The sequence below is a fragment of the Biomphalaria glabrata genome, chromosome 12 (assembly GCF_947242115.1).
Source record: "Biomphalaria glabrata chromosome 12, xgBioGlab47.1, whole genome shotgun sequence".
In the NCBI taxonomy this organism is placed as follows: domain Eukaryota; kingdom Metazoa; phylum Mollusca; class Gastropoda; family Planorbidae; genus Biomphalaria; species Biomphalaria glabrata.
In genome coordinates, this window is record NC_074722.1 from 13,161,440 (window position 1) to 13,278,698 (window position 117,259).

Below are 117,259 nucleotides of genomic sequence, written 5' to 3' on the forward strand. Positions count from 1 at the left end.
AATTGCAGGTCTGCCTGCTTTCCCCTCTGCATTTTGTTGGTTCTGCGCTCTTTCCTACTGGGCACTCTCCTTGTTTCTTGTCTCGTGACTCCTACACTCACAGCTTCACGTCATGAGGAGCGATCGAGAGCTACTGCTTTCCAGCCGGGAATATCAATATCATACCCCTTGAAAGAACTCTTAATCTTAAGAGTGTCTTGATAGCACTTGTGTTGACCCCAGTGGGAGCGCATGTCTGAACACTGCTCCCAGTAAATAAGTCGTTTTGGAAGGGCCGGAAGGCGATTATCTGGCATGCAGACTACTTCTGCTGCTATCGAAATTATGACCTTTTTTTTTGTGGCGTGGATACTGTCCTTATTTGACAACTTTAAGATTTCAGCATCTGTAATGTAGTGAAACCCATTCACTTTATGAATTTTTCTTATACCGCGTAGGTGGAAGGACTTACTTTTTGATGTGGCGGGAAAATAAGGTCCAGGACTCAGTAGCCTATAAGAGTAAAGGGAGCACTACAACACTGTAGACTTTCAGTTTTGTGGATATGCTGAGTCCTTTCCGACGCCACACTTACCTTTGAAGTCAGTCAAAGCAAAAAAGACACAAGAATTTATATATAAAAATAGAAAGATAATTGAACAATGATACCAAGCAACGTTCTTGCATTATGTACATGAAACAGCAATAATGTCAATATTTTTTTAAGTACTCTAATATTGTCTTTTGACAGGCCATATGTGTAAAATGGGCACCAAAAAGACTAAAAGAACACCGAATAATCTTTAAGAATGCCCCATGGTCTTGACGTACGTCACTAATTTTGACGGACGCCAGATCATCTTAGTGGACGCTCAATCATCATGACGGACGCCACATAGTGGTGAAAGACGTCACTTGGTCATAGAATATGATACAAATTTTGAAGGGCAAATAGCATATTTGTAGACATTAAATCGCCTTGTCTGACTACCCATCGTCTAAAATGGCTTCATAAAAATTGTTTTTTAAAAAGTTGGAATGTTATAATACATGCTACAATATAGACGAGAATAAGGAATTAACAACTACACATTTTCTTGCACAGAGGTTACTCAATGCAATGGACGCTCTACATACTAGATATCGACTGTAAGTTAAGTATATTGTTCAACAGTCAGAAGTCCCTATCAAATCAAATGAAATTTGTAAAGCAGTTTCGCATTTTGTATTTTCTGAAGGGACCCTTAGATAATAAATACTTTGGAACCGTGATGGTCCATAGTTTGTTTAGTCTATCATTTATATAGTCCATATTTAATGATGGTCCATAGTTTGTGTATTCCGTATTGTATGTTGTCCAAATTTGGTTCTTGTCAATATTTTGTGCTGGTCCATATTTTGTGCTGGTTCGGGTAATCAGCACATTACGTTTCTCTTTGCTGAACATCGGCGAATGTTAAGTAAAATGACAGAATTATTCTCAGCCAAATCCTGTCTGCTCTTTCTGACTTTCATATTTTTTTAAGTCTTCCCAGTTTGTAATAAAATAAAATAGTCTCTATATATGCTTTGCGACTTTTTATTTTTCGTTAAATTCATGTTTTTGTATCCCCATTTCTAGGAATAGTTCTGGTGCACATTATTTGCATATTTTAAAATCGTTTGACATAGATAAATCGAAATACATCACCTCTCGGAGTTTGTCCAGACCAATCCATATAGCAGGCATGAACACTAACCTGCAACGTCACAACCTGTGGGCAGTTTAGACCAGTATCTCGTTGACACGTCACATATTTTTACCATGTGGCAACGAGCTACTGCCCACAGGCTGCGTCATTGCAGGTCAGTGTTGAGGCCTTCTGTAACGCATGGTCTGGGTTTGTCTCTACAAGCAGTTGTATTGAATAACAAGTACTACCCAATATTCACCTTTTACATACACGATGATTAATTTGTGTTCAGTTCACGGTGTGTTTGCGTTTGTGTGTGTATTGTGTGTATGATTCTAGCTGTAGATAAAAATGTGAGTTTGTGCTAGTGTGTGTGTGTGTGTATTTTTAAATCCTGTTTGCATAAAAAGAAAAAGAAATACAGCAGGGCAATGTCGCTTGCTTCACGTCAAAATGTTTTGGATTTTAAATTGTGTTCTCACTTACCTGTGTCCTGTTCACCTGGAACTCATGCTGTAGAGGTAAGACTCAAAGCTTTTGTATCTTTCTATTTATTATAGCCATAGTAGGAAAAAAGTGAAATAAAATATTTTAAAAGCTTATATTGAGTGAGATTTGCATCAATCATTTTTAATCAATAATGTTATTAATTTTTCATAGATCAACAATAACAGATGTGTACTACTGGAAATATTGTATTCATTGCTTTAGTTTAGCGCAGCTTTCATGCTAAAAGGAATGCTTAGTGCGCTATGGTTCAATCTCTTGTGTGAGTGTGGGGGGAAGGGTGGTAAAAGTTTTCCGCGCTGCTTTTTAAAAAAATGGCTCAAGGCTGAACTTGACCTTATGATCTCGAGTCTCCGTGATAAAGAGCAGACGTGATTGCCTTGAGCGAGACTTATAGAAGGCCTGAACACTGACCTGCGACGTCACAACATGTGGTCAGTTAAGACCGATACCTCTTAGCCAACGTACAGACCTGTGACGTGGCAATGAACTATTTATCTAAACTGCCCACAGGTTGTGACGTTGCAGGTCTGTGTTCAGGCCTTCTATAACGATGGGTCTGGCCCTGAGCCCTAGAAATACATTTAAAAATAGAAGGTTTTAAAGTCTTTGAAAAAGTCCTTTAAAGTGAAACATTTTTATTAAACGACCTATTCTACGCATGGATTATCTCCCGTAGACTCCGAGGTGTAAGAGATCTTCCTCCCCCCCCCCCCACAGTATGAGGTATGTTGATATAGAGCTTGTAGAAAAACAAATAGTAAAAGCTCTTTGTTGTTTGTAGCCCTCTCAGCCAGCTTTGTTGTTTTCCTCTAAAGTTACATCCGGGTATGTTCAGGAATATTTGATAGCATAAACAGAACATATACATGTTAAACACAGTGTTTATTTATTAGCGGCCCCCGTAAGGGGAAAAAGCCGCTATTAGGTTTGTGCAAAATGTCCGTCTGTCCGTCTGTCCGTCTGTCCGTCTGTCACACTCAGATCTCGAAAACTAGAAGAGATATGAAAAATATTATTTCATCATTAAATCCGGCTTGAAAAGTTTAGGTGCAACGGCTACTTTTGGTTTTCTAAAAGCAAACCGTTTAATTTATAAAATTAATTATGCAAGCGATTTTTTCATAAAAATACACCAATTCTAAAACAATTACGTAAATGTAAGGGAGGCAATGTTACAATATGCTAACAAAGATGGACAATTTTTGTGTATTTTCAGTATCACTAAGTCAAATATATTTTTAAAATGTACAGGAAATGTTTACAACAAATACAAATAATAGTTAAAGACGTTTTTTCTGGTCAACTAGCTGCTAAAATTAAAAGAAAACATTTCTGTTTGTTTATAAAGGCTAATAATGCACTTTGTATGTAAATATCACGCACATTTTTTTAAATGGACTTTTTATGCAGCGATTTTCGTGCAGTAGCGTAACGTCGCAACATGATCAGGTGCTAAACCAATTCCTTAAACTTTTTTTAAAAATCAGATTTTATTTATTTTTTGTTTAGTGCCCCCATCCGAATAAAAGAAGCTTATTTTTGTGCGTTTTGTCTGTTGGTCGGTCTGTCCGTCACGATTAGATTTAAAAAACTAGAACTCTAAAAGCTATTGAAAATCTGATTTACCCTTTAATGTTCCTCCCATAACATCTCAATAGTTTTAAGTATCTAAAATTGATTGTTCCGGATTTTTTTGTGCAAAACTAATCAACGCCAACAAATGTTTGTTTGCTCTTCTAACTTATATTACATTCAATTTCCATGCTTAAACGTTGCAAAAACACATTATCAATAATATGTTGTTCCGTTTTTTATGTAAATAGCATATTAATGCTAAATCATAATCTCTATACTGACTTATATTTCATTAAGTGTAAAAATGTTCCGGATATTGTTTTATAAAACATGAATTATGCCTAATGATTGTTTGAAATCGCATAAGGCTTTTAAAAAAAGTAATTTACTAGAATTGATTACTGAAAATTACTTTTTAGACATTTAATTTTCTTGTAAAACATAACATAGAAGTTTTGTAATCGATAAAGAAAGTTCCGGATTTTGTTTCTTACAAATCGTCGCCAGAAATTTCCGAATTTATTTAAAAATCTACTAACGCCAAATAATTGTTTGAACTCCCTCTTCTAATTAATTAACAAATAATCTTCTCATTTACGAAATAATGTTTTTAGGGATTTTTATGAAAAATATTTTAACTCACTACTCTCTTACAGTACATTTAACTTTCTACCTAAAACATTAAAAAATCTAATTATCGTTAATATTATGTTCCGATTTTTAAGGAAAACAGAATCCAAACACCAAAGTAAGGTATGAAAATCTCTCCACGTGGCTGTAGTACATCTAATTTTTATACGAGACCATCCAAAAAATTTAATTAACGGTATTACATTTATCTGAAATTCTCTTTTTCTTTTACTATTTATACAAACATCCGGAACAATCTATTATATAAACTTTTCAATTGTGTTCATACCTAAAAATTATTGCGATGTTTTGAAACGTAAAATAAAGGTTAATCAATTTTTAATAACTTTTAGTTGTTTTTTTTATATCAAGATAACGGACAGACCGACTGACAGACAAAACGCAAAAACAATGCGGCTTTGATCCTTTTTAAATAATATCTATTAGAACTCAGTGCACCAATGTCTATGAACCCTCGTTAAATATCTCGTGTAAATAAAGACATTTTTTTTATGGTACCGGTACTAGCCTATTGTGAGGTAATGGAATTTTTTTTCTTTGACGTCATATGAATGGACTCTTTAAATGTAATGTTAAAAGAACGCACTCGGTGCACCAATGTCTATTAACCCTCGAAAAAATTGCTTGTATTAATGAAAACATATTTTAGTCTAACTAAGCCGTGTGACGTAGTGTTTTTTTTTCCTTTGACGTCACATGGAATGAATTCTTTAAATGAAATGCTAAAAGAACACACTCGGTGCACCAATGTCTATGAACACTCGAGAAATGGCTCGTGTTGATAAAGGTGATTTTTAGTCTAGCTAGGCCTTGTGACGTAGTGTTTTTTTTTCCTTTGACGTCATATGGAATGAATTCTTTAAATGAAATGCTAAAAGAACGCACTCGGTGCACCAATGTCTATGAACACTCGATAGCTTGTAATGATGAAGGCGATTTTTATTCTAGCTAGGCCGTGTGACGCAGTGTTTTTTTCCTTTGACGTCATATGGAATGAATTCTTTAAATGAAATGCTTAAAGAACGCACTCGGTGCACCAAAGTCTATGAACACTCGATAAATGGCTCTTATAGATAAAGGCGATTTTTAGTCTAGCTAGGCCGTATGACGTAGTGTTTTTTTTTTCCCTCTGACGTTATATGGAATTAATTCTTCAAATGAAATGAAAAAAGAACTCGGTATAGTAATGTTTATTAAGCCTCGTTATGTGACTCGCGTTTAAAAAAGGAATGATATCTTGATTTAGATCTAATCTAGATTTTTTAAACTAGATCTAGATTTTTATTACAGTATATCTAGATCTGGATTTATATTCTAATTAAAATTATTTTAGAGTCTAGATCTAGAATTTCTAGATCTAGTTTAGACTAAAATAGACTAGATTAAGATGTAGAATTTCAATTTCTAAACTTAAAGTGTAAAAAAAAAGTGTAGATTTTCATTTCCAAACGTTTTGATCAATATTGTAATGTTTTAATATACTAAAACTAATCTACTATTTTTTATTAAATTTAAATTGAAATTTACGGCAAATGAATCTTTGAAACATTATTACTTTTGACCATCGGATGGCTGCCTGATCGTGCGGTTTGCGCGCTGGACTGTCGTTCAGATTTATGGATGGCCCAGGGTTCAAACCCTGCCCGCTCCCATCCCCCGTCGTCCTGCGGGAGGTTTGGACTAGGAAGTAATTATCTTCAACTCTGAAGGAACATCCGAAACGTGTAAAACATTTTACATCAAAATTAAATCACCTCTTGAATATTATTTGCGAATATGCAGATCCGACAGGGATCCGACTTCGACGGGGGCCGCCTCTGAGTTTGTGTAACACAAACTCTCTTTGTAATCTTGTTTATTTTTTTAATTATAAGAGTAGAACAGAGATCCGTTGATTCATCCATATCCGTCAAAAAAAAAAATGTGTTAGCTAGAACAATGATAGATGTACTGTCGCTGTGATAGGCAACTCTCATAAAATTAACACCTTGTCCAATTGATCGCCTCTTGTTTCTTCATTTAATTTCTATTATTGGTAAAGAGACATATTGAATTTATTTCTTTTTTTAATAATGCGCTTGAAACAAAACAAAGATAAATCATTGTCTTCGATTTCCGATGAGTGTGGTATTTTACCTGATAACGCGGACCAACTTGCGACCTATATATTTATCCATATCTGTCAAATGATGCAGACAAAGCCGTTGTCAACTTTTTGTCCTCCTAGCCTATCTTCGACTTGGGCTCCTCTAAACACATAAGCCTACTCCATAGCATCTATTAGTCATTCTTATTATTATTAAAATAACTGTAATCAAGTTTTTATCTTCGTAATATTCTGCGGTGGCAGAGTGGTTAAGCGCATGGCTTCCTAACCTGGAGTCCTGGGTTCGAATCTTGGTAAAGGCTGTAATTTTGAATTTAGGTATTTTTAGGGCGCTCATGAGTCCACCCAACTTTAATGGGCAACCGACTTTAGTTGGGGAAAGTAAACGCGGTTCGTCCTTGTGCTGGCCAAATGACACCCTGCTCGTAAACCGTTGGCCAAAGAAACAGATGACCTTAGCATCATTTGTCCTATAGATCACAAGGTCAAATTTACTTTACTCTACATTATTCTATTTAAAATATTTAACCGTACTTTAGTCCGAGACAGCTCGAGTTGAACAAGATACTTTGACAACACAAGCGCAGTAAAACTTGTGCGGCCTTCCAACGCAGATCTTCACTATCGGTGGGAATACAAAAAAATAGGTCGGAAAATAAGAAGTAAAACACAGACTCTGGGAAATGACGGAACAAAATTTCCGTGTTTTAAAATGTCAACACGAAAACAAGGGAGAGAAGCAAAGAAATACTCTTGATAAGGATGTTTCTTTAGAGGTGAAGGTCAGCTACAGTGTGCGTAGCTGGGGGAGATAACTGTACCCTTTTCATAAACGGTTTAAGCCCTTTTTAACTTTTCGTTTTTATAAGAGATCGAACAATAAAAAATGTTTATAAAATAATTACGTCATTCATTTACTCCATTTTACATTTTCATTTATTTTAACATCACCCACCCCCCACATGGAACACACACACACACACACACACAAACACTGTAAAACAGACTATTAGATCCTGTCAAGAAATGGCTGCCTGGTTACAATGGCCTTGAGTGTATCATTGCAATGCAACGGTCTCGATATCTGTACCATCCCCTGCCGTGCAGAAAGAAGCTTAAATTTCATTGGTTTGAGTCAGAAACATTGAATTCAACAACAAAGACATTCAAAATTATTCAAGAACAATGGTACCACTTATTTCGATAAAAATGAGCTCTCTACACTTTGCTTTAGTGCTACCAGACCTTATAGCTACCATCCAGCGACGTAACTTATCTCTTCTTGATAACAAACATCAGTCTTTGAATGTGGGTCACAATGTCGCAGTGAGACTTTGTTTTGCTTTATTTCTTAATAGCCTCAAATCAAATAAATACAAAACAAACGGAATGTTTCAGTCACGTCAAATGTTGACTATGACTTTGTCCTGACATAAAAACAAATTAAAACCTGGGATATTACTAGCATAGACAAAGGGGTATAGCACGTATAAAGTGCAGACTGTGGAAAAAAGGCAACAGAATGGCAGCAGAATGTTATGATTGTAGTAGACTGTGTCTAAACACAAGATTGAAGTACTCCAATGTGAGCTGACAGTGAGGAAGTTCAGGGAACAAAGCGTTCTCGTGCCAGAAGCTGTTCATCGGCCGGGCAAAGAGTTCTTAAGTTGCATGGGACCACCGTTGAAAATCAAACATGTTATCAAGCTCTAAAGAATTAGCGTTATGAGATATGAATTTGAAGCCGCCTCTCAAATGTGAGCCGCACACGATTTTGGGCTTTTTGAAATCGTAAATACAGATTCAGCTGAATATCTTCGAACAAATGCCGCATAGAAAATAAGCAGTGACTTTCTATGCCGCTTTTTCTGACATAACTGTTTTTAAAAGGTCAGGAGACAAAGAACAATTTTGTTTCGTAAAGTATTTCACTTTGCAATCATTTGACACAGTCAATATGCAGATCATTATATTTTCAAGTAAAAACTCCTGTTTTTTTTCACTTAACATTTATCATCGATTTTTACAAAGCTTATATCAACTATGTCTGTCTGTCTGTCTGTCCGGTACAAATTTTGAAAACGTTATTTCTCCTACTTCCGTTCTGGAATAAAGTTAAAGCCAGAGCATAAGTATTCATTCATATTCATTGTTTCTAACAAAACATGAATCAATAAAATCATTAACTTATATATTAATAAAATAGTGGTAATTTATTAATTTAGTTTGATATCGAAAAAGGATATAAATATATATATATATATATATATATATATATATATATATATATATATATATATATATATATATATATGGCTGTAAATATAGAATTCTTTGAACTAGATAAATCTTGATTTTGCTTGTCTTTTTTTCTAAATCTATGTTATCAATTACTTTATCAAGTAAAATAGACTGATGAACAAGTCACAAATCTGTTGTATACTTTTATCCTTTCAATATGCACTTTTAACCATTATAAAGTTTTCGCTAATGACGAACTGGCAAGATTTTTCCGTGCTGACCTTGCTTGACCCACATGCCTGTGGTTTGAAACGCCTGAACATCAAGCCGTCCAGAAAAGAGGTGATATCAAAGAGCGGCGTCACTTTGAGAGAGGGTGGGTAACCAGAAGACGTTAGCTCTTATGCACAAGTTGGTGAAACAGTTTAATGTAGCCAGAGGCAGATCTTTTCCCTTTGCCTATAATTCGTTGTGTTAACAAAGCCTAGATCAACTCTATGTCTGTCTCTGTGTCTGTATGTTCCAACTTTTTTTACACGTTATTCCTACCACACCCATTCTCGATTTAACATTACACAATTATTTGTTGTTCCCAACAAAACATGAATCAATCGAAAAATTAACCAATGAGTTAATTATTTATTGGTAATTAATTATTTTGTTTGGCATCGAACAAGGGAAATAAATGCTCTTTATTGAGAGACGTGGCTGTATATGTTTACTTATTTTTCTCATCACGTTTTCTACATAGTTTTCCTCCCAGTTCCCATTCTCGGATCAAGATGAAATTTTGCACAAGTATTTACAGTCAGTGAGAAATACATGAAGCAATACAAGGGGGACGTATCATTGAATTAATCAATTAGTGGTAATTCATTAATTTTGTTATATATAGAAAAAGGTAGCTTATTTATTAAGTATTGATATATTCGCAGTTATTTTGCGGCTCTCCCCTTTTAAATTTTATAAAATATAATTTGTTAAATGTTTTCTCCGTAAATAAGTAAGATCTCACAAGAAGAGTTTCATTAAAAAAAAAAAGCTTTGGTGTTTAAAGAATATACAAGTAATGTCTGTTGTAATCTTTTACTTTATCTCTTCGGTGTTATGCCTTGGAAATGATGGCTTGGGAAAGATGTCTTAGAAGTTAGTACTTAGGTCTTAAGTGTGATGTTTTAGAAATGATAACTTTATAGGAGTGTCTAAGAAGGAATGACGTGGGAATGATTACTAGATCTAATAACTAGAAGTGATTACAGTGCTGACACACCTTAGGCCCAAACTGAGTTCGTTAATTACATGAAGCAGATTTTAAAAAAAAGTTTGTGGTTGTTGCTGTTCACGCGCATTTTTTCACTTTGACATTTCTTCACTTTGACATTTCTTCACTGTGACATTTCTTCACTGTGACATTTCTTCACTGTGACATCTCTGAACTTTTATTTCACCAGTTTTTGTTTTTTCTTAGGGAACAAATCAAAGTTGTGCATTTTGGGCATAGTACACGACACGCACACACACACACGCACACACGAGCACACAGTGACTTAATTTGTACAGAAATGGTCACCTTGGTAGGCTCTACGTTACCTACAGAAAAGCTCAATACGTCAGCCAGGAGGCAAGTTGATATGTTCTGTCAACAGCAATCACCTCCTTCGTAGCTCCTCGTTATACGCGGAGACTACGCCTTTAGTTTGACGTCATCAAGCAATCACCTGCGGCTCTTTCTTGTGTCCTTGAAATACATACAAAATACAATAAGTAAATATATAACTACAAGAATAATAAATAAATAATTGATTTTGTATATCCTCTATAGCTTAATTTTCAATCTTATACATTCTTCATGCATTATAGTCTGAATTCTTTAGCTTATTGTGTAAAAGTCAGGCTTATAAATGCTTGGGGCACTTTAGTCCGAATTCTTTTGCATTCCTTATAATGTTATAGTCAAGCTTATAAATGCTCGGGGTACTATAGTTCGAATTCTTTTGCTTATAGTGTAATAGTCAAGCTTATAAATGCTCTGGGCAGTAGGCCTATAGTCCGAAATCTTTTTCGGATCTTTTTGAGACGGAATATCTGGGAGATCTGCAATCATGGAGGCTCCTGTTCAAATCTCCATTTCTGATTTGTTGTTTTCTTTTTCAAAGCAGCCTCATGTACGATGATTAGCTGCTATTAGTTTTGTGTTGTCTGTTTGTCGGTCTGACACGTTTAGTTAAAACTAGAAAAGATATTGGAAATCTTATATCTTCTTTACGAAAACAAAATCAATATAATATTATTCAGAAATCTAATGATCGAAAATACGTTGTCAAGTGTATTTTCAATTTAAAAAAAAAAAAACAACTCTAAAATGATTTTTTTTTTAAATTACTCTTCAGAAATTATATTACATTAAGTTGTTTTTTTTTTGTTTGTTTGTTGTTGTTTTTTTTACCAAAAGGTATAAAATTCTCTTTATTGCTAAAAGGTTGTTCAGTTTGTTTTTGAGTGAAGAACAACGCTTAACGATTCTTTTAATTTGTTTTTTTTTCACTTTAAACAGTCAAAGAAGACCATGATTGGAATATTTCTTTTTCAAGGGCGGATTAGGCGGGAGCCGCTTTTGAGTTTGTGTGATAACAAAAAATCTCTTTATAATCATGTGTAAAATTGTTTTTGTAAAGCGCACTTGTCACTCTGTTACATCCTCGGTGAGCTAAGGTCCTATCTCTTTTGTGTTTGTGGACGTGTGTGTGTGTGTGCGTGCGTGCTTGCGTCCGTGTGTGCATTTGAGCGCTCGGCAAACACAGCCTAGCTCGAGTCGGGTCTCAAACAAACTCGAGACATTGAGACAAGCGGTTTATTCCACTCAGCCTCACCAACACATATGTCTGTAAACTACACACTTTCACTACTCACCCTAAAATGATCTTATTTATATTACCCCGTCTCCTACAAACACACACACACACCTCCTGACCTCCATTGCTAACCCTTCCCCCATACTTAGTTATGGAGGCGCCGCCTCTGTCACGAGTACCTCATTAGTAATATACAATCAGTCACGCGTGACACAAAGCAACTCTTCTTAATCAGCTCCTGACTCTTGATATCTGGTTCATTTAAATGTTCTTGTTGCCCCACACCTGAAAGCGAATGTCACGTATCAAAATTATACGCGTTTATAATCTGTCATAAGGCTAATGAGTTGACAGACATTTGTACACTAGTTATTAATCCGGTATAGATCGGAGGGTGGTAACAAATACCTTGACATCCTTTACACAGACATTTCCTTGTTGTTAGGAGTTAGTGAAAACACACAGACTCGAAGACGTTTCCATTACCTATACTACCAAACTTGTATTGCTAAGGTTTACAGTGGATCTATCTAGTTAGTACTTTGTCGTACAATTTGAGTAAGTAAATGTGAGACACGGGAGAACTAGATGAATGAGTGAAAACGGCGAGGTCACTGAATGAAAAAAAGTGCTTCTGCTCTCGGGATCAGGTACTGACACTATACATTAAGTATTTGACTTGTCTCCCTTTGTTCTAGCTTCTCAGAGTTCGTTACTTTGTGGAAAGCTCATTTTTATGTATAGGTAAGTAACATTAAATTTATGTGAATATGTCTGCGAACGATATTCAACTTAATATCGAGTTATTTACACAGGATCACTTGGTACACTAGTGCACTTTAAATGGATCTAAATATTTCAAACTTTTGGGAGCACGGCTTTCAATAACTTTCAATGTTTGGTTGTTTAAAGTTATTATTCAGAAGAGTCACAATTCTCAGCTCTGTTGTGTATTCTAAGTGTACTTAGGTTAAATATTTTTTTTAATTGTCTAAATAGTGATGTAACTATGACCTTGTCAATTAGCAAGACGTAACTATGCAATTATCTATTAGCGAGACGTAACTATGCACTTATCTATAAGCATGACGTAACTATGGACGTATCTTTTAGCGAGATGTAACTATGCACTTATCTATTAGCGAGACGTAACTATGCACTTATCTTTTATCGAGACGTAACTATGGACTTATCTTTTAGCGAGATGTAACTATGGACTTATCTATTAGCGAGATGTAACTATGCACTTATCTTTTATCGAGACGTAACTATGGACGTATCTTTTAGCGAGACGTAACTATGCACTTATCTTTTAGCGAGATGTAACTATGGACTTATCTTTTAGCGAGATGTAACTATGCACTTATCTATTAGCGAGATGTAACTATGCACTTATCTTTTAGCGAGATGTAACTATGGACTTATCTATTAGCGAGACGTAACTATGGACTTATCTATTAGCGAGACGTAACTATGGACTTATCTTTTATCGAGACGTAACTATGGACTTATCTATTAGCGAGACGTAACTATGGACTTATCTATTAGCAAGCCGTAACTATGCACTTATCTATTAGCGAGACGTAACTATGGACCTATCTATTAGCGAGACGTAACTATGGACTTATCTATTAGCAAAACGTAACTATGCACTTATCTATTAGCGAGACTTAACTATGGACTTATCTATTAGCAAAACGTAACTATGCACTTGTCTATTAGCGAGACTTAACTATGGACTTATCTGTTAGAAAACGTAACTATGCACTTATCTATTAGCGAGACTTAACTATGGACTTATCTATTAGCAAAACGTAACTATGCACTTGTCTATTAGCGAGACGTAACTATGCACTTATCTATTAGTTAGACGTAACTATGCACTTATCTATTAGCTAGACGTAACTATGGACATATTTATTAGAAAGTATAATGTAACAGTATAAGCAAACAGTAAGCTACTAGTCTTGTCGTAATCTGCTGCTGCTAGGGTTAAAATGTGGAAACATAATGTCTCCACAATACACTTCACAGTGTTTGCTCAGGACCCTAAGTACGGTGCTGATAGGCCTGGAGATATACCGCTCTCAGACTTGTATAAAAAATATTTCTATTTAGAGTCCTAGCCTCCGAATAATAATTACATTTATTTGTTTGTTTTTAATTGATCAAGTTTTGTTTTGCTTTTAATAAATGAGAATGTTGTTGACTGTGAACTATTTGGTTCCTGTCTCCAGGATCCTGTTTCCATTAAAAAATTGTCAATAGACTTCTTTTTTTGTCCTTGACCTGTATAGAATAAATATTGAAATTATAACAATATACCTCTACGTAAAGTGTTCTATTATTTCAATGCAAGAGCAAAGATTTCAGAATAACTTTAGAATTAATTACTTTATGAAAGAGTCTATTTTTGAATGTGTTTCTGTTTTGTGAGACATTTTTAGAGACCCCCCCGAAAGGGGAAAAGACGCTATTAGTTTTGTGTAGTTTGTCTTTCCATCCGTCCGTCCGTCCCTTTAAGATCTTGTAAACTAGAAAAGATAGTGAAAATCCGACATCATAGTATTTTAGACCATTTAAAAGTCGGCTACTTTTTTATTTTCTGAAAGCGAAAAATCTAATTTTTTAAATCAATTATGCCAACAGTTTTTTCATAAAAATACACTATTTTTACAACTATTCACTATTAATAGTAATTAACACTGGAGGCTATTTAGTAATTATGCAAACGTTTTTAGATTTTCGTCAATAAATTTCTTTTTAAAATTGTATTGCTAACTTAAGTAAAGTCATACTAAGTACTACATTTCTAAAAAAAATGTTTAAATATTTTTAAAGAAAAAAATCTATTTAGTATGCACATAAGCGGAACATAATTTAAAACAACAATTAATAAGTAGTTTTTCACATTATCGCCTAAACTATAGTAGCAAAGGGAGAAGCATATAACACTTAACTAAAGAATTATTTTTTTATTAACGAAATGTATTTTCTTGAGTCTTTGAATAAGAGATTGACCCTTTACAAGACAATTAGATAATCATTAAAAGACATTAGTTAGGCCATGTTCATATATAACATATCATTCACTTTCACCTATCGCTTGGTCTGCTGAACCCTTGGGGTTCACAAGATCTTTTAATTCTGATATTCTTTCTGACATTATTGAAACCTGCCTTTTTACCTGCCTGGGTGGGCCACTTTGGGATCTTTGGTCGCTTGTGAAACTACCCACCTCTAATGGCTACCTGACATCAATTGGGGAAAAGGAAAAAGGGGGTTGGCCGTTGTGCTGGCCACATGACACCCTCGTTAACCGTAGGCCACAGAAACCACAAGGCTTAAAAGGGGACCTTTACTTTTATTACAACTTACTGTTTCTTTTTTTTTTGGGGGGGGGGGAGGATCTTATACAGTTTTTTACCATAATATATAAAGCAATTTTTTTTTCAGATAGTCACCATTTAAAGTCAGTTAAAAGACTTTACTTCGAGAACTGATATAAAGAACAAGTGCAGTATTTCACATGGGTGTACAGTTCTAGTAGTTGACCATTGGCTACCAGTGATCGATTTTAAGTTTTCTTTTTGCTGTCTGTCAGTCTTCGGCATTTATTTGTGTCTGTGTGTGTGTGTGGTCTAAATGTGTATTGCGCGGGCATAAAAATGCTCAATAAGAACAAGTGAAAACTCAATGTGACTGTATATTAGCCATTTACACGGTTTGGGATTGATTCCACATTTGGAGCTATAAATATATCTGAACGTCATGCAGCAACATTATGACCTGCTGCCCCTTGAACTGGTCAGTTACAGAAACACAGCGGAGGACTACGAGAAGGACAACAAATGTTTGCTATCTCTTGCGGCTGAATCTAAGAGGTTTTTGCAGGACACGAACGTACAAATGACGAACACATGCAGCGATGACAACAATATTTATATTGTAAACAAGTAAGTATACACTAATACAGATAAGTCAACATACTAAATGTAACTCTAGAGGGTTACAAAAACAAAAGTATATCAAAGAAGCAACATACTAAATTTACAGTTCAATTGTTGGGTACATAATCTGGTGCCACTCGATACGGTTAGCTATTGAGTACCCTACCTTGCATAACTATTCAGAAGCATAAATATGACTTTTGTGAAACTAATACATAAATATGTCATTCATACCATGAAATAAAACTTAGCTGCTCGTTTTGAGATGAATTGATATTGCATGGTTCCAGCTCAGCTTCATCAGTCCAGCTGTGTTATTCAACTAGATACTACATTCTAATGAAACATTCAACGGAACAATGACTCGCACAATCTTTCCATTAGTATTTTTCGAAAGATGGATACACTTCTTCTAGCGATGCTCTCACCTGCCCAACCATATTTTTTTATAGAAAGATACATCGATTAATATAGATAGATAGATAGATAGATAGATAGATAGATAGATAGATAGATAGATAGATAGATAGATAGATAGATAGATAGATAGATAGATAGATAGATAGATAGATAGATAGATAGAGAGAGAGAGAGAGAGAGAGAGAGAGAGAGATAGATCGATTTTTTGTAGACTGACCAGATTTCTGTTTGTGCGAAAGATTTAGAATGATTTACAATAAAATTAGGCAAATGTTCTCACCTGCAGACCATCTAACTCCGATGACAAAAAATCAATGCCAATTATCGATTCGTCACCAGTTCTGGAAAAGATATCTCTGGGAAAACATTTATTGTCCATGTGGTATCTGGCAGTCATCCTACTGACACCCATTGTCTTCCTGCCAGTGTTTCTGCTTGTCAGTGATCAGGTAGGCTTGTAACAAAACACATTCTTCCACGCTTTCGACACTCCCCCAATAAATGTGCAGTTATGTTGAATTGCCTTTCTGTTCTTTAGAATTTTTTTTTTTCAATAAACACAGAAAAGGAATAATGCAGCACCTCAAAAATAGTTTCACAAATTTAGTTAATTGTTCTTTAACGTTTACGCTTAAATTAACTAGAACTATTTATTGACGAATAAGGTTAACTCTAATTACTCAATTATAAAGCAGTAAAACATTAAAAATTAATGAGTTCGGGTTGTATTGTAGAGCGAGATAAAGAGAGAGATATAAAGAGAGAGATATAAAGAGGGAGATATAGTTCAACAAATAATGTAATACGAAGAAACAAAAGCAATTGTTTTGGACTTATTATTTAACCTTTTTAAAGTCTGTCAATTTTTTTCATTACAATTCCAGCTACTAAAGTATTTCTCTTTATTGGTTCTTGGAAGGAAATAGTTGAAAGTCTGTTTAATCATATATATATATATATATATATATATATATATATATATATATATATATATATATATATATATATATATATATATGTATATATATATATATATATATATATATATATATATATATATATATATATATATATTAATTTACCAAGCATTGTTTTGGGCTAAAACTATATATAATCGATAGTCAATCGATAATAAGACTCCAGCATCACGCTTGGTCTAAAAGTTTCTCAACTTGACTTCTGAAAAGGACCTTATTAGGCCAACATCATCCCTGTCTCTTTCGCAGATTGCATTCTTATTGTAACCCTATTCTATCTCTTTATGTCAGTATCAGCGACAAGCCAGGTGTGGCTACACGATAGCCGTTATGGCCATCTACTGGACGACTGAAGCTCTTCCAATTGCTGTGACGTCATTGGCTCCGGTCGTACTGCTCCCAGCTCTAGGCGTTCTGACAGCCAAGGAAGTCTCAAGCGTCTATTTTAATGTAGGTACTTGATCTTCGTTAATGAACAAAATAAAATCATACGGGCTAAGTAAAAGAAATATTTTAATATGTATATAAACATAAAGTTTACTCTGCCCCCGGCCCCAGACACACACACATATTTTCCATTCACACACACATACATTAACCTTGACAAAAATAATGAAACAAACACTGGAAACCGTGACACTATTCATAACTATTTTACCCGTTTTAAAATAGGTTCTCCCGCCCGGCTATGTGAGTGTAACAGAAACCAAATGAAGCCCTGTGTATGTAATAGTATATTTCAGAAAGTGAATCCCAGTGCAGCTGCAACCATTGACATATCTTTCACCTTCTTCTGTAAGTCTGTGTGACTGTTTTAGCACCACACATGATCTGTCGACTGTCTTTCGCCATTCCTCTCTAACATTGGCCATCTGTGACTAGAAACTCTTTCAATGACAGGCAAGTCCCATCTTTAATGTTGTCTTCCTATTGTTTTCTCTGTCTGCCTCTTCTTCTTTGTTCTGGTAGTGTTACCTGCAGGAAAGTCTTTGAGAGTACATAGAACATTTGGCCATACATATAAGCTTGCATGTTTTTTGTTTGTTTTGTTGTTTTTCAGCGATCACCAGGTCATCGTGATATGCATGATATAAATTGTATACAAATAAAATTCAATTTTTAGCGGCCTCCGAAAGGGGAAAAGACGCTATTAGTTTTGTGCAAAATGTCTGTCCGTCTGTCCGTCCGTCCCGTTTAGATCTCGTAAACTAGAAAAGATATTGAAAATCCGACATCACAATATTTTAGACCATTCAAAGTTCTGATGAAACGGCTACTTTTTTTTTTTTTTTTGTGAAATCGAAAAATCTAATTTTTAAAATCAGTTATGCAAGCAGTTTTCTTAAGAGAAAAAGCTAATTAGTATGCATTATAAAATAGACCAAATTTCACACGAATAGTAATCTTGTAAACTTAATTTTTGTTAATTTTTTTTTTATTGTGGAAAAATAAATAGAAATTAAAAAAAAAATAGATCAATTATAAGACATCAGTTAGGCCAGGGATGGCGCGTTTGCTGAGCGGTAAAGCGCTTGGCTTCCGAACCGGGTGTCCCGGGTTCAAATCCTGGTGAAGTTTGGGATTTTTAATTTTGGGATCTTTGGGCGCCTCTGAGTCCACTTAGCTCTAATGGGTACCTGACATTAGTTGGGGAAAATTAACGGCGGTTGGTCGTTGTGCTGGCTACATTACACCCTCGTTAACCGTTGGCCACAAAAACAGATGAACTTTACATCATCTGCCCTATACACCACAAGGTCTGAAATAGGAACTAGTTAGGCCAGGTAACCTTCTTTCTCCATTCTTATCTCTCATTTGTCTTTGATATAGGCCTAATTTCATTTAGATGTTCTTTCTGAAAATAGCACTTCGGGGGCCGATTTTAAGTTTGTGTTTCCACACAAACTGTCTTTGTAACCTTGTTTTGTGTGTTTTTAAGTGCCCTCTGGGACTTTCAAGTTTAAGATTTCGGTTCAATATATTAATGTGTGTGGTGATTACTCGGCCACTGATTTCACATATCAAATCTTTCATTTATCGAGACCATTGACAAAGCCACCAATCGATTATTGAACACACTTCAACAATGCAATAAAACAAATTATCAATCTATCTATGTATCTATGTATCTATGTATCTATGTATCTATCTATCTATCTATCTATCTATCTATCTATCTATCTATCTATCTATCTATCTATCTATCTATCTATCTCTATGAATATGTCTCTTTCTCACAACATTCATAATAATGTGCATTTCTTCTCCCAAGGACACGACCATGTTGTTTGTGGGTGGCATGGTGGCTGCTGCCGCTGTGGAAACATGGAACGTCCATAAAAGGATCGCCTTGCTGGTTCTCAAGTTAGTGGGAGCAGAACCAAAGTGGTCAGTCTCTTAGATAGCAGCTTGGTATTTTTAATACTATCTGTATTTCAGAAAGCATTTTATTGTTACAATAGTTTGCTAAAAAATAACATTACATTTTTACAAAAGGCTCTTTAATTTATTGTCTTTCCGCATCTAATTTCATGTTTCTTTTGACTTTGTCGAGAATCTCATTTATATTTTGATTCACTTGACTTAAGCTGTTAATTGTTTGCAATTTAACAAGGCCTATGTCATCTCACTCTGTTTATTTGTTAAGAAAATACTTTGTACAATATTTATCTTCCACACCTATTATCGGATAAAGTTGAAATTATGTACAATTATTCATTTGAGTAGACAATAAGTTAGTCAATACAAAAATAATCAATTAGCGAATTAATTACCGGTAATTGCTTCTTTTGTTTCTTCTAATATGTGAAATTAATCCTTATGTATTCATAGATATGGCTAAATATGTAGTTTTTTAAATTTTATTTCTGTCAACTTAATTCTCAGATCAAGTTAAAACTATTATTTATTGTACCAAACAAAACATGAATCAGTTTAAGAATCTACCAATTCGTCCATTCATTATTGGTAATTAATTATTTGTTTAATACTGAATAAGGAAAATAACCTCTACATTAATGAGAGATATAGTTTTAAGTACTTAGTTCTCCCCCTTAGATATTTAAAAAAAATATATACATTTTGTATTTGTTTACATTTAGCCTCTTGTTGGGCATCTGTCTAGTCACGTGGTTCTTGTCCATGTGGATATCTAATACAGCCACCACTGCCATGATGATAGCCATCGTTCAGGCGCTGTTGGCCCAGTTCAAAGAAATGAAGGCACACGACAAAACGCAACATGTCAAGCTGAATGGATATTCCGTCCGGTTAGTGAGCAATGTAACATTGTATTGTATTGGCCTCTTCAGTCGTAGAACGAGTATGGCTTATTAGGAATTTTTTGTTTTGGTGGTGAAGAGATGTAGGTCTATAATGATGTCCAGTGATCAAACCAAACAGAACAAATAAAAAAGTAGAATGTACTTATTGGCTAATTCATTTTCACCCATCCTTTTGTCCGTTAAAAAGTCTGGACACCACACACGATTTGTCGACCGTCTTTCTGTAACAATTAAAGTTCAGTTAAACGCAAAGATTATTGAGATTTGAGCGCCATAAAGCACGTGATGGGGATAGCGGACCTCCTTATGAACTTGGAATAAGAGGGAAAAGAAAAAGTGCACGTGACGTCATGACATGCGCATTTTACTTTGCTCTCGTGAGGGGGGGGGTAAAATACGGAAATTTCCATTCTAGATGTATCTATTAAAAAATGTATAAATTTGGGCTTGTGAAAACCTTATGAGAGGGACACTATTGAGTTCTTTAAATCCCTGACAAACTGACATATACACTTTATAATGTACAGTAATGAACAAGACTTTCTAGTTTATAGAAATGCACTGAAATTGTGTACTGTATCGAGACTATTCGTTATTAAAGGCCTAAACACTGACCTGCAACGTCACAACCGGTGGAAAGTTTAGCCCAATAGCTCGTTTCCACGTTGCACATACCTATGATATAGCAACGAGCTATTGGTCTAAACTGCCCTCAGGTTGTGACGTTGCAGGTCAGTATTTTGTAACAATTGATCTCGGCTGTTTAAACAATCGTTTTTGAAAGTTCGGTTAGTTTTGCTCATATAATATTTATAAATGTTTATAGAATGCTGTTTTAGGCTCAAAGAGGTGAGAACTTCTATGTTATTACATTAATCTAGAAACCATTGATGATCAATTAATATCATCCTTTTCAATGACTTTTTTTTTTTTTTTTTTTTTTTAAATGTAACGCACATTTAGAAAAAAAAATCTTATTTCAAAAGAAGAAATGGACAATAACTTAATATATTCTAGTATCTTCTCGTTCATTCAACTAATGATTTACACTAGTTAAATTATAAAAACACTTGTAGCTAAAAGAACTATTGATCTTAATTAACATTGAAAAATGTCTCATACATCACAGTATAAAAGGAACTCTCTTGCAAAGAGAAATAACTAGTAGAAAAATAAACACTGACAGACCTCAATTGAATTATCTTTCTTTTCTCTACATTATTCTTGTCTGGTAGAGATATAAAGTCAAAAGTTTACCAATGTTTATTTAAGAATTTAAAAATATATATTTTCTGGGTGTTATGGAGAGAGAGAGAGAGAGAGAGAGTGTGGGTGTGTAGGTGTGTGTGGGTGTGTTTCTATGTTTCTAAGTTAGCAATAGTTTGGTTGTAATGCAGCGTGAATGATGCAAGATAGGCAGCCCTGGCGTAAACTGTCTTTCGTACGCTATACGACTCCAGAATGTCAGGGTGAAAAGACATGCTTTTAGATTGAGTTAGATCTTGTTCAAATATCAATTTATATTAGCAATTAAGTCTACTACATTTATTTCATTTCATCTCAATCAATAGTAATAAAAGTTCTACTTAGTTTTGTTCACGAAAGTATTTATTTCTAGAATACACCAACAGCGGTTTAGTTGTCTACCAGGAGTTTGGTGCTACGGGTCAACAACTGTTAAGAATACTGGGCAGAACAACACGTTTATTCGATATAAAGGAACTATGAAAGTTAAATGTCAAATAAACATTTCTCGTCTATCAGGCTACAATAAATCGTTGGTATATACATTTTTAGGAGTGTTCTCAAAGTATGTTCAGTTAATCATTTAAATACTAAAAAAAAGTAAAATAAAAAAAACCCAGATTTATTTGAATACTGATTAAAATCTACAAACTCTATTAACGATATTCCCATTGGCTTGTAGATAATATAACATATTATAAGTCTTGAAATTAAATTATACTGTCTTCTCTGCTGTTTTTTCACTATGTGGTTACAATGTCTGAAGTGTTCTAAAAGTTTACATATCTTGACTTTGTTTTGACCAGGGCGCAGGATAAAACTGACCAGGAGGCAGACGCAGAGTTCGTCCGACTCAGCAAGGCTTTAACCCTTTCCGTCGCTTACTCAGCCAATATAGGCGGTGTAGCTAGCCTCACGGGTACGGGGCCTAACCTGGTCCTGCTAGCTGCGTCCCAGAAGTAAGCAGAAAGTTATCACATTTTGATAGGGCAATATTTGTTACATTATTAGCTGTTGTTCTTTTGTTTACTCGGTCAGTGTTAAGCTTTTTAAACCTAAAAAACATAATCACAATGTAAATTATTCAGACGATTCATTATTCAGAATCTACACCTCCAATAAAATTTCACCATAACATCGCACAGATTTTTCGCCACTTTAATTGTCACGCCACTTTTAGTCAAACACTCCTTTTTTTTATTATCATATCTCACAGCTACTCCTTCTATAAAATATCATGTCATATCTCACAGCTACTCCTTCTATAAAATATCATGTCATATCTCACAGCTACTCCTTCTATAAAATATCATGTCATATCTCACAGCTACTCCTTCTATAAAATATCATGTCATATCTCACAGCTACTCCTTCTATAAAATATCATGTCATATCTCACAGCTACTGCTTCTATAAAATATCATGTCATATCTCACAGCTACTGCTTCTATAAAATATCATGTCATATCTCACAGCTACTCCTTCTATAAAATATCATGTCATATCTCACAGCTACTCCTTCTATAAAATATCATGTCATATCTCAAACCACCTGCTTTTATAAAATATCATGTCATATCTCACAGCTACTCCTTCTATAAAATATCATGTCATATCTCACAGCTACTGCTTCTATAAAATATCATGTCATATCTCACAGCTACTCCTTCTATAAAATATCATGTCATATCTCACAGCTACTGCTTCTATAAAATATCATGTCATATCTCACAGCTACTGCTTCTATAAAATATCATGTCATATCTCACAGCTACTGCTTCTATAAAATATCATGTCATATCTCACAGCTACTGCTTCTATAAAATATCATGTCATATCTCACAGCTACTGCTTCTATAAAATATCATGTCATATCTCACAGCTACTGCTTCTATAAAATATCATGTCATATCTCACAGATACTCCTTCTATAAAATATCATGTCATATCTCACAGCTACTCCTTCTATAAAATATCATGTCATATCTCACAGCTACTGCTTCTATAAAATATCATGTCATATCTCACAGCTACTCCTTCTATAAAATATCATGTCATATCTCACAGCTACTGCTTCTATAAAATATCATGTCATATCTCACAGCTACTCCTTCTATAAAATATCATGTCATATCTCACAGCTACTGCTTCTATAAAATATCATGTCATATCTCACAGCTACTCCTTCTATAAAATATCATGTCATATCTCAAAGCTACTGCTTCTATAAAATATCATGTCATATCTCACAGATACTCCTTCTATAAAATATCATGTCATATCTCACAGCTACTGCTTCTATAAAATATCATGTCATATCTCACAGCTACTCCTTCTATAAAATATCATGTCATATCTCACAGCTACTGCTTCTATAAAATATCATGTCATATCTCACAGCTACTCCTTCTATAAAATATCATGTCATATCTCACAGCTACTCCTTCTATAAAATATCATGTCATATCTCACAGCTATTCCTTCTATAAAATATCATGTCATATCTCACAGCTACTCCTTCTATAAAATATCATGTCATATCTCACAGCTACTGCTTCTATAAAATATCATGTCATATCTCACAGCTACTGCTTCTATAAAGTATCATGTCATATCTCACAGCTACTCCTTCTATAAAATATCATGTCATATCTCAAACCACCTGCTTTTATAAAATATCATGTCATATCTCACAGCTACTCCTTCTATAAAATATCATGTCATATCTCACAGCTACTGCTTCTATAAAATATCATGTCATATCTCACAGCTACTGCTTCTATAAAATATCATGTCATATCTCACAGCTACTGCTTCTATAAAATATCATGTCATATCTCACAGCTACTCCTTCTATAAAATATCATGTCATATCTCACAGCTACTGCTTCTATAAAATATCATGTCATATCTCACAGCTAATGCTTCTATAAAATATCATGTCATATCTCACAGCTACTGCTTCTATAAAATATCATGTCATATCTCACAGCTACTGCTTCTATAAAATATCATGTCATATCTCACAGCTACTCCTTCTATAAAATATTATGTCATATCTCACAGCTACTGCTTCTATAAAATATCATGTCATATCTCACAGCTACTGCTTCTATAAAATATCATGTCATATCTCACAGCTACTGCTTCTATAAAATATCATGTCATATCTCACAGCTACTGCTTCTATAAAATATCATGTCATATCTCACAGCTACTGCTTCTATAAAATATCATGTCATATCTCACAGCTACTCCTTCTATAAAATATCATGTCATATCTCACAGCTACTGCTTCTATAAAATATCATGTCATATCTCACAGCTACTGCTTCTATAAAATATCATGTCATATCTCACAGCTACTGCTTCTATAAAATATCATGTCATATCTCACAGCTACACCTTCTATAAAATATCATGTCATATCTCACAGCTACTCCTTCTATAAAATATCATGTCATATCTCACAGCTATTCCTTCTATAAAATATCATGTCATATCTCACAGCTACTCCTTCTATAAAATATCATGTCATATCTCACAGCTACTGCTTCTATAAAATATCATGTCATATCTCACAGCTACTCCTTCTATAAAATATCATGTCATATCTCACAGCTACTGCTTCTATAAAATATCATGTCATATCTCACAGCTACTGCTTCTATAAAATATCATGTCATATCTCACAGCTACTGCTTCTATAAAATATCATGTCATATCTCACAGCTACTCCTTCTATAAAATATCATGTCATATCTCACAGCTACTGCTTCTATAAAATATCATGTCATATCTCACAGCTACTCCTTCTATAAAATATCATGTCATATCTCACAGCTACTCCTTCTATAAAATATCATGTCATATCTCACAGCTATTCCTTCTATAAAATATCATGTCATATCTCACAGCTACTGCTTCTATAAAATATCATGTCATATCTCACAGCTACTGCTTCTATAAAATATCATGTCATATCTCAAACCACCTGCTTTTATAAAATATCATGTCATATCTAACAGCTACTCCTTCTATAAAATATCATGTCATATCTCACAGCTACTCCTTCTATAAAATATCATGTCATATCTCACAGCTACTCCTTCTATAAAATATCATGTCATATCTCACAGCTACTGCTTCTATAAAATATCATGTCATATCTCACAGCTACTGCTTCTATAAAATATCATGTCATATCTCACAGCTACTCCTTCTATAAAATATCATGTCATATCTCACAGCTACTGCTTCTATAAAATATCATGTCATATCTCACAGCTACTCCTTTTATAAAATATCATGTCATATCTCACAGCTACTCCTTCTATAAAATATCATGTCATATCTCACAGCTATTCCTTCTATAAAATATCATGTCATATCTCACAGCTACTGCTTCTATAAAATATCATGTCATATCTCACAGCTACTGCTTCTATAAAATATCATGTCATATCTCAAACCACCTGCTTTTATAAAATATCATGTCATATCTCACAGCTACTCCTTCTATAAAATATCATGTCATATCTCACAGCTACTCCTTCTATAAAATATCATGTCATATCTCACAGCTACTGCTTCTATAAAATATCATGTCATATCTCACAGCTACTCCTTCTATAAAATATCATGTCATATCTCACAGCTACTGCTTCTATAAAATATCATGTCATATCTCACAGCTACTGCTTCTATAAAATATCATGTCATATCTCACAGCTACTCCTTCTATAAAATATCATGTCATATCTCACAGCTACTGCTTCTATAAAATATCATGTCATATCTCACAGCTACTCCTTCTATAAAATATCATGTCATATCTCACAGCTACTACTTCTATAAAATATCATGTCATATCTCACAGCTATTCCTTCTATAAAATATCATGTCATATCTCACAGCTACTCCTTCTATAAAATATCATGTCATATCTCACAGCTACTGCTTCTATAAAATATCATGTCATATCTCACAGCTACTCCTTCTATAAAATATCATGTCATATCTCAAACCACCTGCTTTTATAAAATATCATGTCATATCTCACAGCTACTCCTTCTATAAAATATCATGTCATATCTCACAGCTACTGCTTCTATAAAATATCATGTCATATCTCACAGCTACTCCTTCTATAAAATATCATGTCATATCTCACAGCTACTGCTTCTATAAAATATCATGTCATATCTCACAGCTACTGCTTCTATAAAATATCATGTCATATCTCACAGCTACTCCTTCTATAAAATATCATGTCATATCTCACAGCTACTGCTTCTATAAAATATCATGTCATATCTCACAGCTACTGCTTCTATAAAATATCATGTCATATCTCACAGCTACTGCTTCTATAAAATATCATGTCATATCTCACAGCTACTGCTTCTATAAAATATCATGTCATATCTCACAGCTACTCCTTCTATAAAATATCATGTCATATCTCACAGCTACTGCTTCTATAAAATATCATGTCATATCTCAAAGCTACTGCTTCTATAAAATATCATGTCATATCTCACAGCTACTGCTTCTATAAAATATCATGTCATATCTCACAGCTACTGCTTCTATAAAATATCATGTCATATCTCACAGCTACTGCTTCTATAAAATATCATGTCATATCTCACAGCTACTGCTTCTATAAAATATCATGTCATATCTCACAGCTACTGCTTCTATAAAATATCATGTCATATCTCACAGCTACTCCTTCTATAAAATATCATGTCATATCTCACAGCTACTAATACTATTTTAATGTATACATTTCTGTTTACAAAATTAATGTAGAATCGAGGCGCTATAATTAAATGGCAAACTCAAGTAAAGAAAGATAGAAACAGAATACTTCTTATATAAAATAAATATCACGTTATCTCTGACACCTAGTACTTGTTACACATTAACATATACTGCTACAACCTCCATATATCCGCAACAGTTACAACAGTTAAGTAACAAAATGTCTTCAAAGGTCTCACATGCTTCAGAGACATTTACAATAAGGCGCTTTGGCCTACATGAAACGATAGAAAATTGTTGGAAGTAACAAAGGATTTAATGTATCCCTATCCTTTGATTTGTTGTGTTATTCTTCTATTTACGTTTAGAGTTTTTGAGGAAGTCGGACTGACAAGCCCAATCACTTTCAGCACTTGGTTCATCTACGGCCTGCCTCTGTCCTTGCTCCTGATGCTGACAATGTACCAGTGGATGGTGGTCTTCTTCCTGCGCTGCAAGTAAGTCAGGATGTGTATCCACATTGTTAGGATCGGTATCCACATTGTCATAATCTGTATTCACATTGTAACTTGCTGGATACATAATTAGTACAGAGACATATATAGTTATACATATATCACAGTCATGACCAAACTTTGTCGGCCTCAGGGCTATATTAGTTTCCAAAACCTTTGTCTCGGGGCTATATTAGTTTTTAAAACGTGTGTCTCAGAGCTATATTAGTTTCCAAAACGTGTGTCTCGGGGCTATATTAGTTTCCAGAACGTGTGTCTCAGGGCTATATTAGTTTCCAAAACGTGTGTCTCAGGGCTATATTGGTTTCCAAAACGTGTGTTTCGGGCCGCATCTAAGGCAAAGGATAAGAACTCCGCACTTACAACTATGTCTCTCAATTATGGTGACCTTAAGTTATTTCTTCGATATCAAACAAGATAGTAGTTTAACAATTAACTAATTGCTTAATTTTTAGTTGATTCATGTTTCGTTAGGTCGAATAAATAATAGTTTAAAGTTTCAACTTAATACATGAATGATTGCTGGAGAAATAACGTGTACAATTATCCAAGGGGACAAAAAAAAAACTCCACATATTAAACAATATCTTAATACTGAAGGATCATTTTCCCTTTTTGGCATTAAACAAAATAATTAATAACCAGTAATAAAATAACTAATCGGTTAGATTTTTTAAAAAATTGATACATGTTCTGTTAGTGTAAATAACTAATTGCGCCTAGTTTCAACTCTAAGCCAAGAATAGGTTTTGGAGAAACAACGAGTTCAAAATGTGTACCAGACAGACAGACAGACAGACAGACAGACGGAGTGAGTTCATAAAAACCTTTGTAAAAAGACTTAATATTCTTTTTTTCCCCAGGGGCGGATGTCTGTGTTGTTGCTGCAGCCCTGAAACAAAACGAGGTCAAATCGAGAAGGTCAACGCCATGATTAGAGATGAATACAAAAAACTGGGACCCGTTACGTACGTGGACATAGAAAAAACTTTAAACATCTAACTTGTAACATATAATTTACAATTCATGGCATAAACTGTACAGAAGTTACAAGAGACTATACTTTATTACCTACTGTATTAGCTTACTGTTCGTGAAATACAAACATGCTGTATAAATCTATATTATTTTTACAAAGAAACAAAAACACTCACTTTCTGGCTGTCTCATTTATAAACCTATCAAGAGATATCGTAAACTATCAAACGGATTCGCAGAAACAAACGTTTATTTTACCTCTAAGGTGTTCCTTACTACGCATTTTTTAAAGATTCGCAGCCCGAACAAAGCCATTCGCTAAAATTCACAAGCTTTTTATTAAACTTTTCTTTTTTTTTTTTGTTGGTAATTCCCCAAAGGTGTAAAATTTGGGAGGAGCTTTTAGCAGGTTTGGATCGAAAAGAAACTTTAAGTATATTGTACGTAGTGAAAAGTGAAACTAGAATTTACAGCCGAAAAGTATGTGTGCATGTGTATGTGTCTGGGGAATAAAGTGAGCCATTCCAAATCCAGTAAAACGTCTTACGTAAAAAAACAATAAGATACGCCTTGCTTAAATGTAAATACAAACAGATAGGGTTTTTAAAAATACTTTTCAACACTGCAAAGTCAAATTTTTATTAGCTCTTTCGTTGGTAGCTAATTTTTTTAAAAAATTTCGTTGGTAATATTGAAGTTGGTAAGTTGAAAAGCAGCATTGATGTTCCATTTAGTTGGTAATATTGAAGTTGGTAAGTTGAAAAGCAGCATTGATGTTCCATTTAGTTGGTAATATTGAAGTTGGTAAGTTGAAAAGCAGCATTGATGTTCCATTTAGTTGGTAATATTGAAGTTGGCAAGTTGAAAAGCAGCATTGATGTTCCATTTAGTTGGTAATATTGAAGTTGGTAAGTTGAAAAGCAGCATTGATGTTCCATTTAGTGCCCCTGGCAATGTTTTACATTTCTCTTGAACATTCCCAACACTGAGAGACCCTGAGTTCTATTCAAAAGTCATTGGGTAAAGTGAAGATAAAAATGTTCTGAATTACGATTGATTTCTCATGGACATGTTTTTTATCTTTACAGTTATGCTCAAGGTTCAATCCTGATTGCCTTCTTTCTGCTAGTGGTGGCCTGGGTCACGAGGGACTTGGGTGGAATAGGAGGCTGGGCAGCTTTGTTTCCTAAAGGGTAAGACTTTCCTTGAATCTTCTTTAAAACGAATTATTTCTTCTTTTTGTGAAACGGCTATGATTTCATAACAAGGCAAGAGTCTGCTGTTCTGTCTATTGCGAGGCGGCTATGGTTTCATAACATGACAACATCTGCTAATTTAATATCTATCTATTGTGAGACGGCTATAATTTCATAACATTACAAAAGTCTGCTTATTCATTCAAATTGAAATACAATCCTTACTGAAAATGATTTCACCACCTTCAGATGTCCTTTAGGCTGTAGTACGGTTGGAGCACCATACATGATCATTAATAAATATTCTGGGGAACCAAGCGTTATTTGCAGTACCCTACCATTATTGAGATAAAAAATCGCTGACCTTTCACTGCACATCAGCAAGACCCGTTAGATGCCGTACTGTAAAATAAAAAGAAATAAAAGTTTGTCATGATAGTTAATGTCCGGACAATCGACGTCCGGATGAACGACGTTTTACTGTACATCACTATGACATCATCACCTGCTAGACCAGGTGTTCTCAACCTGTGGTTCGCGACCCATTTGGGGGTCGATTGACCATTTGCCAGGGGTCGCCTAAGACCATCGAAAATATGGATTGTTATTGTCTACCCTACAATTCTGTATTTGTGTATGGAGGGGGGGGGTCGCGGCAGAGTGGGGGATTGTAAAAAGGGGTCGCCGATCTTAAAAGGTTGAAAACCGCTGTGCTAGCCTGTTCCAGGTTGTTGCATCGCATTCACGTGGGAATAGATAGGCCTATAGTGTTACGGTCTATGAAGATTGCGACATCTCTTTGATTCCCCGATACCTAAATATAAACATGCAGTGTTGTCTATTTCCTCAGTTACTTGAGTGACTCCACGCCGTCCATTTTGTTTGGTGTTCTTATGTTTGTCTTACCGTCGTCCATTCCCAAAGCACTGACCAACAGACTGGACAAACACGGTAAACTATTTCTCTCAAAACAATTTTACAATTAAGATAACAGCATAATTAGACAAAATGATTGAATTGCTTATTTTAAGATGAATTAATTGTTTCATGCATTATAATTACAAAAAGTATAGGAAAAAAAACAACATTAAAATGCTTTAAAAACAAACATCATCAATTAGTTTGAATCATCTATGTCATTAAAGTTTTAATAAATCTAGACCTATAACAATAAATCTGTGCGACTAACAATGTTCTTTATAATACTATTTTTACCAATTGTTTTTGTTGAGTGCTATTTCATGCTTTAGCTCTCTCTCAACACGCTCTGATCCTCTCGTTGCCTCGACCAGTTGGGAACATGGGGATGGGGGGAGAGGAAGAAAGGGAGATCTGGGTTTTGATTTGACCGTAATTGGGTTTTTTTTTTTTTTTTTTTTTCTGAGCTTTATATTTCTAGATTTCTTCGATTCTTTCACTCAATAATTCATTTCAGCTATCATCATCTCATCTGCAAAACTTTTTAAATAATTAACTCTCTTTCTCTCTCTCTCTCTCTCTCTTTCTCTCTGTCTCTCTCTTTCTCTCTCTCTCTTTCTCTCTCTTTTTCTCTCACTCTCACTCTTTATCTCTCTCTCTCTCTTTCTCTCTCTCTCTTTCTAGCTCTTTCTCTCTCTTGTTCTCTCTTTCTCTTGTTCTCTCTCTCTCCTCTCTATTTCTCTCTCTCTTTCTCTCTCTCTCTCTTTCTCTCCCCCCTCTCTCTTTCTCTCCCCCTTCTCTCTTTCTCTCTTTCTCTCTCTCTCTCTCTCTCTTTCTCTCTCCCTCTCTCTCTCTTTCTCTCTCTCTTTCCTTTCTTTCTTTCTCTCTCTCTCTCTCTCTCTCTCTCTTTCTCTCTCCCTCTCTCTCTCTTTCTCTCTCTCTTTCCTTTCTTTCTTTCTCTCTCTCTCTCTCGCGTTCTCTGTGTCTCTTTTTCTCTCTCTCTTTCTCTCTCTCTTTTTCTCTCTCTTTCTCCTCTCTCTCTTTTTCTCTCTCTTTCTCTCTTACTTTTTCTCGTTGTCCTTTCCTTCCTATTTGCCTATCCACTTGCCTTATTACCTCCTCTGCTCCTTCTCTTCATTTCTCGTTCCCCTATTAGCCAGTTTGTTGAATAGAAAGCGCTGGAAAGTAGAACGTAGAAGTCATAGAACAAAACGATGTCGACCGCGACATGTTACCTACAGACACAAAGCACAATGACAACACTACAAGCCAAACACAAATCACCTGTACACAAAACCCACTCACGTACAAGGATGGAGCAGGTCCAGACCATGCTGGGAGTCAAAAAACAACATGGCTGGTAGAGCTCTTTCTTCAAGTCCTTCAGTGTAGACAAAACAAAATGACAACTACAATTATAGCGCTTTATAATTAGTGTTATAAAAAAAAAACACAGACAAACGTGAAACTATTGGGGTACGAAGAGTAAAAGGGCAGTAAGCATGATGAAACGCAACATTCATTTGTGTCAGTTGCCTCCCATGGCACGTTAAACAAAAATAACTTTTATAATTTTCTATACACTAAATAAGGTTACAAAAATTAAACATTTGATAAGCATGTTTCTCTTTTCCCATCTACAGCTATATTCTTTCCATTAAAACGTAAACATAATGTTAGCTTGTCCTCCCCTCTTTACAAGGACTAGTCCTGGCTAAGTCCTCAATTATATAGTGTAATTCCCCACCCCTCCCAAAGGCTAAACTTATCAGTTATTTTATCTTAATTATGAAAGGTCCTCAAAATGTTATTGTGTCGCTTCTTTTTCATTCATATTGGAGATACCAAGTGCGATGTATGATTGTAACTGTGAAACACATTGTCTGCAGAGTCTGAGTTGCCGTTGAACGAAATTCTCACAAATCTTCGGTATAATTACTTTACAACCAAACTTTAGCGAAGTCTTGGATTCTGGACTCCAGAGTTTTATGACGACCTGAAAGAAGTATATAGACTTGTCGAGGTTTAAATAACACTCTCGTTGACCGATAATTCGGTATATAAATAATATACCCCTTGAGGATCACAGTTAATGCTTATTTTTATGTTATAGTTATGGTGTCTTTATGTTATAGTTATGGTGTCTTTATGTTATAGTTATGGTGTCTTTATGTTTCTCTTGTGCCTCTTGTTTTACTGATGAATTAGTTTGAGTGTTTATACTGTGACTTCTATTTTACTGTAGCTACCTACTCACGAGTCACGCCTTTGCTTACGTGGCGTCAACTACAAGACAAAATGCCATGGTCACTCTATTTTCTTCTTGGCGGTGGATACGCCATTGCACACGCCGCCACGGTATGTCAGTCTTACAAAAAATGCCTAAAGTAATTCGGCAATAGCGATACCATCCTCATAAGCCAAGAAGTAACTTTGTTTAGCTTACCTTTTTAAAAATGATACAAAAAAAACGGCCATTTAAAAATTATACTAAATATAGAATACCTTTAATATTAACCATATATATCTTTATGTTAGAAGCTATTTAGAAAGGTGCCTGCATTTTTAAGTAGAAATTTGACAAAATTACAATTTGCAATTAAGTCAATGAAAAAAAAACAAAAGATCATTCTAGTTCATGCTAAGAGATCATTTCAATCTGACCACTGCTAGTATATTAAAAGTGATCATTTCAATCTGACCACTGCTAGTATATTACAAGTGATCATTTCAATCTGACCACTGCTAGTATATTAAAAGTGATCATTTCAATCTGACCACTGCTAGTATATTACAAGTGATCATTTCAATCTGACCACTGCTAGTATATTAAAAGTAATCATTTCAATCTGACCACTGCTAGTATATTAAAAGAGATCATTTCAATCTGACCACTGCTAGTATATTAAAAGTGATCATTTCAATCTGACCACTGCTAGTATATTAAAAGTAATCATTTCAATCTGACCACTGCTAGTATATTAAAAGTAATCATTTCAATCTGACCACTGCTAGTATATTACAAGTGATCATTTCAATCTGACCACTGCTAGTATATTAAAAGTGATCATTTCAATCTGACCACTGCTAGTATATTACAAGTGATCATTTCAATCTGACCACTGCTAGTATATTAAAAGTAATCATTTCAATCTGACCACTGCTAGTATATTAAAAGTGATCATTTCAATCTGACCACTGCTAGTATATTACAAGTGATCATTTCAATCTGACCACTGCTAGTACATTAAAAGTAATCATTTCAATCTGACCACTGCTAGTATATTAAAAGTGATCATTTCAATCTGACCACTGCTAGTATATTAAAAGTAATCATTTCAATCTGACCACTGCTAGTATATTGAAAGTGATCATTTCAATCTGACCACTGCTAGTATATTAAAAGTAATCATTTCAATCTGACCACTGCTAGTATATTAAAAGAGATCATCTCAATCTGACCACTGCTAGTATATTAAAAGTGATCATCTCAATCTGACCACTGCTAGTATGACGCTGACAAAGTAGTTACTTTTTATTTGATTCATCACCTTGACCTTTTAATTATTCGGGTAACGATAGTTCGTTGTATCAAAACTAAAATAAAGCAAACATGGCTGTTTTACTGGAGAGTTTGTAAAATGGAGGCAAATAAAAAAAAACCCAGTAAGTTTTAGGGTGTCTCCGGTGTACGAAGTATTGACACACTTACACCCCTTGGACTAAACAGTTTGCTATTAATGTCAATGTTACTAGGCCGATTTAAATTTCTTTTGTCAATGCTTACTCTCTTGTAGGTGTCTGGGCTGTCTAAATGGATCGGCGACCAGCTGATGGTGTTCAGATCCCTTGACCAGTGGTTATTTCTACTTATTATAGGCTACATAGTAACTTTCGCCACAGAAGTGACCAGTAACACGGCCATAGCCACATTAATGATGCCCATACTAGCCCAGATGGTAAGTGTCTCTGTCTAGTGACTATTACTGGCCCAGATGGTAAGTGTCTCTGTCTAGTGACTATTACTGGCCCAGATGGTAAGTGACTCTGTTGAGTGACTATTACTGGCCCAGATGGTAAGTGTCTTGTAACGGATAACCAACTCTGTCTAGTGACTATTACTGGCCCAGATGGTAAGTGACTCTGTCGAGTGACTATTACTGGCCCAGATGGTAAGTGTCTTGTAAAAGATAACCAACTCTGTCGAATGACAATTACTGGCATCTAATTGAAGGTTTTAATAACATTTGTAAGGGTGAATACCATTAACGATTTCTTTATAGTTAAATGTATAAAAAACATTTAGATCTTAGTTATAAATTATTTTATTTTGTTTGAAATAACTTTATGTTTTTTGGACCAATACGTATTTATGTTAAAAATTGTATGTGTACGTTAGTTTATAATTTATTCAAATACACTTCAAAAGAAGTAATACAAAATGATATAATATTTACTTTAAATTGTACTCTATTTTTATTGAGGTGATTGTGATGCCATGATAGAAAACAGCATCTGCATTTTTGTTATGTAGCATTTTTTTTTACTTGCCCTAATGTAATGTGTTTTTGTTTTTTTTTAATGGGAATTTCAAAATTAATTTAGATATGGACTCCACAACGCCTTAGCTCCTTGCATAGAAATGTCTTAATTTTTAACATTGCAAAGATCTGTTGTAAAAGAGATATTGGTACATTGCAAAGATCTGTTGTAAACCTAATGCTAAAATTGTGACATTTTCTTGTGTTTTTTGTTTGCCAGTCTGTCAGTCTCCAGATCAATCCTTTGTTTTTCATGTATCCCGCTGCAGTGGCCACATCCTTCGCCTTCATGCTGCCTGTCGCCACGCCTCCAAACGCCATCGTGTTCTCCAGCGGCACTCTCAAAGTTATTGACATGGTGGGTACGCAGACTTAAGGTCCTAGTTAGGACTTATTTATAAACTATCCATGCGACTAGGTCTTAGAGAGAAAAAGAGACGCAAATGTAATATTAACATTATATTTTACTGCGCAGTCAATTGTGTGTGTTTGTGGGTGGGGGGGGGGTATCTTAACATGGATTCTTTTCAGAAAAACAAACATGTTGGAACATCTGAAAGTTGGCATGATCACTATAAAAATAATGAAATCCAACAGACACGGCGCAAGTGGGTTTCAGAGCAAATATCATTAACTCTTTCTCTCCTAATTAACGATGCCATCGTTGATTTGACCCCATTACATTAAATTAATGTTTGGTTTTATAAAGTTTAATTTGTTTTGTATAAAAAAGAGCATGCATACTCTTATAATTCTATACCAAAAGTAACGTCTCCTGATAACAAACAAAAATGTTTTGGAAGTTTTATCATAACAGGGTAGAATGTACAAATGTGAAAAATGTCCGAACTTGGAGATAATTACGGAGATAAAGAGTTAATAATCGTTTTTTGCATAGATGTTGATTGAGAGAAATCTTTTTATAAAAGCGCTTTTATAGTGTCAAAATACCAGGACTTCTTATTTATGCTATGTACACAATAGGATGATCTTTTACATTGCAGTAGGAAATCAGCAATTGCAAAGAAAAATAAGCTGAATGATTAGAATGGATATTCTTTGATTAGTGAATATTAGTTTTAGCTTGCTTCTTAATCCCTGCATGCATTACTTTCTATTTAGGTCACGAGTGGTCTCTTTTTAAACATCGTCTGTGTCCCTATCTTGATACTCGCCACAGCCACCTGGGGCAACGCCTTTTTTCACTTCGACAAGTTCCCACGTGAGTTTTTACAGAACTCTACTCTTGCTGGAGTAGTAAAGAGTGCATAGGTGTCTACTTCAAGATTTGAAATTGTATGGCATTGAGTCGAGTATGAAAGTTTACTTTGACAAATGGTTCTCTTAAAGAGTATGTCAGTGCCTAAATCCCAACTAAGCTCACCGTCTATTCCAGTTGTACAGTGTTTTCTTCGGTTTTTTTACTGTATAAAATTTTTTTTATACAATTGTATGTTTTCTCATCTTAATTTATTCTGATATTTTGTAAATATTTGATACACAAAAGATTGATGTTTATATTGAGATTATTTTGTTGCTATTGATATATAATGTTACTTTTTAAAAATATTGTAAAATTGATATATAAAGAAATTAACGGCTCGGTGACAGAGTGGTAAAGCATTCGGCTTCCAAACTGGAGGGTCCTGGGTTCGAATCCTGGTGATGACTGGTTGTTAATTTCGGTCTCTTTCGGGCGTCTCTCAGTCCACCTAGCTCTAAAGGATACCAGTTTGAAACTGTCAGGTAGAGTTCAGGCACAGGCTCTTGAAACTGTCAGGTAGAGTTCAGGCACAGGCTCTTGAAACTGTCAGGTAGAGTTCAGGCACAGGCTCTTGAAACTGTCAGGTAGAGTTCAGGCACAGGCTCTTGAAACTGTCAGGTAGAGTTCAGGCACAGGCTCTTGAAACTGTCAGGTAGAGTTCAGGCACAGGCTCTTGAAACTGTCAGGTAGAGTTCAGGCACAGGCTCTTGAAACTGTCAGGTAGAGTTCAGGCACAGGCTCTTGAAACTGTCAGGTAGAGTTCAGGCACAGGCTCTTGAAACTGTCAGGTAGAGTTCAGGCACAGGCTCTTGAAACTGTCAGGTAGAGTTCAGGCACAGGCTATTGAAACTGTCAGGTAGAGTTCAGGCACAGGCTCTTGAAACTGTCAGGTAGAGTTCAGGCACAGGCTCTTGAAACTGTCAGGTAGAGTTCAGGCACAGGCTCTTGAAACTGTCAGGTAGAGTTCAGGCACAGGCTCTTGAAACTGTCAGGTAGAGTTCAGGCACAGGCTCTTGAAACTGTCAGGTAGAGTTCAGGCACAGGCTCTTGAAACTGTCAGGTAGAGTTCAGGCATAGGCTCTTGAAACTGTCAGGTAGAGTTCAGGCACAGGCTCTTGAAACTGTCAGGTAGAGTTCAGGCACAGGCTCTTGAAACTGTCAGGTAGAGTTCAGGCACAGGCTCTTGAAACTGTCAGGTAGAGCTCAGGCACAGGCTCTTGAAACTGTCAGGTAGAGTTCAGGCATAGGCTCTTGAAACTGTCAGGTAGAGTTCAGGCACAGGCTCTTGAAACTGTCAGGTAGAGTTCAGGCACAGGCTCTTGAAACTGTCAGGTAGAGTTCAGGCACAGGCTCTTGAAACTGTCAGGTAGAGTTCAGGCACAGGCTCTTGAAACTGTCAGGTAGAGTTCAGGCACAGGCTCTTGAAACTGTCAGGTAGAGTTCAGGCACAGGCTCTTGAAACTGTCAGGTAGAGTTCAGGCACAGGCTCTTGAAACTGTCAGGTAGAGTTCAGGCACAGGCTCTTGAAACTGTCAGGTAGAGTTCAGGCACAGGCTCTTGAAACTGTCAGGTAGAGTTCAGGCATAGGCTCTTGAAACTGTCAGGTAGAGTTCAGGCATAGGCTCTTGAAACTGTCAGGTAGAGTTCAGGCACAGGCTCTTGAAACTGTCAGGTAGAGTTCAGGCATAGGCTCTTGAAACTGTCAGGTAGAGTTCAGGCATAGGCTCTTGAAACTGTCAGGTAGAGTTCAGGCACAGGCTCTTGAAACTGTCAGGTAGAGTTCAGGCATAGGCTCTTGAAACTGTCAGGTAGAGTTCAGGCATAGGCTCTTGAAACTGTCAGGTAGAGTTCAGGCACAGGCTCTTGAAACTGTCAGGTAGAGTTCAGGCATAGGCTCTTGAAACTGTCAGGTAGAGTTCAGGCACAGGCTCTTGAAACTCTAGTCCAGCTAATGCAAACACGAGCTTCCTCTCACCGGCATAATTGAACAGTGTGTTCTGGCTGGCAAAGAGTTTAACAAGTGTCTACTACATTGACGGAGGCCGTGTACACCTGGAACTACTGCCATTTTCCTATTCGATACCAGACTAACCGTGCGGACAAGCCAAAAATGGAAACAGAGGAACGGCGTCTGGATTGTTGACAAGGTTGTGGAAACTCTTTTACAACCCCGCACAGTGCAATGGGCCTGCTCTCGCACCCCGACGGAAGTCTTGTTCCACTACCCATTTGGCCTAAGTGTTTCCTCTTACGATCGTTTCCACCCGAGCGCCACTATGAGGCAGGGTAGCATGCCCGGGTAAATGATAGCTGACATTAGTAAAGGCGTTGATCATTGAGCTAGCCATGTGACATCCTCGTAAACCACAGAAATAGATAGCCTTTACAAATCTGCCCTACAGGCTGTATTGTCTGAAAAGGGAACTTTTTTATACTTTTAGAAAAGAACTGAAGTTATTTTGTTCATTTTTTTTTCAAAGAAAACGCATTGTCTACGTTATTGGGATAAATTGTAAAAAAAAAACAACAAATCTTTAAATTATTAAAATTAAGAAACTATTTGGTGACAGCAAGAAACATTTATTAGCAGACAATAGTTTCTTTGGTTCTGTACCTTCTGTGCTGGCCAGTCCTTATTTTTACACAGTAACACACACAACCACACATAAGGAAGTGCGTGATAGTTACCAAGCATGTGGTATGTCACAGATTCAATAAGGTTGATTTTGCTGGAAATATTAATTGATATAAGCACTCCACTTACTTCCACTGGCAAGCGTCTTAAATAGCCTTTGACAATCAGTCCAATTTCTGACGTGTGGCTCCAATATTGAGACCAGCGGAATTTCACTGAGGCAAAGGCTAGAAACTGGCGCCTAAACAATCAAGCTTTTGACAGAACGTGAATCGTTCGTCTTGTTTAGATACCCACCTAGGAGATGGAGAAACTCTGAATTCAAACTTCTGCTGCCTTGTTTAGATACCCACCTAGGAGATGGAGAAACTCTGAATTCAAACTTCTGCTGCCTTGTTTAGATACCCACCTAGAAGATAATGAAACTCTGAATTCAAACCTCTGCTGCCTTGTTTAGATACCCACCTAGAAGATAATGAAACTCTGAATTCAAACCTCTGCTGCCTTGTTTAGATACCCACCTAGAAGATAATGAAACTCTGAATTCAAACCTCTGCTGCCTTGTTTAGATACCCACCTAGAAGATAATGAAACTCTGAATTCAAACCTCTGCTGCCTTGTTTAGATACCCACCTAGAAGATAATGAAACTCTGAATTCAAACCTCTGCTGCCTTGTTTAGATACCCACCTAGAAGATAATGAAACTCTGAATTCAAACCTCTGCTGCCTTGTTTAGATACCCACCTAGAAGATAATGAAACTCTGAATTCAAACCTCTGCTGCCTTGTTTAGATACCCACCTAGAAGATAATGAAACTCTGAATTCAAACCTCTGCTGCCTTGTTTAGATACCCACCTAGAAGATAATGAAACTCTGAATTCAAACCTCTGCTGCCTTGTTTAGATACCCACCTAGAAGATAATGAAACTCTGAATTCAAACCTCTGCTGCCTTGTTTAGATACCCACCTAGAAGATAATGAAACTCTGAATTCAAACCTCTGCTGCCTTGTTTAGATACCCACCTAGAAGATAATGAAACTCTGAATTCAAACCTCTGCTGCCTTGTTTAGATACCCACCTAGAAGATAATGAAACTCTGAATTCAAACCTCTGCTGCCTTGTTTAGATACCCACCTAGGAGATGGAGAAACTCTGAATTCAAACTTCTGCTGCCTTGTTTAGATACCCACCTAGGAGATGGAGAAACTCTGAATTCAAACTTCTGCTGCCTTGTTTAGATACCCACCTAGGAGATGGAGAAACTCTGAATTCAAACCTCTGCTGCCTTGTTTAGATACCCACCTAGAAGATAATGAAACTCTGAATTCAAACCTCTGCTGCCTTGTTTAGATACCTACCTAGAAGATAATGAAACTCTGAATTCAAACCTCTGCTGCCTTGTTTAGATACCCACCTAGAAGATAATGAAACTCTGAATTCAAACCTCTGCTGCCTTGTTTAGATACCCACCTAGAAGATAATGAAACTCTGAATTCAAACCTCTGCTGCCTTGTTTAGATACCCACCTAGAAGATAATGAAACTCTGAATTCAAACCTCTGCTGCCTTGTTTAGATACCCACCTAGAAGATAATGAAACTCTGAATTCAAACCTCTGCTGCCTTGTTTAGATACCCACCTAGAAGATAATGAAACTCTGAATTCAAACCTCTGCTGCCTTGTTTAGATACCCATCTAGAAGATAATGAAACTCTGAATTCAAACCTCTGCTGCCTTGTTTAGATACCCACCTAGAAGATAATGAAACTCTGAATTCAAACCTCTGCTGCCTTGTTTAGATACCCACCTAGAAGATAATGAAACTCTGAATTCAAACCTCTGCTGCCTTGTTTAGATACCCACCTAGAAGATAATGAAACTCTGAATTCAAACCTCTGCTGCCTTGTTTAGATACCCACCTAGAAGATAATGAAACTCTGAATTCAAACCTCTGCTGCCTTGTTTAGATACCCACCTAGAAGATAATGAAACTCTGAATTCAAACCTCTGCTGCCTTGTTTAGATACCCACCTAGAAGATAATGAAACTCTGAATTCAAACCTCTGCTGCCTTGTTTAGATACCCACCTAGAAGATAATGAAACTCTGAATTCAAACCTCTGCTGCCTTGTTTAGATACCCACCTAGAAGATAATGAAACTCTGAATTCAAACCTCTGCTGCCTTGTTTAGATACCCACCTAGAAGATAATGAAACTCTGAATTCAAACCTCTGCTGCCTTGTTTAGATACCCATCTAGAAGATAATGAAACTCTAAATTCAAACCTCTGCTGCCTTGTTTAGATACCCACCTAGAAGATAATGAAACTCTGAATTCAAACCTCTGCTGCCTTGTTTAGATACCCACCTAGAAGATAATGAAACTCTGAATTCAAACCTCTGCTGCCTTGTTTAGATACCCACCTAGAAGATAATGAAACTCTGAATTCAAACCTCTGCTGCCTTGTTTAGATACCCACCTAGAAGATAATGAAACTCTGAATTCAAACCTCTGCTGCCTTGTTTAGATACCCACCTAGAAGATAATGAAACTCTGAATTCAAACCTCTGCTGCCTTGTTTAAATACCCACCTAGAAGATAATGAAACTCTGAATTCAAACCTCTGCTGCCTTGTTTAGATACCCACCTAGAAGATAATGAAACTCTGAATTCAAACCTCTGCTGCCTTGTTTAGATACCCACCTAGAAGATAATGAAACTCTGAATTCAAACCTCTGCTGCCTTGTTTAGATACCCACCTAGAAGATAATGAAACTCTGAATTCAAACCTCTGCTGCCTTGTTTAGATACCCACCTAGAAGATAATGAAACTCTGAATTCAAACCTCTGCTGCCTTGTTTAGATACCCACCTAGAAGATAATGAAACTCTGAATTCAAACCTCTGCTGCCTTGTTTAGATACCCACCTAGAAGATAATGAAACTCTGAATTCAAACCTCTGCTGCCTTGTTTAGATACCCACCTAGAAGATAATGAAACTCTGAATTCAAACCTCTGCTGCCTTGTTTAGATACCCACCTAGAAGATAATGAAACTCTGAATTCAAACCTCTGCTGCCTTGTTTAGATACCCACCTAGAAGATAATGAAACTCTGAATTCAAACCTCTGCTGCCTTGTTTAGATACCCACCTAGAAGATAATGAAACTCTGAATTCAAACCTCTGCTGCCTTGTTTAGATACCCACCTAGAAGATAATGAAACTCTGAATTCAAACCTCTGCTGCCTTGTTTAGATACCCACCTAGAAGATAATGAAACTCTGAATTCAAACCTCTGCTGCCTTGCAGCTAAACAAAAACATTGGAAGCGTTTCGGAAGTTAACACTTTAGAAAAATCAAGAGCCGGAGGCCCTTAGGAAAATGGACCTCATTCAACAATCGTAAACAAACAACATTTAGCCACGTATCGCTCTATCTCTTCTATATAATTTACGATCTAATGTTTAATACACGATGGCTGTCACGTGACAGTTTTTTTCGTTGTTTTATCAATATGATCACGTGACTAAATGTTGTTTGTTTACGATTGGTGAATGAGGTCCATAGAAGAACACAGCGCTACACCCTGCAGCATACAGCGCTACACCCTGCAGCATATAACGCTACAACTTTCAGCACACAGCGCTACACTCTGCAGCACACAACTCTATACCCTGCAGCATATAACGCTACAACTTGCAGCACACAGCGCTACATTCTGCAGAGCACAACTCTACACCCTGCAGCATACAGTGCTACACCCTGGATAAACCTGGGACTCCATTGGTTCCAAAGTGTCTTTGGAGACATCAGCTGCTAAGTGGGCGACATCGTTTGATCATAGCTCATCTCAAGGCTTTCATTTTATTTCTAGATGACCCATAGTTGCACCTGGATTAAAGGAAGCCATAGCTCATGTCAATGTTTTCATTTTATTTCTAGGAGATGATCCGTAGTTACATCTGAATTGAAGGAAGCCATAGATTATGGCAGTCCTAGGATGTGTCATACTGTTTCTTGTTTGTTATCTCACTTCTCAATTTGTTAGAATGTACATTGTGAAATGTTTCGAGAAGATTTAAGAACCTCTAGTTTCAGAATCACTTGTACACTGCAATAACAGAGAATGTTTGAAACGAATATTTGTAGTTTCAGATTCACTTGTACACTGCAATAACAGAAAATGTTTGAAACGAATATTTGTAATTGCAAAAAAATAAAAAGACTAATTTAAAGTTGGTTTTGTTCATTTATTGTTTATCTGTACATTACAAAATTTGGATAATAAAAATTCATATGTACATCGTAGGACATAGCAAAATAAGGTTTAAAAGGCAAATAATAATACCAATAAAATAATACCAATAACAAGGTCTGTCATAGAGCCCGAAGATTACTTATGAAGGCAGTATTACACGTCGCTACACAGCCCCTAATGCGATCTACATATTTTGCTACATCCAGCGCAGGCATAGTCGTTGTCCACCGTTGGTCTATTTTGATTTTTTTTTCGCCAGTCTACGTCTGTCCTCGGTAGCAAATTTTCTTTTGGCAAATAACTTCGTTTTAAATTACTACTAAAATTCTATCCAGACATTAACCGTTTTCCAGCTCGCACGTGATCAGAGTCATACACCATAAACTCAGTGGAACAACATAAAGAGATCAATTCAGATAGTGTCGAATCGGTATGGCATAAGAGATAAGATATTGTTGTAGCCCCGCCATGCACACCGCCATCCAAGATAGTGCAGAAGGTGCGCACTATTAGTGACTAGACTAGGAAGGATGTTGATATTAGAAAGGAGAGAACGATTTCCGCCCAAGTCTAGAACCGATATGAAGATGCTGTGCTCAAGGCAGATGTTCGATGTGTTTGTCATGTCTCCATGTAAATAAACATGTATGTCTCGTTGAGTTGCCTCCCTTCAGTTATTACAATATTTATTTAGTGATACATTTACAGCATGACAATCCATCAATCAATGTAATGTAAAAAGTAAATTTAAATGTATTTACACTGTCAACTGTAACATACTACAGAGTGTATGAAAACCTTAATTAAAAAACATTACATTTCAGAAATACTTTACCAGCGTCTGCAAGGCATCTTTTATAGTTTAGAAACAGTACTGGTGGGAGTCTAACCTGTTACAAGCCTTAGAAATATATCAAATACTGTATTTATTACTATTGTACATTCTTATGACATTGTATACCCTGTAGTCAGAGTGGTAAGCCAACTATTTTGAAAGCGAAGCGCTGACTATAGGAACAAATTCGTCTTATTTCACCAGATATTTAGGGATACATCTTGCTCAATGTAACTGTCACATGACTAAGGTATAGTCTTTATTTTTGGGGAAAAGTAAATGTTTTTGACACCTGGAAAAAGTCTAACCCTACACCGCGCAAATGGATAAGTAAAAAGCTTTGGCCTAAGGTCTGGAAGAAAGGCGTACCAAACAACATATGGCTGGTTCTTCTACCAACAAAGTCAATGTTGCCTTAACCTGCGGTACATGTGGACGATACTGTCTGTTAGAAAATGTCCCTACAGTCCCATGAACAAAGTACCCTACTACAAGACGAGACGGAGATTGAAGCACTTCAACACCATAATCAATAAATGTTTAAACACCATAATAAATAAATGTTTAAACACCATAATCAATAAATGTTTAAACACCATAATCAATAAATGTTTAAACACCATAATAAATAAATGTTTAAACAACATAATATGCTTTTTTTTCCACTCAATATTAAATAAATTAGAAACATTGAAATTAGGTTTTTACTTCTATACACTTACAATTCGCTATAAGACATTTCTGGCCGACACTATTGATAGCTCTCAATTACTGTTTCCTCTTGTTATTTCAAAGCTTATATTAACTCACTCTGTCTGGTAAAAAGTTTGTACACGTTATTTCTCCCACATCCATTCTCGGATCAAGCTGAAATTTTTCACAATTATTTCTTTTACCTGTCAACACAAGAATAAAAAAAAGTAACCAATTAGTTAATTTAATATTTGTAATTAATTATTTTGTTTGGTATTTCAAACAAGGAATAGAACTTTAGTTTTTTAATGACAGATAATAATGATTAAATATTTTGAACTAAAATAGGAGGGAGAACCTCCTAGCACTATGGAGCTCCGACTCGGCAACAGTCAGACAGAGCAGAGTTTGCAATTAATTCCTCCTATTCAAACCTAATCTCATATTCAAATAGTTTATTGTAGTATAAATTTAAAAGTATCAGACAGCACTTTCAGATAAAGTATATAAGACTTTGGCCCTGAGATATAAATTATCAATTAAAAATGTTACATTTTATTTACAATGTTTAAATCATTTTGTACACCACTTCATAGTTTTGTAAAAGAGAACATTTTAATGCCATTGTGCAACATTAACACCAACTCGGGTTCAGCACCTCAAATCAGACTTAGGCAAAGACATACACACAAGAAGTAGATCAAATTCACAATTAAAAAAGTATTCGCCATATTACTCATTACGTCTGTCCAGAGGTCACGTTGACAGCTGCCTGTGTGACGTTCTTCAAGAACTCTGCTGGGAACTGATCGAAGTGGAAGAAGGCGTTACCCCAGGTGGCAGTAGCCAGCACCAGGATAGGAGCACCTATGATGTTCAGAAACAATCCACTTGTCACCTAAAAATGTGAGATAGATAGATAGATAGAATGTAACTTTATTCCCTCGAAGTTACACGCTCAGACGTAAACTAAACTCTAGTTCAGTGGTTCCCAAACTTTTTCTGTGACGAAACACTTCCCATTTTCTGAGAATGTAGCGGAATCCTTAAATTATTTCCCATTTGTTTAACAATTATCATAATGAAACTAAATAAACCATATTCTAAATTTATAGATTTTGTTTTATTTTCAAGTAGAAAACTACCGTATAATAAAATAGACAGACATTAGCCTCAGGAAAAAGGAAGGTCTAATGAGCTTGATGGTACAGTGTTCTTAAGGAACTTAACTTTTTGATATTAGGCACGATATTATAAGCTCATTCTGCTATCTGGTGGGGCAGCAAGCCGCCTGGTTCTAGATACGAGTATATACTTTACTCGTGTTTCAACATAATAAAAAAACGAGTGCTTCTCACAAATAGATTGTAGTAAATAAGTACCGCAACATTTACTTGTTTTGAAATAAAAAGTACTTTTCAAACATAATGTCTACCTGAAATCATCTAGTGGTTGATGTTTGTACTTTTGTTCCCTTTTGGCGAAAAACTAACAGAGAGTTGTTCCCCTTTCAGACCATACGGTTTATAGGACAGGTGATGTGAAGATGATCTGTTTCTTTGGCCAACGGTTAACGAGCAGGGTGTCACGTAGCGAACACATTGACAACCGCCTTTACTTTCTTACTTACTTACTAAAGTCAGGTACCCAGTAGAGTTGGGTGGACTCAGGAGCGCCTTAAAAATCCCGAAATTCAAAATCCCAGTCTTCACCGAGATTCGAACCCAAGTTCAGAACCCAAACGTCCTCGTAAAAACTAATACCATAAAGTCAATTCTTCTTTTTCATATACTTCGGGCTACTTCATGTGTAGGCCTGCTAGTTATTTGTACCAATAGTTCATGGAACACCCATGTTGAAGCCTCGTGGAACCCAATTGTACATCCATGCAGAGCCTGCCAAGACACTGATCCCAAACATTATTAGCACTTGCTGTTCCTTTGGAGACTGGGGGGGGGGGCACTGTTGTGTGGGTGACATCGTTCCAATTTATGCTAATGCCCAGCCTTCATATTATATATATATATATATATATATATGAGATCATCCATAGATACATAAATATTAATGTGCTAATATTTTCTTGGTATGGGACTGTTTCGTGTGTCAATAAATTGAACAAAACGTTTTCTATGTTTAAAAGTAAAGAACCTAATTAGGTCAGCACAATGACCAACCGACTTTTTTTTTTCTCCACCTTATGTCAAGGTTGACTCAGAGAAGCGTCTTAAAAATTCGGAAATTCAAAATCCAAGTCTTCACAGACATTCAAATCGGTTCGGAATCCAAGCGCTTTACCCTCAGCCACCTCGTTCCCATAAACATTTTTGTTTTGACGCATTCAATTTTTTTATTTTCTGTAAATCTTGAACAAAATGTTTTATTGTTTGTCATTTTATAACAGTCTGCTACTCACCATATCTATGACGCGAACATTCCCACTTGCAAACACAATAGCATTGGGAGCCGTAGCTACTGGCAACATAAAAGCAAAGGAGGATGCAACCGCCGCCGGATACATGAAAAACAAAGGATTTATCTGCAGGCTTATAGACTGTGGAACAAATGGAGAGTAAGACTTGAGTCCAAAACTAAACAAAGCAGATACAAGCATTGTAGGAACTATAAAGCATAACAAGTCAAACATTTATTGTTTAAGTTCGTTACTAATTTAGGCATACTTTTTTAATCTTAACTTCTAAGTAACAGACTTTCAGTTAAAAGTATCACTATTAATGCCTTCAAACATCTGACAATACAGTCCGTCAACATTTGCCACCGAGCTAGTGAGGTCAAAGGTCGTTTAGAAAGATCTCGACCAATGTTCAAGTAGGAAACATGAAGTCTTCAAAGTTTTGCTGAGGTCTGATGTGAATTATGGCCCGATAATATTTTATATACAGCCCCCAAAAGAATGAAACCAATAAAGCGTAACAGAAAGTCGCGATGGTAATTACTCATGTATAATGTTCAAGTTAATTACTAGACATACAAAAGGTGAATTGATGATTAAACTTGTATCTACAGTATATTTATAGTTCTTTAATTTAAAAAAAAAAACAACTCATGCAAAAGCCCACGAATGTAAGAAGTACTTACTAGTTGGGCTAGTATAGGCATCATTAGCGTGGATATTGCAGTGTTGCTGATGAACTCTGTAGCGAAACACACGACGTAGCTGATGATGAGTAAAATCAGCCACTGGTCAAGGGCTTTCAACAAAATCAGTTGGTCACCTAACCACTGTGACAACCCAGTCACCTGTGAGACAACAAAAAATAAACAAGTGATACATAAATAACTAATAAAAGAAAAACATACACAGACCTTTGAACAGTGGCGGAACATCCATGGTGCGAATAGGTTCAATGAGCCCGGGCCCACGACGATTAGGGGCCCATAGTCTGTGGCGTAGCAACAATAGCGCAAGGGAGTTGAATGCACTTGGGCCAAAAGCTCTTGAGCAGTTGGGGCCTATGTGAGAACGCCGAGTTAGCACTGAAGGAAAAAAAAAGTACTTTCGTGGATGAGAATGGATTATAGAATCTGAAAAGCTCCCTCATAATATCCAAAACGTTACACGAAACTTTCTATTAGTTTTAAAACATGAACCATGTGTTTGAAGCTAGAGTTGATATACCAGCAGCTTGTAGTATTCAAATGTAAGGACCTGTTCTCCATCAGGCTTTTGATCGTGGTTGTTAGCTCTATTGTACGTTTGGGGGAGGGGGGGGACTATAGTTGCCAGATCGTTCCATTGTTTTCCTTTTATGTTCCTAACCCATTGTAAGTATTAGTATTAGTGGAGTGGGAGGAAGAGAGAGCTTGATGTAGAAACTATGAATGCGTTGTGCTGAAAAAATAAGGAAAAGGGCAGAGTAACAATTGCAATTAGGTCTCTAGATATAGTTCTGATGGTCACGAATTAATGTTTCGACACAACTACAAATTATTCAATTTTCTTAAAGCTTAATCTCTTATTTTTTATTTTCTGTATTTATAATATTTAAAATCGTTTTTTTTTGTTGATTGAAGTCCATACAAGATGGTAACAGACAATGGAAATGTTATAAAACTTATTTATCTGATCCGACAAAGTTGAAGTGCAAGCCTTCATCAAATTGTGTTGCTGTATTATGTAAAAAAGTTTCAGTCAATATTAAACAAGCTAAAGAAATATCGGTAACGTGGTTGTGAATGAATGACAAAACCGAATTGGAGAGCAGATCTAGAATATAAAGAGACGTATAAAATTGATCATGGAATAGTACATACAATATTAATATAGCTCATAGTTTTTAAAGAAAGTAAATACAATGATATTAAAACAAAAACCTGTAATAAGGGTTTAAAATTGCTATGAATATTGAAATCTAACAGGAAAAAATATTAAAGAATTTCTATGACACAGAGCAGGTTGGCTTCACTTTTTGTTTGACAAACGGACAAAAGGTTAGAAATAGATGCACTGGTTACTGACTTCGCTACTGAGAAGGCCTGAAAAATATAAAATGATGGTAGAAGAAGTAGATTCTAGGTTGTATCAATATTTAAACGTTTTAGTTTTAGTAATGTGAATGTGTTGAATATAGAACTCATAAAACGCTTCTTTATTCATTTTGAAACATCTTGTAGTCATTTTATTCTGTTAAGAAACTGTACAAACATTCACTTTTAAGATCCTTTGACTTGTCTTATACCAAACGTATTGACATAGTTACTAATAAAAAAAAAAGGTACACTACTTGCATTGGAATGTCTTTTGGCAAATGTACCAATACATTCAAATACTTCAATTGTTTTGTTTAACTTTACATTCATCTTATTCGAAAAGGGGGCTCATCAACATATTCTTGCACCAGGGCCCATGGGTACCTTGCTACGCGATTGCCTTTGAAGTAGTCAATAAGGCAAAATAAAAGATCTAGCAAACATTACTTCGTTCCTACAGAACTATCACATTTTAATTAAGTTAAGTGGACCCCAACCCATCTACCGAAACAATGATTGAAGTACAGGTTTGGTTTTAAACTTGCCAGGAAATTGAAAGCTTAGTTGTTGAGTTTTGTGTAATAATTGTAATGTCTTCGATTCTGAAGATCAAGGATGAGTGAATGTTTAACATGATCACGCCAACCCAGTTGCGACATACATATTTTTCAGCATCTCGTGCAGACAAAGCCCTTGTCCGCCGGTGCTCTATTTGAGATTTCTTGATTAGTATAGTTACTAAGTGCTAAGGGATAGCTAGTGAATAAAGTCAATTATTTGTTTGAGTGGAGTATGTAAGTAAGCCAATGAAGTAAGATAATGAAGTAAGATAATGAAGTAAGATAATGAAGTAAGATAATGAAGTAAGATAATGAAGTAAGATAATGAAGTAAGATAATGAAGTAAGATAATGAAGTATCAAGTAAGCCAAATAAGTAAGCCAATGAAGTAAGCCAATGAAGTAAGCCAATGAGGTAAGATAATGAAGTAAGCCAATGAACTAAGATAAAGAAGTAAGATAATGAAGTAAGACAATAAAGTAAGACAATCAATTAAGCCATATATTAGATTTACCTTAGAAGCGTGTGCAATGGCGTACCCAGCCCCAAGTAATAAATAAAGTGACCAAGGCATTTTGTCGTGTACTTGTTGCCAGCTTAGTAAAGGCGTCACCCTTTGATAGGAAACTGAATAGGGAACAAGAAACACGAATAGGCATAAAACTAGAGTAACCTAGTTGAATGAAACACATGCCTAGAACGAGGCTATTCATAAGTGAAATAAACGTTAATATGGGCAAAGAAATAGTGAGAACAAGAGAAGTGGTCGAAAGAGAATAGAGAAAAGATGTTGAGAAGGGAAGAAAACAAGAGCGTGGAAGTGAGGAGAAAATAGGGTTGGAAACCCAGATATGGATGGAATGTGAGAAAGATATGGAGATATTTTGAGATTCAGAGAAAGATATGGAGATAATTTGAGATTGAGAGTAAGAGATGGAGATATTTTGAGATTGAGAGTAAGAGATGGAGATATTTTGAGATTGAGAGAAAGAGATGGAGATATTTTGAGATTGAGAGAAAGAGATGGAGATATTTTGAGATTGAGAGAAAGAGATGGAGATCTTTTGAGATTGAGAGAAAGAGATGGAGATCTTTTGAGATTGAGAGAAAGAGATGGAGATATTTTGAGATTGAGAGAAAGAGACAGAGAGAGATAAGATGAAGAAAAAACAAAGGAAGAAATAAAAATAATATAATGTCGACAAATAAGAGAGGGGCAAAATAAAAATTAGAAGAACAAAAAAAATAACTAGAAAATATAGAGAAAGAGAGAAGAGAAAGAAAAAGAGATAGTGAGAGAAACATAAAAGAAAGAGAAGTGAAATCAATGGATTCGAAACAAAAAGAAAAGTTAGATTTTAAAAGAAGACAATAAAGAATGTTAAGAGATTAGAGAAAAAGAGACTATCTAAAGAAAGCGAGAGTAAGAGTAAGGGATGCTGAAGGGAAAGAGAATATAAACGAAAGAGAGGAAAGAGAATATAAGAGAGAGGAAAGAGAATATAAGAGAAAGAGAGGAAAGAGAATATAAGAGAGAGGAAAGAGAATATAAACGAAAGAGAGGAAAGAGAATATAAGAGAGAGGAAAGAGAATATAAACGAAAGAGAGGAAAGAGAATATAAGAAAAAGAGTGACAGAGAGATAGGTACAAAGACAAGACACAACATGATCTACTGACTCTGAGTAGTCTGTTTCTTAGCGAACACTTTCGGAATGGAAGACGGAATCACAAACAACAAGATCCCAAACACAACAGACGGGGTGGAGTCACTCACAGACCTGAAGAGAGAGAACCACTCAACATCAACATCATAGTACAACACACAACTCAACATCAACATCATAGTACAACACACAACTCAACATCAACATCATAGTACAACACACAACTCAACATCAACATAATTTAATAACACACAACTAATTATGAACATAATATAACAACAAACAACTAAACATTAACATATTATATCTAATATATAATAACATGCTAAAAATCTTTTATGGACTCTACACCTTATACAGTGCATTTGAAGTGCATTTGAAGAATACCATACAAAATGCACAGCTTACTTCAAACCACTCTAGAAGTCAATGTAAATCTCACCCTTTCTTAAACCAAGTGGCCCAGCCTCCAATGCCGCCCATGTCTCGTGTAATCCATAATGCTATCAATAGTACAAAGCACACGATAATGGAGCCTTGGGCGTATCTGTAAGAGGGTAATACAAAAAATGTTGTTATTACATCCATTTTAGGAGTTAAGTCTTTCTACTGTACGAGGCCGCAAAGTAATGACTTCAAAACTTAAAGGACATGTTCAGGTGAAAGTAATGACTTCACAATTGCACAATAGCAGTTTGACTTAAAGTAGTTTTTAAGAAATCTAAAACTCACACAAGTTTTGCATTGATGATAATCTTTCTGTTTTCGTGTCATGAGATTTCCTTAGAAGAGAGTGTTGTTGTCAGAGTAAGCTTGACCTCAAACGTGTCAATGACTTTTAAAAAAATCTTGTTTGTAACATTCTGTATTTTGTTTTTTACAAATTCAATGAAGCTGCTCATTAGCCTGGTCATCTGGTATGCGCTCTAGATTTATGGCTCTATGGTCCGCGGTTCAAACCCATCCCGCCGCAGTTCCAGACGTTGTTCAGAAAGTTTGTAATAATCTTCAAGTATAAAGGAACGATCAGAGCTTCTCAAAGAAACAAACTTACGTGACCCCACCAAGTTTACGATATTCCTCCGCGATCATCGCCTTCACTCTTTGTAGACGTTGTGCCTTTTCCTTCGCTCCACAGCAACACAAAAAGCATCCGCCCCTGAATAATAAAAATAGAAATGTGAATGTTCTGACGGACAATGACGCAATGATCGTAGAGCTATTTGCCGTGAAGTGTCAGATATATGTCAGTCAGTGTTTTAGTGTCAGATATATGTCAGTCAGTGTTTTAGTGTCAGATATATGTCAGTCAGTGTTTTAGTGTCAGATATATGTCAGTCAGTGTTTTAGTGTCAGATATATGTCAGTCAGTGTTTTAGTGTCAGATATATGTCAGTCAGTGTTTTAGTGTCAGATATATGCCAGTCAGTGTTTCTGTGTCAGATATATGTCAGTCAGTGTTTTAGTGTCAGATATATGTCAGTCAGTGTTTTAGTGTCAGATATATGTCAGTCAGTGTTTTAGTGTCAGATATATGTCAGTCAGTGTTTCTGTGTCAGATATATGTCAGTCAGTGTTTCTGTGTCAGATATATGTCAGTCAGTGTTTTAGTGTCAGATATATTTCAGTCAGTGTTTTAGTGTCAGATATATGTCAGTCAGTGTTTCTGTGTCAGATATATGCCAGTCAGTGTTTTAGTGTCAGATATATGTCAGTCAGTGTTTCTGTGTCAGATATATGCCAGTCAGTGTTTTAGTGTCAGATATATGTCAGTCAGTGTTTTAGTGTCAGATATATGTCAGTCAGTGTTTTAGTGTCAGATATATGTCAGTCAGTGTTTCTGTGTCAGATATATGTCAGTCAGTGTTTCTGTGTCAGATATATGCCAGTCAGTGTTTCTGTGTCAGATATATGTCAGTCAGTGTTTCTGTGTCAGATATATGCCAGTCAGTGTTTCTGTGTCAGATATATGCCAGTCAGTGTTTCTGTGTCAGATATATGTCAGTCAGTGTTTCTGTGTCATTGGAGTAACTTACCTGCACTTGAGAAACACTATCACCATCCACAAGTACATGGCTAGTACCACGATCAGGGAGAGCGGCAGGCCGTAGATGAGCCAGGTACTGAAAGTCACTGGACAGTCCAGTCCAACTTCCTCAAACAACCTTTTTAGTTAGTAGAAACCACAAAAATATGTCAAGCTACTCAACGAAAAGGGTATTAGAGAGAATGAAGTAGATTTACAATGAGAGGACGAAAGAAACACATACATACAAGTCTTAAATATATTCATTATTCCATTTGCTAGGACAAATTCGTACAAATGTTCCTTCTTCCCTGGTTCCATTAGACGGCTTGCCTGAATCAGCTAGGATAACCAATGACTTAACACGAGTTTAAATTCCTAAATGATTTGCAAGACTACATTAACACATGTATGATGTAATTATCTTCTCATTTTGAAGAATCGACTGTCTGCATGTTTGATAATTAAGCCAAATTTCGTATGTCTTTGTACCTAATTTTTCTTCCATAAAGAAGTATTACAATAAAACTCTTTAGATATTTTCAAATTTTAGTTTTAAATTTTGTTAAGCTTACTATTCCCGTCTTGTGCAGCTGATAATTATTAGTAGCAAAGATCTCTTTTGACTAAGACATACGAAAATTTACTTAATACTTGGGAACGAAAAATTCTTACGAAACTCTTAGTGCCATACAGGATGAAACAGGGTGGGGGGACACGCACTAACCATGAGATATATCAATTGTATGAAAACCCACCAATAGTGACGGAAATAAAAAAAAAAAAGAACAGACTACGTTGGGCAGTCACCTTGAAAGAATATCAGATAACAGAGGAGCGAAAATCGTTAACAGGCAAAAAACCAAAAGGCAGGCGACCCAAAGGCAGGCGACCCAAAGGCAGGCGACCCAAAGGCAGACCCCGAATGCGATGGATTGATGATGTGGAAGCAGATCTGCAACAGCTTGGGGATGAAAGGCACAAGAGAGATCTGAAAGGACGGATGTGTTGAAGCAGGCCATAGCCCTCCAAGGGCTGTAGCGCCACTGGGATGGATGGATGAAAGATCTATTCTGGTCTTGTAGTCTCAGAGATATTTCTATTGTCATACTTCGAACCGATTAATTCCTTTTTAATTTAGTCTGCATGTTGGACACTAGTATTCAGTCTCTTACTTTTGTGCTGCGGCAAAAAAGATCAGATTTGGTCCGGTGCCGGTCAAGCTTGCGGTGCCCCCGATATTAGCAGCGTACGCCACGGACAAAGAGAGCGCCTTACTTAGCCTCGAAAGCTCAGCCTCTTCTTTGTGCTCTTTCTTTTCCAAACGTTCATATTCATGTTTCCCGGAGTCTTCTCTGAGGATGGCAATGAAAAAAAGCGACAGAGTATTAGGAAAGTAAATACATGTACGGATATATATATATATATTTCACAAGTTACGGTGCGCAGAGGCTTAGTGGTTAGCGCTTGACTTCTAAACCTGGGTTCCTGGATTCGAATCCTGGTGAAGACATTTTGATTTTCGGGATGTTTGGGGCTCCCCTGAGTCCACCCAGCTTTAATGAGTATCTGAATTTAGTTGGGAAAGTAAAGTCGTAGGTCGTTGTGCTGGCCACATGACACCCTGCTCGTTAACTGTTGGCCAAAGAAACAGACGACCTTAACACCATCTGCCTTGTAGATCGCAAATACTGAAAGGGGGACTTGTATTTAGTATTTTCACGAGTTGGAAGAGGTGCGGAAAAGAAAAGGGGCTGAGATGGAAAATGTTAATTTTGGGAAACATCAAATTATATTACACAATTTCTTACATTTAAAAAGATAAAAGTGGTTGGTGGCTACTCATATTCTGACTTGGGAGTGAGGCCTTCTAGCGTGACAAGAAAGCCCTATGAATTAATCCACTTCTCTTATTAATTGATATAGCTTATTACGAATAGTGCATGTAACCTTTCTTTGTATAAGCCAAATACTATTTTTTTACAAAAGCTTGTATTAACTCTGTCTGTCTGTCTGTTTGTCTGTCTGTGTGGTAAAATGTTTGAACATGTTTTCTTCTACTTCCATCCTCGTATACAGTTGAAACTTTGCACAATTATTCATTGTACCCGACAAGAAATGAAAATTATTTAATTAATTATTGCTGATTTATTTTATTTGATATCGAAATAATGGGAATAAATGTTACTTATTGAGAGATGCTTATGTATATATGGAGTTAATCCCCTTATTGCTTTTAAAAGTTCTTACCCCCACTCCTCATTCTGGGATTTAGTTGAAATTTTGCAGAATTATTTACAGTCGATAATAACACAAGAATCATTTCAAAAATTAACCAATTAATTAAGCAATTAGTACTATTGTATTAATTTTATTTTATATAACAGAAATAGAGCTAAATCCTGCTACCTTGTTATAAATGGCAGTAATTAGCGTTTCTTTCCTTTAGAAAGCTTTGTTTTTCAAGAAATAATCTTTTTTCCTTTGCTTGTAAAGTAAATTTTTAGACGATTGGCTTTATTATAATTTATTTCAGCACTTTTCAAATATGAAAAACCCGTACGCTGAGCTTTGTTTGTTTGTTTTACATGTTTCGGATGTTCCTTCAGAGTTGAAGATAGTTTACTTCCTAGTCGAAACCTCACGCAGGACAACGGGGGATGGGAGCGGGCTGGGTTTGAACTCAGGACCATCGATAAATCCAAACAACAGTCCAGCGCTCAAACCGCACGACCAGACAGCCATTCTATTACAGATGTACTAGCAATAAAAACTCTATCGCTCTCCTGTAATGTCTGTTTTTGGAATTACCTCAAAGAAGTCCTCCCTTCAACGTCTAGCATTTGCATGTTTTTAAACTGCTTGATTAGTGCTTGGACAATGGTCATCATCATGGCCGTCGTAGCTGTGTTAGAGATCCACATAGAAAGAAACCACGTGACCATGGTGATTCCGAACAACAGACTAGAAGACAATATACAGAAAGAAAAAGAGAAAAATCAAGGCTCTTTAAACCAAAAGTCAAAATATTTTATGCTTTATCGAACCAAAAGTCAAAATATGTTATGTTTTATAAAACCAAATGGAGATTAAACTGTTGGTTAAGTTTTCATTTATTGATTTAACTTTTAAACCATCTTTTAGAACGTAATTGTTTTAATGTAAGCTCCATACCGTACCACTTAGGCTCTGCGCCGACCAGTCGCAGAACTAGAAGTGTGACTCTTTTTGGGATATCCCAGACCTCTAAAGCAATGGCAACAGTCAGTCCACCAACATACAGCATGGAGGTGTCCTGAATTAGATTCACAAGACAAAACATATCACCAACACGGCATTAAGGATTCCAATGTTCAAATATAAAAGACAAAGGCAAAATGAAATTAAATGTCATAAGAAAAACAAATAAAGAGCATGTTTGGTTTTGGTTTTAGGCACATCGGCACAATTTTAGGCCATGTCGTGCCTGTAAAGAGCATGTATTCACTTTAAAAAAAACTTTGCTACACAAACTTCATAACCAAGGAATGTTGTAGTTCAAGTTTGTGTGTGTCTCAAACAAGAACTTTGGTGTATCTGGTGTACAGAATCAAAGACGTGTTGGTGATCTATGTTGTTGTTTTTTTAAGTTCTATGATTATTTAGTTGTCAATTTTGTGCATTGAAGAATCCAATGTTCTCAGCTCTTCCAGTTTGTATTGAGCCAGGCAACATTGAAGCTCCATTGAACAACGTTTACAAGTGTTCAAGTTTGCTGTTTCTGTTGCAATTGAGGTTAAATAGGGTGGGGGGGGGGTTGCTTGCCCTTCTCTTTTCTCACCTGGGCCTAGGACGGGCAGATGGCGGAATGGAGGCACCTTGCCACCCAATGTGTGGGAGGATTTAAGTCAGAGCCAAAGCCAAAGTCAAAATCTAAAGTCATAAGACTAAGTCTAAGTCTAAAGTCTAAGTCTCAGTTAGACATTGTTAAGATTATTGTGACTTTCTCCAATAGAGACTCACTGTCTATTCAGAACAAAATGTAAAACCTAATTAAATACCTCATTCTTACCCTTCTCCCTTGGTTGGCTATTTATTGAAAAGCATTCATGTTATCATTCTTCTTTGTATGATTGATATTGGGTTCAAAGTTCGTGTCACCATTGCCGACAACTCGAACTAACACACAAACACATTACCATTACAAAACAACTGTGGCACTATTATCCATTACCCAAGCTACATGCCATAGAGACTTTGATTTGACCTACATTGAAGTACACGCCGGACACTTCACGTGCAGTCAACACTCCTAAAAGTGGAAATACCACGACAGGGATCAGAGACGTCACACCAATGGGCAGTGCCTCAGTTATCCAATAGACGGCCATCACTGCGATCGTGTAACCACACTTGGCTTGGCGCTCATACTGTAATCACAGAGACGCACAGAAAAAAAATGTAAAAGCCAGATGAGCAGCTTATATCAATCTGTATGTCTGGTAAAAAGTTTGTACACGTTATTTCTCCCGCACCTAAAATTGGGTCAAGTTGAGATGTGACTCAATCATTTCTTTTTACCGGACAAAATAGGAAAGAATAAAATAAAAGACACATTAGTTATTTAACTATTGGTAATCGATTATTTTGAATGGAAATAAATTTTACTTGACTGATCTGGTGGTATAAGTTTAATTAGTCCTCTTTATACTTTACAGAGAGTTTGAAAGTAACAATAGATAACTATAAGATTCATGGGCGTAGCCAGGCCCCCCCCCCCGAAATGAAATCCCCCCCCCCCCCGTGGGAGGGGGGGGGAGACGGACTTTAGTGACTGATTTTTTGCTTTGATTTTGTTTATTTTAGGTAAGATTTTAATACTAAACCATCACTTGCCCAAGTATAGCCAAGGGGGTTTTGATTTTAAAACCCCTACCAGGGGGTTTTGAGCTTAAAACCCTCTACCAGGGGTTTTTGCACTTAAATCCCCCTCTTCTATAAAACAAAACAAAAAAAATGCAAACGACAATCCCCAAATTTCAAGAGCACAGTTAAGGAAAATTTTGATTTTAAAACCCCCTCCATATTTTTACGATAAATCCCCTCTTCAATATGAAAAAAAAAGCAAATTATGCACTCAAAATGTTATAAGCGTAGCTAAATGGGTTTTGACTCAGTTTTAAGTTTAAACTCCCCTCCAGTGGAGTTTGAAGCTAAAAAATACATTATCAATAAAAAAAAAGCAAACTACACACTCTAAAATCTATGAGCGTAGCCAAAGGGGTTTTGAGTTTAACCCCCCCCCCCCCCGCCAGCGGGATTAGAATCTAAAAAATACATCTTCAATGTAAAAACGAAAAGGAAATTACGCACTCAAATGCAATGAGCGTTGCCAAAATGGGTTTTGAGTTTAAATCCCCCTCTAGAAGGGTTTGATGCTAAAAAATACCTCTTCAATATAAAAAAAGCAAATTACACACTAAAATTATTTGAGCGTAGCCAAGCCAATTGGAGTTTTGAGTTTAAACTCCTCTCCTCCAGATGGTTTTGAGTTTACATAGCGTTTTGAGGTGGAAAACCTCTATCTTCAATATTATTCTAAAGCAAACTACAGTTACCAAATGTTATGATCGTAGCTAAATGGGGTTTTGAACTAAAAAAAAAACAATAACAAAGTCCTGAGATTTTTTAGTTTAAAACCCCCAACAGATGATTTTGACTATAAAACTTCCCTTTTCGATATAAAATCTAAAGCAAACTAGTCACCTTATTCCAAGAGCGTATTCAAGAGAGGTTACACATTTCTACCAATGGCGGGGCTCCATAAATAAAGAGCAGTGAATAGTCCTCTGCCGAAATTTAAAAATACTAAATGTGGCTCAACAAAGATGGCTAAGACAGATTTTAGGAGTCAGTTACAGAGATCGGGTCTAAATGAAGGAAATCCTATGCCGAACTGGAAAACGACCCCTTAATAAGATTGTGACAGAGCGTCGCATGAGGTTTGCGGGACATTTTCTCCGACAAAATGAATTACGCATAATAAGAAATGGGATGATATCCTAGTACAACTTGGCGCCACATATTCATGGAGGTCCTCAGAGCAAGTGGGAAGAGTCTTCAGACATTACCAGTGACAGATTTTTGTGGAAACAGCTTGACGGCAAATGCTCCGAACGGCGCTGGAGGGTCTAAGTCAGTAAGAATAGCACACTAGGTTTTTGAAATAAGACTTTTTAATAGCAGGAAAATGCACTGTAAATACCTCAGAATATACATTTTGTTGACATTCAATACCAGAAATAGTGCTCTTGACGGCAAATGCTCCGCCCCGCGCTTGGAGGAGCTCCTAGCGCTCCCCTAGACCTCCTTGCTAGCAATGGATGGGAGTCAACACTTTTTCCACTAACTAAAGGAAGAACGTATTCTAGGGTACAATAAACGTGTTTCGAAAGAATGAAGAGTCAGAATGTAATAAAGATTATGTACACACACACACATACATACATACAAACATTTTGTTGCGCGGGGGGGGGGGGGGGGCGGGGGGATTTCCCCTAACCCCCCCCCCCGAAAAAAAATCTTGGCTACGCCCATGAATTATGATTATATAAAACCTTCTATTACCATAAGCTATTCCAAACTAATCGATAAAACTACGCTTAATATAAACCTTGTTTTTTAAATAATTTTTAAAAATATTTTCTTGTCTTTATTCTTTATTTAGAGCGTCACCATTCATCTAGAATAATCTAGATCTATATCAAGCTTATAACGCTCTTGTCCAGGTGTGTATGTCTATGGCGGCCTCAATTTGCACAATTCTGAATTTTATTCAGTCTTCAATGCGTAAGATTTTTACTCTCTGAACTGACATTGTATATAAATTATCAGTTAGGTAACCAAGCGACTGAAGTCATACATTCCAAACATCGCAGTCACTCAGAGGTTAAAGGTTACAGAACATCCAATACATGTTTTCTTTTTCTATTTGACGTTCAATCTAAAAAGTCCAGAGGTCTATTCCAGATCTAGCAGACACATACCGCATTAACACAATATAAAGTCCCTGGAAACAAGCTTATGCAGCTTCGTGTGTACTGTGGGCAGCGGGGTCGCATTTATTATACCAAGTGCTACGCATCACTGTAATATTAACACGTGATCAGCAAATTACATTAAACACGTGATCAGCAAATTACATTAAACACGTGATCAGCGCATTTGATTTACTACGTTGTAAGCTAGCGATAAACAAGCGGAATCTCTGGTTTAATCTGCCCGACCAAGAGTCTAATGCGTTTGTTTTTTTTTAACTGAAAGATACTTGCATGACATACCTGATCATCTATCAATAGAATGATCGGCAGGAAGACAATTGGTGTCAGAAGTACAACAAACAGGTACCAAGAAGAGAGAAGGTGTGTACGCCTGGAGACATCTTTGTTGGACAGAAATGGATGAACAATGACAACTTCCGGTGAGCTCGTCTTCTTGGTGACGCCTTCATCCCAACTAGAGAAAGAGTTAATGGAATACAAATGAAGCTATTGCAATTAACAAAACTGTCTTCTGACATTGCCAGTGTCAGGTCTTTGTGGCGACAGCTTGCCACCCAAAGCGCCAAATAGCGCCAAAGGATCTAAGTCTAAGTAGGTAAGTATTCTATATATTTTGCCTGATAGCAATAATTTTCACAAAAATTAAATTAAAAAAAAAAACAAACACTGTATGTTGGAAGCTTATATTTAAATATTCTACCTTGTTTTGTTCATGGTGGGAGTATATCCACCTTCCACGTACAATGAGTAATTATCTTCATCGACTATAGTCTCGTCATTTAGTGTCACGCCATTTGGAGGGCAGTTATCTGCAAATTTTCTGAACGATGTAAGATGGATATCATCGTGTGCCTGGCAATGACCATTTGACAGGTTGAAAGGGAGGTACTCAGAGGGTAAACTGTCTACTTCCGGTTCAAAATCCTCCAAATGGATTATTTTTTCACTTGGATTGACTACGTTCTTAGTTCCGATCATGTCTTGATAACTGCCTTTGCTAAACCTTAATCAAGAAAACAAATTTAGTTTATAAAAGAGACAAAAGAGTTATTTTTATAAAATACACTCAAATAATCGATTTTCATACGTTTGCGGCGATAAAAAAGAGGGGCGGGGAGAGAATGAACAATCGTCTCTGTATTCACCCGTCACTTAAAAGCAGGGCCGGGCTTAACCATTGCGGGGCCTATTTGAGAAACGGATTGCGCAGGGCCAAGTTTGGGTAGAGATACGTATGACGTATAATAAATGAATATTAAGAGTTTGAATTAGAAAATAAATTCGTCAATGCATTTTATTCAATCTTTACTACGTACAGAATTACTTTACGAGCCTTGCGTGTAGCGAAGTCATACAGTATATCATAAAAATGCAGAAGCGTGTCAAGAGATAGTGACGAGCGCTAAACGTAGAAAAGATGCCTCAGCTGTCTTCAAGCGACGCCTTGAATAAAGTATGGTGCAGATATTTTCACCCACATAGATGTAAGGTTGTCTCTACAGATGGTGATGTCACGCTGTGCTGGATCTCAAGATGTCAACAATAATGGAGAATGAAGCATTGACCTTGCTATACAAGCTATTGATGTTAAGTCCGAATTGGTCAATGATAAACTAGGCTCTTTAATAAATACAGTTCTAGTAGAAATGTTCAGGTTATTTATTTTGATGAGATGTCAAGCTATGTAGGGTTCATTAAACATGTAGGTACTTATTTATGTAGGCGTTGTCTACGTTGACAAAAGGTGTTGAAGCACAAAGTTTGATTGAGATTCTTTCTTGACTTTACTGCCTGGAGAGCAAAAATAAATAACTTCCGTGTGTAACAGTCACAATCGTGTGTAGAGGTCAACCAGTGCAAGACAAAATGCAGGCCCAGGCTAATTCAATGACAATGACCTTAGTTGGATACTTGTAAACTGAATAATAACGTGTTGACTCACTGGTTACAATTTAAAGTAGCAGCGGGTAACAATAAACTTGAAAGTTACTACTTGACTCTCTAAGTCCAGAGAAAAACTAACAAAATACGTGTAGGCCTACTGTCTCAAAAGACTACTGGCTTCAACAGCTCAAAAGAGACTACTTAACTCAAAGTTACTACTCGACTCTCTAGGTCACTACTGTCCATATCGGACAAAAAGATACTACTGACTGCACTAAAAGTCAATTTCAAATGTCATTCAAATTGCAAGAAAAGTCTAAAGACACATTCAAATAGCAAGGAAAGTCTAAAGACACATTCAGATTGCAAGAAAAGCCTAAAGACACATTCAAATAGCAAGGAAAGTCTAAAGACACATTCGAATAGCAAGGAAAGTCTAAAGACACATACAGATTGCAAGGAAAGTCTAAAGACACATTCAGATTGCAAGAAAAGTCTAAAGACACATTGAAATTGCAAGGAAAGTCTAAAGACACATTCAGATTGCAAGAAAAGTCTAAAGACACATTCAAATAGCAAGGAAAGTCTAAAGACACATTCAGATTGCAAGGAAAGTCTAAAGACACATTCAAATAGCAAGGAAAGTCTAAAGACACATTTAAATAGCACTGAAAGTCTAAGGACACATTCAGATTGCAAGGAAAGTCTAAAGACACATTCAAATTGCAAGGAAAGTCTAAAGACACATTCAGATTGCAAGAAAAGTCTAAAGACACATTCAGATTGCAAGAAAAGTCTAAAGACACATTCAGATTGCAAGAAAAGTCTAAAGACACATTCAGATTGCAAGAAAAGTCTAAAGACACATTCAGATTGCAAGGAAAGTCTAAAGACACATTCAGATTGCAAGGAAAGTCTAAAGACACATTCAGATTGCAAGAAAAGTCTAAAGACACATTCAGATTGCAAGAAAAGTCTAAAGACACATTCAGATTGCAAGAAAAGTCTAAAGACACATTCAAATAGCAAGGAAAGTCTAAAGACACATTTAAATTGCAAGGAAAGTCTAAAGACACATTCAAATTGCAAGGAAAGTCTAAAGACACATTCAGATTGCAAGGAAAGTCTAAAGACACATTCAGATTGCAAGAAAAGTCTAAAGACACATTCAGATTGCAAGAAAAGTCTAAAGACACATTCAGATTGCAAGAAAAGTCTAAAGACATATTCAGATTGCAAGAAAAGTCTAAAGACACATTCAGATTGCAAGGAAAGTCTAAAGACACATTCAGATTGCAAGGAAAGTCTAAAGACACATTCAAATTGCAAGGAAAGTCTAAAGACACATTCAAATTGCAAGGAAAGTCTAAAGACACATTCAGATTGCAAGAAAAGTCTAAAGACACATTCAGATTGCAAGAAAAGTCTAAAGACACATTCAGATTGCAAGAAAAGTCTAAAGACACATTCAGATTGCAAGAAAAGTCTAAAGACACATTCAGATTGCAAGGAAAGTCTAAAGACACATTCAGATTGCAAGAAAAGTCTAAAGACACATTCAGATTGCAAGAAAAGTCTAAAGACACATTCAGATTGCAAGAAAAGTGTAAAGACATATTCAAATTGCCAGGAAAGGCTAAAGACACATTCTAATTGCAAAAAAAAGTGCAAAGACACATTCAAATTAATTGCTAGAAAAGTCTAAAGACACATTCAAATAGCAAGGAAAGCCTAAAGACACATTTAAATAGCAATGAAAGTATAAAGTCACATTCAAATAGCAATGAAAGTATAAAGTCACATTCAAATAGCAATGAAAGTATAAAGTCACATTTTAAATAGCAATGAAAGTATAAAGTCACATTCAAATAGCAATGAAAGTATAAAGTCACATTCAAATAGCAATGAAAGTATAAAGTCACATTCAAATAGCAATGAAAGTATAAAGTTACATTCAAATAGCAATGAAAGTATAAAGTCACACTCAAATTGCAATGAAAGTATAAAGTCACACTCAAATTGCAATACAACTCTAAAGACACATTCAAATTGCAAGATGTTACGGTCGTAGCGCAGCACGGTGTGCATGAATAATTGTGCGAATTTGTGTAATGAATGGAAGTGAGGTTGAAAAGGAAAAGCCGGGAGTAATTGACAGGAAGAGAGATGAAATGTTCGTATTTACATAACTTGTTGTAATATTAAAGTATTTATAGAGTAATAACCTGAGAGTCTATTATTATTTCGAAGAGTCTTGTGTCGTAACACAAGACAAGTGTAAAGACACTTTCAAATAGCAAGGAAATTGTAAAAAAAAAAACTAAACGTTCATTATTATCATTAGTATTTAACAAATCTGTATTTTTTATATGCAAAGTATTTTTTTAACTGTTAGTAGTTTGTGTATAGAGAAAACAATAAATTTATTGCTAAAAATATTTTGTATAATTATTTTAGAGAAAAAAAAGAGTCACTTATATATCCTTATTTTTTCAATTAAAGTAAATAATTTAAAAAAGGAGGTATTTTTTTCATGAAAAAAGAAAAGCCCCAAATATATGTAACTTAAGAAAAAAAAATCGGTTAGTTAGCAGCCGATACAGAGTAGACAAGGGTAGAAAACTTTGCAAGCTGCTATTTATGCTGACAATTATGATGAAATCGGATTTTCAGTATCTTTTTGTTCATTTTTGATATCTTACATGTGACAGACCGATGGACAGCCAAACCACTGAAAATAAAAGCGTCTATTCCCCTTTTGGCAACGGCAAATTACTGATACATATATTTTGTTTTTATAGCTCTGTTCACACAAACACACGAATTCACGCCACACTTTTTTTTTTGTGGGGGGGGGGGAGGAGAAAACATCAGTTGGTATAGTGTCTACAATGGCGAGATACGCATCAGTGCTTTAAAAAGGAAGGAAGTAGGCCTATAGTTTGTACAATTAATCATTCGTATTTAAGCTTCATATCTATAGACTGCTTCCATTCTTGGGGAAATACCGGGGAAAAAAATTAATACAAAGGCTTAATAGAAAATTCGCGTTTTGTTTCCCGACGTAACGTAAACCCCAATGTGTCATTGCTTTCAGTGTTATTGATTGTTCGGTGCGAGGGACTCTATAATAAGAGAGGACATAAAGTAGCAGAATAAACATTGACATGAATCTAATGTATTCTAGGAGCAGAATTTCAAACTCATTCATTGATATTGAGTATATTCTCAAAAGAAAGTATCATGATACAATCGTATTACCATTCTGTCTGTTACTAATGCAGCAAGAAACTTTTGCACATTTTAAAAGGAAAACTCGATTTTGTTGTGAATTAATACACACACATACACACGCACACATAGAAACACATGTGATAACAGGGGTTAAATGTGAAGTTCAGGAATGCGTGAAGCATTGTATTAAATATGGCAGAAGTAATCGTAAATTTTAAAATTGTAAACAGTAGATCAGTGGCGTGACTTGATGTGGGTCTAGAGATGAGAAGACAATTTTACGAGATTAGTAAATATAATTATAATGCCTATATATATATAATTGCGTACTGCAAAGATGGAGTTTGGTATTTTGTAATTATTTCTGACAACCTCACGTTTATTTTATCAAAAGTTATATCACATCACCCAATGTACAAACGTTTGTGGGAGATAATTAATTCTACAAAATATAACAGATCAATTAGAAATCACAGAAACATTGAACAAACACTATACACACACACACAACATAATTCAATTTCAATAATAGATTCATGAATGTAGACTTAACTTGAAGCTAGATTCTTAATGACTGATGAACTCCGATTTAAACTTGTCACCCCAGTTGTTGTTGTTGTTGTTGTTGTTTTTTTAAGGTTTCAAAGCTAATTTTGGAGGTTCTAAACTTCCAGGCTCCCAATTTGTAAACTAAACTTCCTGTTTGTCCATCTCTTGGGACCTTGACGCATGCAGCGCGTGACACTTACGAAATACCCGAATTCCATTAAGGATCCTTAGATATCTACAAACAGCGATGTCCTTGTGACCGCCTGTAGTAACAGTATAGAGGGACTTCTTATGGTCTGGCAGTTACGTTGGGCAGGGCACTTATTCCGTATTGGAGACGAACGTATGCCAAAGGCAGTCTTTTTTTTGTGAGCTAAAAGGGGGTTGACGTAACAGAGGTGCCCCACGGAAACGCTTTAAAGACCAGCTTAGGCGCCAACGTGCCTTAGAAGAGAGCACCTGGTGGCAGATGGCTTCAGAACGAGACAGCAGGAGGTCACTTACAAAGGCCGCTGAATACACATTTAAGACCAAAAGAAAATCCGCTGCTGAGGACAGACGCAGACGGCGAAAAGAAAACCTTAATCGACCACCGGTGGACAATGGATATGCATGCGCTGGATGTAGCAAAATATTTAGGTAACAGCTTAGGCTGCGTGGCCACAGGAAATACTTCATTACTCATTTATCTTAGGACTTGAAGACAAGACTTTCATTTGGTGATAGAAAGTAATATTATATCGTATTTCTAGTTCATGGAAAAAGAGCTATGTGCAGCACATATACACATATATATATATATATATATATATATATATATATATATATAGATAGATAGATAGATAGATAGATAGATAGATAGATAGATAGATAGATAGATAGATAGATCTGTGATGTATACAATCGATACAACCCTTATGATAAATTACAACACAATACGAAGTTGTTGTTTATAAATGTGAATCAAGATTATGAAAATATATCACAATTTTGCAGTACATTTTCATCTACGACGCATAGTTATCAATAGCTCTCTATTTAATGTATCCTGTGTACAGAACATTGGTATTGATTAGCTATGATAGTTAAAAGATTTGCGATTTGATTTGATTAAGTTGAACTAGTTGAATTTTGATCTAATAAAATGTTGACAGAAAAAGAAATTCTGTAGGCAATACTCATTTGTACACGCCACAAAAGTCTCGTGGTTCAAATCCAACCATGGCTTCGCTTACCTGTAATATCTGTCAAAAAGTAATTTACAAACTCTTTCGAAGATTGTCAATATTGGCTTTTCTCATAGTTCAAAACTAATTTAAATTTAACTCACTTAACTTTGTTCAAATATATCTCATTGCAAGACAAACATAGTGAGATACTAAATTTGAAACTGCTAACATAATCAAATGCTGCAGGTTCTATGTACACAAAGTCTCCAACAGAAGAATCTACGGATGGAAAAGGTTATTGATTCAAAAGAAAATAACCGCTTAATTTATACGTCTCCATTTTGACAATCACGTGATCCAGGAAGGTTAATTTACATACTTATACATATACTTATCGCTTCTTAAAATGATTGACTTAATCAAGTAGCGATTTTTTTTCCTTATTTAAATACACGGATGTTGTCTTCATTAGATTTCGTAAAAAATAAAAAAAATATATAGGTCATGGGGCGAATGGGATTTCCCATTGCTTTGTAACTATCAGCTCCTTATTTTTTTTTTTTAAGTTCAATGTGTTCTTTATGTAAGTGGTCATTACACTCTTTAGCACAATGGAAGCTCTTCTTAGGGATAGTTTTCTGGGAAAATTACCCAAGAGTTGTTATAACCATTCGTAGTGCACAACAGACGACGGAGTTAAATATGTTATCGTTGTATCTACTAAAATACAGACATTATTTGAAACAAATACAATGATTACGTCCTACGCTTGTCCCTAGGTCAGTGTAGTCATGCATTTAATCAAAGACTTAAACTCTGCCAAGTCGTTGGTTTTTCTGACTGATTCATGCTACCCATTCGATTTTCTATTGGCATTCCTGAAAATGGAGTATTTTGTACAAATCTGTCTTATCATATGGAACAAGTACATTTACTTTATCTTAGTGTCTTTCTGAGTATTTGTTTTGTTTTGTTTTTGTTGTTTTGTATTTGAAGATGATGGTTCAGTGTACTCCATACAATTGCTACTTTACTTTTGAGTTTTCTCTCCTGAAGGCTTTCTAAATTTAATGTTTTACTAAAGGTGTTACTCTAATCAAATGTGAATATTGGTTTGTAATGAGTGCTCACTGCACTATGTTGTGCGTGTTCTAGTTTCTTAATGTTTACTTGTGTTAAGGGATCCCAAACAGGGGATGCATATTCTATTATTGGCTTTTAGATCTAGACTTAGAAGGTGGTGCACACGTTGTTCCTAAACATTAACTCCTCAATGAATAGCGCCAAAAGGCGGAAATATTTATTAGTTCTCTAGCCAAATTTAAATTAATTTTTGTTCTACTTTGTAAAATCACAACGGTCAAACTAGAGTTTTACCAGTGTGACCAATGAGATGAGTAATTCTTTATGCAGCGATATACATCAACAGTTAAATTACTAGGTAAGTCGTTAGAGCCGTTTTCGAGATCAGTGTCCAGGTTACACCCTTTGCCCTGAAGGTTCCAGTTGACTAGAATTACAAGGGGAGAGAAATGTGTTAGAGACGCAAGACAGCAACATAGCAACAAGCATGGTCAGGTCAGAACTCAAGTATCTCTCAGCCGCCCCAGGCCAAGTGTATACCATGAATGTATAGCACTGAATATTTAAAGAAGATAAAAGGACTCGGTCTTATGAATGTATGTAAATCTGATCTACTCATCAAGATAAGTGTTGGACAACTAGTAAAGTGAAGTTTAGTTTTCTTTGAATCATCTTGTATACATATATTAAACGCACTTAAACATGTTTCTTGAACATATTTCTTGCACATGTTTCTTGAACATGTTTCTTGCACATATTTCTTGAACATGCTTCTTGAACATCTTTCTTGAACGGGAATTATTCCGTTTCCTTTTTTAACACAAGAATTTAAACCTGTGAGAATCTTTGCCATGTGTTAGTGCCTGCATGAGTGTAACACTGGAAACATGGTCAGCATTACATGGACGCCTTTTGACAAAGAACAAAAATCTATGAACAAGTGAAATATTAAAATAACTTTAAAAAAAAACTCATAAAAGGAAAAGAAACTCTATATTACTGCTATCTCTTTCAATACTTCAAGATTTATGTCCTTTTTCTGTATTAGACAAACAGTAACGAATCACCACTAATTAATTAATTAACTGATTTTTTTTTCTTTTTTAGCTGCTCCCGAAAGGGGAAAAGACGCTGTCCGTCTGTCCGTCCGTCCCGTTTAGATCTCGTAAACAAGAAAAGATAGTGAAAATCCGTCATCACAATATTTTAGATCATTCAAAGTTCTGATGCAACGGTTACTTTTTTCTTTTCTGAAAGCGAAAAATCTAATTTTTAAAATCACTTATGCAAGTAGTTTTTTCATAAAAATACACCACTTTTACAACTATTCACTATTAATAATAACAAACACGGGAGGCTCTTTATTAGCGTGCGGTTGTAATGCACCATATTTGCAAACGGTTGTAGATTTTTTGTCAAAAAAAATATTATTTTCACATTTGTATTGTTAAGTTATGTAAGTTCTGTTTTACTAAGTACTATAAATACAAACACAAAAATGTTTACTATTTTTTTCAAGAGAAAAAATCTATTTAGTATGCATATAATTTGGACATAGTTTAAAACAACAATAAATAAGTTTTTTTTTGCTGCAATGTTTGCAATACAGCGTAGCATATTGCATCCACTCGAAGGCAATTTTTTTTACGAATTTTTTTTTTCTTGAGGAATACGAGATTGACTCTTTCCAAAACAATTAGATCAATTAGATATTCATTATGTCATCAGTTAGGCCAGGTTCACATCTAACTTCACATTCACTTTCACCTATCCTTTGGTCTGCTGGACCACTGGGGTACCACACAAGATCTGTTAACTTTTTTTCTCCATTCTTCTCAGTCATTTGTCGTTGATAGAATTTCATACTGATAATATTGAAACCTGCCTTTTAACCTGCCTGGGTGGATCACTTCGGGGCCGTTTTTCAGTTTGTGTTTCCACACAAACTGTCTTTGTAACCTTGTTTGTATTGATTCATGTTTTGTCATCGACTATGACTAATTGTGCTAAATTTCAACTTGATCTGAGACTGGGAAGGCAAGAAATAGCTTATGAAAGAATCCTTCCGGACAGATAAAGTAAGTTAATGTAAGCTTCGTGAAAAAATAGTAGTCATATAAATGTCATAAATGAAGAGAGTCTTAATACTTGTAAATTAATCAGCACAGTAAGAGAGTCCGAAGTATTCCCCCCCCCCCCCCCAGGGATTTCGAAAATGTTTAAACCTTAAACTTGTGATTTTGTGTCCAATAATGAGGCTTTATGAGGTAGGTCAAATGAAATTCTTTACTTCCTACACCTTTCAGCAGTGCTGAACAACTGAAGAGAACAGCACACTTTTTTCCTTTGGCACAGTCTATAATAGTCAATCTATAACTAGACGTACATATTTTATCCATATCTTAATAAATAATAGCTCTATCTTTTGGTTTGTGTGTGTGTGGTGTGCACGCATGTGTATGTGTGTCAAGCTATCCCATTAACTTTGGGTAGTAGGATACAGACATCCGGGAAACAAACGAGACTTTGTACCGTCACTTCACAAAATTCCATTGTCTTTGTTCAACAGTTTGTTTGTTTTTTATACGAGTCACAAAACCCAGTTCAATTTGTAAGTCAAGCACAGACTGTTTCAAACTCATGAAACGATAAAAAAAACTGCGTGACTCACAGGTTTCGATATTCTCAACTGTACTGCGAGTAGAGTGCCTGTTAGGCAACTCGCCTTCCTTAATGTAGTAATAAATGAACATTCAATGTCATAGAGTTGTCACATTAACAAACAATAGAAAAAAAACTGTTTAAAATATGAAAATTATCTAAAGGAAAGAACCGCTAATTACTGCCATTTATCTGAAAATTAAAGAGCTTAGCTCCCTTTCTGCTAGACAAAACAAAATTAAATAGTACTAAATTTAAACTTGATCCAAGAATGGGAAGTGGGAGAAAAAAAGGAACAATAGGGTTCGGCGGAAGACAGTTTGGGAAACACTGGATTAAACTGATGAACATATCTATTATTAGATATTATTAGATTATTTTTATTATATATTAGACAGCCAGCGCGACAGTGATTCCATTTGATTTTAATAGGACTCGAAAATCGTAACCTTCATGTTTTTTTTTCATTTTTATTTTTTTTTATTTGCTTTATTCTTTGACTGGATGACTGCAGCGTCACGTGGTATTTACTCTGGTCTGCCGTCTTGATGGTCCGGCTGTGATAAGAAATACGATACTATGTGAGAAACTAAAAGGCAGGAAAGATTAGTATTACTTAGAAAATATCCTCATTTAATGTTAGCGAAAGGCCTAGGCGATGTTTTATCACGCTCACATCTGCAGTATTTTTAGTTTTAATATCACTGCCTGGTATGGCAATCTAAACATTACAAATGTTAATATCCACTGATGATGTGACAACTCATCACATTAATGTACACGAGGAACAATGTGATAATGTCTACATTCATTTCTCGTCCATTTCATCCTATTGGCTCCTCTACCAATAACAGCACCTCTTAATTGTGTGGGGTGCGAGTCAGAGATTACATTGATCTCTGGTGTTTGGTCATGAGGTTGGGAATTGGCTTCAGTAAGACAAATTTCCGAGTGGATAATATAGATTATTATTATTGGTAATAGTAGTATTATTATAACGCAGCAGAGAAAGCTAATGCAATGGTTTATTAAGCTAGAACTGCTGATGAATTGACGAAAGATACTGAGACAATACCACACTCAATCAATTTGGAACATATTCTCACAACGTTGCACAAAACATATACAATTATCAACGATTTTATCAGACCCGAGTTCGAACCCATGCCCGCCTCAATCCCCAGCCATCCTATGGGAGGATTGAGCGAGGAGCTAATCATCTTCAACTGTTAAGGTGGAAGTTGTTTTGTTGTTTTTGTTTGTTATGATTAATATTTAAATTTAATATTGTATCTCAATTTCTGAAGTCATGTTAATTTAAGTATTGCATACGTGGTCCCTCTTGTTTCAAATTTATGGTTTTTAATTTAAGGCAAAGTTAAACATAAAGAAGAAAGTGGTGACAACAATCGTGAATAAAATCATTGTTAAAATCAACACATTAAAAAAAATCCAGTTATGCAAAGCTGCATTATCCTTACAATTAGAAAAACCATAATTTAATATAATTCAAGCATACCTTTCTTTTCTATATACTAGGAAAACATAACGTTACTTATTTCAAAGTGTAATCAACCATGGACTTGTTTGTCTGATTTAGGAAACAAAATATTGCAAGAGTAAAAACAATTTCTTATTCCTTATGCATGTAATATCCTTTATGTCTGTAAATTATAAGAATTATATATTAGAATTAAAAGAAGACTAATTAAAATGTAAAAATTGGTTCTTTTCAACGATAACAGTAAACTAAAAGACCAGACAGTTTCAACAAAAAATGAGATGAAAAATGAAGAGCTTCAAAGATCTCAATCAAACACAAATCGCTAATATTTGTTTTGTAAACAATTTGCATTGAATTTCAATGCTCTCTGAAATAGCAAAACACTCAGTTATAACTTAAGTATGAGCAGTCAAGCATCCATAAATTAGATAAAAACATAACTCTTTCGGATCCTGGCTTAAGCTAATTACAAGACATAGAAACCTTTGAGTACTTCTGATAGAAACCTTGGTGTACTTCTGATAGAAACCTTTTATTGCCTAGGAGGTATTACCATTTAAAATACATTAAAAAAAACAACGCCTTCACTGAAACTTATAACAAGATCCACACTGTGAACTATAGTGAAACATATGGAATGATGGACACACAGATCTACTCTCGTAGACTTACAAACGTATCTTTACAGAGATCTAACATTCTAAGATGTATACTAAGACCTTTATCAAGCTTTTAAATTTCCTGTTACCAGAGGTGTGCCAAGAAGGCAGGCTCATAGTTGTTTTGTTTTGTATGTGATAATGTACTTCTGATCATAAAGTTTAATAAATCTTTAAAAAAAAAGTAACAACAAAGGTAGTGAATAGTCAACTTTGAAGAAATACACCTTGTATATATCCCATTCCATAACACTCGACAATTCTTTTCACATAATCAAAGAAACATTTAAACCAAGTGTAAATATTTTATAGTACATAAAATGTACATACAAAACAGCATTATTTTCAATACAAATGAGTATAATAAGTATTATATATTATAGTTATATTATTGGAGGACCTTTGCGTATAAAAAGAATTAGAGAATAGTAGCTATGTTATAGCTAACGCTCGTAGGCCTTCATTGTGGATATTGTCTCGCTAATCTACAAATGAACTGATTTTCTCCGTTTATGTGCGTCACGCAGGGTTTCTCACATTTTACCCCTAGGCGCTAGTTAATGTATACATTAACAGCTTTCATACCATTAAAGTTGAGAAGTTTGTTTCCAAGCAGAACACGCAGCGCAGATAGACAGCCGAGCGCGAGCTGTGTGCCATTAGAGATTAGCGGAGTAAAACGCCAACGTCATTCTTCTCAAACCTGTTTCGGGAAGATTCAAAATCCTTCTTATTGACCAAAAAAAAAAGAGTAATTAAAGTCATACTATACTTAGCGATGAAAGAAATATTTCTAGATTATCGACTAATTAAAAAGTATAATGTGTTGACTATTTACGCCTGGGGAAAATTAAGCAGATGCGCGAGGAAGTCTGTTGTCTATGCCGGCCGAAAGATGGTTTGAAATAATGTATTCCACTCATGTGTCCATTGGCCAAGGTGGAATAAACATAATGATTAATCAATTAAATACACCGTATAAAGACATAACCCAAGTCTAAATAAAGATAGATAGCTGGTATGTTATCCCTTTTTGTTCACTTTAACGAGTGTCTAGTGCTCACTATACACTATATGTAGGCACCTTGCACATGATCCAGGTCATTTTTTTCTAGGTAATGTGAAAAATAAAACAATTGTCCACACATGAACATATTACCCTAGTTAATCAGTACAATGCCTACATAATTTGTAGAATAACTGACTTCTGCACATTAGCGGTAACTGTAAGAATTACACTATTTTTTGGGAATATACATTTAATAGCTGATTATACAAACATGTATTCTCAAGGGGCCCACCATGTCAAATACACATGTGTAAAGCCGGCATTGGTAATGCCCCAAGATATATTCCATTACATGAACTGTTTAAGTAAAGAACATGAGAGAGCTGTCTAGTATTAACATTCACCTAGTTGGTCTACATTCGACATGTACATTTTCAACAACAGCATAACATTTTCTTTGTACATTGACAAACATCACAATTGTATATTTGGTTACAAAATAAAAAATAATAACCTCATTTTTATCATATTGGTTAAAAAATAACTATAATGAATATTGAATAAGTTGATATAATATTTTCTTTGTTATGGTTGACACATGGGCTACAATAGATCTAAATCTTCTTTACATAGCAGAATGGACGTGATATTGAATTCGGATACTGAATGTATTAACCTATAGAATCTCCGAAGATCGCTAAAAGAATTCTCCGAAATTTACCGTTAGAAGTTCGATAAGATAATTTTTTTTATTGCGTGATCTAAACCGGAAGTTATGGATTGTGTTCTATGGATTGTGTCCATGGAATGTGTTCTATAGATTGTGCTCGTTACTCTCAGTAATTAAAGAGCTGCTTACTATTTTAAGATTGAAACACATTCTCATAAATCGTGCACGGGTTATTCTTTGCTAACATCGGCAGCTCACAAGCTTGTCGCGTCCACTTAGTTTCCACAGATTCCATAATTCGCGCCATATTTAGCATTGCGTATTTTGTATACACGTTCTTCCTAAACAGATTAACACTAGGTCTTCGCTACAATTAGGCTGGATGTCTCTGGGTGTTACTTTTATTCTAATATATCAAATCAGGCGACAGTTAGGCTGGATGTCTTCCACTGTTTCTTATCTGCTAACTCAGGCGACAGTTTGTCATCACTGGCATTGAGAAAATTAAACAACAGGCGGCGAATGTCTTCTGACAGAGACAGGTGGCGAACTCTCACAAAGGTCACCGAACACACGAGACTTCAATCCAAGAAAAGCCCTACCCGAAGACAAGCATGGCCAGCAAAAACTCAACTCATGCTTAATCTTCAGAATATAACACCTTATTATTTTACGTGTAGATATTTCGTAAAATTTATGCATATTTAATATTAAAAGCTAAATGGTTCTATTTCGGAAAAGAAAAAAGTAGCCGTTACTATAAAGAATGAGAATATTTAACAAGATATTTTAGTTAATGGAACTACACTCATTGTTAGTGTATTAGTGTATCCAATAAAGAAATGTATATGGCTTTGTGCGCAAGCGTTCCTCTAGTTACCATATGAAACTTGTCTAAATAACAAGGAGGTAAATGTATATACATATTGGTAGATATAAATGAGATCGATGTTGAATGGAATTTATACACGTTTTAAAACAATAGTTGCCCTGTTGGAATCAGTTTAAACATTATAACAATAAACATTGATTTTTTTCTCCATCACAACCAATACAAATAGTGACAAAGGCGAGGATAATATCCACTGTGAATAGCAGAGTTAACCAGTGCTCCTTGCTGCGTGAGTCACGTTCCTCAAGAACTCGTGGGGCACCTGGTCAAAGTGGAAGAACGCGTTGCCCCATGTGGCGGTGGCCAGGACTAGGATAGGAGGACAGATGAGGTTCAGGAAGAGACCACTGCTCACCTGTGGGCATACAATAAAATAGAGGACAGTTAGTTTAATCTTCCAAATGTATTATTTTTTCAAATGTTGTTTAGTGTGATATAAAAGTAAAAATAAAAAGATTTGTTTATTGGTTTGAGAAGTCTGATTGTCTTTTTGTATGTCTATTAGAGAAGCAGCGTTAAACAAACGCGTAGTTCTTTTTTTTTTTTTTTTTCATCTTGTAAATAATTATCATAAGTAGGGCCGGAATCCACAAGAAAGGGGCCTCCACATAAATGATAAAAATATATTCGAATGTCGACGAGTCAGAAACTGAAAAGGTGTTTTTCTAACATTTTTGTTCGCATTTTTACAGCTAGCAAAAATATCGTGATTAAGAGATGCAGTGATTAAGAGATATAGTGATTAAGAGAAGAAGTGATTAAGAGATGTAGTGATTAAGAGATATAGTGATTAAGAGATATAGTGATTAAGAGATGTAGTGATTGTAGTGATTAAGAGATATAGTGATTAAGAGATATAGTGATTAAGAAGTGTACGCTTGTAGCATGCTCTGGATATGTTAATAGAGCTCAGGAATTACGACAGTGCGTCTGCCAAGAGCTTTACACTCCACAAGCTCAAAAATGTACTTTTTTTTTCATCAAAAATATGTATAATAAATTTTTTTTTTTAAAGTGAAATTAAATTTACAAGAGCGTTATTTCTTCTATTTTATGGCATGCTCTTACATATAAGTATTTTCATTTATAAGTGGATCTTTATTACAACTTTTGAAAAATTGTAGACGCCTCCTTAAAAATCCTTCTCCGGGGCCTCCACATTCTTAAATCAGGTCCTGATCATAAGCAATCTTTTTTTTTTTTAACTATCTGTTTGCTCATGTTGAGATTTCGCATTTGTTCGTGTCTTAAAGTGTGCGTGTATGTATGTTTGTATGTACCATTCGAAAGACCCAGCCAGGTTTAGGCAAAGGTCTATTTAAAAAGACGCATTCATGACAATACTTTTTTCTAGTGGCGCCATTCTGTCAGTTAGGATTCCTGGTCCAGTGGTATACGCTTCTGACTGTCATCAGAATGGTCCCAAGTTTGAATCCTGCCCCCTACCCCCGAGCTGGAGGTCTGTGCTACTACGAAATAGTATTCTATTCACGCCTAAATGTATAAAAGAAAAAGAAATGCCTGCCTCCTATCGTGGGAAGAAGGAGGTGTGACTGTGTGGCCCTGTTGACTCCAGATCTATTTGTTTCTTTATGACGGTTTACTTCATGTTACGGAGTGTAGGTGTGTGTGTGTTTCTGATACAATTCAAAGTACATCTATGTGACTTGTCTGAGAGGCTAAATACATTCTGATGTAACCACGAGGAATAGGGGAATAAAAGGGAGAGGTAAGTGACGTGTGTTTTGTTTAGTGAGTTATATCTTGTTGACACTAACATTATTTCACTATTACATACATCTACATTGAATTGGAAAGATGTGAATGCTTACTAAAAAGTTAAAATCAGTTTTTCTACCTTTCATACGCCCACAACGCTTTTCTTCAATCCGCTGTATGGAGCTACAAACTAACGACCCGAGTATCAACACCTATGTGAGTGGGGTGGTTAACATCTGCTAATCTAATAATAGTTCTGCATCGCGTGAGTGTCTTTTGGTAGGGGGAAGTACTCACCATGTCTATCACCCGCACAGTCCCGCTGGAGAACACAATGGCGTTTGGCGGCGTAGCGACAGGAAGCATGAAGGCGAAGGACGTTGCTATGGCAGCGGGATACATGAAAAATAGAGGATTCACTTCGAGGCTCAGTGACTGGGGAAGAATAAAAAAAGACTAGATCTAGATCATAATAAAACCCAGAAAAACCTAACGTTATATTTTTAGTGATAAAAAATCATAAGACAGTCAGAGTGTATTAGGAAATAAAACATAATTTTGAAATCGGTAGTTGTAGTTCCCTTACTAATCGTATATAAGCTAAGATGACCTCATAGCTTACCATCTGAGCCAATATAGGCATCATTAACGTGGCTATGGCAGTATTGCTGGTCACTTCTGTCGCAAAGGTGACTATGTAGCATATGATGAGTAGAACTAGCCACTGGTCAAGAGTTCTAAACACCATCAGCTGGTCACCAAGCCATTTGGATAAACCAGAAACCTTTAAAAATAATCAATGAAGACTATATTATATGAATTTATAGAATCTTTGAAAAATATATACAAATAAGTCAAATGTCCTGTGATAACTACAATAAGCATAATATGAGACACATTTTCCAGTAAGAGTTGAGTAACCTTATGTGTAACTACTGAAGAGAACGAGACGGCTGCAGGAAAATTTAAACAATAGGACAAAGAAATCAGGGTCAGAATCTTTCTTAGTCTTTTGACCTCAACTCGAATACTTTCTCCTTTTTTTTTAATTCCCTACTTTCAACTAACTCTTTCGTCATAGTAAAAATTAGAATTTATCAAGGGAAGTTCCTTCAGGGAACAGAACCTGGAAAAAAGAAGAAGAGGCAGACAGAAAAAGCGATGGGAAGACAACATACATTGAAAGAGCTTCTATCCAAGGCAAAAGACAAAGAGGGATGGAGAAAGTCTATCGACAAATCTTGCCTGTCCAACAGACTAAGGGATAGGTGAAGGTTTACCGTGGCTGCTTGTGCAATGGCGTATCCTCCCCCGAGAAGCAAGTAGAGAGACCAGGGCATCTTCTCCTGAACTTGTCTCCAGGTCAGCAAGGGCTTCACTCTGGTGTATGTGGCTGTAGTGTGGAATATATAGGTACATCTTTTAATAATGTTACTTTTCATTGAAAAAAACATCAATGTTTATGTTTATGAAATGACTTTATGAAAACATCTTTATTTTAGATGTATTTAAAACAAACAATGGAAAGAAAATTTCAATTTTGAATACGAGTTAATTATGTTAAAGGCAAAGAATTATGATTATCTGAGAATCGTGTAGCCATCATTAGTAAGAAAAATTCCCCTTTCGACCTTGCAATCTATAGGCAGATGATGTAAAGGTCATCTGTTTCTAACGGTTAACGAGGGTGTCGTGTGGCCAGCACAACGCCTTTTCCATTAAAGTTGGGTCGACTCAAGGGCGTCCTTAAAATCCCAGTCTTAACCAGGACTCGAACCCAGAACCTCCTGGTTCGGAAGCCAGCATTCTTTAAGTATTTATTTATTCATCAACATGTATAGTTTTTATTTCTTCGTTTCAAAGTATGTATAAAGTAAACTAGTTATCTGTCGACTAGTTGCGTAATTAAAGGAAATAAACATTTTTGTCTTTTTACCATGTTTGTCGAATTTATTGGTCAGTGCTTTAGGGAATGATGATGGCAGGACAAACATTAAAATACCAAACAAGATGGACGGCGTTGAATCACTTGTAAATCTGAGAACAAAACATCAGCAAGGTCAACATGTTGCAACAATGGTGTAATATAAATATATGCAAACATTTTCCCCAAACCACAACAAACATAGTGGAATGTTTATCTTCCACCGTCACATCCATTCACACCTACTTCTTTACCTTGATCAAACACACTTACTTAGTGCATAGCAATAAAAAAATTTAAAGAATAGTAAGGATTAGATGATTGTAAGCTATTTAATATATACTACTACTAAAAGTTGAAACAATGCATACTTTATAGGGAAATAATTCTTGCACCATATTTGACAATTGTTTCACTTAGGTCAAACAAAAAAACGAATTGTACTTCAAATATTAATGCACTTTTATTATCAGTCATTACAACTAAGAAAAATAATTTGTTAAAATAACAGGGACATCAAGGCATTTGAAAGGATTCATTTCCGCTTAAATACCAGCCATACACACATGTTTAGCATACTTCTAAATTAACCCAGCTATAAGAGGTACATACCAATGCTTACATATCATTCAGTAATACATGTAGCGACATACACACATACATACACGAGCACAAAGATACACAAACTCATTCACACGGAATTCTTAAACAAGTGGCCACTTAGTGAGCTCTTTATAAACTAGCCAATCAGAGAAAAGCTGTCATTTATGAATAAATCCGGGATACTCAAGCCAATAGAAAACTTCTTAACGGATATCAAGACTTCATTGCTTTAGTTGAATGGTGAGAAGGAGCTATACTATGGAAAACGAAATGAATGGTCATGTCTTATAATAGTTTCAAGCTCAGTTTATAAATGAGATCAGTTTAATTCCTAGGTCAGTTGGACCGTTGGGGCATCACGCAAGATCTGTCGACCGCCTCTCTCTATTCTTTGTGGGTTTTTTTTGCCAGGTTAAGAATATATTTCGTTGATATGCCCTGGTGTTCTTTTTCCCCGGGCATGCTACCCTGCAACATAGTGGCGCCCGGGTGGAAAATGTCGTAAGAAGAAACGATTAGGCCAATTAGGCAGCGAAACAAGACTCCCGTGGGAGCGCCTAAAGGAGTGCCAGAGTATTTCCATTGCACTGTGCGGGGTTGTAAAGGAGTTGTAAAAGAGCTCCCACAAAATTGACACCAATTCAGGCGCCATTCATTAAGGGACCGATTCATAAAAGGTAAGCTCTGTACGGTCAGCCTGGTATAGAGAAGAAAAATGGCGGAGGTTTCCGGTGTGATCGGCAAATGCAAAAACATGTATGGACTTACAATCATCAGCTGGAATGAAGTCATGTTGTTAGTAGTATTAGAAGTTAAATAGTTATACTAAATTTAATACAATAAAGAACATCTGTTCTTTGGACCACACAAGTAAAAGTATAAATAAACTTCCTGGGAAAAGCTGAGTAACAACTCATTAACATGATGGCTTTTAATAAATTAGGGAAAGGATATTGTAGTGTAAATTGATAACCGTCTGGCAAGTAGAGCTTTCGGACGCCTTCGGGCTAGAGTTTGGAGGAACATATCGCTCCGCCTGCCTACAAAAATCAATGTCTACGAAGCGGTGATTCTCTCAACCCTTCTATATGGATCTGAGACATGGATACTATACACAAAGCAACTAAGACTACTTGAGCGCTTTACCAAGGATGCTTGCGCTCTATCAAGGACATACGGTGGCACTACAAAAGCGATGTCCTTGCGAACACCGGTATGGACAATGTAGAGGGACTTTTTAGGGTCCGACAGTTACGCTGGGCAGGGAACGTATCCTGTATGGGAGACGAACGTATGCCAAAGGCAATCATTTTTGGTGAGCTTAAAGGTGGTCGACGTAACAGAGGTGCCCCACGGAAACGCTTTAAAGACCAGCTTAGGCGCCAACTTGCCTTATCTGACATAGAAGAGATCACCTGGTTGCATGCGGCCACAGAACGTGACAGTCGGAGGTCACTCTCAAAGGCCGCAGGATATACATTTGAGACCAAAAGAAAATCCGCTGCCGAGGTCAGTCGCAGGCGGCGAAAGAAAATCTTAATCGACCACCGGTGGACAACGAATATGTTTGCCATGCATGTGGCAAATTATTTAGGCCACAGTTGGGGCTGAGTAGCCACGGAAAATATTGCATTCCTCACTATCACTAATGTTCGGACTCGAGACAAGCCTTGTTATTGTATTGTAAAACAACAACATGACTAATATGCTGACCTAGAATAGTCAAGACATAGATTACTTTCAGACTGGACCAAAATACAGAGAGAAATAAATTAATTAAAATGAAACATGAGGCGAAGAGAAAAGTCTATTTTCTATTTACATTATAACATTTATCCTATAGGCCTATTTATTATTATTATATATTATCCAAATGTATATATTATATATCCTAATGTATATATAATAATCATATATTATTACTGTTATATATTTATCACTATCATCATATATTTATCCCATTTATACTATCTTATATTATCTCCCGTTTTGCAAACTATCTACTGTTGTTTTGTAATTAGCTTTAGAGCTTTCACAAATATTTTTACTTGCTTGTAATTTATTTTGTTTTAAGTTCTAGAGCAACTAGAGTGGAGCTCAAACTCTTACCCTTTAGGAAACCAGTCAGACCAGCCTCCAACTCCTCCCAAGTCTCTAGTGATCCAGGCTACCACCAGCAGAATGAAAGCAGCGAGAACTGTGCCTTGAGCGTAACTAAAATGTGAGCAAACCAAACAAAAAAAGTCAATCACAGAAAAAGTCAATCACAAAAAAGTCAATCACAAAAAAGTCAACCACAAAAAAGTCAATCATAATGTTCAAGAACAAACTAGTGTCTTCCATCAATCTGTGACCTTTGCTGCACTCTGTTATTTACTTATTTTGTAAGATGACAAAAATATAGGACAATATAGATATAAAAACAATTCCACATTTACAGCCATATGTCTCAATGCTGTAAGATTTATTTCCCTTTTCCGATATAAAAAAAAATCAAAAGAATAATACTAATTAATTAATTGGTTAGATTGATTCATGTTTTAATAGAGACAGTGCAAAGTTTCAGCTTGATCCCAGAATGTGAAGGGGGAGAAATAGAGTGTTCAAAATGTGTATGAGATAGACGGACTGACAGAGTGAGTTCGTTAAAGCTTTGTAATAGCAGAATAACAAAGAACTCTAAATGCCCTTATAATGAGACTTATAGTCTACACATTACGAAGCCCAGGATTACATTACTATTTGTTAAACTAAAAAAGCAAATGGTTTGATAAAAGTGGTTTAAACATACATTTCTGAGATCACAATCGAAAGAACCTTTACACATGACAATAACAAGCTCAATGGAGTTTCTGAAAGCTTACGTGATTGGTCCAAGTTTTGTATATTCATCTCTGATCAAGGCGTTGACTTTCTCAAGACGTTGCTTGTTTGCTTTCGGGGTGCAGCAGCAGCACAGACATCCGCCCCTAAACGTCAAGAAGATAGACGAATTGTATTCAACAATTTTCTTTTTAGTGTCAAAAAAAAGCCCGCAACAAACATAGGTACTACTACTGAGTTTCTTCTTAGTTGACGTAATGACTGCCAGATCATTATCATGCGAAGCAGGACGTCTTTTGCGCAGCCGCTTTGGCGCGATAGTAGATTTACGCGGGACGTTTTGGCGTGGGACGTTTTGGTCAAATTATATAAGACAGGGTTACTGCAGCGATTGGACCCCATGATGACTAACTGCTAACTATCGTTAAAAAAAAGGGAAGCTGAAAATCTATGGCCATATTGCGAGATCTTCGGGACTCGCAAAAACCTTCCTTCAGGGAACCGTACCAGGAAAAGGAAGAAGAGTCAGACAGAGAAAGCGATGGGAGGTCAACATAAAAGAATGGACGGTCCTGCCATTGAAAGAGCTTCTAACCAAGGCAAAGACAGAGAGGAATGGAGAAAGACGGTCGACGAGTCTTGCATGGTGCCACAACTGTCCACTAGACTAAGGGATAGGTGAAGGTAAAAAAGTACAAAATAAAAGTTCATTTTATAGCGTCTTTTAAGTGAAGGACACATATCTATGTTTTGTATGAGTGTTTGTGTCCAAACGATTCTTTTATGTACAGAACAATAGTTCGAACCTGGGGCCATTGAGATGACACGTCCTATGCACATACCACACGCTCAGGCAGCCATTCATAGTTTGCAATATGTATTTCTGACATTGTCAAAATTAATACAACTTTTTTTTCGGGGCGGGGGTGGTATACTATATATTTCATAGTATAGTGAAAAAAACAACAACAAACGACCATCGCTGAAAATGGCTGCGCCAAAACATCGCGTACGTTTCTCAAGAACACAAAACGCTTTCTAAGGAATTGCCTGACTTTCTAAAGAATTGCCTGACTTTCTAAAGAATTGTCTGACTTTCTAAAGAATTGCCTGACTTTCTAAAGAATTGTCTGACTTTCTAAAGAATTGCCTGACTTTCTAAGGAATTGCCTGACTTTCTAAAGAATTGCCTGACTTTCTAAAGAATTGTCTGACTTTCTAAAGAATTGCCTGACTTGCAAGAGTCTTTACTCTAAGAGAAATACTAGGAAGAAAATAAGCCAAACAGTCACTTGAAACTGGTAAATAATTTGAACTTGTTCTAACGGGGATGAAAATGGAGTGTAGAACACTTCAGTAGGTCACTTCAGTAAGTCACTTCAGTAGATCACTTCTGGTGCCACATAATGCCAAACGATTTTTGGAAAAAAGAGACACAAGAATAATGATGCGACGCAATGACTTTATATCATGCAATAACATTATTCACCTTAAGTCCAACATTCATTTTGTTACATTTTATAATTAGTTTAAAATTACTATTAACAAGAAGTATATGTATAGTTCCTGTCAACCTACCTCTATGTCTACGAGGGGTGATATTCCACTTCAATAAATAAATAATTAGTTTATATGTATGTGCATACTTATACAAGCGTAATTATAATTAAAAGTACAATTCAAATAAAAACATAATAAATGTTATCATCAACGATCTTTAAGCAGGACACTAGTGCCATGTACTTAAACAAAAACATTGGGGTTTGAAAACCACAGTTGGAGTGAGACAAGGCTGCCTACTCTCACCTTCAGTGAAGTCCAGCAGGGCCTTGGCGTCATTATCCCCTTGGTGGTTAGAAAGGCTTTTATCTAACTACCAGGTCTGGAAGAAGAATGACTTACTTGCGCTTCGCGGACGAACAGTAAAAAGAAGAAGAGGCAGACCAAGAAAGTCACGGGAAGACAGCATAAAAGAATGAACTGGCCTGTCCTTGAAATGGATTCTATCCAAGGCAAAAGATTGAGAGATATGATAAAAGTCATGAACAGATCTTGTGTGGTGGGTGTCAAACGGTCCAACAGACTTAGGGATAGGTGAAGGTAAAGGTGAATGTTAATTTACAACTAGACAACTTTCTGAAGACAATGTCAGGTATTACTGTTATAATGCATTGTTAATGGCAATTTCTATTAGTGAGAAAAATACGCAACAGACAAGATATTCACAGAAGCGGTAGCGTTTCTCTGGTAGCATTTTTTTCTGGTAGCGTTTCTCTGGTAGCGCTTTTCTGGTATTGTTTCTCTGGAAGCCATTCTCTGGTAGCGTTTCTCTGGTAGCGTTTCTCTTTTGCTAGCATTGTCAAGAAACTTAATTAAATACATTTTGGAGCCATCACTCACTTGCAACGTAGAAACACGACCACCATCCATTGATACATGGCCAGCATCACTAAGATGGACAGAGGCAGACCGTAGATCAACCATGTGCTAAATGTTACAGGCGAGCTAATGCCAACGTCTTCAAACACCCTGAATATGAAACAGCAACGACATTGAGTGAACATAAATAGTAACATATTTTTAAAAAATACCAAATAATTTACCTAAAAACAAAAACAAAAATAATTAAATAAAAGTTTTTAAAAAAGGTGTTATAGTCAAATGCTTGTAAATCTCATGAAAAGAAATCATCTTCTTTTTTTGAAGTAATGTATGTTTATATATATATAAGATAAGATAAGATATAAAAGAATTACTGATACTATGTTTAATTCACGTGGTTTTAATATGACAACTTAACAATTTTTATTTTACAGATACACGTACACAGGAAAAATGTTTTTAAATTGCATTAAAAAAAAAGACAATGCTTCCTTTATACAGCTTATAATTTGAAGAGAAACATTAAAATAATTTTTTAAAAATGTGTTCAAGCCGGGTGTCGATCTAGTATTTGGTACTGTCAGGTCTATGTACTGACCACGCTACCCATTGAGCCAAGGCAAGAATTGTATAATACTTCAGTCTTCACAGACATGGCCAAATTTGTTTGGGTTTAGTCTCCATAAATAATTGTTAACGCGATTTCTCCTTCACGTATTCTCCAATCAAGTTGATACTGTACACAATTATTTATTTTATCTAAAAAACACATGAACACAAACAAAAATACTCAATTAGTCAATTAATTATTTATAAATAATTTTTGTTTCTTTGATATCGAGTAAGGGAAATAACTTCTACATTTTTGGTAGATATAGTTTTCAGGACGGAGCTCTTCCCCTTTAGATAATTTTTTTTGTTTGTTTGAAAAAAAAATGATTTTTTATATATTGCTTGTTTATTGCCAAATTTAAATTTCTTTCCTTTTTTTAACTTAAAATAAATAATGACGGTCTAACTCGAGTTTTCCCCGGGTGACCAACTAGCTAATAATTCTTTTCTCTTAGGTATACATCGGTGTTAGATTTCCAGGAAAATACCAAACGCAACTATAGAGATTTGTGTCCAGGTTTCACTCTCAAGTTTCCATGAAATTCTGACTTGAATATTGTAATAATAATTTTTAAAAATTAACATGTATTTGCATTATTTTTGAATGACCTACTTCTGAGCCGCAGCAAACAATACCAGGTTTGGCCCTGTGCCTGTCAAGCTGCCAATACCACCAATGTTAGCTGCGTAGGCTACAGTCAGAGACAAGGCTTTGCTCAGACGTATAAACTCGGCATCAGCTCTTTCTTCCTTCTTCTTCAGGTCTAGAGCTTCAGGAGAATTAGGGTCTAGTCTGAACAAAATAATTATTGACGTGTTAGTGAATACATTCATTTTAAGTCCAATGTTCAACAAAAAAATTGAATATGTCCCATACTATAAGTAAAACTGAAATGGAAAAACAAAGAAAATATGGGAATCTAAGCTTGGAGATAAGCGGCCATACACGTTGTCTAAAATAACAACATACTCTGTTGTTATATCGACTGAGGGGATAATTACAACTGACCTCATAAACACCCTTAAGCCCTTAACATCCCTAAGAAGATTATTGTTGCCTGACAGAGGGCGGTGCTGCAGCAGACCTGCCACATCACCAGAAAATTTCGCAGTGGACTCTGTTAAAGGGACTATAATGAATTCTGTTTCTCTCTAACGAAGCTCGGCCCTGGCAGTGCCAGAAAAGGAAATTAGTTCGTTTTTAACATACATAATATCTTTTTTTTTATTCATAAGGAAATCTGTCTCAGAAATTATTAATGACACATAGCAAAATGTTATAACTGTAGCAAACGAAATATATTCGCACATACTAGTTTCACTTATACATTGCATTAGAAGTTCACATAAGATGATTGGCTAGTGCAGGGGTGGGCAACATTTTTGTATCGAGGGCCGCATTAAAAAAAGTTTGGGAATGGCGGGCCGCATATATATATATATATATATATATATATATATATATATATATATATATATATATATATATATATATATATATATCTTAGAAAGATAAGCTTGCAGTGTAGAATGTCTTTTAATTCATATATACACTGTATTACGATTTTAAAAATGTTTATTTCACGATATCCCCACAAATATACAGTTGTACTTAATGTGCAGTATTTTACTTCTTACACTCGTGCATAATGTTTCTTAACTGTGAAACTATCTTTCTAGTTGTTAGCCCTGTGTGTGACTGCTGTCAAATTACAGTCAGTCAACATTGGCCAGTGATTATACTTGGTTAGTTTCCACAAAAAATGCTTGCTCACTGAATGAGACAATTTATGTTCCGGAAGTTAAATGTCGAGACAAGCGAAGCCTGCCCTTCTGGAACATCACCATAGAATGCTGACCATGTCCTTCAATGGTGGGACCCGAACAAGACTCTCCAAAGACTATTCGAAGAAATGCCTGATCTGGAAACCACTACGCGGTTCATCTCAGATATACGATTACTGAGCTGAACCATTCAACATGTAAAATGAAAACGAAGAAGAAGAACTGATGTATGTTTACCCAAATAGTGTGAGAAGAAGCAAAGTTTTTTAAAGTGTGGAAATACAGCTTCTGGCACCCATAAGGCTCCCGTGGTAGTGCTGACTGGAACTTCTCTTTGTTTTGAGTTATGTCCTCTGGAGCTGAATCAGCTTCTCTTAATAAGTGTTGTACTTTTAATCATTTCACTAAAGATAGTTTCACCTTTCAGCAAAGGAAAATGACAAAAAACTATTTTTTTTTGCTTTCCTGTAGAAATGGGAGAGCCTCGTTTGAAAAGATTTAACATGCATTTAAATTTCATATGTAAACAATCAATTGCGATTTAGATTGTAAAAACATGAAATTTTGTCATCTACTCTTCATTAGAAATATTGGTAACAAAGTCACAGTCAATGTCCTTCAAGTAACATAACTATTTCATCCTTAAGATTTTATATTCTTCTCCTTTGCCTTACCCATGCTACGCTAGCAGATACATTTGATTATTTAATCTTAAATCAGAACTACCCATGGTTAACTCCCCTAGATCTAGTAAGTTACATTTTAATTATCTCCTGAGGAAGTTAATGATTAAATTATATGCAGCTTTGTGCAATCTTTCCCGTCTCAAGTTTATGGTTCTCAGTCAAAGATCGCGCTCCATCAGTTATTACACTTGCCATCTTGTTCCAAGTCTACCCAACACTCAGATATTGTGTCTTGAATTGAGTGTATTGATGTATAGCCAATAAGAATAATCTTCGTTTACTTAAAACTTTTTTATAATAAAAAAGTTTCAATAATTTATATAGATATTTTTTTAAAATATTTGCATTTTTATATCTATATACTGTGGGTACACCTGATTTCTGTAGGTGTCGGCGGGCCGCATAAAACACCTCGGCGGGGCGCATGTGGCCCGCGGGCCGTAATTTGCCCACCCCTGGGCTAGTGAATCAAACGTATTGTTGAATAAAACATAACTAGTGAATCAAACTAACTCAAATCAACACAAACATAACTAGTGAATCAAACCTGGATATCAACACAGGTGTAGCCAGTGAATCAAACCTGGCTATTAAACACAATTATAGCTAGTGAATCAAACCTGGCTATAAACACAAACATAGGTAGTGACACAAACGTATCTAGTAAATCAAGCATGGCTATCAACACAAGTGTAGCTAGTAAATCAAGCCTGGCTATCAACACAAATGTATCTAGTAAATCAAGCCTGGCTATCAACACAAACATATCTAGTAAATCAAGCCTGGCTATCAACACAAACATATCTAGTAAATCAAGCCTGGCTATCAACACAAACATATCTAGTAAATCAAGTCTGGCTATCAACACAAACATATCTAGTAAATCAAGCCTGGCTATCAACACAAACGTATCTAGTAAATCAAGCCTGGCTATCAACACAAACATATCTAGTAAATCAAGCCTGGCTATCAACACTAACGTAGCTAGTAAATCAAGCCTGGCTATCAACACAAACGTAGCTAGTAAATCAAGCCTGGCTATCAACACAAACGTAGCTAGTAAATCAAGCCTGGCTATCAACACAAACGTAGCTAGTAAATCAAGCCTGGCTATCAACACAAACGTAGCTAGTGACACAATCGTAGCCAGTGAATCAAACCTAGCTATCAACACAAGTGGAGCTTGTAAATCAAACCTGGATATTAACACAAAAGTGGCTAGTGAATTTAACCTGGCTATCAACACAAACATAGGTAATGACACAAACTTAGCTATTGAATCAAACCTGGCTATCAACACAAGTGTAGCTAGTGAATCAAACCTGGCTATCAACACAAACATAGCTAGTGAATAAACCTGGCTATTAAACACAAACATAGCTAGTGAATCAGACCTGGCTATCAACACAAACATAGCTAGTGAATAAACCTTGCTATTAAACACAAACATGGCTAGTGAATCACAAACATAGCTAGTGAATCAAACCTGGCTACCGATCCTCGAAGTTTCGCCGCTTGAACCTTGTCGTACTCTTTCATGTCGTTAAACTGGCTGAGAAGCGCTTGGACAATGGTCATCATCATAGCTGTAGTAGCTGTGTTAGAGATCCACATAGACAGGAACCACGTGACTAAAGCGATCCCCAATAGCAAGCTGTCGATAGAGAGAGAGAGAGAGAAAGAGAGAAAAAGAGAGACTATTTAGATATTTAGAAATAGAAAAAGGTAGAAAACACATAGAGACAAACAAAATATGCAAGCCAAAGAAATTTTACAATTTATGATAGTCTCATATTACATATATTGAGTTTACAAACACGTTTTCTGTTACTAATTGAGTTATAGGCATAAGCTTTAAGTATTGGTGGGCCGGCGACGAAAGAAATATAGTCCTTGATAAACTAAAAGGTTTTATAATATTCTTCTACGAAAGATACCTAGACAACGTCACGACTGGAATCATATATAAAATGTATTTTATAGACTTTATAGCGTAATACTAGCCCTTTTTTTTCGTAATAATTTAAAGCATTTATCCGTATAGTTGTAAATATTTGTTCTAAATGTTTTAGAAGTTTCGATGTTCCTTCAGAGTTGAAGAGAGTTTACTTCCTGGTCCAAGCCTCCCCCAGGACGACGGGGGGATTGGAGCGGGCAGAAGTCCGAACGACGGTCCAGCGCGCAAACCACACGACAAAGCAGCCATCCAGATGAGCGTTATTCCCTTAGAACATAACCGAAGCCATTAACTAACAGCATTAGGCCTTTTGTTTCATAGCAGCATATATGGTAACATTAGTTTGAACATTGATGGATCATAAATAAATAAATTTTAAGTTATTAAGCTGGCTCAGAACTAATTGTGAGGACAAATATTTTACAAACCTTACAAATTAACAAGTTACGTAAGGCCACGCTTGCATGAGTTCAACTTTCTAGGCATTAATTTAGTTTACATATTATGAGGACAGTCACAAACGGATGACCACCATTATCATATGAAACACAGTCTGAGGGACAGATCGTATGGTAGTGTCAAGGGCCGATTTTGATATCCAGTCTGGCTGTGAAATCAATTTTAGAGTTGTGACGTCAATGTAAATGAAAGTCTTACCACCAAAAAAGAAAAACATAACTTAAACAACAACAACAAAACAAAACAAAAACAATAATAATGCAGCTAAAGAATTACTTTGAAAACATATTATTAAATGATAAAATGATAATGTTTCACACATTATGAAATCATAAAAAAAACGTTTACAACACTAACACAATGGGAGGTAATAACATGCTTACAGTAAAGAGAAAATCAATTAAATTACAGTCTGTGAGTATCACACTAAATTACAGGGAGATAACTCAGCAAAGATAAACAAGAAAAGATAATTTATGTTTAGTTAAATAACAAACACAGTCCAGCTTTTGGTTCACAAAAGGAGTCTAGTTCTTAGATTTATCTCCCCTTTCTGGCAGCCCACTTTTCAGTCCACAACATGCTTTTCAGTGTTGGTCCAGGTCCTCTTCGAAAGTTTCTTTCTCAACAGTCAATTCTGAGTCCAGTGAGGAATATTGTGCATCTGGGGACCGGTCACTTGATCCCCTGGTCATTTCATCCCCCGGTCATTTAATCCCCAATTAAATATTTTTCTTTTTCATTGTTAAATTGTGCTGTTAAGGCTTTGACTTTAAGCCCTAATTTCATCTAATATACAAATAGGATTATGTAGAATGCTTTTTGATATTTTTTGACATGCTACTAATGCGCTTATAGTGTTTCCACTTCCACTTTACATTCTTGATGAGAAATCTTATAATATATTGTAAATCTGGGTGTGTACTTAGCTATAGCACTTCCATTGGATGTGGGGGATATAATATTCTAATATTATCCTGCGTATGACGTAATTATCAAAGACTAAGGTTTGGTGGAAGTAGTGGAAATAACTTGAGAGATATAAGTGTGATTAGAATTTTATGACCATGCCGATGACAATTTATCATCAAGGGCCAAGGTGTGGTGGAAGTACGATCATGTTTCAATTAATTAAATTTTCTAATCGCTCCTGTTTAGAAATAAGCGTCATTTTTAGCCTTGAAATAAGGTTTTTATACATGTTAAATTTTTATAGTTTTTATTGGCATTTAATTTTAATTTTATTCTTATCTTATGTGTTACACGCTTTGTCATTTAAATAAAAAATGAATATATTAAATATTGCTCATTTCATTATTTTTACAATTACTAATTGTTAGATAAAATGATCAGATTATGAAATGACCATGGGATGAAATGACAGGGGATGAAATGACTGGGGGATGAAATGAGTGGGGGATGAAATGACCAGGGGATGAAGTGACCGGGGATAAAGTGACCGGGGATGAAATGACCGGCATCTGTGACACCTATACAAGGCATAGTTCTTTCAGTATATGTAGAGCTGTGATAGAAAGTGTTTCATCCTGTAATAGTTGTGCACGTGAACCGACTGGTGTGCACCAGTGCACTGTTCAGCATTGGAAATGAACGCAATGATTTAGTTGAGCCAGGAGACATAGTTGAGATCCGACCAGGAGTGTGTTAAATGCAGAAGTGAGAGACAGGTGCGTGTGTACTGTTAGAATGATGGTAGTATCCCTCTGTCTATTCTTTTACTTAATATTAAACGTATGTAATTGTTCATTCTTTTCGACAAGTGCTAGTCTTAGATCTACAACATCTATAGTACTATTACTTGATCACTAGTTAACTCTATGCGAGACAAAAAGATCACCCATCAGCAAAGAACAAAGATCACACACACACGCACAAACACAAAATCTGAGAATCAAAGCGGGGCAACTCTGCAAACAGACCCAACCTTCCCATAACTTGTGTGTGGTCGGCTTTTGAAAGTGAAGATTTGACTCCAGACTCCTCAACCGTCTTTGAGTTCATGGGAAACGAGATTGTGCTCACTTTTGACCACGGTGGAGGAACTTTATCTATCTATATATATATATATAATTCTCTTCTTCCCTCAATAGTTTAAAGAAGTAGTAAGGAGTAAAGGAAAGATCACTCTCTTATTTCTGCGTAGAGTCTACGAGAAAACAAGAGTAGTATTTACACTACGAATGATTGGCTGCGCGCTTGACTGTCGTTTAAATTTATCAAACCTGTCCAGTGGAGTAGCTAGCAGTGTGCGGGTGGTGCGGGCCGCACAGGGCATCAAGCCTACACCTGACATGTCAATGCTGGATTAAAAGTCCTAAATTAGTGCAATATTGGCTGCATGAAAAAAAAAACAGGCAAAAGCAAGAAGATTCTGTAGAAACACATGTAAGAGCTACGGGTTGAATTTTTTTTTTCATTGGACAAAATTCTTCTAGAAATTATCATCAAATTTTAGCAATATCATGATGCGGTATGAAAATTATAGATAAACTGCTAGTAAGAAAGCACTAAGATTTATTTGCAGTATCTTTTTTGTAAAATAGATTTTTTTCCAAATTAGCAATACTTTAACATTAAATACGCATTTCTTTTGGAGAAAAAAAAGGACTTTTTGTTTGGGGGGGGGGGCATCATGAGGACCGTCCGCACCAGGCATCGAATACCCTGGCTACGCCACTGAACCTGCCGCTCCCACCCCCCTTTGTCCTGTGGGAGGTTTGGACTAGGAACTAGTATACATATATTTACACTGTGTAGTGATATAGCACAATTTTGTTCAGCAAACAAGACGCTTGAACTGTACATACAATGGCCTGTGTTGACCCTTTCGGATCTATCTCCGGCAATCTAGTCAAACAAACCAACTTCTAGGCAGATCACTTTTACACAAAGATAAAATAAAGTTTCAAAAATTCTTTTACTTGTTAAAACTTAACTTTTATCGACAAATCTATACAGCTTTCAATTTCAATCTAGAAATAGTAGAAATACATACATAAACGCACTTTAAACTATTCATTTCGACATACTAGAAACGCAAGAGGTTTTGTCTCCTGTCTTTTATCCCATTTTTAGCGCCCCCCACCCCCAAAAAGAGAATAGCCCGCTATTAGTTTTGTGTGGTCTGCCCGTCCGTCCGTCTCATTTCGATTAAGTAATTTCTGTCATACCAGCTATCTAAATTTACAAAAAGTTTTTTACTTTTTTTTTAAGAGAAAAAAAATCTATTTAGTAAGCATTTAAATGGAACTTTTTAAAAAAAAACAGATAATAAATAGTTTATCATATATACACGTGAAATGCAATGTCATAGAAGACAAGGTGTCGTGTCTATTCATTCGTTATGCGAATGTATCTTTGTAAGTGACACCTAGGATTTAACTATATCTTCACAACTATCAGTTCATTGAATACACATGAATATTAACAATGTTGTAATAATAACATGAATACATCTCCGTGTTCTGTGGTGTCAAGGCGTTAGTCGAACTAACAACAAAACAGCTCGTCTCTCCTTCTACCAGCTTGTACTTGTTGATCGTTTTTAGTTCAGTTTCTGATATTCGTTTCTAAAAATATTGAAACCTGCATTTTTAACTGCCTGAGGGGACCACTTCGGGGGGATGATTTTAAGTTTGTGTTTTCACACAAACTTTCTTTGTAACCTTGTATTTTGACTAATGTGCGTTAGTTCTACTCAAAGGTTACATCAGATCTCATTATCAGCCAATACCAAAATGTAGACTCACATTAAACATAACAATAACAACAGAGAACTGTATTCCAGACACACACACACACACACCCATCAGTGACTGACCATTTAGGCTCCGCCCCTACCAGCATGAGCACCAGCAGGGCGATCCTCTTGTGGACGTCCCAGACTTCAACTGCTATGGCCACCAACAGGCCGCCCACAAACAGCATTGATGTGTCCTGAAAATAGGTCAAGGCGTGAAAACATTCTTCAATGCGTTTACTGAAAAGAAAGACAGCAGTCATCTCTCATTGCGTGAGTTCTCAATCTGTTGAGCTTAGATCCCAACCACTAGACATTTTTACAACTTTGGAACTTACAAAACGTAATCGTCTAAAGTCTGAAATTTGGACCCGAAACTACAGAGGGGATGGTTAACATAAACTGATTGTCCTCTGATCACATTGTAAGAACCACTGATTTTTTTTTTGATGTCAAGACAGATGTCGGATCAAAGAGTGAAGGATTGGTAGACACAAACATGCTACCTGTTGTGTGTTGATGTGTGCGTGAATGTGTGTCGTTGTTTGGGTGTGTGTGTGCATTTTAAATTAATGTTAATTTTGTTAAAATGATATATGAGTGAAAGTGTTTGTCGACAAGTGATACGCGTATCATAAAGTTTCGCGACAAACAGGCGAGGAACAACTCAAGAGAAAGTTGGTACTATCTGATACAGAGTGTCAAGACAGCAAACTATTGTTAGTGTTGACCTACGTTTATAGTTCAGTGGGATTTAAGTTAACTAAATTCTACTTAGAAATGAAACTTATTCTACTGAGAAGAACATTTGAACAAGAAAAACATATTAAAAAAAACGTACCTTTTTAAAAAACAAAACTTTTATTAGTGAAGTTGTATCAATTGTTTTGGATCAGTATATTCAGTTATTCGTATATGTGGACAATCAATTAAGGTACAAATCTGTGCGATTGAAACATTTTTACCATTTGTTTTTGTTTAGCTTTTAGCTTTCTGAATGTGCTATACTCGTATAAATTGTCTGGACCAGTTGGGAAAGAGGGAGGGGGGGGGGGGAGGGTGTATCTTTGTGAATGTTTACGTGATCGATTTTTTAAATGCTCGTGTCCTGAAGGAAAATAGTTCAACGTATACCACTAGATCTGTCAAGCACGATTTCTTTCCCTTGTTCAACATAATCAAAATAATTAATTATCAATGATTAATTAATTAATGAATTAGTTAATTTATTTTCTTGATTCTTGTGTTGTCAGGTTAAAGAAATAATGGCGAAATGTCTGCTTGATCCGCGATTGGGTGTGGGAGAAATTAGGTGTAGAAACCGCAGACCTATATATATATATATATTATATCTAGACTGGACACTACAAAAAAAAGGCCATGAAACTTTAAAAAAAAAAAAAAAAAAGCTGAGACAAGGAAATGTTTTGTAAAGTAATTATAAGAAGTAAAGTTTTTTTCCCAACCCTAACCTATGTAACATAAAATTTAATGTTTAGAACTAGAATCTAGATCTATTAATTTAACATCGAAAATAAGAGCACTCTCGTCTCATAATTATTACTTTGCGATTTTTAGATACAAAATCTAGGAAGATACCGCTGGAGTTCATCAATTATAAAGTCATAGTCGCAGATAGTAGAGCATTAGTGAGTGGTCAAAACAAGATCAGTTTTTCATGTTCAGTACAAAGAGCGAAGATCCAAAATTATTCAAAGTTAATGATTTTGTTGGATCGTTGACCAGCTGACAGATCAGCCTGAGGGCCTATTGATCTGATGTTTTTATGTCCAACACTTAAAGCTGGGCCAATCAACAATGTTCCTGGACATCACGTGAGGAACTCCTCAAGTGGACAGACCGGTACGATTTCCAGATGTTAACTTATCGTCAACCCAAGACTGAGGCCAAACAGCATTGCAGTGAACTCATGAGGAGTTTGGAGGACTATATATAGCCTAAGATTGATTATGCTTTTCAGTATGTCTGATGGCGATTATTTTTCCCCAATGAAGTCCCGCGACAGCTTATCTCCAACGAGAAATAACGTAAGTTGTTTTATAAGTTTAGTTCCCCTTGTGGTCTCTAGGGCAGACGATGTAAGGGTCATCTGTTTACATTACCTACGGTTAACGAGGGTGTCATGTGGCCAGTAGAACGACCAACCGCCTTTGCTTTTTTCCAACTAATGTCAGGTACCCATTAGGGTTGGCGGCTAGGTGGACTCGGAGGCACCCGAGGATCCCGAAACTATTAATCCCAGTCTTCACTAGAATTCGATCCCCGGACCTGAAGCCAAGCGCCTTGCCGCTCAGCCACCACACCGTAGTTTCGCAATGGTAATATAAAATGTGTAACAAGAAATCTTAAATTGTATAGTTTATATAACTATAGAATGTGACAAAAATAAGGTGGTTAAATGTTTGAATTATTTGCAGGAAAATCTACTTTCTTCTTTGTATAGATTTTCCTATCAATATTTGCAAAATATTTCTAGAAGACTCAACTGGGATATTTTAAGCCACACTACAACTCGTAAATTCTAGAAACTCGTTCCAGTTCAAACAATGCCATCTACGTTTCCAAATCGATTTATGAAGTTCTTATTGTAATAACCGTCACTTTCTAAATATTTGTAAGAAATAAGGATTTTGAAATAAGATCATTAGATCACAAACTTAAAACACAGACAATTAGTGTAAACCTAAGAGAGATATCAATGAAAGTCTACAAGCAAGACCTACATTAAAATAAGCACTAGATGTCTCTCGCGCCGTCATCACGCCCAAGGCCGGAAGCAGCACTATCGGGGACAAAGACGTCACAGCTATGGGTAGAGCTTCCGTTGTCCAATAGATTGCCATAATGGCGATAGTGTAGCCACATCGGGCTTGACGCTGAAACTGAGGAGGAAGAGAATTAGTACGTGTAAGCACATTTACACAAATATAATTTAAATCAGTCAAAAGACAGACAGACAAACAAACAAACAGATAGATAGATAGATAGATAGATAGATAGATAGATAGATAGATAGATAGATAGATAGATAGATAGATAGATAGATAGATAAATAAATAGATAGATAGATAGATAGATAGATAGATAGATAGATAGATAGATAGATAGATAGATAGATAGATAGATAGATAGATAGATAGATAGATGGATAGATTGGTAGGTAGAATTTGTGTATCTGTGCGATCGACTTACTTGAGGTCCGACCATCAAGAAAATGGGCAGAAAAATGATTGGTGTCAATACAATGACCGCAAGGTACCACATAGACATCAGGTGTTTTCTCATGGGCACCTCCTCCAGATCTGGAGGGACAATGTCCACTTCCGAAGGGTTATCCCCGTCATTGATATTGGTAAATCTAAAAAATAGATAGAAGAATTTTATGTGATAATAATTTATATCATCTTTTTTTTTCCTTATAAAATACAGACGTTACTTCAAATAAAGGAGATGATTACGTCCTACGCGTCATGCATGTAGTCATGCATGTTAACCAATGACTTAAATTCTGCCAAGTAATTGGTTTTCCTGGATGGCTCAGGCAACCCATTCCATGCTCTAATAGCACTACAGAAGAAGGAGTATTTGTAGAAATTCATTCTAGCACATAGAACGTAGAATGTAAGCCATATATAACGGGTTTCTAAGTCTATTTACCTGGTCATTTTACTTTTTATTCCGACATTTCCAATAAAAGGAAATTGTATAATCAAAGTTTAATCATAATTACCTGTACGGCTTAAAAGTATAAATACATCTGAGGAATTTTTTTAGAGTCCAAAAATCATGGATTTTAGCAGTACTTTACGTGACTATATAAACCCATTTGTGGCCTGAATAATCTGCCACATCTAAAGCAGAGAAATCCGAAGTCAGGACAGACCATAAAAAAACAACTTAAAAAAAACTGGTACTACTTTCAATGCAGACTATGTACCTGTCCCTGTCTACTCACGTGGTTTCGCTGTAAGTATTTTTCTCATTATTGGAGACCACTGTGGCGTTTTTTGGCGCAGTAGGATCCCCGATTTCCATCTCCTGGACCGTTGTCACGTGGCCGCGGTGGTCAGGAGAAGTGTGGTTCTGGATTGAATACGGTTCGTTCTCTTTCTTGTTCACGTGATTAGTGTCATTGGACAGTTGTGCAAAGCCCTCACTTCCTGTGGCTGTGTCCGACATGGCAGTTGGTGTGGAGGTTCTAAGTGGTTGTCCCGTAGTGTCCATGCCTTTTAGGTGCTCCTGGAATATGGAATCAAACGAGTTATTAGCAGGCTTAGTAATATAGTCTATAGTCTATATCAATTATGACATTTTTGAAAACATCTAGTTATCTGTGGAATAAGTAATTTTGTCACAATTCAAGGTAAATTCTCTTAACGTAGCCTCATTATATTAATTCCCATTCACACTGTTCATTTATATAATGTTTGCCTTTATGTATGAGTGTTATTCAATTTTTTTTTCATTCTTTATATAGTCTTTTATTCGGTTCATTACTTTATGACTCTCATTTAGATTTTTTCCTTTTTATGATCTGCATTATTTTAACTCTTTCTATTCTTATCTCTTTCTTTTTTTTTAAATCTTTTTCTTGTCTATCATACGCGGGCAACGCTGTTTTACAAATGTGATAAATTTCTTTAAATGCTCTTCCTTCCAAAGTGTCATTAAGTTACCTATATCTGCAAGTAAGTCTCTAATTACCATGCACGCTTAGATAAAGCATGGGTAAGCGTTGGACGCGATGTTTGTGAGATCAGAAAGTCTATCCCTTATGTTGATTGGTCAAGCAGCTGGTAGAACTATGTCAGTACCAAGCATAGTGCAATATTTTTCAGTATGATTATCGCCCTTTTTTCTTCTCTTACATTGTCAAGTTTCTTGTGGGTTATCGGAATTGTTCCCATAATTACGTTACGTTTATTTGACTTAATGTCATTTATCTCCCTGGAATCTAGTAACCTAACCGTACCATTGTTATTTAATGTTCTTTCTGTACTTACCACCAAGCCTGTTTCTTTACTCTTTCTTTTACTTTCTTTCTATATTGTCTCTCTCTCTCTCTCTCTCTCTCTCTCTCTCTCTCTCTCTCTCATATATTGTGGGAAGCGCAGTGGCGTAGCTAGGGTGGGGGAGGAGGAGGGACAATTTGAAAATCCCCCCGGGCCCGCCCCAAATGAGTGTTTTTTACTATAAATATTAAATATTACGCAAAATTCAGGGGCCCCCAAAGAGGTCAAGCCTCGACTTGAACACAGTTGTGTTTTGAGCGCCTATAAGAAGCACGGAAAACCCTCTCCCAGATTTCCCCTTCTGATTCACAAATGAGATTGGACCAGAGCGCTCTGAGCATGCTATGAGCATGAAAGTAACGCTATATAAAAGCTATAACAATTATTTTTATTATATCATCTGGTAGGTGGGCGAACACTGAAGTATGGAGGTGAAAATCTTAGAAAGTAGAGTTGGATTGGTCACACCCTAAAAAAAAAATGCCAACAACAGATCTACCAGGTCTTATATTAAAACCCAATGGGCACAAGACGCAGAGGAAGACCCAAAAGAGGGTACTAGAATATGAGGCAGTTAGGATAGGTTAGAGGCGGGAGGCAATGATAAGACTAGCGAGAGACCTTGGAAAGTGACTCAGGTTTAATAAGAGCCAATGCTTTTTTGAGAAACACAAAGGAAGGATGGTGTAAATGTTTTATTCTCTCTCTCTCTCACTCTACTCTGCTTTTCTTTTTTTTTCAATCCTTTGCATTTTAAAATTCTTTACAGATATCCTTGTTTTTATCCTTTGTCATCGCGAGTGGTGCATATGTTACTCTTCGTGTTCTGGAGAGATTACATAAACATAGTTGTACAACTTTAAACTGGCGACAGAGTTTCCACATTTGTTGAAATGTACCTAATGGGTAATAAGCTTGAATAATTTATACAATTACCTTGACATACTTATGAACGGGCCCGGTCCATCCAGGACATGGAAATTAACCTTGACCTCGAATTAAAAAACTGACCAGCCCTGATGGCATTTGCCGATCCAGGGCTTGTAGGGTTATAGTTTAAGTAGGTTTATAGTTTCAGTAGGTTTATAGTTTCAGTAGGTTTATAGTTTCAGTAGGTTTATAGTTTCAGTAGGTTTATAGTTTCAGTAGGTTTATAGTTTCAGTAGGTTTATAGTTTCAGTAGGTTTATAGTTTCAGTAGGTTTATAGTTTCAGTAGGTTTATAGTTTCAGTAGGTTTATAGTTTCAGTAGGTTTATAGTTTCAGTAGGTTTATAGTTTCAGTAGGTTTATAGTTTCAGTAGGTTTATAGTTTCAGTAGGTTTATAGTTTCAGTAGGTTTATAGTTTCAGTAGGTTTATAGTTTCAGTAGGTTTATAGTTTCAGTAGGTTTATAGTTTCAGTAGGTTTATAGTTTAAGTTTTAAAGAGAAAAAAACGCCCCCCCCCTCTGTCGCAGTTATCTATGTAACTGTATAGTAGAAGTATTTCTCTAATTGATAGTGCGGCGTTGATCACTATATTGATGACGTCATTACATTATTAATATTTTCTGTGTAGACTAGAGGACTGAGCTTTTGTTGCTTGTCACAACTTCTAGTGACGTAAATTTAGTGTGTGTGTGATTTGCGTCATTTATCGTCTAGTACAGTCTCTCCATTGTTTTGTACGCTGGTACAGATAGAAGTGTGTTGAGAGCTCTGGAATTTCTCCTTGGTTTTTGTTATTGGATAGCCTTAGCATTTGCCTTGGACATTTTCTTGTTGGATTATCTTGACCCCTGTTTAGGGTGAGTTTTATTTTTCATTGTATAGTTTTTCTATTTGAATTCGTTCGTATTTGTAAGTCTATAATTAGACTAGATATAGATGATTAGAAGAATCCTTTCTTTTATCTTCTATAGGGTTTTAGCGTCAAGACTAAGTTTTAGTCGTAGTCTCAGTTGAAGACTCTATTGCAAGTATTAGTGTCAAGTCTATATGTTAGACTCTGTGTCAAGTCTCAGTGTCAAGACTTGTTTATTCAGTCTCAGTTCTATATTGAGAGTACAACCTTAGGTCTACAGTCTACAGGACTGAGGTCTTTTTCTCAGTTGATCGTCCGGTGTACACGTTGATTTGTACATGAGTCTGAGGTTCAAGATTCCAGACTGCGGGTTGCAGTGGTCAGACCTGATGGTGTAGTGTCAACTATGAACTTCTACTTTTTTGGAATTGTCGTCAGTGGACAGTACCTGATCTAGAGGCTAGATCTACATATATTACCAGTTGCTGTTTTTTGAGATTGAAGGACTAGGTGATCCATTGAACTACTTATTATAGTTAAGGTAATATACTATGTGTTTCATAATTATATGAATGTTCTGTATCTAAGAAGACTAACTGGAACATTGTAGATTACATATTATTACATATTGATATTTCATACTATTATTATCATTCATCATGAATCAGTCATTTGTAAATATATCACAAGAATAAATTTTATTGTTATTTACATCATACACTTAGTTTATTAGTTTATCTACAACTATATGTGTATGATGTGCTTGTCAGGCTGAACTTGAGCCAAAATATTATAAGTTCAGAAAATAATAACAATAATACAAATTGAAATAATATTTAATATTAATAAATATTTGCATTGGAAATATATAATAATAATTTGATAAATACAAGAATACAAGAACCTGACAAGTATTTTGGGGGCTCGTCTAAACTGTTAAAGGAGTTATTTGAGGGATTATCTCAGTCATAATTTGTTATATTATTGACAGTTGAATATTTGCTAAATAAATTTCTGTACTTGTAAGAGTATATTTTCAGATTCTAGACACTTGTTTGTGTCACATTACTATTCATAACGGTACTATGTGATTGTACCTTATTACTCAGGAAAGGCATCGTATACATTTTTTGTGTGAGACTTTATTGGTGCCAGTGTATCATATTGTTATTGCTAACATTGTATCTTATATATAATATTTTTTTTTTAAATTTATACTAATAAGATATAATTTTGTTACATGCTAAACTGATTGGTGGACCTAAATTGGAGCTGTGATCTGTTTGTTGGGATTCTCAAGTTGTCCTGGTGTATCTGGCTGTACCTTGTCATCAATACTCTATCTTCCTGGTGCTGAGGCAGATTCTATCTTCGCAGGAGAAAGCACAGCTAAGTGTATTTTTTTTTGGTTGCTAATAGTATATCTTGTGCTCTAATTAATTTTTCCGATTTGACCTGTTAAACTTATATTGTTTGGAAATTCTAAGGATGGAGACTAGGTTTTCTATAAATTCACAATTTATAGCGGATGGGCAGGCGTTGGGTTTTACAGGAGCTGACTTGCAGACCTATGTGAAAGAACAGAAGGAAGAATATGTCAAGGCAGAACAAGCAAGATTGGATAGGGAGGAACGGCTCAAGAAGGAACAAAGGGCGGAGGAGCATGAACGATGGAAAGAAAGGGAAGTAGTGGAAGCTAAAAAGAGGCAGGAAGAATTGGAATTGGCTAGACTTAAGGAGAAAATTGTGGAGAAGGAGTTGCAGAAAGAAAGTTCTTGTATTTGCACTTACCATTGGAGTAAAGAGAATTACTTTAAAAAGAAATACAGTTACGAGTGAACAGCTTAGAGATATCGGCAATCAGGTGCAAGTGACTTCCCTTTAATAAAAGAAACATCCTTAACATAATTACATTATTTTCATCATCAGGTCATGGTGACAAAAGCAAGGCTCGCGACTCACAAACACCACAAAGAGACAACATTAAGACAAATAAAATCCATTACAATAACGATCCAAGATATGACCACTGTGTCTAATTTAATGTGCATGAGTTATGTATAAGGTATGAACGATTAGCACTCATGCTGAAGTCAGAATAGAAATAGAGAGAATAGAATAATACAGTGATTTATGTCATGTCTACAGAATGTGTCAACATCTCTACTCCTAATTAACTTCAGCCTTTAGTGTTCCTATTGCTGGACTAATTAACAGACAGGCCTTAATTAATGCAGACTGATGTATGACTTATAACTGTATCACATGTAGTATCAGAGTTGACCTGATACTGTTAAGTTTGTTTGATAAGAATAATTACTAAGGCTAAATGCTTAGTACAGAATGTAGCACTGAAAATAGAAACAAAATCTATATCTTCTATCTATCTATCTATCTTATCTATCTATCTATCTATCTTATCTATTTATCTATCTATCTATCTTATCTTATCTATTTATCTATCTATTTATCTATCTATCTATCTATCTATCTTATCTATCTATCTATTTATCTATCTATCTATTTATCTATCTATCTATCTATCTATCTATTTATCTATCTATCTATCTATCTTATCTATCTATCTATCTATCTTATCTATCTATCTTATCTATCTATCTATCTATCTATTCTATTCTAGAACTATTTTTTTTTTAATTTAAAGCTGAAATAAAAGTAAGTTTAAGTTACTTCCAGTAACCAAAAAAGTAAGAGACAACGACATCAAGATAAAAAAGTCCTTACCTGTAATCTAATCTTACACACATCTACATGTAATCTAATCTTACACACTTACATCTACATGTAATCTAATCTTACACACTTACATCTACATGTAATCTAGTCTAATCTTACACACTTACATCTATATTTGACCGAGTACAACTATATTAGAACTGTTCTAAAACTTCGTCATTAGCGAGATTCGAACTTTATACACCTCGGTTCGGAAGAAAGTGCTTTGCCCCTCATCCACCATGCGCCCTTTCCAGTAGCAAACAAAAAAGTGCTACAAAAATGTGCTATAAAAAGCGCTACAAAACAAGCGCTACAAAAAAGCTCACAAAAATGTGTCATACATATAATGGAAATCTTTTAGTGCATTTTTAAATATATTTAGAACTATAACTATATCGGCAGCTGGATCTGAATATAATTTGTGTGTATTCATACTTCATATATACTTCAGGCTATCAGAGTTTTCATCAATTGTCATGGCAGTACGCCCTCACAGGTCATGGTACTTAAGAGAAGTAATCAACCGATGTTAGACTAAAGGTGGCTGAGTGGTTATGCGCTTGGCTTCCGAACCTTGGGTGTGGGTTCGAATCTAGGTAAAGACTGGGATTTTGAAAATCGGGTCCCTGACTTAAGTTGGGGAAAGTATGGGTGTTCGGTCTTTGTGCTGGCCACATGAAACCCTGTTGGCCACATGAAACCCTGTTGGCCAAAGAAACAGATAACCTTAAAATCATCTGCCCCATAGATCGCAAGGTCTGAAAGGGGAACTTTACTTTTTTTTTGTCTCTAATCTCGGACTTAAGATTACATGTCGGGCTAAAATAAAAGTACAAAAGAATAATAAGTGTGTGGTGGGAGTTTGGTGGGTGGTATGTCTGTTAATGATTAGCTGTGTGGCTAGTTGCGTTTTTAGGTGGTTAGATATGCTGGGGGTTAGATATGCTGGGAGTTAGATATGCTGGGAGTTAGATATGCTGGGGGTTAGATATGCTGGGAGTTAGATATGCTGGGGGTTAGATGTGTGCGAGATGGGTGGTTAGATGTTTGGGTGGTTTTAAATGAGTACATTTATGCACGGGCGCACAGAAGGCACTTAATTACATTGCAATATAGGCCAGCTTACAAATTCATGCGTTATTTGTATTCAATTGTTATGAACATAATGATAACTGAGTCGAAAACCATGTCCGCTACTTAGTCTGGCTTGAATACACTGAATGACTACACAACACACATTTTGTGAGCACATTCTTAAGAACGAGTTACAAGCACATCTTGAACATGTACTAACACTGAAAGTAAAGTTTGTCTCATGATGAATTTAAAACGGTGACATGAAATGCCCCACGCGTAGGTTCAACTCCAGCCACAGCTTTGATCTTAGACTGATTGACACGCTAACTAATGCTCTGTCCGCGAGTACATATATTAATATGAAGGTTTCGGTCAATTATACTGCGGCTCTTTAGAAAGTTTATGCAAGGCACATTTGGTAGAAGCTAATTATAACTTATTGTACACAATAAGGCGTTATTTTTTAACCTGTTGTTTTTTTTTCATAATAGCACTTTCAATATTACAAATTCGATGTTTGACTTTCCACGAAAGTCTTTTAAAAGTTAAGTTACAAATACTTTACAAGTGATATAAACAAATACTAGTAATAAAAGCGATTACTTCGCACTTAATAACTAATGAATGATTGATGGTGTGTTTTTTTAAAGTACATTTGTTATACCTCTCCCATTGCTTGTGCAGTCCCTTATTTTCGTCCCATTTAATTCACAACTTTTTCTCACTTAAAAACTTGGTCCCTGTGGCAGCTTTTTTATGTATGTATAATATGTTTGTATCATTCGTTTTAGCACTTAGCTTTACGTGTTTATTTAGGCTATCTGTTGCTAGTTTCAAATGTTTAGGACACGATTTCTACACGAGCCTTATATATACACTAGAGTGAAATTAATTATCTACAACTTATCGGTAACATTTTTCAATTGATTCACGGCTTGTTAGAGGCATTGAATAATTGTGTAAAGTTTCAACTTTATCCGAGAATTAGAAGTGGGAGAAATAAGATGATTATAAATTGAAAAACTATAACGCTCAATCTTTTACCTGGGTGGCCCATGAGCTAGTATTTTTTTTTCCTAAAGATATACATAAACTGTAGAATTTCTAGGAAAATAGTTAGAACCGTTTTCGAGATCCGTGTCCGGGTTTTAGGTTCCACCAATGAAAATTTTGCAAGTTAATAAAAGAGATTATAAAACGAACTAAATGTGTATGTGTGTTCCTTCACTGACTAACACTGACATCTTATAAAACGAACTAAATGTGTATGTGTGTTCCTTCACTGACTAACACTGACATCTTATAAAACGAACTAAATGTGTATGTGTGTTCCTTCACTGACTAACACTGACATCTTATAAAACGAACTAAATGTGTATGTGTGTTCCTTCACTGACTAACACTGACATCTTATAAAACGAACTAAATGTGTATGTGTGTTCCTTCACAGACTAACACTGACATCTTATAAAACGAACTAAATGTGTATGTGTGTTCCTTCACTGACTAACACTGACATCTTATAAAACGAACTAAATGTGTGTGTGTGTTCCTTCACTGACTAACACTGACATCTTATAAAACGAACTAAATGTGTGTGTGTGTTCCTTCACTGACTAACACTGACATCTTATAAAACGAACTAAATGTGTATGTGTGTTCCTTCACTGACTAACACTGACATCTTATAAAACGAACTAAATGTGTATGTGTGTTCCTTCACTGACTAACACTGACATCTTATAAAACGAACTAAATGTGTATGTGTGTTCCTTCACTGACTAACACTGACATCTTATAAAACGCTTCAAAGTATGTTTTTACTAGTTGACCTGTCGCTTTAGGTATCGACTAAAATAGATGACCAGGAAATGAAATTAATGTTACAGAAAAGTGCACTTCTGAACACCAGACTTGAATGTTGAGGAAAAAACAAACTTAACTGGACACATTTAGACACACATTGTCGTTTGGTGTTGCTCGTCTGCTCGTGTATAGTATTACATTACTCTTGCTAAATTTAGATGCAAAGCTTTGTTTTAAAAACTAAATATGCTAGCTTTTTTTTGTAATCTTATTTTTTGATATATATAGACAAATATAGACAAAGTAAATCTGTTTTAGTTCACTTTTGACTGTTTTGGAAATATCTACAATTTGGAATGCTTTGAACATGTGCCACGTAGAGTTGTGTCTTTTTGTACGTTCTGTCTCCCACTTCCCATTCTCAAACCAAGTTGAAACTTTGCACAATTCTTCATTGAGATGATATTTTTTAACAGCCCTTTATAATTAAAATTATTATTTTTATTATAGCCTTCTATTTCCATAAGAACTTGGTAAACCAAGTGGCTAACGTGTGACCATGCAGACGTGAGTCCTCGAATTCAAACTGACACTCCAGCAGTTTTTACACACGTTGAGAGTGCCAGATACTAGAATGGGTTCAATTAGCATTCATCAATAATTAATCAATAATGTCTGTTCATAAATATAACTTTCAATCTTGGAACTATTTTTTTTTAGGTCTACCAGTGACTACAAAAACGTATAAAGCATGAAACGGGCTAACAAATAGTCAAGAGAATTTCTTAATAACCCGAACGACAACCTCAACACGTTGATCAACTTTAAGGCGTACAAAAATCAACTTTTTTTTTTAAAGAAAATAGAAACCATAAGATAATAGATTTTTTTTATGAGAACAGGAATTAGAATAGAGCAAGTCTGTGCGTCGGTCTAGGGCATAAGCCTTTAAGGGGGCATCCATATTTAAAATATTAGCAGTGTTGAAACAAATACGCATATCAAATGAAAGAGAATAAGGTAAATTCGATAAAATAAAAATGAAATGTATTTCTTTCTTTACAGATAATAATAATAATCTTTATTGTCCGTGAGGAAATTTGTTTTACAATTTGTACATTAAACCAAACAGAACATAGTAACTAAGGCTTGATTTTAGATTTAATAATATAAGGTCATCTGTTTCTTTGGGCCAAGGTTAACAAGGGTATCATGTGGTCAGCACAACGACTAATCACCTTTATTTTTTTCCCCAACTAATGTTAGGCACCCATTAAAGTTTTATGGACTCAGTGGCGCCCTAAAAATTCCAAAAGTCAAAATCCCAGTTGTCATCAGGATTTGACCTAGGGACCACTAGGTTCAGAAGCCAAGCGTTTTATCATTCAGCCACCACGCTTCCATTACTATTATATTAAGAACATTTATATTTAAGCTTTAACGGGGTAGCGGCCTTCATACGCCAAAACTAGGCACAGCCAAAAAGAAATGAAGAATGTAGCAAAAGAAAACTTATGACATATTGGCTGTGTAGGCCCCCATTCACTTACCTGAATGTCTGAAACACATGGGCTAGCACGTTGTGGTTATAAGATCCTGAATTGATAACCACTTTTTCCAACATGCGCTGAGCTTATTAGAGACAATCCATTACTACCTTACCAGTGTGTAATAGTTTTGTTTTCAGAATGTCGTAAGCTGGAAGAACTCGACCTGTCCGAAATCTACCTGCACAGGTAAGGGGCGGATACAGAGAAGGATATCGCGTACTTCGGATAGGGTTGTTGTCAGAGTCTAAGAAAAAAAAAAGTTGTTTACTTTGACATAGTATAGTCAAAGAATAACAATCGTATCCTGAAGTTCTGGTCACGTCGTCAACTTAGCAGACGTCATAAGACGTCAAGGTTTTAAATTAGGTCATTAAGACACACAATAAAATAAGCATAAACAAAACTATTGTAATAACAGGTTATGAATATTTTATTTTAAAAAAATCTAAGAATTTGTATTTTGAAGTGAGTGATGTGTGGTTGAGTGAAAAAATCCCATTCGATGCCTATAAAGGGAGGCTTTAGTTTGAATCGAGCGGAGTTGTTTTTGTTAAGCGTCTAAAGGGCAGCACGGAAACCTTCTCTCCAATAACGTCTTATACAACAGGTCCACACACACACACACACACACAAAGTTAAGTGTTTGTTAGGCAAATATCCTGGTATGCTGGAGTGATATAACATCTCCCCCCCTCCCCGAGAACAGTGTGCTTGTAGGCCTCCAGTAACGAGGAGATCACGTGATCGAGAGACTCAATCTGGATATAATTTTACCAAAAAGCCAGAGCGGAGAGAATAGTCTCTGCGTAAATCTGGAACACTGGGGGACATTTTTTTAGTGCTGCTCTAGTTCATAACGAGCTCTGTCTCAGGTGTCTTGTGGTACTGCACGAGACGATGGTCCCATACTGACTAGAGGTCATGTAAGGCTACGTCCTTCAGAAGCAGTGACCATTTGAGTACAAGCAGGGAAAAGTGTCGAAAGTTTATCCACGAGTCGTCCACGACCTCTACACGCTTGACAATGTGTGGCCCCAAAGGTTAACGAGGGTATCATGTGGCCAGCACAACGACCAATCACCTTTTTTTCCCAACACAATTGTCAGCTACCCATAATAGGTTTTAGGATCCCAGTCGTCCCCGAGATTTGAACCTGGTACTCCTAGGCTCGGAAACTAAGCACTTTACCACTTAACCACCGCGCCTCTGAATCCTAGAGACAGCATGAAAATCTTCTACCAGATATCCTCACTACCCACATTTGACCCTAGTGCACTAGAAATGTTAAAGCTTGAAAGATGCACTTTACAAAAGCAATTTTTAAAAAATGTTAATTTTTTTGTTCAGTCAATTTACCTTTCATCCAATTGAATGTACGTCGATATTCTACAAGTTTAGGTCACTAAATCATGCATTTAATCTTTGCAGACGACAGCCACGTGGTCCATGACGACTGAGTCCTGTGCATGCCACACTCTGGGAATTAAAGGAAACTGATAACACCACAACACAGACGCAGAGGTCTCACTTAGTCTCACTAGTGAATATGTCCCTGGAACGAAATTGTCACGTCTCAAAACCCGGGACTTTTCAAACCACCAATGACAAAAAACCAGAAGTAAAAAAAAAACGAAACTGGCTAGATGAGAGTATAAATATACGCGGAATTACAAAGGTAAATTAGGTCAGGTGATAGGTCAATGAGAATGACGTAGACAAAGTGGCTGGAGTGACCTCAACGCGTCTTGCTCCTTTTGTCTGCCTCGTGTGTGCGTGTTTGTGTGCGTGATTGCCCACGAACGTATATACATTTTTCACACCTTTAGATAAATTTATAAGGGAGCGAACTCACCTATGCACTGACAGGCTGTCTAATGTTTTGTTTAACATCAAATATTGTCCTCTTACGTGACTCAGAAGTGAAATCAAGGGGCAGCGGTTCCTTCCCTTTTCTTAGAAATTTAACAATTAAACGGAATGTAAATTTTGTGTTAACAAACAAAATAGAACAATGATTTTAAAAAATGTGACACTGAAGTTTGTATTGCAAATAAAAATTATAAAAAAAAGATTACAAAGACATTTTGAGAGGAAACACAAACTCAAATCGGTTCATGAAGTGGTCCACTCTGAACTGGCAGGTTTCAATATTTTTTAACACGAATATGAGAAGCAGACGACACTATGAGCAATACACTGACAACAACCACAAATGTTTGGAGGGTGAGAGTGTAGTCTATGTGACATAATTGTGTGACTGGCTGAACTTGTTTTTATTATTATTACTTTGTTTATATTCACTAGTACTCGATCGACTCAAAATTGATTGATATAAATAAGAACAAGAAGACCAGATGCGGGGTCAAAGTGCCACTATTTTATGTCTGCAGAGAGTGCAAAGTTTATGGGGATGACAAGTCTTTAAAACTTTTTTGAAGGGATGCTAGATAAATGTATTTTGTGATTTGATTTTCAGCGGCCCCTAAAAAAAATATGCAACAGCATCTTTACCACCATTTAGTTTCACCAAGTCATACCTTCAATTCTTGCAGACGACAGCAACGCAGTCTATATCTCCACTTATTCATTATATACTGTGCGAATTAAATGAAACTAAAAATAAATCAAAGACGTAGTCGTCTCACTTAAGTGCCACTAGTAAAAATGCTAGATGACTGCATTATGACTTTATGTTAGATGATTTTAGTATGAGTTAGATGATTGTATTATGGCTTTACGTACAATGATTGTATTAAGACTTTATATTTGATGGATAGATGAATGATATATAATTTGTATGTTAGATCATGTAGTTTGATATATATGTATGTATATAAATCATACCTCAGACAATGGTTATGATTGTCCTAGTTGTGGCAAAATATGTAGGTCACATCTGGGGCTGCGCAGCCACGGGAAATACTGCATTCCTCAGTAATCTTCGAACTCGAAGACAAGACTTATTATTATAATTATTATTATATCATACATATGTGTGTGGGTGTGTGTACGTAATGAATCTTTATTGCATTCTGTCTCTTCATTCTTTCGGACGTTGTTGTACCCTCTAAGCTCTAAAGGCTCTAACAGATTCTTTCTGGAATTCATGGAACGACAGTAGACACTCCTCGTTTGCCACTATATCACTGTTCAATTAACTAATTGGTTCATTGTTTAATGCGTTCACGTTTCTTGTGAGAAAAATGAATAATTGTGCAAAGTTTCAACTTGACCCGAGAATGGAAAGTGGAAGAAATAAAGTGTTCAAAATTTGTAACAGACAGACAGACAGACAGACAGACGGAGTGCATTGATATAAGCTTTGTTATAGAAATGACCTGTCTAGTCTGTTAAGGATAATCATTAGACAGTTACTCAGTACCTTGCTCATTGGACAGTTTACAGATTATAGGTCTGTAGCGAAAATACGATGACGTATTGATGACGTCAGGTAAACAGAGCAGAAGAGCCCCAATTAGGAAATGATGTTTAGGAATGTGAGAGCACAAGTAGAGGTATGTCGTATTTGTGTGTGTGCGTGTGTGTGTGGCTGCCTGTGAGTGGTTGAAGGGTAAAAGTTGAACTAGGTCATTGAAACATAGCAATAGAGATCACATTGAACTAATGGCTAGAGGAAGTCTATGTCAACATCTAAACGTCCCATGCCCCTATGACTTATCGGGAGGGGTCACCTACTTTAAAATAAGAAAACCACATTTTATTTATCTCATTCTTAAATAACCTTTCTATGTATTTTAATTCTCTGACCTACATTTTAGTACTACCCGCCTTTCTTAGGGAAACAAACAATGTTAAAAGTACAAACAAACAAAGGCGGTTCAGGACTATAAAATAATATGGCACTAGAGATGAAATAGAATGTATGGAATATGTACATCTTCTTATGGACAGTATCATCTTTTAAAACTTCGCCTTTGTTTAACAATGAAGTGTACAATACTCCTGGTTCTCACTCCATAATTTTAATTACTCTTATATTCATTGATATTAATTTTATGAGGTATAGAAATAACCTTCGTCGCCCTTCTTTCGAAACTTTCAACAGAAATTTATGTCGGGTCTAACAAAGGGAGACTATTGTTTCAAAAGGACTAAACTAATGTGAGCTTCCATGACCTCCCTTTAAATATATGTAGAATTTTTTATTTTATTATAAAAGTAAAGTAAAGTTTCCCTTTCAGACCTTGCGATCTATGGGGCAGATGATGTTAAGGTCATCTGTTTCTGTGGTCAACGGTTAACGAGCAGGGTGTCCTGTGGCCAGCACAACGACCAACCGCCTTTACCTTCCCCAACTAAAGTCAGGTACCCATTTGAGTTGGGTACAGGGGCGCCCTAAAAATCCCGAAATTCAAAATCCTAGTCCTCACTGAGATTCGAATCCAGGTCCCAAGGTTCGGAAGCCAGGCGCTTAAGCATTTAGCCACCGCGCCCCCGATTTTATTATATATCATAAATATTTTTATTTATCGGTATTATTCATAAGGAAATTTGTTTTACAATTGTAAAATACAAGTAACAATTAAATTATAGAACTAACAATTTATACATAAACATGCATACGAAACATTCATACTCCATGTTCTCTTTAACATTGTGCGTTTAGGTTTACAATAGACCTCACCGCACGGCTGAGCGTGGTATGAAAATAGCGCATTGAAAAAGCTAAAAACATGAAATTGCGCTTTGTTAGTCTGATCAGTGGTTCCAAAAATTTTTGTCTCGTAGACCCCTTGACATGTTTTCTGGTTTTCGGTAGACCCCCTGCTTAACTTGTATATAGCATTTTTGCAAATTCATCAACTCCATTCTTAAAACTAATTTCTAACTGTAGTGAGTGGAAGAATGAAAAAGTAATTTAAAGCTACATCGAATGTTACAGAGATAAAATTCAAATCTAAACCAATTAGAATAACAATTAATATTTATTACTGGAATCACCAAACACACAGTTGCTATGGATATTATGTTTCATATTGGAATTAGTTGTTTTATTATGCAGTCATTAAACATTAAATGTTAATTAATCAATTAATTAATTTGCCTTATGTATCATTGTAAAAGTTTTCGCAAAGCGCAGTTTCGCGTGTATTTCTTGATCTTTCATGTGTGGCTCAAATATCGAATGCACAGAATTGTTTTCACTAACAGGAAAAGGGGCGATGGCGAGTAACTGGCGCCTAAGCTAGTAACTTTAAGCAGGAGGGGCTCATTAGCCTTGAACTGTATTGATGCTTAAAGAAATTCTTTTAATAATATCAGAGGTAGGTGTGTGTAAAACAGTTTTTAAAACTACAACGGCTGAAAAAAATCAATGTTCTCCGTATTTTGCTCTAAGTCAAGAGATATAGTAAGACGCTCACAAACCATCAACTTCTCTATGTTGTCAAAGAGAGATTTTTTGTGGGTATATTTCTAAACTTTATCTTTGACTGTTCGAACGTTTTTCAAACCTTTATCTACTTTGTCAGGGTGGCATCGTCTCAGATAATCCTCCTGTGTAATTACTTTGTCAGGGTGGCATCGTCTCAGATAATCCTCCTGTGTTATTACTTTGTCAGGGTGGCATCGTCTCAGATGATCCTCCTGTGTAAATACTTTGTCAGGGTGGCATCGTCTCAGATAATCCTCCTGTGTAAATACTTTGTCAGGGTGGCATCGTCTCAGATGATCCTCCTGTGTAATTACTTTGTCAGGGTGGCATCGTCTCAGATAATCCTCCTGTGTAATTACTTTGTCAGGGTGGCATCGTCTCAGATGATCCTCCTGTGTAATTAGTTCCATAACGTATTAAAAAGTCACTTGGGCAAACGTTTGTTTTGACAAGGAAGGAAGGATTCCCAAATTTATATAATCAACGCTGTACAGTCTTTCTTTTTGTTAAACAGTAGTTACATGGAGACAAAATTAAGCTATTGAAATAAGTATGGAAATTAAATGCAACAATTTTTCGTTTGTTTCAATAGCATGATACATATTTAAAGGATTAACTAAGGTACAAATCATATATTAGTTTAGGAAATAATTACATTAATGGGAGGTTAAAATTAAAGTTACGACCTGCTTAAATAAAATCTATTATCGTAGACCCCCTTGGACAACCCAGTTTATTTTTTCACTTTAGCAGACCCCTTGGAAGTCTTCGTAGACCTCTAGTTGTCTTAGTAGCCTTAATCTTTGATGTCCTTTTTTTGGTGATGTAATCGGTGTTTGCAGTGAAATGTATTGTCCAACACAGTCTCGAGGTACTAAAGTAAAGGTACTACTATAAAAGTAAATGTACTACTACTAAAGTAAAGGTACTACTACTAAAGTAAAGGTACTACTACTAAAGGTTTGAACTATTTCCTTGCTCTCCCCAGCTACCAGCTACTAGCTTTTTTTTTCTCTTTTCTATTCAGAACTCTAAAATCATTTCTTTGTTTCGTTTTTTGTTGTTGTTGTTTTTTTTGTTCGTTTTTTTTGTTTTTGTAGTTTTTTTGTGTTTGTTGTTGTTTGTTTGTTTTTGTTGTTGTCATTCAATATTTTAAAAAATTTCATTACAGTATTTAAATGTTGTTTACTTCGTTTAAATAAACATTTACGTCCGCGCTCTCTGAAAGCAGGGCAAGAAGAGCCACGTCGTCTGCAAACTTTGTTAAGGAACAAAAAGGACTCCATGCTTGAAGATCATCGGTATATAGAATGTACCACAATGACGATGTCACGGCCCCTTGGGGAGGTATTGTATTAACAATACGTATTTTTAGATACTGTGCTGTTCAGCCTAACTCTCTGAGCTCTCAGTCTAAAGAATTCTCTAGCCCACTGAACTATATATATATATACTTATCTTCGTTGCTACCATTGTTTCAATAAGGAAATGGATTTTGATTGTGTTGAAAACAGAAAAAAAAAAGCAAGAAAAAAACAATATTGCATGAGTGTCTGGTGAGTCTAGACGTTTGTAAATACAATTTAACATAGTTACTATGGCTTCATCTATACATTTTCCCTTTTGGTATGCACATTGTAACTGGTCTAACTTAGTAAAAATATCTATATATATATATATTTAAGTAGAAATAGAAAGCGAGGGATAGATAGATAGATAGATAGATAGATGGATAGATAGATAGATAGATAGATAGATAGATAGAAAGTAGATAGATAGATAGATAGATAGATAGATAGATAGATAGATAGATAGATAGATAGATAGATAGATAGATAGATAGATAGATTCAACATTGCTTTATTCAACAAAACTTAGTTATTATAAAATGTATTGGTATGTACTTACTTTTCCAACACCGCGCGGTTCTTGCTTCAGTCCTCACTTCATGGTCACTGCAATTATCCACATACACACACAAATCCATCTTCCGTCGTTTTCTTTCTCTTAATTTCCAGATGTCCAGAATATCAGTTCGGCCACCAAGAGTCTGCGCTATTAGGTCAAGGTCGTGCACTAACATCCAGGTCGAAACTTTGTGTAGTATACACACACACACACACATCACAAGCACACTCACTGAATCGTCTAATTGAACATATGGTAACTATAAATCACCAGACATAAGTCATAGACACACATTAGGAAGAGAGAGTTAGGGACTGGACATGTACCTTAGGAATGAAGTCTACCAATAGATAGCCACATGTTATTTCTGATCAGACCTTTTTATGGACGCGAATTCTGGAGAATGGAAAAAAAAGTGAAATGCTGGAGTATATACGCAAATTCTTTTCAAAACAATCTTTCATAAGTTGAATTACAAAACACTCAATTATATGCATTTAGGAGAAACCAGTAGACTAAACATGGACACATTAGTGATTATATGTATGTTAATTTTACCCACCTCACCATTCACTATCAAATGTAATAGAATATCAAAAATAGTTTAGGCAATAGTATTGGGGCAGATGATAATCCGTTCTCAATATGTGAATTGTAATACAATCTCAGAAATCATGTGTAGTATTTTGACTTTAGTCAGTCCTCAGAATGTAAATTGTCATTGTTAGTAAAATAACAATTAGAGAAGTTAGGTCTGAGATACATGTGGCTCTACCCAGACAGTTTCGACAGCAATATAGGACAAGTAATTATCGGCCGCAGTTTAATAAATCAAAGTATTCACCAAGGTTCAGCAATAGTTCAAAATAGTGAGAAAGGGAAGCTATACTCGTTTTATTAAAAGTGAACTTGTTTGGGAAGATTGCCTACCCTTGTTACACAAACTACAATTTAAAGATACTTTACTTATTTTAAAGATTAGATGTAGTGATACCAACTTTGCAGTAGAACTAGGCCATCGCAATAGAAGGAATTAAACTGAATATGTTCATTTTGTACTCATGAAATAGGTGATGCCTTTCATTATCTGCTT

At 35.8% G+C, this 117,259-nt stretch overlaps 3 protein-coding genes across 11 annotated transcripts; 1 reads left to right on the forward strand and 2 right to left on the reverse strand.

Moving 5' to 3' along the window:
- Nucleotides 1-8,956: 8,956 nt before the first annotated feature.
- On the forward strand, nt 8,957-36,829 carry LOC106075260 (Na(+)/citrate cotransporter-like). 2 transcript variants are annotated; one of them, XM_056007050.1, is made up of 16 exons: nt 8,957-9,112; nt 9,500-9,604; nt 15,045-15,544; nt 16,245-16,407; nt 17,227-17,385; nt 19,208-19,323; nt 20,037-20,204; nt 22,271-22,423; nt 27,602-27,730; nt 28,612-28,716; nt 29,815-29,919; nt 30,773-30,873; nt 33,086-33,198; nt 34,638-34,799; nt 35,602-35,739; nt 36,504-36,829. In XM_056007050.1, exons 3-16 carry the CDS (start codon nt 15,360-15,362, stop codon nt 36,651-36,653), a joined length of 1,947 nt encoding a protein of 648 aa, XP_055863025.1. In that variant the 5' UTR covers nt 8,957-9,112; nt 9,500-9,604; nt 15,045-15,359; the 3' UTR covers nt 36,654-36,829. The 2 variants fall into 2 exon arrangements, with proteins under 2 accessions (XP_055863025.1, XP_055863026.1); XM_056007051.1 differs by having other exon boundaries at nt 15,401-15,544.
- A 6,689-nt stretch (nt 36,830-43,518) lies between these two features.
- LOC106075244 (Na(+)/citrate cotransporter-like) lies at nt 43,519-68,107 on the reverse strand. 3 transcript variants are annotated; one of them, XM_056005694.1, is made up of 16 exons: nt 67,755-68,107; nt 61,553-61,855; nt 61,132-61,306; nt 58,063-58,221; nt 56,992-57,107; nt 56,624-56,776; nt 54,988-55,167; nt 53,823-53,951; nt 52,841-52,945; nt 52,229-52,333; nt 51,800-51,900; nt 50,635-50,747; nt 48,169-48,330; nt 47,486-47,623; nt 45,806-45,967; nt 43,519-45,272 (listed from the first exon to the last, which is right to left on the reverse strand). In XM_056005694.1, the coding sequence occupies exons 2-15, from the start codon at nt 61,828-61,830 to the stop codon at nt 45,809-45,811; spliced, it is 2,073 nt and encodes a 690-aa protein (XP_055861669.1). In that variant the 5' UTR covers nt 61,831-61,855; nt 67,755-68,107; the 3' UTR covers nt 43,519-45,272; nt 45,806-45,808. The 3 variants fall into 3 exon arrangements, with proteins under 3 accessions (XP_055861669.1, XP_055861670.1, XP_055861668.1); XM_056005695.1 differs by having other exon boundaries at nt 43,519-45,967; nt 67,850-68,106; XM_056005693.1 differs by having other exon boundaries at nt 43,519-45,967; nt 67,755-68,106.
- A 4,732-nt stretch (nt 68,108-72,839) lies between these two features.
- LOC106075243 (Na(+)/citrate cotransporter-like) lies at nt 72,840-110,465 on the reverse strand. Of its 6 annotated transcripts, none has more exons than XM_056005688.1 (16): nt 110,220-110,465; nt 103,483-103,570; nt 98,853-99,136; nt 98,090-98,255; nt 97,621-97,779; nt 94,958-95,073; nt 90,187-90,354; nt 86,843-87,022; nt 85,636-85,764; nt 83,277-83,381; nt 82,522-82,626; nt 79,822-79,922; nt 79,166-79,278; nt 78,508-78,669; nt 78,183-78,320; nt 72,840-76,521 (listed from the first exon to the last, which is right to left on the reverse strand). In XM_056005688.1, exons 2-16 carry the CDS (start codon nt 103,483-103,485, stop codon nt 76,375-76,377), a joined length of 2,076 nt encoding a protein of 691 aa, XP_055861663.1. In that variant the 5' UTR covers nt 103,486-103,570; nt 110,220-110,465; the 3' UTR covers nt 72,840-76,374. The 6 variants fall into 6 exon arrangements, with proteins under 6 accessions (XP_055861663.1, XP_055861662.1, XP_055861665.1 ...); XM_056005687.1 differs by lacking the exon at nt 110,220-110,465 and adding an exon at nt 108,864-109,100; XM_056005690.1 differs by lacking the exon at nt 103,483-103,570.
- Nucleotides 110,466-117,259: the final 6,794 nt, after the last annotated feature.

What these genes read in the sequence shown, in the direction of transcription:
- LOC106075260 (XM_056007050.1), top strand. Translation starts at nt 15,360, where the DNA reads ATGCAGCAACATTATGACCTGCTGCCCCTTGAACTGGTCAGTTACAGA. An exon ending in GTCTTCTTCCTGCGCTGCAA is followed by an intron (nt 27,731 to 28,611) that starts GTAAGTCAGGAT and finishes TTTTTTCCCCAG; the next exon opens with GGGCGGATGTCTGTGTTGTT. An exon ending in CAACAGACTGGACAAACACG is followed by an intron (nt 30,874 to 33,085) that starts GTAAACTATTTC and finishes ATTTTACTGTAG; the next exon opens with CTACCTACTCACGAGTCACG.
- LOC106075244 (XM_056005694.1), bottom strand. Translation starts at nt 61,830, where the DNA reads ATGATCGGAACTAAGAACGTAGTCAATCCAAGTGAAAAAATAATCCAT. An exon ending in GTCGGCGCAGAGCCTAAGTG is followed by an intron (nt 56,777 to 56,991) that starts GTACGGTATGGA and finishes ATTGTCTTCTAG; the next exon opens with TCTGTTGTTCGGAATCACCA. An exon ending in CGTAAACTTGGTGGGGTCAC is followed by an intron (nt 52,334 to 52,840) that starts GTAAGTTTGTTT and finishes ACCCTCTTACAG; the next exon opens with ATACGCCCAAGGCTCCATTA.
- LOC106075243 (XM_056005688.1), bottom strand. An exon ending in AATACTTACAGCGAAACCAC is followed by an intron (nt 98,256 to 98,852) that starts GTGAGTAGACAG and finishes TCTATTTTTTAG; the next exon opens with ATTTACCAATATCAATGACG. An exon ending in CTGTGCGGGTGATAGACATG is followed by an intron (nt 76,522 to 78,182) that starts GTGAGTACTTCC and finishes GTATGCCCACAG; the next exon opens with GTGAGCAGTGGTCTCTTCCT.